At 41.2% G+C, this 113,641-nt stretch overlaps 2 protein-coding genes across 2 annotated transcripts; one reads left to right on the top strand and one right to left on the bottom strand.

Annotated features, from left to right (window-relative positions):
* Positions 1–5,659: 5,659 nt before the first annotated feature.
* On the bottom strand, positions 5,660–11,332 carry Cga (glycoprotein hormones, alpha polypeptide). The gene is made up of 3 exons (XM_052175454.1): positions 11,233–11,332; positions 9,342–9,526; positions 5,660–5,737 (listed from the first exon to the last, which is right to left on the bottom strand). Exons 1-3 carry the CDS (start codon positions 11,330–11,332, stop codon positions 5,660–5,662), a joined length of 363 nt encoding a protein of 120 aa, XP_052031414.1.
* Positions 11,333–34,007: 22,675 nt separating this feature from the next.
* Positions 34,008–95,036, top strand: Znf292 (zinc finger protein 292). Its single transcript, XM_052176230.1, has 8 exons — positions 34,008–34,202; positions 58,481–58,635; positions 58,828–58,906; positions 59,007–59,142; positions 71,547–71,749; positions 79,224–79,360; positions 82,153–82,294; positions 86,106–95,036. The coding sequence occupies exons 1-8, from the start codon at positions 34,041–34,043 to the stop codon at positions 93,213–93,215; spliced, it is 8,124 nt and encodes a 2,707-aa protein (XP_052032190.1). The 5' UTR covers positions 34,008–34,040; the 3' UTR covers positions 93,216–95,036.
* Positions 95,037–113,641: the final 18,605 nt, after the last annotated feature.

The following is a 113,641-nucleotide window of genomic DNA, read 5'->3' as shown; positions in this document are numbered from 1 at the left end:
GAAGAGGGCATCACATCTCATTATGGATGGCTGCGAGCCATCATGTGGTTGCTGGGATTTGAACTCACGACCTTCAGAAGAGCATTCGGTGCTTTTAACTGCTGAGCCATCTCTCCAGCCCCAAAGAGTACTCTTAAACATTGTGATTATGATGCTGAGGTTCAGCTCTCCACAGCTGATGGCTTCTGAGGTGCAAGTGGGGAAGGACTCAGTTTTCTTCAAGGGGTTGTCCACTGGGAGTTAGACCATGCTCCATGAGTATATGGTTAACACAAATTAGACTGAGGTTTTTGTTGGTGGTGATGTTGGTGCTTGCTTGCTTTTTTTCTTTCCTTTTCCCTTGGTGGGTAAGCCACAAGGGTAGAGGGCCAGACCCAAGAGAACTAGGAAGTGAGTGTGTTTGGAGTTCATTATATGAAATCCCCAAATAATCAATAAAAATATTATGTTGGGGGAAAAAAGAAAGCAGGCTGAGCAAGCCAGGGCAGTAAAGGAGCAGGGAGCACTCCTCCATGGCCTCTGCGCCAGCTCCTGCCTCCAGGGTCCTACCCTGGGTTCCTGCCCTAACTGCTTTGATGAACTGTTATATGGGACTGCAAGGGAAACAAAGCCTTTCCTCCCTAAGTTACTTTTGGTCATGCTGTTTTACTGCAGCAATATTAACCATAACTATGACATTAGGTTTGGAGGTGTGGTTAGAGTTTGGAGTAGGTTTGGGAGTTAAGGTTGAAGTTGGGCTTAGGGTTAGGATTGGAGTTGTATTTGGGCAGGTCTTGGGGTCGGTGTGCTAGATATGGGGCTGATTTGGAACTGGGGGGTTGAGATTGGGGTTAGGATGGATACTGGGGCTGGATTCGGGATTTAAATTGGGTTTGATGTGGGTATACCGGTGGGGGTGGGCAGTTGGGGTTGCGGTTAGGTTTGGAGTTGAGATTGGAGGTAAGGTTGGGTTTAGGGTTAAGGTGGGAGTTCTGGGGTGTAACTGGCTTGGGTTGAGGATGGGCATTGTATGTGGGTTGGTAAGAAGGTGGAAATCTTGTCAGTGTTGGGTTGGGGGCTGGGCTGAGATTAGGTTGGGTTCATGTCCAATCAGAGTTTCGGTCATAGTTGGGATTGAGTTGGTGTAGGAGCTCAGGTTACAGTGGGTGTGGGGTTGGAGCTGTGTTGTTGGGGATGGGCTTGGGGGTGGGGTTGTGCAGAGATACAATAAAAGTGAAATGTAATAATGAACTCCATTTACAGGAGAGAAAAGCATCTAAGGAAGATTTATTTACCCATCTCTGGATTCAGTTAATCCTGTGTTTATTTCTGAATGGGGCCATATTTATTATAGACTTTGTTTTACAATCAATAGTATGTTACTGTTTGTTCTTTTTCCTATGTTTAAATAAATAAATCATTGTATTTTAGTTTCTTGATATAATTAACATTAATTGGTTGAATTATATTTCTAATTTATCTTGTATTTTGTTTAAGTGTCTCATTTAAATGCATTATTTAATTTTAATTATTTAATAAATATCGTAGTTCTGATATAAGCCCCTAGAAATGTTGCAGGTTTTCTAGTTCATGAAATGGGTCCCCAAGGCTTCTTTCACCAGGAAATAGTTCTTTGTGTCAGCCTATAGGCTTCCTGTGCATCATTTCCCAAAGGCTAGAGCCCCAAATATTGCATAATGAGTCTTTTATACATTTTTGGCTTCATTGTCTCCCACATATGGCTACCTACATTTTGATTGGATACTTCATATTACTAAGTGGGGATGACTAGGATAGAAGTGGGGAGGGGGACTACAGGAGAGACTTGAATGACTCACATGTCCCCAAGAGAATGCTAACCACCGCCTCATATACACACATGGACACTGACCAGCCCATGCAATTGGATTGGTGGTGGTGGTGGTGGTGGTGGTGGTAGTGGTTGTGGTTTTCTGTCTCCTAATCAATGTCAGATCCTCCTCACACTGCTGCAATTTTCTGTCTTTCTTCTCCACACAAACTATGACCAAGCCAGATCAGTCAGGCAACAGGTTCTCCAGGGCAGGAGTAAGGATTAAAAAGAAAAAGACAATTAGACAATTTTGTAGCATGATCCCAGCCAGTTCTGAGGCTGAAGTGAGTTTATTTTTCCCCAATATGCTTCTATACCATTTTAATTACATACGTGTAATAAGATCTGTCCTAGGTTGAGGAACAAGCAACACAATAAACACAGATAGTCAAGGAACAAGCAAAGCAACAAACAAGGTCCCTGGTCACTGTTTCTAGGGGCTTATCAAGACGGCCAAGCTATCTGAGCCCACTTCCCAGTCCTAGCCCAAAGTCACATTCATGTCTGAAGCCTACTTCTTTGTTCTAGCCTAAAATTAGATTCCTCCCCCAACTTACTTCCCTGTTCTAGGCTAAAATTAGATTCCTGTATGAGCTTACTTCCTTGTCCAGGCCTAATGTCAGATTCCTGCCAAGTGGCCCCAAAAGCTCTCCACAAAACTATGTGTGTGAATTGACCCAGAGCCAGGTCTGTTAGTGTCATCTCCCACTGTACCTAGCAGTACCTAGCAGTACCTAGCAGTAGCAATCAGTCTGGCTGTGGTGTTTCATCCTGATGGTCACAGGGTCAACTTGGATAACCAGAATGATCGCAGGGATGTCCCTTTCTCTCATTACAAACTGAGCAGCCTTTCAGTTGCCCTTATAGCACAAGATGATCTCCTCCTTGGCCCCCCAGATAAGCTCTCAAACCTGACACACTCAATGATTATCTGCTAAAATTTTGAGTGAACCAGTATTCAACACCATTGTTCTCTTTGGATTAAGCTGTATTTACGACCTTTTCAAAACTTTGTGCTTCATAAAATTCTGTATCTCTGAATCTCCACACTCAAAGTATCAATACTTATTGGCTGTCAGCAAATATAAAATAAATAAAACGAATAAACAAAGCAACTAAGTGTGATCGAGGCATGGTGGCTCATGCCTGTCATCCCATTGCTTAGAAGATGGAGGGAGAAAGATTGTTGCAAATTCAAGGCGAGTCTGGGATTCATAGTAAAATTTGGGCCAGCCTGAGCTACCAAATGAGGGCATAATGTCAGGGCAACATAAGCTCCATTTGTCTCCATGTAAGGACTAGGCCTGATTTTGAAAAGAGGCTATAAAGCAACAGCTCGAGGGACAGACCCTAAGTCCCAGAAACTAGGCCATAAGACACCAGCTCCAGGGACAGACCATAAAATCCAGAACAAGATCATAAAACCTCCACCCAAATAACAGCCTGGGGACAACCACAAAAATGGGGAAATATTTTATCTCAGGATGGGCCATCTGTGCTGGGCAGCCCTATTGTATCATATGACACAGGAATGCAGACCACTGACCACCTGTGACCCCCTAGCACATACCCATGAATTAGATTACCTAATCCTTCTAGAGAGTCCCCCATAAGATGTTCTTCCCTGTGTGCCTTTGTCTGGGGTTGCCGTTTCAGAGAATGGTTGACCCCTGCCTGCTGATTTTTTTCTGAAGAATAAATGCTCTTTGTTTTTTCATACTATCTGAGTCTGGGGTCTTGTGGTTTTCGTTCCCTTACAAAACTAAAACAAAACAATGATCAATCTTCATGTGTGCTTAGATGTGTCTTAAAACGTACACAAACCTATTTTATCTTTTACCAGGTGCCTGAAATATTTACCAATCTGCTAAGGAGCTGATTGGTCAGTCAGTGATAAAGCAATACATTTGGAATGGGTGAGGTTTGTATTTATGTATTTTGCGTTTTCTCCTCTTGCTTTTGAGGCAGGATCTTCACGTGGCCTTGAACTCCTGTGCCACCACCCACCAAGGGTCACATGTACTGAGATTAGATTCCACCGTGAGCAGCTTGGAATTAATTTTTGAAAATTTTATCTGTGATGGGTATGGCTTTTTTTTAAGAATTTTTTTTTTTTTTTGGTTTTTTCGAGACAGGGTTTCTCTGTATAGCCCTGACTGTCCTGGAACTCCCTCTGTAGACCAGGCTGGCCTCAAACTCAGAAATCTGCCTGCCTCTGCCTCCCAGAGTGCTGGGATTACAGGCATGCGCTACCACTGCCCAGCTTTTAAAGAAAATTTTAATTTGTGTTTTAAAATTTCAGGTTCTTTTAGGGACAGAGCTTCACAGTAGCTTTAATTTCAGTCATCGATAATAGGGCTTTATGAATATCCTACTGTCCTGAAAGTAAGGTCCTCAGTAGATGACCTACTACTTAGTATTCAGGGAATGGGATTGCGACTCCTGACAGGACTCTGAAGCACTTCATTTGTCTGTTTGCTTGCTTTTGTGGTAGGGTTGGTTTCAAGACTCTGCGCATGCTCCTCTACCGAACAAGGTCCTTGACCTCCAGCATTTTGCTAGAACTGAATGAAAGTGCTAGGTTTTGCTCCTCCCTGACAGACAATGCTCATCAATAGCTCATCATGTATTCACGCACACCCAGAACTGCTTGAATATGTAATAGAAAAATCTGGTCTTCTAGAATTTTAGAGCAATGTCTAATTGTCGCTGAGGACAGTGATGCCTGTTCCCAACCATATAGCCTGACTAGCGGAGACTTGATTTTGGGAAGGCATAAACCAAGTAGAAATTTCAGGCTTAGAGAGACTTTGCATTTTCCAGTCCCTGAAGAAATATACTTTACTTTTTCTTCTTTCCTTCCTTGCTTCCTTCCTTCCTTTCTTTTTTAAGATTTATCTATTTTCCTGGCAGTGGTGGTGCATGCCTTTAATCCCAGCACTTGGGAGGCAGAGGCAGGCAGTTTTCTTAGCTTAAGGCCAACCTGGTCTACAGAGTGAGTTCCAGGACAGCCAGGGCTACACAGAGAAACCCTGTCTTGAAAAAGAAAACAACAACAACAAAAAGATGTATTTATTATATGTAAGTACACTGTAGCTGTCTTTAGACAGCTCCAGAAAAGGGAGTCAGATCTTGTTACAGATGGTTGTGAACCACCATGTGATTGCTGGGATTTGAACTCAGGACCTTTGGAAGAGCAGTCAGTGCTCTTAACCGCTGAGCCATCTCTCCAGCCCTACTTTTTGTTTCTTGATTGTATGTACATTTTCACCAGTGTTAGCATTTCAACTCAAATATCTACAATATATGATGTATTTGTGGTATATAGACCTATAGTTTATATACATGTATTGTCATAATAGTATATCTGCATTTTGATGCAGAGTATTAAAATAGAGTAGTAAAGGAGATATAATTTCCATCTCAGTGAACTGACAAATAGCCCACTGACAGAATGGGCAGCTTGCTTGCAGAAGGTAAGATGGAAGACAGATTCTCCAGCATCAGAGCACTGAGTGCATTAGGTCCCAATCCCACCCCTGAGATCACCCCCTTTGATAAAACTAGTCAGGAGCAAACAGCTTTACTTTTAAAGAAGGCGGCAGGCACATCTGTGATTGATGATTCAAAAGGCTTTATTTCTGATGGAACCTTGGTAAATACTACATTTTTCCCTAATGAGAGGAGGCTGCTCGCTGATCTTACTGAAGTAAGAGGGATGTGACAGTAAAGTGGCAGTGTGCAACTGACATGTCGGAAGGAGGAGGCGGTGGCACGCAGCGCTGTCGCATGAATCAGTGGCCATCAGCACAGCCCTTTGCCCGCCCGTTAGGACTTGTGGTAGTAACAAGTGCTACAGTGGCATTCCGTGTGGTTCTCCACTCTGGCGTTCCCCATTACTGTGGCCTAAAGGGCAAAAGACAGTTCACTGAGATGACAGTTCGGGAGACAGTCACAACTGCAAACTGTCAAGCAAAATAGCAGCCAGCGTAACGTAATAAACGTTTGGTATTTTCCACGTTCACTTTCAGCAAATAGAGTCACTCTGACAGTGAAATTCCCACTGCAAAATAAGCTATGTTTTTTAAAACCTGTTTTTATTTAGCTCTTTTCTCTCCTCGCTCTCAATTTTTAATTTTTTTATTTCAGCATTTCTGTTTTGGTTTTTTTTGTTTGTTTGTTTTTTGCTTTTTGTTTTCTTTTTTTGGATTTGGTTTTTTTTTCAAGACAGGGTTTCTCTGTATAGCCCTGGCTATCCTGGAACTCACTCTGTAGACCGGGCTGGCCTCCAACTCAGAAATCTGCCTGCCTCTGCCTCCCAAGTGCTGGGATTACAGGCGTGCACCACCACTGCCCAGCTATTTCAGCATTTCTTAGGCAAGCACATTGCACTATATCCTCTACCTTTAAAAAAAAAATACCTATTTACTTGATAAAACACACACACACACCTCTTAAGAATCAAAGTTCAGAGACACCATTGTGTTCCCCGGGATAGCTGCATTTTTGTTTTTTGTTTGTTTGCTTTTGTTTCATTTTTACTTTTGTTTTTGTTTGTTTGTTTTGAGACATGATCATATTAGTCAATCTAGCTAACCTAGACCTCACTGTGAAAACCAGGTGGAATTTTTCTCTCCCACTTTAGAGTATATCGGGGCCGGGTGGATAGGGTGTGTCTTATACAGCCGTTAGGGTTTTACTGCTGTGAACAGACACCAAGACCAAGGCAACTCTTATAAAGTCAACATTTAACTGGGGCTTACAGGTTCAGAGGGTCAGTCCATTATCATCAAGTGGGAGCATGACAGCATCCAGGCAGGCCTGGTGCAGAAGCAGCTGAGAGTTCTGCTTTCCGACTCCTTCACTGCCTAAGTTTGGCTTTCCTAGAGCTTGCTCGGTAGATTGACCTTGAACTCAGAGATCTGCAGGCCTGTCTCCTAAACCCTGGGATTAAAAAAAATGTGGTCTCTTGGGAGGCAGAGGCAGGCGGATTTCTGAGTTCGAGGCCAGCCTGGTCTACAGAGTGAGTTCCAGGACAGCCAGGGCTACACAGAGAAACCCTGTCTCGAAAAAAACCAAAAACGAAACAAAACAACAAAAATGTGGTCCACCAAGCCTGGATTTAAGTTCCTCTTCATTTAGGACCTGTTTTGGCCCAGGCTGGCCTTGAACTCAGAGATCCCCTTGGCTTGCTTGGCTTTATCTTCTGGGATTAAAAGTGTGTGCCACCATGCCTGGATCTAAATTTAGCTGGGTAGGAGCTTGCCCCAGAGTCCCACTGCTATCTTCTAGAACACAGAATTCAGCTCCATTTCACTTCCTGGTGGCCCTTTAATACTCGAGTCATATATCTTTCTATTTTTCCTTTCTCAGTTTGCTCCTTTTCATTAAACTGCTCTTCATAAGACTAAACTTTAGTAACCACACAACAGAATTTACAAGGGTTGGAGATGACTCAGCAGTTAAGAGCACTGACTGCTCTTCCGAAGGTCCTGAGTTCAAATCCCAGCAACCACATGGTTACATGGCTTACAACCATCCATAACGAGATTTGAAGCCCTCTTCTGGTGTGTCTGAAGACAGCTACAGTGTACTTATATATAATAAATAAATAAATCTTAAAAAAAAAAAAGCCAGGTGGTGGTGGCGCATGCCTTTAATCCTAGCACTTGGGAGACAGAAGCAGGCAGATTTCTGAGTTTGAGGCCAGCCTGGTCTACAGAGTGAGTTCCCAGGACAGCCAGGGCTACACAGAGAAACCCTGTCTCAAAAAAAAAAAATTACACCAGGCTGTTTTGAGACTTCCTTAGTTAATGCAATTAATCTGAGTCTCTTCACCTTAGCCTCAGGCAGACTCTTCAGACAAGGTCAAAAATCAGTTCTTCACCAAAATAACACAAAAATAGTCTCTTGGCCACATATTAAAATTCTTTTCCTCTAAAAAAAAAATAGAGCCCGGCTTCCACAGTTTAAATCACCCTCAGCAACAGTCTTCCACATTCCTACTAGGCGGGCCCCTCAAACCCCACTTAAAGCGTTCTGTGGCTTCCCAAATCCACATTCTTCCAAACAAAAGCACGGTCAGGCCTAACACAGAAATACCTCAGTCCCCGGTACCATTCTGTCTTAGTTAGGGCTTTACTGCTGTGAAGAGACACCATGACCAAGGCAACACTACAAAGGACAACATTTCATTGGGGCTGGCTTACAGGTTCAAAGGTTCAGTCCATTATCATCAAGGCAGGAACATGGCAGCATCCAGGCAGGCATAGTGCAGGAGAAGCTGAGGGTTCTAGTGGAAGTCTTGCTTCCAGGCAGCTAGGAGTAGGGTCTTTAGAGCCCACACCCACAATGACACACCTATTCCATCAAGGCCACACCTCCAAATAGTGCCACTCCCTGAGCCAAGCACATACAAACCATCACAGGGTGTCAGAGGACAATTTGAAAGAATTGTGCTCTCCTTCCATTGTCTGGGTCCTGGAGATCCAACTCAGACCATTAGGCAAATGTCTTTACCCACTAATCCATCTTACCAGCACCAGCCACAGGTTTGGGACATCTAAGATCTTCTCACCTCTGCTTTCTAAACAGTGATATTACAGGAATGCACCATTACACCCAGAAGCTTTCTATTCTTTAGAATATATTAATTGCCCATATTTATGGAGCATGATTTGGTAATTTGATACCTACATACAAAGTATTACGATCAAATCAGGGGGATAATGTTTTCATTCCTCTGACAAACTGTGTCATTTCTTGGGGCTATCAATTTTGAATCCTTGTTTTCCAGTTCTCTAGAATCTACATAATCGTGGCAAATTGTCAATGCCTAGCTGTTTTGTAAACCTTGAGAACTTGCTTTGCCCATGCTATATTTTGTTACCATTTTTAAAAACTTTTATTGAATGTATAAGTTCTCTGCTGGGGGCCAGAAGAGGGCATCAGATCCCAACAATCAGATGATTGTGAGCCACCATGTGGTTGCTGGGAATTGAACTCAGGATCTCTGGAAGAGCAAGCAGTGCTCCTAACCTCTGAGCTGTTTCTCCGGCCCCTTGTTATCATTTTCTTTTTTTTAATTTTGTTTCTTTCTTTTCTTTTCTTTTCTTTTTCTTTCTTTCTTTCTTTCTTTCTTTTTTTTTTGGGGGGGGGGTTCAAGATAGGGTTTCTCTGTATAGCCCTGGTTGTCCTGGAACTCACTCTGTAGACCAGGCTGGCCTCAAACTCAGAAATCTGCCTGCCTCTGCCTCCCAAAGGCTGGGATTACAGGCGTGCGCCACCACCGCCCGGCTTGTTATCATACCTCCTTTTATTCGCGTCCACTGGCTTTTTAGACTGTGGCAACTACTAGTCTCCTTACTTCCTTGTCACCAACATTTTTCAGTTAGTCTATTCTTTTAATTAAATAGGATAAATTCAGGTGTCACCTGAACACCGGAGCAACAAATACTGGTCACTGGAAGAGTTCACACTGCCTCTGGGTGGATTGTCAGGAAGCCCTTACCTTAGTAAATGCTTTGGCCACACAGCATGTGGCCTCCGAGGTAATGTTCTTTGGAACTAGCATTGTCTTCTTGGACCTCGCAGGAGTGGGGTATGCCCTGGAGAAGCAACAGCCCATACATTGATAGATGGGGGCACCCAGCTTGGAGAAGTATTTATTTTCCTTTAGTTTACATTCTGGGCAACCTAGCCAGAAAAAAAGAAAATTCAACCAGAAAGGATTCAAGGACAAACAAACTCTTCCCTAGGTACGACAGCCTATATATTAATTTTCACATATTGAATCTCTTTATAATTATTGTAGCTATGTTCACAGAGAAAGCGTTTTTTTGCATAGCTACATGAGGAGTTTGCTATAGTGGTTTCTCCTTCTCCAAGGACAGATAATCCCAATGCTAATAGCATGCTTAGAGAGAACACAAAAGCTTGACAGCTATAAATGCCACATTCCTTTAAAACGAAGCGGTTTCCGGAGGTGAACCTGCTATTGTTTTCCCCATAAACACTCCAAATATTGACAGAAAACCATCATTAGATTTTAGAAAGCTTCTGAGTCTAGATAGCCTGATGATACAAAAGGCATCTGTCCGCGCTTAGAATCTGAGAGACAAACATTACCGTTTACAAAAGAAAAGCCTTAACAAATAACAGCTCACGATTTCAAGCAGTGAAGGAAAACAGATTTAATGCGTGAAGCACATTTTTTGTTTTCCTCACTTGTTATCCTGATATGAAAATTCATCTGTGAAAGCAATGTTAAATTATTCTGCAATCTGGAAGCAATGTGAAAAGACAACTGAGCTAGCTGACTAGGGGCAACTTTTCTCCCCGTAACTGTCAGATGTGAAATGCAAAAGGGTGCAAGTCAGAGAACGTGCTTAGGATGTTATTACAGTGACTGTGGAACATAACACATCACTGCATATTTTCTGAACCTAATTCAATCCTCACAGGCTCACAGGCTACATATGCTTAGGTATGTATCCAGAAGGGACTATCACATGTGGAAGACGGTAGAAATTAATTAGGGATTATTGATGTGCATCTAGAACACATTTTCCTTTCCATTGCAAGCCTGAGCTTAGTTACATACTGACTTAGTCGGGGTTTCTTCCCCCCACCCCCAGACTTTTTTTTCCCTTTCTTTTTTTTTCTTTTAAGATTTACTTATTTATTATGTGTAAGTACACTGTAGCTGTCTTCAGACACACCAGAAGAGGGCATCAGATCTTGTTTCAGATGGTTGTGAGCCACCATGTGGTTGCTGGGATTTGAACTTAGGACCTTTGGAAGAGCAGTCAGTGCTCTTAACAACTGAGCCATCTCTCCAGCCCCGGAGTTTCTATTCCTGCACAATACATCATGACCAAGAAGCAAGTGTGTGTGGGGGGGGGAGTTTTATTCTGCTTGCACTTCCATGTTGCTGTTCCTCACTAAAGGAAGTCAGGACTGGAACTCAAGCAGGTCAGGAAGCAGGAGCTGATGCAGAGGCCATGGAGGGATGTTACTTACTAGCTTGCTTCCCCTGGCTTGCTCATCTTGCTTTATTTCCCCCCTCCCCCCAGACAGGGTTTCTCTGTGTAGCCCTGGCTGTCCTGGAACTCACTCTGTAGACCAGGCTGGCCTCGAACTCAGAAATCTGCCTGCCTCTGCCTCCCAAGTGCTGGGATTACAGGCGTGCGCCACCACCGCCTGGCTTGCTTTCTTATAGAACCCAAGACCGTCAGCCCAGGGATGGCACCACCCACAAGGGGCCCTCCCCCCTTGATCACTAATTGAGAAAATGCCCCACAGCTGGATCTCATGGAAGCACTTCCCCAACTGAAGCTCCTTTCTCTGTGATAACTCCAGCCTGTGTCAAGTTGACGCACAAAACCAGCCAGTACACATACCCTGAATAACAAAGTCTCCATCGGGAAGAGAATGAAGAATATGCAGGAACATGCACAGCATGACCAGAAAGACAGCAGCATATTTTCTGTAGTAATCCATAGCTCTTCTGCAAGCTGCACATGAAAAATAAAAAATTAAAAATAATAATGTAATGGGATTTTTTTCTTTTAAAAAAAGATTTATTTATTATTATATCTAAGTACATTATAGCTGTCTTCATTCACGTTGGAAGAGGGCATCAGATCTCATTACAGATGGTTGTGAGCCACTATGTGGTTTCCGGGATTTGAACTCGGGACCTTCAGAAGAACAGTCAGTGCTCTTAAACGCTAAGCCATCTCTTCCATTTCTTCAACTCTCTTTCATTGCTAAATCCAACAGGGCAAATCCTTAGCCTTACAAGGTACTCCTCTGGTCTCACGCATAAGCAGACATTAGAAGAGTCTGTCTTGTTAATATGCAATATTGATGCTGTTTTCTGTAAGATTTGGTTGTGTTTGTTCATCTTATGTAATGATTGAAAAACATTCACTGGAGCAATACAGTATTTAGAGAACATTTTCCATCTAATGTCCTCCATCCTTCACCTCCCAAGTACTGGAATTACATCTGGCTTTACTATACAAATTTCCTGAAAAGGTCACTGTATTCAATAAAATTATTTTTATTTTTGAGACTTGGTATTACATTGTAGTCCAGGCTGGACCGGACCAGGAGATCCTTGGCTCCAGCTAGCTTCCTTTGTGCTGCAAGGTCTGTTTGAGCCAACCTCCAGGCGGTATTCTTATTTCAGATAACTATACTTAGAAAGCTGCAGTTCAGTCAGAACACAATAGTAAAATGACCAGGTATGTCAACTCTATTGCTGGTTTTAAAAGGATTCAGTTGTAAGACAGACAACTTGCCTTTTATATAAACATTAGGTTGTAGGGTGTTTTGTTTTGTTTGTTTATTTGTTCTTGCTGGCCTGAAACTGGCTATATAGTGTAGTCTCTGAACTTCTGATACACCTTCCACCAGGGGAAGGCTGAGATTAAACAGGCAGCTGTGTGCCTTTTGCCTGGTTTATGACATGTGGTGTTCTGAGTTGAGATAGCCAAGCACTCTGTCAATTTAGTCACACCCCCAGCCCTCAAACATTGGTTTTGCTATTGATTATGAAATTTATGGTTAAGCACATTGATTTTCCAAGTACCTCTTATTCCAACCCCTGTAACTACACACACAAACACACACACACACACAATTATATACATCAGATGGATAGAAAGACATATATAAACTACAGGGTTTTTTTCTTTCTTTCTTTCTTTTTTTCTTTTTTCTTTCTTTTTTTTTTTTTTTTTTTTGGTTTTTTGGTTTTTTTGGAGACAAGGTTTCTCTGTATAGCCCTGGCTGTCCTGGAACTCACTCTGTAGACCAGGCTGGTGTCAAACTCAAAAATCTGCCTGCCTCTGCCTCCCAGAGTGCTGGGATTACAGGCGTGCGCCACCACCGCCAGGCTATTTTTGTTGTTTTTTTTTTTTTAAGATTTATTTATTTACTATATGTAAGTACACTGTTGCTGTCTTCAGACACTCCAGAAGAGGGAGTCAGATCTCATTACGGATGACTGCAAGCCACCATGTGGTTGATGGGATTTGAACTCAGGACCTCTAGAAGAGAAGTCAGTGCTCTTAACCACTAAGCCATCTCTCCAGCCCACTACAGTTTTTGTTATTTCGTGATTTAAGGAAGAACATTGTCACCCAATTGGCATAACATTAAGTTAGATAGCTAGATACTGAGGGACCCTAAGGGCTTTCTCCAAGTCTCACAACCTCCTTACAGCTTCGCCTGGGATCAAGGCTAGGCCAACTTCCATTCCACCCACAGAACATTCTTGAGTAGAAAATTCTCAGAATGTACTGACAGTCACCTAGCCCTCTAGAAAATCCCAGGTAGAGTTCAAATGCGTGTCATGCTTGTTAGCCAATATATTTAAAGGTCAATATGCTTAACCAATAAGTTTGAACTGTAACCTTGCTGATGTAACCTGTGCCCCTAAAAAGTGTAAAAACTGCTTATAATAGCCTTTTGGGGTCACCTTCTCATCACTTACCTTGGGTACTAATTGAAGGTTGACCCCAACACACCAGAAAATAAAACTCTTGCTTTTGCATCCATCTGCCTCTCACTTGGGGTATCGAGAAGTACCACTGACTGAGGGTCAGGGGCCTTACATTAAATGCACACACTCATACATACATACATACATACATACAACATACATAGACAGATGGATAGATAACTATAGACTGTGCGTGATTTTATGTAGTCATAAAATAATTTCTATAGCTTTCCCAAACACTCCTCACCCTTTCCACTCCCTCTGTGCTGCCCCTCTTCCTTCCTTCCCCTCCATTTCCCCCATTTCCCCTTCACAGCAACTGCGTGCTGCTGTTCCCCTTTTAGTGCGCCTGTCCTCCCCTCTGCCCCACCACGGTCCCTTTGAACTTTCCTGGTATTGCAATTACTCCAGGTTATGCATCTAAAGACACAGCCTGGCTTCCTCAGCTAAGAGAATAATTTCTGGGTCTGTGCTACCTCATTCGATAAGACAATAGATTCTTGTTCCATTTATTTACTGTCAAACTTTATTATTTCATTTTTATTTAAAACTGAATAAAAATCCATTATGTCTCCATTGTCTGTTCATCAGCTAGAGGACATTTAGGAAGTTTCCATTTCCTGACTATTATGAATAAGGTGACAATGAAAATGGCTGAGGGGCTGGAGAGATGGCTCAGTGGTTAAGAGCACTGACTGCTCTACCAAAGGTCCTGAGTTCTAATCCCAGCAACCACATGGTGGCTCACAACCATCCGTAATGACATCTGACTCCCTCTTCTGGAGTGTCTGAAGACAACTATAGTGTGCTTACATATACTAAATAAATCGTAGGCGGGGCGGTGATGGAGCACACCTGTAATTCCAGCACTTGGGAGGCAGAGGCAGGTGGATTTCTGAGTTTGAGGCCAACCTGGTCTACAGAGTGAGTTCCAGGACAGCCAGGACTATACAGAGAAACCCTGTCTCGAAAAACCAAAAAAAAAAGGAAAAAAAAAAAGAAGAAAAAAAAGGAAAGAAAGAAAGAAAGAAAGAAAGAAAGAAAGAAAGAAAGAAAGAAAGAAAGAAAGAAAGAAAGAAAGAAAGAAAAGAAAATGGCTGAGCAGATCGCCTATGGAGTAGGATGCAGAGTCCTTTGGGTATGTACCAAGAAGGAGTGTAGCTAGGTCTTATGGTAGATTTATTTTTTAAAGGAATTCTCCACATTGATTTCCATGGTGGTGACTGGATCTGTTTGAGATCCTGCTAACAGTATTTCCCTTTTCCCCACAACCTTGATGTGACATTCTTTGTCTGTCGAGCTGCGATAAGATAAAATCTTACAATTGCTTTAATTTGCATTTCCCTAATTGCTAACAATTTGAATGCTTTTTGAGGTCTCACTCTGTAACCCAGCCTGGTCTGGAACTCACTACACAGACTAGACAGGCTTGAATTCCTGGAAATTCTCCTATTGCCACCTCCCGGTTGCTGGGATTGCAGGCATACACCACCAACACAGATTGCATTTTTCCATTTCACAACTTGAAAGAAAAAGTTAAGAACTGGATCTGAAAAAATAATAATTACACCCAGTAACAATTTATACTATGCAACTATGATCAACTATGCTATTAAACTACGATCAAATTTAGGCTTATTAATCTTAACTTATCTTGGTATTCTGAAGGAATACTCTGCAGAAATCACAGGGTCTGCTTATAAAATCCCAAACTGATCTTTACTTCAGCATACCCTCACTACCTGCTGCTAACCACATCAAAATGGTGAGAATCCTGAATATAGCAACATTAATCCCATTAACCTGGCATTTAGGAGACAAGGGCGAGGAGAATCTGTGAATCTGAGTTCAGCTTGGTCTACCTATCAAGTTCCAAGCTAACCAAAGCCATAGAGTAAGACCATGTCTAAAATAAATACATAAATGCATAAATAAGTAAATTAAAAAGAAATACCATAAACCTAAGAAGATAATCATTGTTTCAACTTGGTTTCTAAGACCACTTTTCCCTTCTCGGCCCATCCATTTCAGAGTTCGAGCATCCCACACCACGATGGAGGCTGCATTCAATGCCAAAGCCCTAAGAAACTATTCCTTCCACTGTATTCTCCCATCTCATAATTCTTAGATGCTGTTACAGTCATCCAACTAGCAGTACACACATTATCGTTCCATCCATGTGAAAACTTTTATTGTCTGTCTGTCTGTCTGTTTTTTGAGACAGGTATTATCATGTAACCCTGCTGGCCTGGAACTCACTATATAGTCAAAGCTAGCCTTGAACCTTGGTGATGCTCCTAACTCAGCCTGAGTCCTGGAATTAAAGAAGTGTGCCATAATGCACAATTTAAAAGCTTCTTGCCCACATAGCTACTTTCCCCCACTCAGTCCACTCAGTAAAACGGTGCCCAGTTGGGCTTTCGAATGGTAATAACAATACTAATCAGAATTTACTCCCGGGCATGATGGTGGGTCATGTCCCAGCACTCAGGAGGCAAAGGTTTTTATGTGAGTTCCCGGTCTGTCTGCTCTACAAAGTGGGAGTTCCAGGACAGCCGGAGCTGTTACACAGATAAATCCTGTCTCAAAATGAAAAGAAAGAAAGAGCCGGGTGATGGTGGCGCACGCCTTTAATCCCAGCACTTGGGAGGCAGAGGCAGGTGGATTTCTGAGTTCGAGGCCAGCCTGGTGTACAGAGTGAGTTCCAGGACAGCCAGGGCCACACAGAGAAACCCTGTCTTGAAAAACCAAAAAAAAAAAAGAAAGAAAGAAAGAAAGAAAGAAAGAAAGAAAGAAAGAAAGAAAGAGAGAGAGAGGAGAAAAAAGAAGGAAAGAAAGAGAAAAAGAAAAAGAAACAGAAACAGAAAAAGAAAAAGAGAGAATTGCTAACAGAAGCCAGCAAGACAGTTTAGTAGATAGGCACAACATGGCTCACAAGTCTGATTGCTAGAATTCACCTAAAGCTGGAAGAGAATCAACTCCACAAAACTATTCTCCAACCTCCATTTGCATGCCATACGTATGTATGTATGCACACATATGCAATAACACTAGCTATTTTAATTAAATTGTCTTACAATTTTATAAGAGTTATTCACAATATAAAATAAAATAACCCGGGAATAACAACTTAAAAAATGTTCAGTAAATATGTTAGCATTTTGTGTAAGCTCCGCCCCATAGCTACCTGGCAACAGCCAAGTATACCTGACTCACTATAAAAGGGGCTACTTGCCCCCCTGCTTGTCTTCTTGTTCTCACACTATCCCCTCACCCGTTTCTCCCTCTCTCCCCATCCCCTCCCCCCCATGTGCTCATGGCCAGCTCTACTTCTCTACACCTCTTCTCCTCTCCCTCTCCCTCCCCTCCCCCCTCTCCCTCCCCTTCTCCCTCTCTCTGTCTCTACTACCCTCTCAACTCCCCTCCCCATGCCCTGAATAAACTATTCTATACTATATCCTGGTGTGGCTGGTCCCTCAGGGGGGAAGGGATGCCTCAGCGTGGGCCCGCAGAGACACCCCCTTCCCCACACCTCCACCAAAACATTTCCCTCTCCTTTGTCTTTTTATAAACACACCAAAATGTTTTCAGATAAATTCATTAGAAACTGTATACTCTGATCACATTTGTTTCTTTTCTCTTTGCTATAACTGAATACCAGATAGAAATTAATTTAAGGGTTTATTTTGGCCCCAGGTTTAAAGGGATGTAGTCCACCATCCCAAGGAAGGCATAGTGGGGGGGAGTGGGGGGGTCACTGGTGCCCACCAAGAAGCGGAGGAAAAGGAACCTCAGTGTTCACCTGGATTTGACCATTTTCTCTGTTATGTTCAGTCTAAAGAGGAGATGGTGGCACTTATATCTAGAGTTGATCTTTTCTCCCCGCCAAACCTCTCTGAAAACTTCTGACTCTGCACTATAATTTTTCCTGGATAATACATGAATGTGTAGGTGGTATATATATATATATATATATATATGTGTGTGTGTGTGTGTGTGTGTGTGTGTGTGTGTGTGTGTGTGTGTGTGTTGTAGGCAGGACTCTATTATACAGACTTTAAATATCAACATTATTTAGAGTTCTACTAAGTAATCCTAGCACTCAGGAGGCAGAGGGAGACAGATCCAGGCTAGCCAGAGCTACAATGTCAGACTATCTTTAAAAAATATATCAGGGCCAGGCAATGGTAGCACACGCCTGTGATCCCAGCACTCTGGGAGGCAAAGGCAGGCGGATTTCTGAGTTCAAGGCCAGCCTGGTCTACAGAGTGAGTTCCAGGACATCCAGGGCTACACAGAGAAACCCTGTGGGGGGGGGGGGGGGAGAAAGAAAGAAAAAGAAAAAAACCAAATCCAAAAAACTATCAGGAATAAAACTCTAGATAATATTAATTTCTCTCAGAAGACTAAAGCATCCAAGAACCAGGAAATAGAAAGCCTAATGATGCGATTGTTTAACTCCAGCTCCAGCTCCTCAGAAGGCTGAGATAGAAGGCCAAGGCTCGCTTAGAACTTAGTGAAATTCTGTCTCAAAATGAAAAGTAAAAATAGCTGCAGATACACCTCAGTGGTAGAGACTTCCATGGCCAACTCCTAGGAGGCTTCCACTCCATGAACAATCACCTCCAATTTCTTTCAAAGACCAGACATTGTCTATGGGAACAATATTATAGAAATATAAGAAGCAGCTCTCTTATAACTTCTTACATTTATGCATTATATGTTTTTTAGCTGATGTAATGCCACCTTTTGAATCAAGAAGCATCTCACTTAAAGTACTAAAGAGAGTTATGGGTACAGTTCAGTGATAAGGCATTTAGCTAATATGGGGGAGATCCTGGCTTCAGTCTCAAGAACTTAGCTACCTGTAGCTACCTGGTAGAGAGCTTGCAGAGCCGGAGGCAGTGGTGGGAAGTACTCACCACTCACAGTGGTGAGAAAGGATAGGACTGCAGTTCATGCTTGCCTAAACATAAGGTCCTGAGTTCAATCCCCACTATTGGGGTATGAGAAGGACTAAGCCATAAAGATACATCTAATTTGCAAGGTTTTCACTAATAGAAGGAAGAGAACTGCATTGTGGGTTGTTCAGTCCCCTGCTGGAGATAGGAAGCAGAGATCAGACCTTGGGAAATTCAACTAGCTTGGCATAAGTAGCAATGAACAGTAAGGCTGAGATAGAAGGCCAAGGCTCGCTTAGAACGTAGTGAAATTCTGTCTCAAAATGAAAAGTAAAAATAGCTGCAGATACACCTCAGTGGTAGAGAGTTCCATGGCCAACTCCTAGGAGGCTTCCACTCCATGAACAATCACCTCCAATTTCTTTGAACAGTAAGTGCCCAAGGTTTCCCTCTGACCTTCACACTCACATGGTGGCATATGTGTGCCCACATGCAAATGAACACATAACTAATAAAGGGTTAAAAGCTAAAATTGGTTTTTTTTGGTTTTGGGGGTTTTTTTTGTTTGTTTGTTTTTGTTTTTTGATTTTTGTTTTGTTTTTTTGGTTTTTTTTTCGAGACAGGGTTTCTCTGTATAGCTCTGGCTGTCCTGGAACTCACTCTGTAGACCAGGCTGGTCTCGAACTCAGAAATCCGCCTGCCTCTGCCTCCCAGAAAGCTGGGATTACAGGCGTGTGCCACCACCACCCGGCTGCTAAAATTCAAATGGCAATGAAACTCACACAAACCTTCCAGAAGTGATGACTGTTTTCGACATTTTAAAAATACTCCCAGGGACAGCCATATGGCTCAGAATAAGGGAGCTTGTGGCTAAATCCTGAGTTCCATCCCCAAAACCTACACAGACTTAGAAGGAGAAAACTGACTCCACAAGCCTGTCCTCTGACTTCCACATAGACTCTTGTAATGCTCATGCCCCCCCCCACAATAATAATGACGATGATAAATCTTTTTGAATGACTAATATTTTGAATAATTGAATATTAAATCAGTTAGTGTTGTCATCTATAATATCAGCAGAATAAGGTGAAATTCAAGGACAGCAGCCTGAGCTGTAGAATGAGATTTTGCTTAAAAAATTAAAATAATTTTTTAAAAATTTTATTAATTTATTATATGTAAGAACACTGTAGGCTACACAGAGAAACCCTGTCTTGAAAAACCAAAAGAAGAAAAAAAAAAGAAAGGAAAAAAAAAAGAAAAAGAACACTGTAGCGGTCTTCAGACACACCAGAAGAGGGCATCAGATCACATTACAGACAGTTGTGAGCCATCATGTTGTTGCTGGGATTTGAACTCAGGACCTTCGGAAGAGCAGTCAGTGCTCTTAACCGCTGAGCCATCTCTCCAGACCCAATAATTTTTAATTTACATTTATTTATTGGCAGGGCAGAATATGATTATATGTTCCAGTGTAAGTAAGGAGATTAGAGAAAAACTTCTGGGAGTCAGTTCTCTCCTTCCAGAGAGCAGATTCCTCGGACCCAGCTCAGGCTGCCTGCCTGGCGCGATGGCAATCACTCTTATCTGCTGAGCTATTTTCCTGGCTCCAAAGTAACGGTTCGTTTGTTTTGTCTTGCTTCTTTGCTTTGGAGACAAGGTCTTGCTATGTAGCCCGGGCTGGCCTAACCTCAAATTCAGTTAGACTGCTTTCTTTGCCACCAAGCGCTGCAATGGTGACTGCACAACCACATCCAGCACTCCATCAAGAAGCGCCTTTTAATGACTTTTTTGTTTGTTTGTTTGTTTGTTTTTGTTTTTTTGTTGTTGTTGTTGTTTGGATTTGTTTTTTTTTTTTTTTCGAGACAGGGTTTCTCTGTGTAGCCCTGGCTGTCCTGGAGCTCACTCTGTAGACCAGGCTGGCCTCGAACTCAGAAATCCACCCGCCTCTGCCTCCCAGAGCTCTGGGATTACAGGCATGCGCCACACCGCCCGGCTAATGACTTTTTTTTTTTAATTTCACTTCTATGTGCTCCTCCTCCTCGTCCCTTTGTGCACCACAAACACGCAGGTGCCCTCAAAGTCCAAGAGAAGGTGTCAGATTTCCTGGGAAGAGCTACCCAGTGTGGGTGCTGCTAACCAAACCTGGATCCTTTGCGAGAGCAGTAAGGGCTCTTCACTGCTGGGCTATTTCCCCAGCCTCTCAGGTTTACGAGAAATCTTCAGAAACATAAAAGATGTCTCTTCTATCTTAGCACTCTGGAGCTAGAGAAAAGATTATAAGGAGTCCAGGGTTGTCTTCAGCTCTGTAACAAGTTCCAGGCCAGTATAAACAATTTTAATGAACCTGGATCCAAAGCCAAATTCCTCTTTTAATGTAAACTATCATACTTTTGAATAGAAAAAAAAGTATAGCCCTTTGGAAACAAAAAGTCCTATTGAAATACAACTACGACGGCTGTTGTGCATGCCCGAGTAACTCTCATTCCGCACTAGGTCTGTCTCTCTTCATAGGTACTAAAATTCCATTCTGTTAATACTGAGAAAGAAGAACAAAGCACCCTTTTTATTTTCTATTTCCAGTCCACCAACAAATCACTATCTCAACTAATGCTAACACAAATATAACTACAATTGTTCCTCGGTATCTGAGAGGGGATGGTTCCAAGGGCCCCCTCCAATAGCAAATCCTTGGATGCCCAAGTGCCTTCTGTAAAGCGGCATATTCGCATACAACCTATACCTCTCCCCCTTCGCACTTTAAAATGTTGCTAGAACATTTAAAAGACTGCACATGTTATGCAAATACCCATTCTACCTTATTGCTCAAGGAATAATTGAACGGACAATTTTTAATTTTTATTTTAATTTGAGGTTGGCTGGATCTGAGAATGCACAATGCTCATACAATATGACAATTACAAAGTGGCAGATAAGAAGTTTCCAAAAGCTCATTGGAACCTCCCACTCAGACTTGGAAAGTGACTTATTATTATCAGTAATGGTTGGCAAATATCAAAAATTAATTTTTATAGAACTTTATGAAAAAGAAAATGGAAACAATGCTCGAGTTCCTAGTAGTACAACTAAAAAAATACTAAAACGTTCATTCAAGATGTATTTGAACGTATGGTCATTTCAGCGAACAAGCTATCTGTTTTATTGGTAGCCAACTTGAAAATTCAGGTATACTTCATCTAGAACTGATAATAAAATAATTTCAGCCACTTATATAATGTCTACTTGCCCTCTGTCTGGTCGCTGAAAGATACTCAAAATGGAGGCCCTTCAAATGGCATGCAATGGTTCTCGAGAAGATATTTCAGGTTTTGACAGGCTCTCCAGCAGCTCAGCAGGAGATCCTTGTATCCTGACTTCTGTTAGCTAACAGCTTAGCTTATGACTGCTCACTGCAGTTTTACAGACGCCCCCCCCCCCAACTCAGTCATGAGCACCATAAGGGAAGCTAAGGGTGGGTGGGAGCACACCCGAAGTGGAGGCAGGGGGATGGGATAGCAGGTTTTGGGGTGGGGAGAAGACCGGGAAAGGGAATAACATTTTAAATGTAAATGAAAGTATGCAATAAAAAGAAAGAAAATCTATCACTTCGGAAAACTGAGTTTAGAGAGGCTGCAATGAAACTATTTTGTACTAACATAGTCACATTAAAATACTGCATATAATAAAAGAAAAAAAGAGAGTTAATCAATGCCTAGTTATTTTCTTACCAAGATGTATGCAGAAAATTCCTTCCTGTGGTCACAAATATTTTTACTCCTTAATGAAAATTCCCCCCCAAATAATTTCACCATATTACTTACCTCTGGACCTTTAGAAAGATGTGTTCTGGGCAGTTGATTGTAGGTCTGAGGGGAACTTTGTTTCCCACTGTCTTTTATACCAGCAGAGTAATACACATTGCTTGTTCCCACCTGTGTCTAAGCCCAGGGGTCAGCGGTAAATTCCACCCAGCGATTGGATGGCACTTGGTGTAATTACCATGACATCAGTCTGATCTTATCACATTGCAACCCTCAGATCAGTTTTGTTTTGGACATTTTGAGGTAGTGGTGACCTCAAGGTTAGCTTATGAGGAGAGAGCATTTAGTCATTTTCTACGTAATTTTACTGAGACTTACACAAAACATCCTGAAAGTTGACACTTTAAAAATAAACAGAACTCTAAGAGTAGCACATTTAATTAGCTAAGTACCTGATATTTTCATAAAACAGGAGAAAAACATTTTCAGGATTACATTATTTCAACAGGAAACAGAAAAATAAAACAATTGCTCCAATTTCTTAAATTAACAGGCATCTGGATTTAATAAAGATATATGAAAAGGCATGAAGTGACCCTGAGAAGGACTGACTAGTACTCAGTAGATATGTCGGTTGTGTGTGTGTGTATAGTATCTCTCTCTGTGTGTGTGTGTGTATCTCTCTCTCTCTCTCTCTCTCTCTCTGTGTGTGTGTGTGTGTGTGAGAGAGAGAGAGAGAGAGAGAGATACTCACAAGTTCTTCTGTGAGAATGTGGAGACAAGTTGGTCTGCTCCTTCCACTTTATGTGGGTTCTGTGAGTTTGGGGCATCAAGCTCTGGATCTCAGGTTTGTGCAGCAAGTATTTTTAAATCCATTGAGCTGGGGCTGGAGAGATGGCTCAGCGGGTTAAGAGCACCGACTGCTCTTCCAAAGGTCCTGAGTTCAAATCCTAGCAACCACATGGTGGCTCACATCCATCCGTAAAGAGATCTGACACCTTCTTCTTGTGTGTCTGAAGGCAGCTTCAGTATACTTAGATATAATAATAAATACATCTTTAAAAAAAAATCCATTGAGCCATCACTCCAGTCCAAGTCTTTTCTTGATGTTACAGAAAAGAGTTTCAACCAAAGTCAGTACGAAGCAAAGACAGATCATTAAGAAAGAATCCCGTTTCTAACATCTAGCTTCATACTGAGGCAGGCAAGCACAGGGAGTAGCTTGGCAATCTGAATCTACTTGTCTTGGGCTATACATGGCTTCCCTTCCTCCTCCTCCTCCTCCTCCTCTTCCTCCTCCTCCTCTTCTGATTTATTTATTTATTTTATGCAAGTATACTATCGCTCCCTTCAGACACCCCAGAAGAGGGCAAGGGATTACATTAAAGATGGTTGTGAGTCACCATGTGGTTGCTGGGAATTAAACTCAGGACCTCTGAAAGAGCAGTCAGCTGAGCCATCTCTCCAGCCCATGGATTTCCGCTTGTAACCATGCTTTTGGCAACAGAGTACCCCTCGCCTACATATACTGTACACATGCACATCTTTCCTGAGAATGCACCTAGCTACCCAGCACCCCAGCCTGGACATATACCCAACTCTGAACAATTTAGTAATATGCCTCTATTAACTGTCCCTTTAACGGACAATTCCTATTAAATATATTCCAAGACAGGCCCAGTCCATCAGGCCCTTTGTGTTGCTGTAGTAACATGATTGACAAATCAGTTTAAAGAAGAGAGAGTTTAGTTTGTCTTATGGCTCCAGAGGAAACAGAGAGAGTGCAGTAGAAGTGAAGAAAGGCTTCATAATCTCAACACTTGCCCTCAGCAATGAACTCTCTTCAGCAAGGTTCCCCATCCTAAAAGTTCCAGAATCTCTCCAAACAGCATCACCAGCTGAGGAAAAGGTGTTCTAAGGCAGGAGCTTGTGAAAGACATTTATCCTTCAAGCAACTGTAGCCCACTCCCTGCCACCAAGGTCTCATGGCTGCATCACAATGCAAAATGAGTTTCGTCCAACTTCACACTCTCACCCTTGTTCAAAAGTCCCGAGTCCAAACTTGCTTTTGAGGTTCAGGGCTACCTCTTACCTGTGACTGCCTAGAAAATTAAAAAAAAAAAAAAAGCAAATAATATACTGTGAGAAATAAGCTTGAGGTAACAAAGAAAGAGACTGCTGTGCCAACTGAAGGGTCTGGGCAAGTGAACTGTACTCTGGGAAGAGCAAAACATACTGAGGGGGTGCGTCCGTGCATCGGTTTTTACTCCAGCGTGAGTGGTGACTGTAGCTTTTCCCCACTGGCTGGTGCCTTGCCTCACAGTCTTAATTCAGTTAGTTAGTCTGACAAGAATTGGCACACAGAAAATGAAGGAAGGGGAGAGGGATTTCTTTTTTTTTTTAAACATATGTACATATATTTATTGGTTCATTATTGTACATACAGAACAGAAAAAAAGGAACTATCCATAGACTGATCTTTTATATCCATCCAAGACACTTTAATTTTGATAGTAATGACCCAGGATTTACACTAATTGGCAGGCATGCCAAGGTCTGGGCTGGTTAACTAAATATGAGATTATTTCTTTAAGATACATCTTTAAAATATTTTACATGATAAGGCCAAGCAGAAGTACCAGTACCACATGCAATCATCAATCTTAGTTGTTATGGTAACAACATACAGAATCAACTAAACACCTAGAAGCTAGGAATACCTATGAGAGGCTTTATTTATTTATTTATTTATTTATTTTTTTATTTTTTTTTATTCGATATAATTTATTTACATTTCAAATGACTTCCCCTTTTCTAGCCCCTCCACTCCCCGAAAGTCCCGTAAGCCCCCTTCTCTTCCCCTGTCCTCCCTCCCACCCCTTCCCAGTTCCCCGTTCTGGTTTTGCTGAGTACTGTTTCACTGAGTCTTTCCAGAACCAGGGGCCACTCCTCCTTTCTTCTTGTACCTCATTTGATGTGTGGATTATGTTTTGGGTATTCCAGTTTTCTAGGTTAATATCCACTTATTAGTGAGTGCATACCATGATTCACCTTTTGAGTCTGGGTTACCTCACTTAGTATGATATTCTCTAGCTCCATCCATTTGCCTAAGAATTTCATGAATTCATTGTTTCTAATGGCTGAATAGTACTCCATTGTGTAGATATACCACATTTTTTGCATCCACTCTTCTGTTGAGGGATACCTGGGTTCTTTCCAGCATCTGGCAATTATAAATAGGGCTGCTATGAACATAGTAGAGCATGTATCCTTTTACATGGTGGGGAGTCTTCTGGGTATATGCCCAGGAGTGGCATAGCAGGATCTTCTGGAAGTGAGGTGCCCAGTTTTCGGAGGAACCGCCAGACTGCTTTCCAGAGTGGTTGTACCAATTTGCAACCCCACCAGCAGTGGAGGAGTGTTCCTCTTTCTCCACACCGGGAGAGGGATTTCTAAGCCATCAAATTCCCGGAACACAGAATTGGACTTGTGTGTGAACAAAGGCTTTACAGGATCTGGGGAGACTAAAATATTTTCATAAAAGTTTTACAAGGTGGACGAGGTAGATTAAAAGATTTGAATTCATTGCTCTAAATGCAAGTTTCATAGCATTTGGTCGAAAAGTCTTATATTTGATATTCCATACACTGATTTCCAGGCCGTGGCTAGCTAGCTAGCTCTTGCATGCGAGCTAATGTTTTCTCCGTTTTCACACCATTTCCTTTGAAGGAGTATGTAAGTTCCTTGTATAATAACTGATTCTAAGTCAGGGAAATGAAGCAAAGAGCCACAAGACAAACTAGAATGTAAATCATTTTAGAACTGTATAAAGAACACTTATGCATGCAGAGTCAAAAAGAAAGTGTGAGTTTGACCATAACTCAGCGTTAGGAAGGCAGGCTAGAGGGCACCCTATGAGTGTGATAGCTTTGAGTTACAGTCACCTGATAAGGACACCAGTATCTATTGAGCACTCAATGTTTTGTATACACATTTCAATCTATCCCAACAACTTAGGTTGGAGGAAATAATCACTGCATGAAATACAAATAAGGGATTAGGAAATGGGACCAGAAAGTTTAATCAATTCCCCAATACTTAATTAAGTTAATGACAGATCTGGAAGGTTCAACTCTACTAGACTTCAGGGCCTTGAGAAATGAGGTCATGGGCTGAAGGGATGAGTCATCACTTGAGAGTGCTTCCTGCCCTGCAGAGGACCTGAGTTCCTAACACCTATGTCAGTCGTCTCACTCTCGGCATCTGAAAACTGCTGAAGGAAGACCCCAGACGCAGATCGTATGCAGAGACAAAGAGCGTTCATTCTGCAGAAACATATAGCAAGCAAGGGCTATCATTGTTTCCAAATGGCAACACCCACACAAACATTCCAGTTCCTTTTATAAAAGGTCTGCTTAATTGCTTCTAAGATAACAGCACACTTCTAATACTTAGGGCACCTTCCAAGGGGTTACAGAAACCATTAACTGAAGGTTGAAAAGAATATATACAACACAGGACCCCAGGTGCAAAAACAAGAGATAAGATATTGACTGAGTTTGTCTAAACAAAACTTCAAGGATGGCTTAGTTACAGTCCAAAACTTTTCATGACCTTGCAAACGAATAACAGATGGTGAAAGTTAAACCAGATAATCGCTCCTAGTGTATATGCACGTAGGCATTCTCTGTTATAACCTCTTACTCAATTTATGACTGAATTTATGTACAGACCTGCAGTGAGTTTTTTTTTCTCAGTGTGAACCCCGCTCTAGGAGTCATTGAGAACAAAGGGCAGAGATAAGCACAGCTTCCCCTCCCCCCACCCCCTTTGCTCCCTGAGACTTCAGTTTAGAGGAGGGCAATTCCCTGCTGAGGTTTTACCTAGCCTCCCACTGTGTGACTTTGAGATGCTAGCTGGAGGCCACTGAAGCCAGCCTCCAAGAGACTCTGTCAGGTGGATCAGCCCCAGAACTGCAGAACAGAATACCTTTTACCCAGGATAGATAGCAAATGGTCTAAAAGGTCCATGGCTTAGTTTCTATATGAAAAAATGAACTTCCTTACACTACCATCTCCAGGGAATCGTGCAACTTCTGGTCTCTGTGACAACTGCATACCTTGGTATTCTCTCTCTCTCTCTCTCTCTCTCTCTCTCTCTCTCTCTCTCTCATAAAAATATCATACATTAGCAAGGGCTGCATAGTGTGTTTCCTGGGCTACAGTGTAACACACTGTGTTCCATAGTCAAACAGGGCTAAAGTGTAACATACTATGTGTCAAAAACAGCAACTGGAGAGATGGCTCAACTGTCCAATACTCCAAGATTTTATTATAAGAAACAATAAGAAGCATTTGCTACTCTTGCAGAGGAAGAAGTTCCAATACTCCAAACTGAGCAGCTCCAACAAGTTTATCTTTTCAAACAGCTTCTGCCTGTAGCTTTAGTTTGTTTGGTTTTCAGTGACTGGGGAAACCTAAGGTTGTGTTTGTGTTAGGCAACGTCCCTACCACCACACATTTTTACTATTATAGGTCATTTTTATGGATAAAAGGTAGTCCCCAAAATATTTTAAAGATATCTATAGAAAGATCCTAAAGTTTAAGAGAATATGGTCTCTCTATAGTCTAAAACATTTATAATAATGAGAACAAGGATGACCAATTACTGTCAAATACAAACAGGATTGCACTCAGTTCAGTGGATACATATTGACTACTAAGTGTGTTGCCACTTGCCAAGTGACATTATAGAAAGTAGACTTGGACATAATACAGTTTCTACTATTAAAGAACTTAATGGTTTGTGAATGAGGCTCAACTACATGGCACCTGGTTGTGACACAGTAAGCAGTTCATCCAAGCTACCCCACTTTGAAGAGTTCATAGGATGAGAATCAGAAGAGAGGCATAGAGAGTCAGAGACCATTTTGAGGAGGTGTGCTATGATCGTAATCCTAGTCCTCCAGAAGCCAGGGCAGGAGGATCACTGGAATTTTGAAGCCAGTGTGGTCAACATGGGAAGCTTCAGGCTAACGAGACCTATGTAGTAAGATTCTATTATGAGAAGCAATATGAAACAACAAAAAGAAAGAGGAGGGCTGGAGAGACAGCTCAACAGATAAGAGCACAGGCCATTCTTCCTGGGTTAGAGTCCCGGCACCTTCTCTGCGTTCACAACAACCTGTAACTCCAGATCTCATGCCCTCTTCTAGCCACTGATGGTTCTACACATACACAGTCCATAGACATGCATGCAGGTAAAACATCCAGAATGTAAAATAATACAATTTAAAAAGTCTAATAGAAGCTGCTTGTTGGGGATGACTCTTGTTCAATTTGTGATTAGAGCAAGGATGTTCAAGACAGTACCGATTAAAATATTATTGCTTCTATACTGAAGAATGTCTAAAACAGAGGTTCTCAACCTATGGGTTGTGACTCCTTTGAGGGGGCAAACAGCCCTTTCACGGGGGTCATATATCAAATATTTACATTAGGATTTATAACGGGGTTGGAAAGATGGCTCAGCAGTTAAGAGCACTGATTGATTGCTCTTCCAGAGGGCTGAGTTCAATTCCCAGCCACCACATGGTGGCTCAAAAATATCTGTAATGGGATCTGATGCTCTTTCCCTGGTCTATAAGATTCATGGAAATCAACAAAATTTCATAAGTTGATGTCCTAAAATGAGAAGAGAGACCTGTGCATTTCTAAATTCATTTCACCTCAGTATTGCTATTTTTTTAAAACTCTAATGTTACAACAGTGTGATATTATGTATTCCTGATGAGGTTAATGATGTACAATGATTAGAATTTAGAACTATAAGGGCAGCACAGTGTAGTTCCTAGCTGATAGAGCTTGTGCACAAGGTAAGCGTGGGGAGTGGAGAAGGGTAGAAGGAAAATATTTTCTGTATTTCTCTTTGCTTCTTTGGAGAAATGCTGCGCACCAACTCAACTATACTCTACAGAGTTTGTTTCCAAGGTTTTGTTTTTGCGCTTTACTTTATGACTGCTTTCATTCCAATTAAGTTAGAATAATTAGCTTAGTTGACAGAAGGCTTGCCAAGCACCCACAACGCACTGGGTTTGATCCTCAGTACTGCACAAAACCAGTGTGACAGTGAAGGACCGGAGGAAAAGAAAATCAAATTATTTTTCTGCCAGGGAGTCCAAATCAAAGATGGGCTACAAAGTAATACTATCTCAAAAGTACCATAATTTTTTTTCTTTTCTAGTATTATTACTCGTTTTTGTTTTTTCTTTATAAGGAAAAAGAAGAAAATCCAGGTATATAATAAGGTATATAATAAGGGACATCTTCCCTCTGTTTCCCTCCACGAAAAGAACTTAAGAACTAAAATTAATCTTTTTACTCGTGAGCTTCGTGTTTCTGGTTCTTTGGCATTGTGTACAAAAGCGGACCAGTGCCTGGCTTATATTTTCAGCGCTTTTCATTTGATCCGGTTGCTGTCTCAGGAAAAAAATCTCTTTAAAAAAAATTGCAATGTGACTTTAATGTGACTTTAGCAGATGAGTCGGCGATCTTAACACAGATCCCCAGATTCTTCTTGGATGCACTCCAAGCAGACGCCAATCCTCGCGTCCTCAAGGCTGCGGGTTCATGCGTCTGAGTGCAGGCCAGCTCTATGGAGAAAGCCGGCCAAGTCCTGCAGGGCGAGCCTCCCTGCCGATGGCCTCCTCCTCCGAGCTGCTCCTCAGGGCGGGTTCTGGAGGCCGCGCGCCCGCGGGCGACAGTCTCAGGAGTCTGTGCAGCTCCACCCGGCGCGCAGCGTGGAAAGCTTGGGCTGCTCGGGTCGCGGAGCGCCAGCCCTCGCTCTGCGGGCTTCGGGGTGCAGACGGGGCTGGGGAGCAGCGTGGCGGCGGCCGTAGCCAGGCGACCTGTGCTGCCAGCGCGCACCAGGCACCTACGCATCGCATCCTCGTCTTCAGGCCCCGCAGTCTAGGAATTCCTGAAGAGCGTCTGTGCTAGACTTGGAGGAAGCCCGCAGGACCCGGGAAGCTGGCGCAACCCGGAAGAGCGGAGGCTCGGCCCAAGTGCCGGAAGTGTAACTGGTGGCTGGGGAAATGTCCCTTGTGATGTGATACCACGCCCACGAACTGCCTTGCCCTGAAAAAACGCTGTTCCCAGAAACCTGGAGGCTTGTGGATGGGTCTCCAATTTTTCCTAAGAGCCTCTAGGCAGAGAAGGCTGTGTGTGTGTGTGTGTGTGTAGTGAGCTGACAGTTTGGTATTTAGGAAGCTTTGGGGTATGGTAAGTTTTGTGTGTGTTAGGTCTCAAGGAAGCCTGGGACATATGGTTAGCAAAGGCACCTGTTATACAAAACCTGACTTTGACCTTCAGGTTCTCAGCATTGCTAAGAGCTGTTCCAGAGTCCTGGCTTCTCTCAGCGCTCCTCACCCCTGCCCCAACACCCTAAACCTCTCCAGCCTCAGCCCCCTTGCTCTCCTCTTTGCCCCACCCCCACCATGGTCTGGTCTATTGTGAGGGCAGTGTTCAGTCTGTACCCTCCCAAGATGCCTCTGGCTGTTCTCTCCTTAGAAGACATCACCTCGGAACGATCACATCCTCATTTCCACTCATTGTGCTTCTTGATTGTCAAATAGCTATGTAGATGCTTCTCTGTATTTTCAATTGTTAGTTGCTGTGACTGGATATTTGGTATGGTCTTTTCTGTGGCCCCTTTCTTTTTCTTTCTTTCTTTCTTTCTTTCTTTCTTTCTTTCTTTCTTTCTTTCTTTCTTTCTTTCTTTCTTTCTTTCTTTCTCTCTCTCTTTCTTTTTTGGTTTTTCGAAACAGGGTTTCTCTGATTAGCCCTGGCTGTCACTCAGTAGACCAGGCTGGCCTCGAAATCAGAAATCCACCTGCCTCTGCCTCCCAAGTGCTGGGATTAAAGGCGTAAGCTACCAACGCCCCTCCATTACGTCTTTGTATATGTAAATGTTTGTCTCTTCCTCACACGCCCAAAAAGAGGAAAAAAGCAAACAGGTCACAGAAAGTCACCTTGGTCTCAGTCTGGCCAAAAGGCACTAAAGCATGCATTTTGAGTCTGAGATGCTCTAGCCACTCCTAGTGAGACTTGTTGCTCCTGCTGCCTGCCACCGGGCTGGGATGGAGAATTTAGCTTCGGCTCTAGCACCCTGTCTTCCTGCCATGATGATAATGGACTAACCCTCTGAAACTACAAACCAGCCCCCATGAAATAGTGTCCTTTCTAAGAGGTGCTGTGGTCCTGGTGTCTCTTCACAGCTATAAAATCCTAACTAAGACAGTCTTTCTTCTCACAGTTCTTCAGTTTAACAGTCACAGACACTAGATTAAAGCAAAAGGTACAGGCACATTTATATGTCCGTACTAGTACTCAGAACTGATTCCAGTTTCCTTTGAAACTTTATCTGTGTGGGTGTTATACCTGCATGAGCTCTGTGTACCACTTGCATGTCTGGGGCCAGAAGCAGCTGACATCCCTGGAACTGAACTCTCAGCTGTGAAGCAGCCACCTGGTACAGGGAACCCAACACTAGTCTTCTGGAAAACTAGCAAATACTCTTAACCACTGAGCCCATCTCTCCAGCATAAGAGTATCATGGCCTCAAGGTAGGAATGACATCACTAGGTAATTCCCCCCCCCCCCCATTACCAGACTCTCATGAATGTGCTCTACCATTGAGCTCCACCCTAGCCCTACATAACTATTTAAAAATCATCATTCCAGCATATCTCCCATTGGATATTTCTCGCCACACCTGGCGCTACACACTTTTCTTCATGTAAATGAAATGTGTAATTAATTACAGCTGAATTGTAGACAAAGTGAGCTTCCTAGTCATTGGTTGTTTTACAGTCCTTGGATTTACTGGTGCATTGGCTAATCACATATTTCTTTTGATATTTTTTTCCACTGGAATCCTAAAATAGCATACATTTATTAAACTTCAATACCTGAAATATATAACTTGGGAAAATAAGCTGCAAAATTAAAAATCACAAGCAAGGAGGGTACAGGGTGGCTCAGCGGTAGAATGTCTACAGGAACCAGGCAAAGACAAAACAGCTACCTTCCTTTGTTTCTTCAACTCTTTTTCACTCTTCGATCCAACAGGGGAAATCCTTAGCTGTACAATGTGTTCCTCTGGTCTCATGCATAAGCAAATATCAGAAGATTCTGTCTTGTTAATATGGAGTATTGATATTGTGCTGTTTTCAGGAAGGTTTGGTTGTGTTTGTTCATCTTATGTAATGATCGAAAAACATGCATTACAAACATTCACTGGAGCAACACAGTATTTAGAGAACAGTTTCCATCTAATGTCCTCCGCCCTTCACCTCCCGAGTACTGGAATTACATCTGGTTTTACTATATAAATTTCTTGAAAAGGCCACTGTATATAATAGAACCTTTTTTTTTTTTTTTTTTTTTTGAGACCCAGTATTACAATGTAGCCCAGGCTGGACTGGGCCAGGAGACCCTCAGCTCCAGCTTCCTTTGTGCTGCAAGTTCTGCTTGAGTCAGCCTCCAGGCTGTATTCTTATTTTATTTTATTATTTTTTTTTTTTTGTTTTTTTGTTTTTTTTTTTTTTTTTTCAAGACAGGGTTTCTCTGTGTAGCTCTGACTGTCCTGGAACTTACTTTGTAGACCAGGCTGGCCTCGAACTCTGAAATCTGCCTGCCTCTGCCTCCCAAGTGCTGGGATTACAGGTGTGCGCCACCACCGCCCGGCTGTATTCTTATTTTAGATAACTATACTTAGAAAACTACAGTTCAGTCAGAACACAGTAGTAAAATAACCAGGTATGTCAACTCTATTGTTTGTTTTAAAAGGATTCAGTTTGTAAGACAGACATCTTGCCTCTTATATAAACATTAGGTTGTGGGATGTTTTGTTTGCTTATTTGTTCCTGCTGGCCTGACACTGGCCTGAAACTATATAGTGTAGTCTCTGAACTTCTGACTCACCTGCTTCCACCGCGGGAAGGCTGAGATGAGACAGGCAGCTGCGTGCCTTTTGCCTGGTTTACGCAGTGAACCCAGCTAGCCAAGCACTCTGTCAACGGAGTCACACCCCCAGCCCTCAAGCATCGGTTTTGCTATTAGCTTGATTGTGAAATTTATGGTTAAGCACATTGATTTCCTGAGTACCTCTTATTGCACTCCCACCTCCTTGAAATTTGGTTTAGGGATTCATCTGCATGGGCTGGCAGATAAAATATTATGTAGCCGAGGATGAACTTCTGAACCTCTCCAAGTGCTGAGATTACAACGGTGCACACCACACGCAGGCAGCTGTCTTCTACAAGTCTAATGCCAAATAGTCATTGTTTTTCGTCTTGCAAGTAAAATATAGTTTAGGAGGTCACCTGTTTTGCAGCACCCAGAGGAGGGTTGCTACTGGTATTTGTTTATTGACATCCGTGTTCCTTTTTTACTTTAGCATCCTTAATAGCATTCTTTCCCTCGACCTACTTTCCCAAACTTACAGTCGGTGTTGATTCTTGTAACGCGGTAACAGTAAACAGGTTTATTTTAGAAAAGCTTTTGTGCCTTAAAAACCACCTGGCTACAACATTAGTCGTTTCGGTTTGTTGGAATCCTTATTCTTTTCTCATATTCGCTGCTACATTGTCCCTAATGAGAATTGAACCTCTCGTTTTGTTCTGACCCAATTGTTTTTTGTTGTTGTTTGTTTTTTCATTTCCTGCGGCCTCGGACACCTAGAGCACTCGATTCCAGGAGGCGTTCTCGGGTTGGCCCAGAACCAGGGCAAGCACCGGCTCGCAGCCCTGCCCCGGCCTCCGGCTGTTCCGCAGACCTTGCACTCGCCTGCCTGGGGCGGCCGCGGCTGCAGCAGCCTCAGCTCGCTGCAGCACTGGCCCGGCGGTCGGCAGCCCCCACACCCGGCCTTTGTACGTGCGCCCAGGCGTGCCAGCGCACCGGGCACGTGACCCCGCCGAACGTGGCATTGTGTTATCACGTGACCCAGGTGCGTACGCGACGGAGCGGGCTGCGAAGATGGCGGACGATGAGGCCGAGCAGGAGCGCCTGAGCGGCGGCGGCTGCGCGGCGGAGCTGCGGCGCCTGGGCGAGCGGCTGCAAGAGCTGGAGCGGCGGCTGTGCGAGAGCCGGGAGCCCGCGGTGGAGGCCGCCGCCGCCTACTGCCGCCAGCTGTGCCAGGTGAGCCCCTCCCCCTCCGCGGGCCGCTGCGGCCGGAGCGCGGGCGGTCCGCGCCTTTGTGTTCCGCGGCCGGGCTGAGCCGAATGGCCTCGGGCTCAGTGCAAGCTCCCGGGCTGCGCCGCGGGCTCCCGGCTGGCCGCCGCGCGCCAGTCCCCTGTCCCGGCCGCCGCGCGCACTCGCTCGGCCTTTGTTGTTGGGTTAGGCTGCGACCGGAGGGTCTTTGTTGATGTTCTCGAGCCAATCCCGCCGGACCTGCAAGCTGGGAGTGGCGGCGGCGTCCGCGCTGCGGCCGTTCCTGCTGGCTGCTCTCCGCGGTGCAAAGGAGCTGTCACCGGTCCTTAGTCAGTTGTCCCTTGGGGGCGGCTTTACCGGTGCCTGTTTCGCCTTTACGCTCCGGAAGAGTACGATTTCCGGCCCCCCGTGCACCCCCACCCCCACATTTCTTGGGTTCTTTCCTGTTAAGTGTCTTTAGTTGACAAGGGATTTGTGCTTCGGTCAGTCAGTTTCAGACCTTTCCATTCTTTTCTTGCCCAAGGACGTTGCTCTTCGGTAACGTGTTCTAACTAGGATTTAGGATGTTAGTAACGTTCTAAATTAGCTTATGACAGAAATCAGAGTTTGGATCTACGTCTGGTCTTAAGACTCCCCAGTTAACCTGTGGAAATTCCAAGGAGCTGCTGTTTGCTATGGAAAACGTTGACTCAATTGCCTAGTTGAGAAGGCCGGATTTTTTTTACATAAAGAGTGGACCATTAGGTCCATTAGGGATGTGTCATTCTTGTTTTGGAAACACTGAGATTTGAACAATGGTGGGGCATTTTAGGATTTCACAGGTATCCTTTCACTTGCCAGCCTCCAGATTCTGAAATCTTTCTTGATAGGGTATCTGATCACGTAGAGAAGAGGCTCCTTTGCTATATGCACTTGATGCTCATGTATTGCTGGTTCAGTATATAAAAAATACATTACAGGATCAAGGATGACTTGTCTACAAATATATGCAGTCAGAAAGTTCATCAGGTAAGGTAACAGATCTGGAAGCAACATTAGAGAGTCATTGTTTTAAACCTTAGTATTATAGAAACTTTGAAATTTGCTATTTTCTCTGCCCTGAAATCGCCCATCATCTCTTCCTAGGTTTTCATATGTGGAAAACTTATTTTTTTAAGCTTGAGAAATTATTTTAGTAGGACTTACAAGTAAGGCTTTCATTTATAAGTGGAGTCCACTTCTGGAGGAGATGTTGGTTTGAACACAGTCCTACCATGCTCTTCCTGCTGGCATTGAGTTTTGGGTAGTCCTTTTACGTCACCATCCCAAATGCTAGGGGTGTGTGTGTGTGTGTGTGTGTGTGTGTTTACCATTACCAGCTTTTAAATTACTTTCTTTTGTTTATTGTTTTGTGTTTTGCAAGACAGGATTTATGTGCGTGTGTGTGTGTGTGTGTGTGTAGGTGTAGGTGTAGGTGTGTAGGTGTAGCTCTGGCTGTTCTGTAGACCAGGCTGGCCTTGAGTTCAGCGGTTCTCCTGTTCCCCTCTCACACCTCCCCCCCACCCCCCAAGTGCTGGAATTATAGGCATGTGCCACCACTGCCTGGCATTTTAAAGTTACTTCTAATGAATAAAACAGTTTAAAAAAGTAAATGATTTCCTATATTGGTTTTATTAAGTGATAAGTCTTAAGGTATATAAATCATTTTTATTATTTTGCTGTTAAAAATCAAATAGTAATGAAATAATCATTGGTGGTTTTCAAAAATTACAAATAGTAATTCATATTGAGGACAAATTGTCCTCACACTCAGTTAGTGGAGGATGGCCTTAAATGTTGCTTTTCCTGTCTCCACCCCACCAGGGCCGGCATTCCAGTTATGTCCCACAATGTTGGGTGTTATTCCATGCCGAGGGTCAAACCCAGGGTCTCTTAGCTAGGAGGCCTGTTCTCTAAAGACTTATGCTCCCTACCCCAAAATTATAAATTATGAAAGTGATCTAGAGCTCTAATCCTATATTTGAGAGGCTGAGGCAGGCAGGTCAGAGTTTAAGGCCATCCTTGGCTACATAGTGAGTTCCAGGTTATAGCGTGAGACAGAAGAGAAAGTTGGGGTTGGCACCATGGAGAGAGCCTATAGAGACTGTTAGTGAAGCCTAACACAGAAGACCCCTGTGTACTAATGATGCTGGTACCATGGGATGATCACCAAGAACAGCAGCAGCAGTGGAGTGGATCAACCTGAGCTTAGAGTGCTACAGAGAGAGGGCAGAGCTAGAGAAGTGACCTTTGGAGGAGCCCAGAAGATTGTGAATGAATCTCAAACATTGAACCGTTAAAGTTTAATTTTGCTTTTGATTGTGACTGTGCCCTGATATTTTTCCCTCTTGAAGAAAGTAATTTAGTGGAACCCACAGTTAAGAGGCCCTGAATTGTAAAAAAGCCTTTGCATTTAAAAGAGATTGGATATTTTAAAGGGATGGAAATTTTAATATGTAAGAATTTGTAAAGAGTGTGGGACTTTTAAAGTTATTTAGATCTTGGAGATGAATAAAAAAGTAAGGGTTGAGGCTTAATAGGGATCAGTTGTACTGGCCGGTTTTGTGTCAACTTGACACAAGCTTGTGTTATCAGAGAGAAAAGGAGCCTCCCTTTTAAAAAAATGCCTTCATGAGATCCAGCTGTGGGGCATTTTCTCAATTAGTGATCAAGCAGGGAGGGCCTAGCCCATTATGGGTGGTGCCATCCCTGGGCGGGTAGTCTTGGGTTTTATAAGAAAGCAAGCTGAGCAAGCCAGGGGAAGCAAGCCAGTAAGTAACATCCCTCCATGGCCTCCGCATCAGCTCCTGCTTCCTGACCTGCTTGAGTTCCAGTCCTGACTTCCTTTAGTGATGAACTGCAATGTGGAAGTGTAAGCTGAAGAAACCCTTTCCGCCCCAACTTGCCTCTTGGTCATGATGTTTGTGCGGGAATAGAAGCCCTGACTGAGACAAGAACTTTCCTCTCACCTCTGCATGCTGTGGCACATGTACTCAGAGATACACACAGACACACAAATAAATGTAACCATAACAGAACAGTCTTTAAATAAATAAGCACAAAACTGAGGATTCTAAAACAACTGAGCCTCAATGCTGACAGAATATTAGCTCTGAAGTCCCATGACTGCCAAGCCTCAACTCCTTCGCATGACCCCTTCTGTTCTTGGCTGTCAGCTGGAACTAAGGCTGCACCTTCACCAATGGCCTTCCACGCCCTCTCAGTGCCGAGCCTCAGCTGCTCTTCATGACCCTTTCAGGCCTCTAAAACCAGAATCACCTGGATAGCTCTTAGAGCACAAGGTACAAGCTTGGCTATCTTTGGAACACAGCCTCTGTGTGCTGTTAGAAAATACTTCCCAGAAGATTTCACATCAGTGATGCTGGTGCTCTAAACCGCCGAGCCATCTCTCCAGCCCCTGCTGGTCTTTTCTTAATTACCACTAATTTCTTAGCTCCAGCTAACCAGCATCAATTGTCCCAGTAACATCAAGGTTTCATTTTAGTGGTTCTGGTATCTCATTAATCACAGCTGATTCTTCAGCCCCAGCTAACCAAAAACCACAGAATCTTCACAATCAAAACAGCAATGGCCCTGATAAGAGTCTTTAAGCCTCCCCCTGAAATTTCACAAGCCAGACCTCCGTCTTCTGCACTGTTCTTCCATTGTCTTCCAAGTTCCTACAGAGCATTCCACAGAGCTCTTTAAGACCCAATGGCTCTGCTAGCCCAAAGTTCCAAAGTCCTTCCACAAGCCTCCCCAAACATGGTCAGGTTGTCACAGGAATACCCCACTAAGCTGGTACCAATTAGTCAGGGTTTCTGTTCCTGCACAAACATGACCAAGAAGCAAGTTGGGGAAGAAAGAGTTCATTCATCTTACACTTCCACATTGCTGTTCATCACCAAAAGAAGTCAGGAGTGGAACTCAAGCAGGCCAGGAAGCAGAAGCTGATGCAGAGGCTGTAGAGGGATGTTCCTTATTGGCTTGCTTCTCCAGGCTTGTGCAGCTTGCTTTCCTATAGAACCCAAGACTGCCAGCCCAGAGATGTCACCACCCATAATGGGCTAGGTCCTCCCATCCTTGATCACTAATTGAGACAATGCCTTACAGCTAGATCCATGGAGGAAATTTCATTTCCTTTCTCTGTGATAACTTTAGCTTGCATCAAGTTGACACATAAAACCAGTCAGTACATTTTTCTGCTACCTTGTGGGTCCCCGGGATCAAACTCAGGCCTTTACTGGCTGAACTGTCTTGCTAGCCTGAGTTTTATTTACATATTATTTAAAAATACTTTTAAATGTTTTCTTTTTATCTTATGTATATGGTAATTTGCCTGCATTTTCATCGGAATCTGGTGTACCTTGTCCCCGGAAGCCTGAAAGAGTGTCAGATCATTTGAACCTCTTGGGGAGGGGGCCTCTTCAGCCACCTTGGACAGCAGAGTATCTAGCAGAGGGAAGCAAGAGGGTGCATTGGCTCAGCAGGCTAAACAAATAGTGGGTGTTGGCTTAAACTTCAGGGCCAGCCTCTCCGAGTTTATTTTAGACTTACTTAAGTTTGACAAAAGGTTTCCTAGTGATACCTGATTCAATCCTATGAGCACAATAAAGTTTTAAGACTTCATCTGAACTCTTTGTACATGGGACACCTTTCAAAAAACTAGGTTCTATAGATTGACAAACTCAGTAAGAGGCGTGGTCACCACACTGTTACCCACTTCCACCCCCAGCCTTCAGGGCAGATAAGTGGGTTGTGCATTCCTTCCTTTGATGGGACAGCCCTCTGTGGTTGATGTTCCTGGCTCCCTAGTGCTTATCTGTGATCCAAAGGACCTCCATGCCTTCCATAGGACCTGGAGCTACCGGCAGTAGGAGGGTGCTGGGAACCTACCTGAGGTCCTCTTCAAGAGCAACATGTGCTTTAACCACTGAGCCCATCTCTCCTGCCCTTCTTACTTTTAAATTAGTATTATTACCATTATTGAATGTTTCTGCATGCGTATGTATGTATATAAATGCAGTGGAGGTCTGACTACTGCTTTCCAGATTGGACTGGCCTTCCACAGTAGGGTCCATGATCAGTTTTGGATCATCAGGTTTGTGTGGCAAGCACCTTTACTTGCAGAGCCATTCCTATAGCTCTGTATATTAAGGTTAAGTAAGGTCCCTACATTCTGGAATCTAAGGCAGAAAGATGGCTGAGTTCTAGGCCAGCCTGGGGAAACCTGTCTCTGAATAACAACAACAGAAACTCCGGTAACAACAAAACCAGTGACCATTTTTCTCTTCCCTCTCCCCCCTTTTAAACGAAGCAAAGCCAAACAAAACACAGTCTCAAAGTGTTCACAAGCTGCCTTGGTCTTCTTGCCTCAGCCTTACTGCTGGAGTTAAAGAAGTATAGACCATGGAGGGTGGCCCCATTGCCTGCCTGCCTGCCTGCCTGCCTGCCTGCCTTCCTGCCTTCCTGCCTTCCTGCCTTCCTGCCTTCCTGCCTTCCTGCCTTCCTGCCTTCCTGCCTTCCTGCCTTCCTTCCTTTCTGCCTGCCTTCCTGACTGCCTGCCTTCCTTCCTTCCTTCCTGCCTTCCTTCCTTCCTTCCTTCCTTCCTTCCTGCCTGCCTGCCTGCCTGCCTTCCTGCCTTCCTTTCTGCCTTCCTTCCTTCACTCAAGGCAATTGTACATATCTTTGGGATAGTATGTTACCGTTGTGCTTATGTAATGAATCAGGGTAATTGACAGCTCTGTCACCTCAAAACATCAATAATTTTTTTTTATAATGAAGTCATTCTATATCCCTGATTCTAGCTAGCTATTTTGAAAACCACATTACACTATTCCTGTTACTCTAATGTGTAATAGGGCATCCTATTCCTAATTGTAACTTTGTACTGTTAAGTAAGTTCTGTTTGTCTCCTCTTTCTGAAGTCTCTGGTTCCACAGCTTTGGTTCTATGTATGACAGAAGATGACTTGTTTTGTGTGTCTGTGTTGGATCATTTAACTGAGCTTCGAGTCCAGTTTAGTCCATGTTTTGTAGGTGATAGTATTTCGCCATTTTATTGCTGCATGGAGTTCCTTTGTGCATGTTGCACACATTTTCTTTATGCATTTACCATTCGTAGCTGAGCACGTGGTCCAGTTCCTATCTTGATTGGTTTGAATGGTCTCCACTGACCTGACACGGATGTCGTCTCTTCAACATACCGATTTCACTTCTGTGGGATGTGCACCCAGCAGTGAGATTTTTGGCTATTATGGGATTTTTGTTTTTAATTTTATCTTTTTGGTAATAACCATTGACTGGGGTGAAGTGATTCTATGGTGTTATTCTTTTTACTTTTTCATTTGAACCCAGGACCTTACAGAATCTAAGCAGTCATTCCTAATCAGCTAGCCTCCTTTCCAGCCTTCTCATTGTTTTTTGAATTGATATTTTTCCTAACTGTTAGTGGCGCTCAGGACATATATGTGTGTGTGTGTACGTGTACGTGTATATATGTATACATACATAAATATATACATACACACATATATCCTTCTGAGAACATTCTATTAGTTTCTTTTAAATTTTTATTTATTTATTATATGTAAGCACACTATAACTGTCTTTAGACACTCCAGAAGAGTGCATCAGATCTCTTGATGGATGGTTGTGAGCCACCACGTGGTTGTGGGAATTGAACTCAGGACCTTTGGAAGAGCACTCAGTGCTCTAAACCATTAAGCCATCTCTCCAGCCCTAGTTTTTTGTTTGTTTGTTTTTTAATCATTTGTGAGTTAGTGTTTTTTTGAATTTTGTGTTTGTTTGGATTGCTTATGTTCTGGATATTAACCCCGGTTAGAAGTACAGTTTGTAAAACCCCCTTTCCTCCATTTAGAAGGTTCTCTTCATCTTGTTTCTTCCTTGTACAGACGTTCTACCGAGGCTTTTAGCTGGATGGAACACCAGTACCTAATTTTGCTTTAGAGTTATATCCAAAAAGCCCTTGCCCAGTCTTTTTCCTTGTAGTAGGTTTATAGTTTATTCTGAAATCTTTAATCTGTTTTGAGTTGCTTTGTATATAGTAAGAGAAAGGATTTCAGCTTGATTTTTCTCCTAATGGATGTTGGATTTTCCTAGTTCGCTTACTGAAGACAGTATCCATCCCTAATTTATTTTCATGGCACCTTACATTTGGGAGCTAAAAATGAATTTGTTTAAATTTTGAATTTTTATGTCAGCAGACCATGGGCTGGAGAATACAGTGAATATACCAAACTAGAAATTGCTTGTGCACATAAGCAATTTCTGTTTTTTGTTTTTGTGGGTTTTTTTTTTTTTTTTTTTTTTTTTGATTTTGGATTTTGGTTTCTCTATATAGCCCTGGCAATCCTGGAACTCACACTGTTGACCAGGCGGCCTCGAACTCAGAAATCCTTCTGCCTCTGCCTCCCAGAGTGCTGGGATTACAGGTGTGTGCCACTACCTCCCACTCCAGCAGGGTTCTTAAAGGCACTTTTAAGATAACTATTCATTGAAAAAGAAGGCGGTTTAGTAGTTGAAGAATGGCTTGCTTGGGTATAATATTGTTAACAGTGTACACTGGGCTGGTTGACTGTTTCAAGACTTTGTTTTTTTTTTTTTAACATTTTGCATGTTTTGACTGTTGGGGATTGAACCCCAGGAGTTGATGTTAGATAGGCAAGTGATTTACCACTAAGCTACAACCCCAGCCTAGTCTGTTTTAAAGGTTAAATTGGAGTTTTAAAACTGTCATTTACACACACACACACACACACACACACACACACATTTTCATTATCGTAATAATGACTTGGTTTGTGATAGTGCCATTTAGTCTTAAACTCTTGGGCTCTGAATTCCTGAAATAGCTGCCGGAGTCCTGTCCTTGGATATTTGTCCTCTTCCCAGACAAGGACAGTACTGTTGAGAAACAGTGAATGGTGGAGTTTTTACCTAAGTTTAGATAACTAAGTCTCAGCAGCACAGCCAGCTCGAAGGGTAAAAGCGCTTTGAATTTAGATGTAGTTTATACTGAGCATGGGAGTTAACAGACTTCCTGATTTTTTTTTTTTTTTTTTTTAGCACAGTTGCAAGCAATTACTCAAACAGCTGTTTTACGCTCTCTGCCCCTGGTCTCCTCTGCTTGGCTCTGCTAGGTGGAAAGCAGCTCTGCAGCCTGAGACCAGCAGGGGTCCAGTGAAAGTTACTTAGTAAATAAAAGCCCCTGGAGGGGAGGGGCGGCTCGCCCTAGTGAGCAGGTGAGCAGTGGTGAGTGCTGTTGTGGACTTAAGGCCGGCCTGGGCTGCAATAAGACATGCCCTCCCCATCTGATGGAATGGAAATCCGATCTGTAAGGTTTTCTTTTCTTCTTTTAAACCACTCTGTAGCTCTTGTCTGGCTAGAACTTGCTGTGTAGACCGGGTTGACCTCAGCCTCACAGATGGCTCCTGCCTCTGCCCCTCAAGTTCTGGATTTAAGAAATTCTGAACTGTTTGTTGTTTTCTTTTTTGAGACAGGGCTTCTCTGTGTAGCCTTGGCTGTTCTGGAACTCAGTCTTTAGATGAACTCTGACACACACACACACACACACACATATACATATACACACACACACATATATACACACACATATACACACACACACATACACACACACACACACACACTCTCTCTCTCTCTCTCCTGCCTCTGAGTGCTGGGAGTAAAGGAGAGGGAAGCATTTAAGCCAGGCACTGTGGTTTGTGTCTGTAACCCCAGCACTCCCAAGTGGGGGTTTGCATGGAGGTGAGGAGGGGGAGGGGGACAGAGAGCCATTGAATGCCTGCTGCTCTTGTGGAGGACTCTAGCTCATTTCCAGCACCACAGTGGGTGACTCACAGCCTTCTGTAACTCCTGCTCCTGGGCATCCAGTTCCCTCTTGTCTTCATGGGCATCTACACATATGACATATATTCACACACTGAAAAATGAAAGTAAAACATTTCTTAAAAGACATTTTAAAAGACCTTTTGTCTTTTTTTTTTTTTTTTTTTTTTTTTACAAACCTAGCTAATTTATAGCCAATGACCTAGGTTTAGATATTATAGGAGTTGTAAGATGCAAGAGACTTAGTACAATATCTATTAATACAACAAAACTTAAATACCACTTCACTGTGATTGTCACATGTCGGGACACTTCCCCTTTTGCATACTGAGAGTTGGAAGCAGGACAGCTAGGTAAGCCCTGTCCACCACTGTGCTCTGTCCCCCGCCCTGTCTTGTTTTATCTGTGTTTATTTCACTCAAAAATATATTGTCTAGATAATAATTTTATAGCAAATCATATAACTCTTTGGCTTTGTGTTTACCTGGTCAGGTATAATGATTAGTCTCATCACTCAGTATAAACTACAGTGTGAAACACTGTCTTAAAAATAAAAATAAAGAAAATCCCAACACTAAAAGCTTTGCATAATAATTGTGTTCTGGGATTGTGTCTAACTAGGTGATTATTGGTAGATATTTGGGAGAATAAGGTATTTATTAAATTTTAATTTGATTATTTTTTTTTTGTGTGTGTGTGTTTTGCCTACATGTATGTATGTGTACCCTGTGCATTCCTGGTGCCCGTGGAGACCAAAGGAGGGGTTTGCATGCAGCTTAGTGGAAGAGTCCTTGACTCGAAGGACAACCGCTTTAATCTGTAATGTTTAGAAACATCAGAGTAGCCGGGTGGTGGTGGCGCACGCCTGTAATCCCAGCACTCTGGGAGGATTTCTGAGTTCGAGGACAAGGTTTCTCTGTGTAGCCCTGGCTGTCCTGGAACTCACTCTGTAGACCAGGCTAGTCTTGAACTTAGAAATCCACCTGCCTCTGCCTCCCAGGTGCTGGGATTAGAGGTGTGTGCCACCACCACCTGGCGAATTTCCATCTTTTTTTTTTTTTTTAACGATTTATCTCTTTATTATAGGTAAGTACACTGCAGCTATCTTCAGACACACCAGAAGAGGGCATCGAATCTCATTACAGATGATTGTGAACCACCATGTGGTTGCTGGGATTTGAACTCAGGAGGAGCAGTCAGTGCTCTTAACCGCTAAGCCATCTCTCCAGGCCTGAATTTCCATCTTCTGTTGTTGTTTTGGTTTGGTTTTTTGTTTTGTTTTGTTTTGTTTTGTTTTTCGAGACAGGGTTTCTCTATATAGCCCTGGCTGTCCTGGAACTCACTCTGTTGTCCAGGCTGGCCTTGAACTCAGAGATCTGCCTGCCTCTGCCTCCCAGAGTGCTGGGATTACAGGCGTGCGCCACCATCGCTGGGCTCGAATTTTCATCTTAAGTGTAGATAATATAGGCATGTTACCTGGTATAAACATTTTTAAATACTTAGTTAAAATTAGTTAATCTTTTTAGCATTTTTTTTACCAAATTTAAATTTTGTACATGAACAGTCATATTAACCTTCATTATTTTGGAAAGTTTGCTTTATTCTAAAGCAAATGAAATACGTTATTTATAAATGAACTTAATAGCCGGGCGGTGGTGGCACACGCCTGTAATCCCAGCACTTGGAAGGTAGAGGCAGGCAGATTTCTGAGTTTGAGACCAGCCTGGTCTACAGAGTGAGTTCAGGGACAGCCAGGGCTACACAGAGAAACTCTGTCTCAAAAAAACCAAAATACAAACAAACAAACAAAACCAAAAATGAACTTAATAAAGAGCTTTCTTTTTTCTTTGGTTTTTTTTGGACCCTGGCTAATAAAGAACTTTTAAAAATCCATGCTGGGAGTATTTACCTAGTTCTGTACCATCTTGGGTTTGATTCCCAACATAACCAAACAACAAGCAAACCGGGCTGTGGCAGTTGGAGTGAGAGTGACTCCCATAGGCTCCTGTGTCTGAGTGCTTAGTCCTCATGGCACCTTCCAGCAGGACTTAGAGGAGGAGCTCGCTGGAGGAGGTGTCCCCAGGGGCTGCCTTTGAGCTTTCAGATGACTCAGTGTGTTGAGGTAGCTCTCTTGTTTGGGTTCTTGCTGCCAGGCCGTTTCTCTGCCATCGTGGACTCTAACCCTCTAGAACCATGAGCCCAAGTTAATGCCTCCTCCTGTGAGTTGCCTTGGTCACTGGTATTTTATCAGAACAGTAGGTAGGTACCCCAGTATCAGACTGGTGTATAGGAATCAACTGTGAGATCAACTGTGTCTGTCCCTTGGCAGGTGCTTTTCTCACCAAGCTGTGCCCCTGCTCTCACTTTAAAACATCTCATTTTATTGTGGGTCTCTTCACCTTTGTGGATCTTTGGCCAGTATAATGCACAAGGGCAGAGAGAGTAGAGATGTGGAACAGGGAGTTTGGAAGCTCTGAGTATCTACAGTGAATAACTGACCCACAGTCAGTAGGCAGATCAATTTAGGGTTATTGAAGGCTTATAAAGTTTTGGGGGACTGAGGGCAGGGACATCTAGGATGAGCAGGGAGAGTTGGAGGATGGGATACTGGTTGTGGGAAACTTAGTTATCACCTATGTTCAGGATGAAAGACTTTAGAAGTCCTTAGAGTGTGGAAAACAGTTGTGAGCACCTTGGTGGACATGGTGAAGAAACCATGCTAGGTATGGGAGGATCAGTGTGTCATTTCTTTAGGTTTTTTTGTTTTTTGTTTTTTTGAGACAGGGTTTCTCTGTATAGCCCTGGCTGTCCTGGAACTCACTTTGTAGATCAGGCTGGCTTCCAACTCAGAAATCCACCTGCCTCAGCCTCCCAGAGTGCTGGGATTACAGGTGTGCGCCACCACCACCCGGCCAATGTGTCATTTCTTACTCAAGGGTTGTCTGGGGTCCATTCCCTCCCCTGTCCTCCCCTTTTCCTTTCCTCTCCTCTCCTCTCCCCTCCCCTCCCCCCCCCCCCTCCCCTCCCCCTTCCCTTCCCCCTCCCCTTCCCCCTTCCCTTCCCCCTCTCTTTCCCCCCTTCCCCTTCCCTTTTCTTTTCTTTTTTCTTTTCTTTTTTTTTTTTTTTTTTTTTTTTTTTTTGAGACAGGGTCTCTTTACTGTCCTTGACTGTCCTGGAACTCACAGTGTAGACCAGACTGACCTCAAACTCAAATCTTCCTGCTTCTGCCTTCCAAGCCTGTGCTACCACACCCAGCTGAAGTCTGTCCTTAAACAGTTAAAATTGTTGTTCACAGAGCTTTTTTGAGAAAACAGTGAAGAAATGAGATTTTGTTATGTGTCATTCTCTCCTCCCCCATTTTCTTCTTTCTCAATTTGAGGCTGGAATCAGGGCTTTGTGCACCAAGCCACACACCAGTCCAGCTTGTATCTTTAAAAGAAAAAAAACAAAACTTACTTCTTTTTTTAATTATGTGAATGCATGCAAGCCTGTTTATGTATGCATATGAATGCATTACCCTCAGATGCCAGAAGACAGCATCAGGTTCGCCTGAGGTGGAGATGTATGAGGTTGTGAATGCTGGGAACCAGACTCAGGTCCTCTCTGAGAACAGTCTGTGGTCTTAACTGCTCAGCCATCTCTACCCAGTATTTATTCTTAAGATATTAGAGAATGAGAGCAAAGTCAGGAGAGTTAGTAAATGTTAGTAAATGTAGATTATGAAGTTGATGAAGGGGGAAAGGCAGTATATAGCAAAGATTAAAAAATAAAAATTTCTTTTTTTTTCTGTTGATACTAGGGCTGGGGTGGTGTTTGAGGCAGGCTTTCATGTAACTGAGGCTGGCTTTGAACTGCTTTAGCTTCCCAGCTGCTGGGATTGCAGGTGTAAGCATCAGAGCCAGCAGAAAGAAAGAATTCCTAGGGAGAATAATTGTGTGGTGAGTCTGACCAGACTGGGGTTGAGATGGGGATCTAGACAGTGGTGCATGTCTGCAGCTGCATGGCTCTGTGGTTAAGCGCACCTGCTGCTCTTGCAGAGGACCTGGGTTTAGTTCTAAGCAACTACATGCTTGGTCACAGCTACGCATATCTGCAGTTGAAGGGGAGTCTGAGATGCCTTCTTCTGACATCTGAGGCCATCAGTTACACACATGGTGCACATACATACATGCAGGCAAAACTGTCATATACATAAAGTACCGCACCATTTGCCTTGTGTGGCACGCTTTGAGATACCATACAAATACCTTCATTGTGTCATTCAAGCAAGTTTTGAACTCTTGGCTCAAGCCAACCTCCAGCTAAATCTTCCACTTTAGTTGAGCCCACAGGTATTTGCCACTTCATGTTTAATTCAGAGTTTTATTAATCCTCTTGACATCTACTGCTGTTGCCAAAAGCATAAGGTCTTTTCAACCAGCTTCTGTTCTGCATTTGTCTAGCACCAAATCAGTGTCCTATAATTTGGCTTAATTCTGATTCTGCCTACCTATAGGTAGGCTCCACAGGCTAACAGTAAGTCTTCAAAGTTACCTGTGGTTTAGATTCCGTAGTTCCAAAGTTAAGGATTCCTACAGACTCCTCTTCAGTGTGGTTTTGTTTGTTTGTTTGTTGCTGTTGTTTGGTTTGGTTTTCGATTTTGTTTTTTTCTCTGAATTTTGATTTTCTTCTAAAAATTTTTCTCTCATACAGTACATCCCTATTATGATTTCTCCTCCCTCCATTCTTACCAATATTTGTAATTATAAATTATATATTATAATACTGTATTTATTGCTTTTAAAAGTAAAAGGAATATTAGTGAGTCTTGAAGGGTTTCTTCTGTGCATATTAAGGCCTTTGCTGTCCATGGGCTCAGCTGACACTCTCAGATAGACACCCTTACTGTGTACTAAGGCGCGTTATTTGCTCACAGAGGCTGGTCCCAGAGTAGGTGAGTACTATAGTAGTTTTGTTCTTTAAGTCTTGAGAAGGCAGGTTCCCTGGTGCCATTGAGTTGTGCTACTAAAAGCTCTTTTGCCTTATTAGCTTTAAGAGAAACAAGTCAGCGTCCAAGGGTGTGCATGACAAGTTGTGTTATCAGAGAAGGAATCTGAAGGAAGACATCATGTAGAGAAATTTGACAGCTGGCAGGGTGTGGGTATGTAAACATAGGCTCAAAAACAGCTTTTATGATGGATTTTGTAAATAGAATTGTTACAGCGTGACCTGTTATTGCTATGATCTTACCATTTCAAATGAAAGTAATATGAATAAATTTTGTATGGTAAGAGGTCAATGAAAAAAATTTATGGAAAAAGAAAATAGATTTTTAAAATATTTTTTAAAGATTTATTTATTTTATTTTATGTAATGAGTACATTTGTAGCTGTAAGGATGGTTGTGAGCCTTCATGTAGTCGCTGGGAATTGAATTTAGGACCTCTGCTCACTTCCGTCAGCCCCGCTTACACCGGCTAACCTTGCTCGCACAGCCCCTGCTCCATCTGGCCCAAAGATTTATTATTATAAATAAGTACACCGTAGCTGTCTTCATTCACACCAGAAGAAAGTGTCTGATCTCATTACGAATGGTTGTGAGCCACCATGTGGTTGCTGGGATTTGAACTCAGGACCTTCGGAAGAGCAGTCAGTGCTCTTAACCTCTGAGTCATCTCACCAGCCCGGACTGGTTTTTTTTAAACAATATATCCTGACCACAGTTTCCTCTCCCTCCACTCCTCTCAGTCCCCCCTCCCCCATGTTCCCTCTCCCCTAGATCAGGCCTTCAAGAGACAAACAGGACTAAACAAGATACAGTAAGGCAAGGCAAGAGTCCTCATCAAGGCTGGACAAGGCAACCCCATAGGAGGAAAAGAGTCCCAGGATCAGGCAAAAGAACCAGAGACACAGTGCTGTCCCAAAAGGGTCAAGCCAACAGCCACATAACATCACACAGAGGACCAGGTCTAGGCCCATGAGGGCCTGCACTTGCTGCTTCGACCTCTCTGCGCCCATGTGGTTTAAATGGTTAGTTGCTTAATTGATTTGGCGGAATAAGTTGTTAAAATGACTTATGGAATTCAAGAAAGTTATTAATCATCCTGGACCATGATAAAGGACACAGGTCTAGACGGTGAGGCTTGGGGTTTCCCTGTCCGGTGGAGCTGGAGTATGTCACCCTTTGCATGCTTAGTTCTTGTTGAGTATTTTGTTATGCATGGTTCATAGTCATGGATAATCAGATATTAAAATCCCCTTTAAAATCAACATAAAGAAGCAGATTACATACCTTCAATATAACACTATACACTATCATTCGAAAACATCAGGGTTAAGAAGTACTGGGTCAAAACAAGTCCAAAACCCAGCTGGGCAAATTTCAAACTCTGCATCTCCGTGTCTGATGTGCTTTTCAGATATTCAGCTCCTTCCTGCTTTGTTGACTGCAGCACAGTTCTTTGTTTTTGCTTCCTCTCCCTGATAGCAGCTTTCTGCTGCAGGTACCTCATGGTTCTAACATCTCAAACATCTTGGGGTCTCCAATGCAACTTCAACATTGCAGCTTCTTGTTCCAGTGTTTGGGATCCATACATGATTTTCTGGGGTTTCTCAAAAAGGGTTTGGGTCACATCTCCAGCTGTGGCCTCTGTAGCATGCTAGGTGCTGGTTGACTCCATTTCATTGCTGCTGCTGTTCTTGGTGGTCATCCCATAGTACTGGCATCTCCAATTCCCTGGAGTCTTCTGCTGCAACTAGGCTTCACCAGTAGCCTCTCCTAGGCTGCCAAGTCTCAACTTCTTTGCATGATCCCTTCAGTCCTGGGCCATCAACTACAACTGAGGCTGTACCTTCATCAATGGCCTTTGCTGGCCTCCCACAGAGCCAAGCCTCAGCTGTTCACCAAGACTCCTTCATGCCTTCAAAACCTGTATGACCTGGTTGACCTTGAACTAAGAAGTCTGCTTGGCTCTATCTCCTGAATGCTGGAATGCATGTATCACCTTGTCTGAATTTAAGCTTCTCTTTACCTAGAACTTGCTCTGTCCCAGGCTGGCCTTGAACTCAGAGATTAACTTGCCTTTTTCAACCTTACGCTTAGCAGGGTGTGATCTGCCTTGAAGTTCTACTCCCTTAATTTTAATCTCCTTGAACGTAGGATTCTGGTCCTTTCTACTTCCGGGTGCCCCTTTAACACTTGAACCAAACATTTTCTATTTTTTCTTTTTAAGCTTGCTATACTTTATCAAAACTCTATGAGAGTGAACTGAAGGGCAAAGTCTATGCTGGGCTTTTCTGGGACTTTGTGTATGCAATTAATCTATATCTCTTCACCTTAGCTCAGGTAGACTCTTCAGACTGGGGCAAAACGCAACCATATTCTTCCCCTAAGTATCACAAGAATAGCCTCTAGTCATGTAGTAACATTTTTTTCCTCTGAAACCTCTTGAGCCAGACCCCCATAGTTCAAATCATCCTCAGCACCAGTGTCTTCCACATTCCTATTAGGATGGCCCACTGAGCCCCACTTAAAGCATTCCACTGCTTTCCAAATCCAATGTCCCCAAATCCACATTCCTCCAAACAAAAGCATGCTCAGGCCTATTGTAGCAATACCACATCCCTAGTACCAACTTCTGCCTTAGGGTTTTACTGCTCTAAACAGATACCATGACCAAGGCAACTCTTATAAAGAATATTTAATTGGGGCTGGCTTACAGGTTCTGAGGGTTCAGTCCATCAACATCAAGGCAGGAGCATGGCAAAATCTAGGCAGGCATGGCACTGGAGGATCTGAGTGTTCTCTCTGTAACCTGAAGACAAATAAGAAGGCTGACTCCTCAGGCAGCTAGGAGGAAGGTCTCAAAGCCACCTCAACAGTGACACACTTCCTCCACCAAGGCCACACCTGTTCTAACCAGGCCACGCCTCCTAAGAGTGCCACTCCCTGGGCCAAGCATATTCAAACCTCAATTCCAAATTCATTTCTCTTCCCCAGAAGCTTTGGCTTAGTGGGGCCGAAAGTCCCAGTGCGTGGTCATTCTTCATTGTAAAGTTAGTAAGGTGCTCCTCCAGACTTCAGTACTCAAGTGGATTTCAAGGGTTTTAAATGTTGTGTGCTAGAAACTGAATATGGAAACCGATGCTCCCCAACCCCACCAATGACTGAATGCCTATGTCAGACAATCTTGAGAGACCTACAATTTCAACAGCCCCCTTAGAGAAGGTTTGTGTCACCAAGTTACCAGTTTTCTTGTGTAGTTGTTTTGCTTCATGTTGGTGTACCCAGGAGCTAACGCCAGTTCATAATTGCACTAGTGAGTCACCATATGTACTTTTTGTTTTTTGGTTTTTAATTTCTTAAGCTTCCCATGTCATTATTTATCTGAAAATCCAACGAGTCTAAGAGACTGGAGGATATAACCAGTTTAGATCTATGAGAAATTAAGTTACTCTTTTATCTCCAGGGTATTTAGGAAATCAATAATAAGAATGCTGCAAAAAGAAAAAAAATTGTCAAATTGGAACGACACAATTCTAGCTGAGCTATATGGGCTAGAATAGCCTTACCTCAGTGTATGTCCTGAAAGGGAGAGCCATTTCTCACAAGTTAAAAGACCTGTGTCCCCTACAGCCCCTGAGTAGCTTTGTGTAGAAACATGACTGCCCTTCACAGGCAGGTAATGGATGTAGTGCTGTAACCCCAGCACCAGGTAAGCCAAGGCAGGATTGTATGAGTTTGAAGCTAGTCTAGTTCATATAACAAAACCCTGTCTGTGGGGGGGAGGAGGGGACCAAACAAATGCACACTCATTCCCCCAGACCGTCACCATTTGCGTTTCTTTTTCTGCATGTGTTCAGTTGGGTAGCTATATAGAACTTACCTGATTGTTTTTCTCTCCACAGACCCCTTTTTACACCAGGAAGGGTTTTAGTGAGGTATGGATCTGCTGACCAAGGAGTCTTTCCTTGAGATTCTCTTGTTGTTGATTTTATTTATTTTATTTTGTTCCTTTGAGCAGAGGATACCTGGATTTACAAGTGATTAAATGTGTATTCAACATTGAGGGACAAAATTCAGCAGTTTTGGAAGTCTTCTATGTTACAAAGATGCTTAGGGTCCCTCTTCATTCATCTTGACCAGAAAGACTTTGGGAGAGTTTTTAGTGACTGGAGATTTTAGCAGCTAAACCTTTATGATGTTTGTTTGAGTACTTTCTTTCTGTTGCCATGCTTTCTACCTCTTAGTTCAATTATGAAGAGGAACACTATTTTTCTTTTGTAGTAATTTCAGTGAGGTCAGTTTGAAATGCTTTCTTAGCTGAGAGCAATTGTTTTTTTTTTTTTTTTTTTTTTTTTTTTGGTTTTTTGGTTTTTTGGATTTGGTTTTTTGAGACAGGGTTTCTCTGTATAGCTCTGGCTGTCCTGGAACTTACTCTGTAGACCAGGCTAGCCTCGAACTCAGAAATCTGTCTGCCTCTGCCTCTGCCTCCCAGAGTGCTGGGATTACAGGTGTGCGTCACCACTGCCCGGCTGCAATTGATATTTTTAATTCAAGAAAACCCCTCACTATTACAAATAGTTTTGACTATATAATCATTCTTTAATATCTTTAAAATTAGTTTTGTGTATGCGGTCTGCAGAAATGGTGAAACTTACCAAATAATTTTTAGATAATACTTTTTTAATGGACTAAACAGTATGTTTTCACTTACACTTGTCTTCAATTCTTCATTCTGTGAGGAATGAACTCTTGCTTGCCCAAGTGTCTTCTAAGCAGTTTCTTTTGGGGAATGGTGTTTCTGACTGGAGATGAAAGACTATTACTCTAATTTTTATTTTATTTCCAGTATAAATAGAATTTTTTATTATAATTTCCTATACCAGTTTTGCTTGTATTTGTGTTTCTTTAGAACTTAATTAAATGAAATCAGACAGAACAGCTTTTTAGATCACTTAGGGTTTATTTAATCACATGTATCAGTCACTGCACACGTTAATATTAAGCATTAAAATTAGATGTTAATAAAGTACAAAAATATTTTTTCATTATAGAAAGCTACATATAGAATCTATATTTACTTATATTAAATTTTAATCTACAAACTCATTTTTTGTTGAAATGTGTGTTCCTTTGTCTCTAAAAGTGCTATGTTACAAATTTATAAAGTCAGTAAGAAAGTAAAGTGAAATAACATGTAAGCCTGACTTTTCTTTTTTTGTTGTTTTTTTGTTTTGTTTTGTTTTTTCGAGACAGGGTTTCTCTGTGTAGCCCTGGCTGTCCTGAAACTCACTCTGTAGATCAGGCTGGCCTCGAACTCAGAAATCCGCCTGCCTCTGCCTCCCAAGTGCTGGGATTAAAGGTGTGCGCCACCACCGCCCAGGAAGCCTGACTTTTCAAATAATTCTTATGTACTATGCCTGTGTCAGCTAGGTAAAATGTTCAAAAAGTAAATAAAAATGAGGACATGGCCTCATTCCTTGATTGAAAAGAACTGACCTCATTCCGCTCTTTATTTAACCCTTCTGAGTGTACCCCCCTGGAGGGTTCCTCTATGCTGGGGGCAGGCCTGAACAGGTCTTCAGCACAGTGGTAGTGGGCCTTGGAGAGGGCAGCAGGAATCCAGACTGGAGTCACCCATTCATTCCTAATTCCTGAACATGTTTCTCAGTAGCATTGCAGCATGCCCAGTGGAGGGTAACAAACCCATCTACCACGTGTGGAGAGGGAAGGGAGCTGGGCACCTGAAGAGGTAGGGGGTGGTAGTCCTAATTCTGTCTGTCTTTGGGGAATAGAACATGGTAGTTAACCTTGTTTTAGTTTATACTCCCAAACCCCAAATGTATCGAATCTTATTAAAAAAAAATAGTGTCTTAGTTAGGGTTTTACTGCAGTGAATAGAAACCATGAAGGCAATTCATAAGGATGACATTTAATAATTGGGACTGACTTACAGGTTCAGAGGTTCAGGCCATCATCATCAAGGCAGGAGCATAGCAGTGTCCAGCAGACATGGGGCTTGGAGGAGCTGAGTTTCACATCTTGTTCCAAAGACAGTTTGCAGAGACTAGCTTCCAGGCAGCTAGGATTAGGGTCTCAAAGCCCACGCCTAAGGTGACACACCTACTCCAACATGGTTACATCTAATAGTACCACTCGCTGGGCCAAACATATACAAACCCTTACATATTCTTTAATATGTAAAAAAAATTAACTGTGCATAGATTTTAAAAAAATGATTATTCAAATTTCAAATACAAATACTTTGTTTCCTTTTTTTTCTGATTTAAGTAATGATGTTTATTTGTGTATTTGCTTTAGAAATAAGTAATGTATTACTTTAACTTAGCATAACTTCAAGAAAATGCTAAAATAAAGTTACTCATAGCCATTAATGTTGCCTAATTAGGCTTGTCATAGGACTTGTCTCCAGATCACAGGTTTTGAAAATGAAATTTTAATTATTTATAAAAACTTTCTGAATACTTTCCAGGTGAGATAAAGACACCATACAGTTTGTGAAAGAATATAATGTGTGAGTTATTATACAGTAAGAGTTTTGTGGCTTCAAATAATATAATGTGTGAGTTACTATGCATTAAGAGTTTTGTGGCTTCAAATAAAGCCAATTATTCTACTTTGAATAGTTAGGAGTATAACACACAACCTTGATGGTATCCAGAAAACTTCCTGTTCTGTGAGAAAGGCAAGTCTGATTTGTTTAGTATACATTCCCAAGTGGTAACAAAACCTGCCACATAGTTTATCCCTTGTCCCATTGTATGTATGAATGTTAGGAGTGGGGCTGTGCCCATGGTCCTCTTTTCAGTTGGTTTGCTGTTAGTGTATAAAAAGGCTACGTGTTATCTAAGTTGATTCTGTTTTCTACAGATTTTCTAAGTGTTTGACATGTCTAGAAGTTTCCTGGTGAAGTTTTTAGGATCTCTTATGTTTAGTGTCTGTCCTATCATCTGGAAATAGGGATAGTTAGACTTCTTTCCTGTCTGTATTGGGTTTGTTCTCTTGCCTTGTGGCTCCAGCTCATGTGGTGAGCACTCACTCCATCAAAAAGGAGTGTGGATGGTGGGCAGTTCTGTCCGACCCTGGATTGTAATGGAATTGTCTCAAGTTTCTCTTTCTTTATAATGGGTTTGTCATATATAGCCTTTGTTTTTTATGTGTTGAAGATTCCTGAAATTCTGCTTTCTCTGGGACTTTGCTTCACACCATGAAATTGGTTTGATGGTGGAATTTATACAAATGATGTGGGAATAGGGCAGCAAATGTACATTGGACGTGATTAGCGGACGAGCTCTGAGTGATTGCGGATTTCGCACTGCTCCTGTGTTTCAGCTGCTAAAACAGCTCTGGGCTACTTCCTCCTCTGCCTGTAGTCTCCTGGTACCTTGGAGAACACACCCACTCTGTGCCTTTATCCATCAGTGCTTGTAGCCCTTGCGCCAGAACATTGCTGTGACCTCTGAGAACAGTTCTTATGGTGGGGCAGTTGCCAGGGAAGGTGAAGGGCATATTTAATCCCTGAGTGTAATGTCTCAGCTGTTTCACAGTATTGGGGATCCACTGCACCAGGTCACTGCTGTTCATGTTTGGATGTTAAGCACCTGTTGCACCTCCTTCATGTGTATTATGTGGTACCTAAACATGGTAGCTGTTGTCAGTTACAGGGCAATGAGAGGTACAGATAGCCATCATATTCTTGTTGTCAGACATCTGCTGGGTGAGCTCAGGCGCTGTCAGCATAGTGTGCTGCTGGCTTCCCAATTGGTCAAGGGGCCAAAGCCAGGCTTGAAGAAGTATTGGCAGAGAGAGGGTACCATTTTTGCAGACAAGTGGTTACCTTACTTGTGGTGGCAAATAGGAGGTGGTTTATAAGTAGGTATGGTCAGCTTTAAGCATTGAAGCAGATATCTGTGATAAGCCAGTCACATGCCCTTATCTATATAATAGATCTCATCTATGTTTTCCACAAGCTGTTGGACTGGAAGGGTAGCCTGCTGTGTCCAGCACCCTGGGGGACGTTGTTACACTGAAGGTGTTCGTGATTCTTTCTAGATACTACTCTTTGATCTTGCTGATAAGGAGGGATACACATCTCTCCACTAGTTCCCCACCCAGGGACTGTGTCAGCCAAAGCCCTGCAGGCAGTTACAGCTCTCTGCTTCCTTTCTCTGTCCAGCACCAACTCAAGCAGCTCTGTACCTTCTGGGTAGTACTTTGGCCCGTTTGTTTCCAGTCTTCCTCTATCCTGTGAAGTTACCGGGCTTGATGCTGATCTGCAGAAGGGCCCTGAGCTCACTGAGTCCATGATGTGGGGCTCTGGTCCGTAAGCATGGAATGGGACACATGTGGCCTATTACACTGTTGATCCACTGCATCTGGAGCCTACGTTCCCTGCAGTATGTGGAGGTAGGATTGCTCATCCTGGTCCCTGACACTCATCTGATGGCCCAAGCCTGTGGCTGTGCAGCAAAGACACCTTGCTCATCTCGAGGTCTTTGATTATGGCGCCGTGTTGGCTTTTGTTAGATGCCTTTCCTGCATCTGTTGAAATGATCATGTGATTTTTGTCCATTTGTGTTATTTTATTACTTTTACTGATTTGCATATGCTGAATCATCCCTTTATCTCTAGGATAATGCCAACTTAATCAAAGTAAATGATCTTTGATGCCTATATTAAGCATACAAGTATTTTATTGAGGATTTTTGCATCTGTCCATTAGGGATATTGACCTGTAGTTTTCTGTTGTTGTTTCTTTACCTGAAATTGGTTATTACGGAAGTCTTGCCTTCAAGGGTCTGCTGATCGTACTTATACCACATTCTCCCTGATAGCTCTTTGATTCATTGACTCTTTTTAATGTTTTCTTTGTGTTTATTCCATTAATTTATGCTCTGACTCTGATTATTTCTTCTTTTTTTTCTCCAAATTCCTGAGTTATATTACTAAGTCATTTACTTTTGCGGTCTCTGAATTTTAAACGTAGGCACTTACGCAGTAGCTCCCTTTAGGATGGCGTTCCCGAGCATTTGTTCAATTGTGCTTTCATGTCCCTTTAATTGTGGGATTTTTAATTTTTTCTTGATTTCTTTGATCCACATATCATTTAGTAATATGTTGTTTGATCTCCATGAGTTTGTATAGTTACCAGACATTCATTTGCTGATAAATTTTTAAACCTTTATTGCATTGTAGTCAGATAGGACACAATTCAAAATTGTTTCAGGTTTTTTTTGGAACTTGTTAAGATTTTTTTTTTTTTTTTTATGTACCAGGATATGTTCCATTCTAGAAAAGCTTCTATGGGCTCCTGAATGGAATGTGTATTCTTTGGCATTTAAGTGAAATAAATAGTCTGTAGATACTTGTTAGGTCTTTTTGATGTCAGGTGTCATTTAATTGTGATATTATCTGGATCTGTGTATAGGAGAAAATGGGGTATTGAAATCACCTCCTGTACTGAATTGGAGCTAATCCTTGACTTTAATTCCAGTAGTATTTGTTTATAATACATGTTTATTTGAACATAAAGTTGGGTGTTCAGAGTTTGGTGCATATATGTTTAGTCGTGTAATGTCTTCTCCGTTCGTTGTTCCATTGGCTAGGATGAAGTGCCCTTTGTTATCTCTTTTGATTAGTTTTCATTTGAAGCCTGTTTTATCAGAAGTTAGGATAGTAACAACTTTTCTTCCTGGTCCCATTTGCTTGGGGTATTTTCTTCTTTCCTTTGTCTTTAAGGTGTCTTTAAAGTTCCTTATAAACAACAGTAAGTTGGTTTTTTTGTTGTAGTAGTTGTTTTGTTTGAGAAGTCTGTAGTCTTAGCTGTCCTTGCTATGTAAAGCGTCTGGCCAAAACTCACAGATCTCCTGCTTCTGCCTCCTGGGATTAAAGGCCTTTGCTACCTAGCCTCCCTGGACTTAGTTTGTCAATCCATTCATCTCACTTGTGTTTTTTCATTGTCTAGTTGAGACCATCAGTATTTAGAGTTCTTGTCAGTCGCCAGGCCTTGGTGTTCAGTCATTATGGTTTCCTGTTTCCTTTCTGTGCTTTGTTCTGTGCTTACCCCTCGTCAGTCAGTAGTGTGTGCTCCTGTAGTGTTCTCTGAAGGACGATTTTGTTTGGACACAATTCCTTTAGTCTGATTGTAACATAGAACATTTTTCTTTCTCCTTCAGCTATGGCATGACTTCTCCATGCCTTCAGAACCAGTATGACTTGGGAAATGATACATTACCAAGTTTGGCTGCCAGCATGAGGTATAGCCATGATGGAGACATATTGGAGATATTTTGTTCAGAACACTTAGAAAAACATCATTGATTAGTCAGTATATTTTTTTACTTACATTTGAATGTTTTATTATTCCTTCCAAAACAGACACTCCTTGAATATGCAGAGAAATGGAAAACTTCAGAAGACCCTTTACCTTTACTGGAGGTATACACAGTGGCCATCCAAAGTTATGTAAAAGCTCGACCATACCTTACCTCTGAATGTGAAAGTGTAGCCTTGGTTCTGGAACGCCTGGCATTGTGAGTAGAACTTTGAAAAATGAATCAAACACAATTATTAATTTTTTCATAAATTTTATGTCTCGGGTCTTATTATATTTAATTTAAAATAGATTTATTATAAATAAATAATAAAGACTCTAACAGTAGGATTATTGATTTTTTTTGTTTTGTTTTATTTTCAATAATCATTTGTATCCTTTTCTTTTCTAGAAGCTGTGTTGAACTTTTACTGTGTCTACCTGTTGAGCTATCAGATAAACAGTGGGAACAGTTTCAGACCTTGGTGCAGGTGAGATTACTTACCTATTTAACATAGATGTAGTGTGATCGGTTTGGCTTATTTGACTAAACTTTAAAGCATCTAATGATGTGTTTATTTACTGTTACAGGTAGCGCATGAGACCCTGATGGAGAGCGGCAGCTGTGAGCTGCAGTTCCTGGCTACTCTGGCTCAGGAGAAGGGGGTGTGGAAAAACACAGTGCTGGCCACTATCCTCTCCCAGGAACCCCTGGAGAAAGAGAAAGGTACGTTTCCAGAGGGACAAAGAGAAGCACAGTCGTTAGTCTATGAGAAACAAACATTTAAATTTGTTTGGCTATAACTCTTCGTACGATGTACCAAATGAGGCCCATATGATTTTATGTGAAGGCCTTAAAGCCTTACAAAGTTTTGGGGGTGGGGGGAGATGTATTTATAGGAATTTAGAATAACCAAAATTGCAATTTTTTTTCTCAACTTCTTTTCATCAGAAGAGTTCTTTCTGCAGTGCCCTGGCAGATAGCAATCATTTGTATGTAATGATGAACTCATTTAACAGATGAAGAGCAGACATAAGGTAGTGAATGATTTTCCTCAAAGGAGAACAGTCTATGCTGGAACTCTTCAATATTGTTTCTAAGTTAACTCTCTCAGATTACTATTCAGTTTTATTGTGTTTTATGAGTTCGGGCACTATAGATCCCAGTAGAACTCACACTGGCAGGTATTTTGTTGAAGCTGGTAGCTAAGTCCTGATACTGATGCTAGTACTCATTTAGAGTGCTAACTTACTTATACCATGGAGAACAGCAACAGTTATATCCTAGGTAATTCTTCTTTAAATTATTCAAAATTATTCTGGCAAACAGAAGTGCAGATCTTTGCATGAGGCCAGCCTGGCCTATATAGATAGTTTCATGCCAGCCAGGGCTACATAGTAAGACCCTTTCTCCACAAAAAGTAAAATAAGAAGAGAGAAGATGACCTATGGACATTTGTTTAGATTTCTGCCTACACCCTAAGGTATTAACTCGACATTAACTGGAGTGATAAGCAGTTGGCATGTGCAGTAGAAAGGGCATATAGTTATGTCCATCCGTCTCTGTCATCACTGCTGCTGTTCCATGACTGTTGGTAAAGCCTGGGTAGCTTTGCTCTGTGATAGTGAGGTTTGGGGCCGTAAGCCAGAGTTACTGAGCTTTTGTGAGTTACCAGATGGTGTTCTGTTCATCTCTAAACATTTCTCCAGACAAGTGGTCCCTCCTTTCTTCTGCCACCTTGGCCATGCTTTCCCGATTGCTGTAGTGTTGCCCTTCCTTCAGAAGACATCCAGGTCTCTGTGGTATTGAGACCTTTTAGATCTTTTGTGTTCTCCTTGTGGTGGTGGCAGGTTAGGCAGGGTCTCGCTGAATAGCTGAGAGGGGCCTGGAATTTCAGGCTTAATGCTGGGGTTACAGTCAGAAGTCATTTCCTAAAACAACAACAATTTTAGAGTAGTGAGTCTTGGGTTCTTTGCTTTTGATAGACTATATTTCTCTCTAAGAGGTTAACACCAATGAGCTTTATTTCTTCTTCTTCTTTTTTTATTTTTTTTTTAATTTTTATTATTTTTATTTTTTTTAGTTTTTTAGATTTGTTTTTTTCGAGACAGGGTTTCTCTGTATAGCCCTGGCTGTCCTGGCACTCACTCTGTAGATCAGGCTGGCCTCGAACTCAGAAATTCACCTGTCTCTGCTTCCCAGAGTGCTGGGATTACAGGCGTGAGCCACCACCGCCCAGCTACGTGCTTTATTTCTAATACCAAATTATTTTGAATATAATTCATAATAGCATGCAAGTGTGTATTTCTGTGTCTTTTGAATTTTTGAGACAGGGTTTCTCTGTATAGCCCTGGCTGTCCTGGAACTCACTCTGCTGACCAGGCTGGTCTTGAACTCCGCCTGCCCCTGCCTCCTGAGTGCTAGGATTAAAGGCGTGCGCCACCATTGCCCGGCTCTGTGTGTCATTTATTGTAACTTTTAAAATGGACCTTAACAGTTTAATGTCCCTTGTCTGTTTCACAGATGAGGAAGTGGAGGCTTAAAAAGATGGTTTGTCTTCTGAGTCACATATCTAGTGATGTCTTGAACTTCCTCTAGTATTATATCCTATCACAACTGGCCTAATTAAAGTAAAATTGCAGCGAATGAAGGATTAGCTTTTCAGTAGCATTTTGCTAAACTCACACATTTTTTAAGTCAGGAAAAAAAGGAACCTCAGTCACTCTACTGTTTGAGCTTCATCCAAAGTGTGCAGTTTTGTGTGTGTGTGTGTGTGTGTGTGTGTGTGTGTGTGTTTCACAAATCACATATATTGTATAGGTATCAATGGGCATGTAGGCCAATACCTTTAGAAGCGAGAGAATAATGTTGAGTGTCATACCTTAGGAGCAGGAGTGTCTGCTTTATTTTTTGAGATAGGTTCTCCTGTTCTCCTATTGGACTTTTAGGTCATCATTCAGCTAGACTAACTGATGCCCAGTGAGTTCCAAGAATCTGTCAATCTCCCCTCCAGCACCGAGATTATAAGCATACACCACCATGCCCAACTTTTAATATAGGTGCTATGGCTCAATCTCTCCATATCCTCTGTGTGCAAACAGCAAGTGCTTTACATCTCCCTGGCCCTTCATCTGAGATTTTTTAAAAACTACTATAATTGTCATGCTTAGTTTTGTTTTTAATATAGTCTGAAAATCCTGATGCGGCATGGGTATCTGCTGTCACATTCCTCATCTTTAGATAGATGTTTTTTCTTCTATTGAATCATTCTGTCAGCATTTAGTTTGTATCTCAAATATGATATGGTGAGCTTTAGGTCACCCCATACATTATAATAATGTGTACTTAAGTTAATATGACAGTCATTGAAGTCACTAGTCAATTATTAGATTGGTTTTCTTTTTAAAATTTAAGTTTTTATATGTGTATGTGTGCCTCTGAGTATGTACGTATGTGGATGCCCCAGGAGGTCAGGGGTTTCAAATTTTTTGGAGCTAGAGTTACACAGACAGTTGCGCACCACCCTGTGTGGATACTGGAAACTGAACTCAGGTTGTCTGCCAGAGTAGTGTGGTCTTAACTTTAGTCATTCCTTTAGCCCCATTCACTGCCGTTCGTTATGTTCCCAGTCTGTATTCTTAAGCCTTTTTTGAATACATAAGTGATGTATTTTAATTTTATGTGCATGTCTGCCTGTGGAGGCCAGAAGAGCCCCATTAGATCCCTGAGAGCTTTTCTGAGGCTGATGTGGGTGCTGGGATACACATTTGGGTCATCTGGAAGGGTAGTAAGTGCTCTTAACTGCTGAACTTTTTCTTCAGTCCTCCATAATAACGTTTTAAAGCTAACTTCAGTACTCTGTCCTTCCTGTCTCCCCCACTTACCACGATCCTTTGGGCACTGTATTTATTATTCAAGCTATCTTTCTTTCTCAGTTGTATCAATAACAGATCTACTATCAGATAGCTTTTTAATCAAGGTCCTTAATTATAACCATAAAGAGACATCGTAAAGTTAACCATGATAGTATATACCTGTAATTCTAGCAATTTAGAGGGAGAATGATTTTAAATATGAGAACAGCATGGGCTACATACTGAATTGAAGACCATTCTGAGCCCTATTCTAGGATTCTGTCTTAAAAGAAATTCCTGGGCTGGGTGGTAAGTACCTGCTTAGTCTCCACAAGTCTGTGTCTGACCCACCACTTCTGGGGATCGGGTGGGGACGGCCGCATTCAGGACTCAGGTGCTCGTGGATGCTTGGTTTCTTACCTGCGCTCAGTTGTTTTTACCCAGGTTATTTATCGTTGCCTATTATTAAAACACACTTACTTCTTATATCTGGGCCATGATGCTCTACTTTTATTCTCTTTAAGTAGTTGATGAAAGACCATAGTCACTGTTCAGAGTTCTCTTAAGCAAGCATGTTCAGTATTGAGATACATTTGACTTCATCTGGTATTGCTTTATATTGCCCTTTTTCTCTGAGATATGCTGGCTCCAACTTGGCTATAATCCTTCTTTGCCTCCTGGGGTGCTGGGATTCACACTTGTGAGTCTCAGTGCCAATTTCATTTACTGTTTTTAATTACACGTTTACAGAATGATTGAGGTGTTAATGTCTTAACGGTAGTATAGTACATTGAACAGAATTAATAAATCAGTATAAATATTGTGTTATAATGAAGTCCAGTGCTTTGTTCAGAGTCCTGTAGTCTTTACTTACAACTTTTTTCTGCCTCAGGATCCAAGCCAGTACACTGCACTACATTAGTCACCTTTCCAAGTTCCCCTGATTTGATAGTGTTTCAGACTTTACCCTTTTTGTCAAACTTGATGGGTTTGAGAGTGCTGGTTTAGATATTTTGTGCAATGTCCTTATTGAAACCTGTTCAGTGTTCTATGATCACCTGGTGATTCGGGCTTTAGAGGAAGGACCACAGAGGAACAGTACCACTCCGTCACCACATATGCCAGCATGACTTAACCATTGTTGAAGTGGCCTTTGACAGTCTGCCTAGCTGAACAGTGTGTCAGTTTTCTATCCTCTGAGCTTGATCTTCTTCCCATGTTGTGTCCTTTCAAGGATGTTCCTGTGTAAATCCCGCCCTGAGAGGTAGGAACTCATCCTCTGCGCCCTCGAGAGAGGAGGATCCATATAGCTTCTGTTTAGAACCCGGCAGACAGTCACGTCGTCCCTGTTGCTTGCCTGCTCACTTACTTAATATTAGTGTGTACTCATGGACATTTTAAAAACATCTTGATCTGAGGCTAATGCTACAGTATTTTATTGCTCAGATTTTATAGCTATTGGTGAGAATTTTCCTGATTGCATTGGTATAACCCTAGCATTATGGGTTTTGTTTGTTATATGAACTACTTCCTTATTTTCTTCTATTACAAGATGTTCCAGGATTGTCTTGAATATTTTCCTTGTTCCTTTTATTGGATAATAGTATCAGAAGCCAATATGCGGGTCACTGGACAGATGCACACATAAACTAGTCTTTGTGTAGTACATTTATGAGTATATTAGGATGCTACAGTACTAATGGATTACTGCACTCTTACTTACTGTCCCTCCATCCCTTAATATGGGATCTGTAGACATTTGTCATATAGTCAGACTCCCTCCCCAAGTTGTCTCTTTTCAGTAGTAGAACTCGGGAGCCCCAGCCTTGTGGTAGGCACATAAGCTGTTGCTCGGCACTACCATTAAGTCTTCGTCACATTCAACAGTTTATCTTGGACTAGTATGCCTCCAAATTCCTTAATATTCATTCCTTTAAACTGTGTTATATATCCATCCATAATAGTTTTACTGTTCTTAAAAATATCTCTACATCACCCATTCACCTTTCTCTCCAAAACCGGATAACTACAGATCCACTTTCTGCCTGTAGCTTGTGTTGGCCTTTTCTGTGCTGAATAATTACAGCCTTTTCCATTTGGTTTCTTTGACATAACAAAATATGTTTAACACTTCTCCGTGTCTTTGTGTGACGTGATAGTTGCTTAATCCGTTTTATAGTTGGTTAGTATGTTGTCGTACATATGTACCTTGATGCATTTACTCCTTGACCATCATAATTTTTAGTGGTTTGAACGAAGCTACTTGTAAATGCTTGTATGTAAGTTTCCGTCAGTTTCCACACAAGTTAGGCAAATCCTTAGAGTTTTAGTTTAGTTACAGTATCTTGATGGAAAACTCTGTTTAGTTTTCTCAGAGACTGCTAAGTCGTATAATAAAATGCTTATATAGAATTTTGTGTTTTTGTTAGATAATTGTTGTGACTCTAGATCTTTACCAGCAGTTGTATAGTTTGGGTATTTTAGCCATCTGATTGGTATTATGGAGCTATCACAATATTTTAAGTTGTGTTTCTGTAGTGATTGATGATGCTCTTCAATAGCTTTTCAAATATATGTTTGTCATCTGTATGGTTTTTTTTTATAAAGAATCATTGCCTTTTTTTGGACTATTGTTTTCTTGTTGAATGTTAACAGTTGTGACTTGGAAGCTTTGTCAGATGTTTGTGGTGTGTTCGTTTACACTACCTTAGCCTCCAGCTCCCAGCCGCCCGCAGAGCAGGTCTCACTCAGCATTGCCACCAGCTCTGCAGTGCTCTGTCGTGAGCCAGGGTGGTCTATGTTTCATCTAAAACAGCAAATAGAACATCGGGGAGATTTTCCTTTTGTATTTTTCTCTAGATGTCATAGTTTATGTCTTATATATGGGGTTTTTATGTGTTTTGAGATAATTTATTTAAAAATTATAACCTACATGTGCTGAGTTAACTAGTCACAAGCCATTTGCAGACTGTATTTAGGAAAGCATCTCTCTGCTGCTTTGAAAGTGTGCCACCAGCTTCACCTTGAACATTAGTTACAGATTTTATCAGTTTCATCTTATTCTCTTTGTTTTGTTTTAAGTTAAAGTCTCACTATACTTCATAAGAGATGAATTCTCCTTTTATAATAAGTAATACCTAATTTTAAGCAGTCGGCCCCTCCCTTGAAACCACCTTGTTCAGCTTTAGTGCTCTCGTGTTTTGAATGGTTTCCATTTTGCGGTTTTAGTTTTACTAACTTTTTATGTTTGCACTGAGTTCTGACACTTTTTGCACATCTTAAGGCATGAACTAGTTTTTTTCTATCTACCATTCTTAAATATAGAAATGTAATTATTAAACAAAGTTTTGCCACACTGAATTCTTCAGCATTTCCCCCTCCCCCTGCTTCTCTATTGAAATAATTTAGTTGTCCGCTTGTTAGCCTTTCACTGAATCTTGAATCCAGTGATTCTTTTTTCTCCTTCCTTCCTCAAAGGAAGCTTTTTAAAGTGTAAAAGTGTAAAGCTTGCTCTAAGGCTTCTTCCATCCCTTAACCCCCTGGCTACAGTGCCTGGGGAGATTTCTTGAGAAATCTCTTTGATAAAGACTTTTAACCTAGTCATCTTGAGAAGGATAAGCTTTATTTCCTCTTACAGCTTGTGGAACCTGGAGGCAGGAAGTGCTGCGGACTCACGCCATGGAGGAGTGGAGCGCTGCCTCCTCCCTGCCGGCCTCTGCCTCCTCTTGGCTTGCTCGGCCTGCTTCCTTTTGACTCCCAGACCCACAAGCCTAGGGCTGGGGCCATCCAGTGTGCTGCCCTCCCAGTCACCAGTCAGAAAATGTGCCCGGCCCAGTTCCACAGAGGCCTTCTAGTCTCAATTGAGGTTTCTTTTTTCAGAATGACTTTAGCTGAATTCAGGGTGGCATAAAACTAGTTAGCGCTTTCTGCTGTAAACCTGGGTGCCACCACCTCAGAAGCCATGCTTCTGTTCTTTTGAGGTACTTTCCTGAAATGGATTAGTTTTACAATGGTTTGTTGCAAATTTTTGATCAGCTGCTGTACTGTTCACTCTAGAGGTTATAAGATTTTACAGTCTTGGTTTCTCCATACTGTTAGCAACACTTTTAGTTCTTTCATTGGCCTGTTCTGCTCTTAGGAAGTGGCTCTCATTTTTCAATTAAGCTTTACTGTTCTGTATGCTTAGTAGTTTGTATATCATTTTTAGAAAAAGAGCTCCTTACTCATAGCCATTTGAAATAGGAACTTATTTGGGTTATACTTTCTTAGTTTGGATAGTAATTCTTTATCACTTGTATGATTTGTAAATGTTTTCTATCATTTACTTTTTCAAATGTATGGACTGCTTTCTTTGATGAACAGAAATTTGAGAGTCTCCTGTTTGGTTTTTGTCTTCATTGCCTGTCTCTTTGGTGTAATAGTTAAGAAATAATTTCAAAATATATAATATCATTTAGAATTTTTTCTGTGATTTGTTATAGAAGTTATATAGTTTTGAGTCTTATGTTCAGATGTTTAATCCTTTTAAAGTTAATTTTCTTACATGGTACAAAATTAAAGGTCTAGCATCATTCCTTTTGTTTGTGGATTGGTTTTTCTAGCACTGTGATGAAGAGACTCTTCTTTGTCCATTGAGTTATATCTTAACACTTTTTGATGATCATTTGGTCATAGGAGATAAAGTTTCTCTTGAATTGTGTTCTGTTACATGATCTGTGTGCCTCTTTCATGTCAGTATCACATTGGGCTTTGTTGGGTGAAGGGAGATCTACTGATGGCTACAGCATAAAAAAAGGAGGAGTTTCCCTCCTCTGCCGGAGCTGTTCATCTTCCACTAACTTCTCAGTAAGGATGGAGAGTACTGCCTGCCTCCACCTGTCAGCAATGGTTGAAAAGCCTTTCATCTGTGTGTGTGTGTGTGTGTCTGTGTGTGTGTGTGTGTAAGATTTGTGTACTTAAGAACACTGGACACTGTCTTCAGACACACCACAAGAGAGCATCAGATTCCATTACAGATGGTTGTGAGCCACCATGTTGTTGCTGGGAATTGAATTCAGGACCTCTGGAAGAGCAGTCAGTGCTCTTAACCACTGAACCACCATCTTTCCAGCCCTTTTTTGTTGTTGTTTTGCTTTTCGTTTTTAACACATGAAAGTAGAAAGACTATTTGTTGGAAAAACATTCCAGTTGGAATGGGCAAGGATATGAAGGGGAGTGAATGTACTAAAAATATATTATATACACTTATAAAATTACTAGAATAAGTTAAAAAGCTGAAACAAACAGCAGCAGTGGCTAAAGACTTCAGTGTCCTAGATTCCTCCATGAGGATGGATAGAAGTGGTGAGACTGGTGAAGACAAGGAGGCCCCTTACGATGGCCTAGTGATTTGGGATGGGGTGAATCTCTGGTCAGTGGGAGATAGGGTAGAAGGAAATAAATAGCAGTAGGACTAAGTGAGTTGGATATATTAGTTATTTATTCACAGAGAACATTTTTTGAGGCTGACTCTTTTCTTTTTTCTTTTTTCTTTTTCTTTTTCTTTTCTTTTTTTTTTTTTTTTTTTTTTTTTTTTTTTTTGGTTTTTGGTTTTGGGGGTTTGTTTTTTTCACAAGGTTTCTCTGTATAGCCCTGGCTGTCCTGGGACTCACTCTGTAGACCAGGTTGGCCTCGAACGCAGAAATCTGCCTGCCTCTGCCTCCCAGAGTGCTGGGATTACAGGCATGCACCACCACGCCCGGCTTGAGGCTGACTCTTTAGTTTATGAGTTGGACATAGCTAAGTAGATGTAGGTTTGGATGTGTTACATATTGTGTAGTATAGTACCCCTTCCCTCTTGGGAGTTTGGATGTGTTACATATTGTGTAGTATAGTACCCCTTCCCTCTTGGGAGTTTGGATGTGTTACATATTGTGTAGTATAGTACCCCTTCCCTCTTGGGAGTTTTCTCATTGCTTTTTTGAGATAGGGTTTCACTGTAAACCCCAGATGGGTCTAGAACTTATGTGAACTTAGAGCCTGACCTCCAACACATACCAGCCTTCCTGCTTCAGCCTTTCCAGTGCTAGTCTTCCACATGTTACCATCTTGTCCAGCATGAGCTTTCTTGTATGCTGCTGGCTAATCATCCTTTGAGAGCAGTGTTTCAAAGATATAACAAAACAGTTGTTAAACCTGGTGTGAGAGTGTGGGCTTAGTAATAAATAAGTTGACCTCACTTTTTTGTGGGAAATTCAAGATCACTGGGACAAATTGTTTTATATACATCAGTATTTGCGCTATGGTTTATTTATCTCTTTGAAATATCTTTATTTCTTTTTCCTTTTCTTTGTCCTTCTCACCTCCCTTCTCCTCCTTTCTATTGAGACAAAGTTTTACTTTGTAATCCTGTATGGATTTTAACTCAGATACTCACTTTACTCTGCCTCCCAAGTGTGTGGGTTAAGCATGTATGCCACTACATTTGGATAATTTTTTTAATATTTATAAAAGTATTACTAATAGAATATTTTTAATTAAACTGATTGACCATCATACACCTAGATGGCAGTTACTTAGCTATATTGATAGGCTTAAAACCAGCTTAGACCTGTTTTCCTCTTGAAGTGTAGATGCAGAGAACGTAGACTAAACATGACTACAATGTAACTTTACTAGTTATGGTGTGTGGGTATGAAAGGCATAGAAGACAGTGAAACTTGGCATCTTACTTAGGTACTCAGAGATAAAGAGCATAAAACAAGTATATGAGCACTAAACACATTGTTCTAACATCATAGTCCTGTATGGAGAGCCGTGGAGACCATGGTTAGAAACCATGAATCATGCCAAGAACTGAGAAGAATTGGAAGGAGTAGGAAGGGTGTTAGGAGCTGGGAGAAGTGACTTTAGCAGAACAGTCTAGTGTTAGTTGAGCCTTCCATCTGAGGCGTTAATCTGTGGCATGTGTAATCTTCCTTCCCACCTCTTCACTGATAGAAAAGTGTAATTTTTCAAGTTAGAATTAGGTACAATAATCAGATAGGTCTTTATCCCACTGGTCCTACAGAGATGGATAAAGTTAGAAGTCAGAAAACACATTCTAATGTGGCTCAGGGAAATCATTCAGTTTGTGAGTGCCTCAGTTTACTTACTTTGGTGAGTGATGGGTCTACAAAAATTAATCACACAAAGTCCATTCTGCCCCCGTGCTCTGTGCTTCTGAGAAATCTAATTTTTCTCTAAGCATGTCATTGGTTTCCCATCATTAAGACATAAGTGCCTATGATTTTGAATTTTTAAGACTAACATTTCTCTAAAAATTGTTTTAGATTTATTTTATTGTTTTATGCTTGTGTTTTACTTGCATATATGCATGTGCTCCACATGTGTGTCCATTGCCTGGGAGGATCAGGAGAGGGCATTAGATTCCTTGGGACTGCAGTTATAGAGATGGTTGTGAGCTACTTGTGTTGGGAATAGAATACAGATGTTCCCAAAGAGCAGCACGTGCCCTTACCTCCTCAACCAAGTACCTTGTCCTGATAGGTATTTTTCTAATACACTGTTCTAAAAATTATTCTGCACAGGTTGTCATTCTAAGTTATATATTCTGTTTCAAAAAAAAATTAGGGATTATTTTAAACTGACCTTTAGGGAATGCCATCTGTTTTCTTAGATACTTGCCACTTTGAAGTTCATTTTTTACTATGAGCTTTCAAATCCTATTGGTCATGAGTTTCCATGCTAGAATTTGTAATAATTCCCAGACTTTGTATCTCTAGAATTTCCTTTTGGAAAACAAAAAAGAGAACGTATAACGTTTTTCTTAATGTCAGTTACTCATAAATAGTCAGAATAGCCTTATTTTAACTTTATGTAAATCATTATTTAAAACTTATTAGAATTTGTTTTGGTAATGAACTCAATGGAAAATATATTGAAATATTGTCCTAATAAATAAGATCATGTAGAACTAAAAAAAGAAATGTAATTAATGTAATACATTTGTGTCAGATAAAGATACTAGACACTTGTACATCTGATTCATCTGTTTAGTCTTTATAATTTCCTCCTTTTAGTTCAGTGTAAAGATTAAATGACTGTAGGTACAAATGTCTACACTGAAGTAAATGTGGTTTAAATGTGGAATTCTGTGTTGCTGTTTAAGTGTTTGTGACTCAAGAGTCACAGTCACGGTGCTTTATGGATGTGACATTTTTCTAGGAGAGCAGAGAAAGGTAGATTAAAAGAGAAGATTCTAGACAGGAACTGAAGGGGAAAAGGACAGACTGTCTCTGAACTGCTCACTAGATACTGCTTCCATGACGTCACAGTTAGAGAATGCAGTGTTTCAGCTACAGAACATTTCAAGTTACTGGTTACTAGGAATTTTCTAAAGGCAAGAAAGAAATGTTTAAACATGATTTTTATGCAGGTACAGAAATCTAAGGGAAGTATTTGAATTCATACTTGTTGAAACATTAATTCTTCTTCACAGGTGCAAATTGACTTCATATTCTAGAGAACCAAAAGCGCAAGCTCAAAAAGAGTAGAAGTTGGTCGTACTTAAGTGTCTTAGCCATAATGTATCAAAATAAATAAAATCCCAAATATATTTAATATTTAATATATTCCTTTGGCAGACTTTCCTCCCTTCTTACTATTTTTTTTTGTGTGTGTGCAGATTTATTTATTCTAAAACATCAATTAAAAAGATAGGCTCCCCCTTTGTAAAAGAATATATTGTCAGTGTTAAACCAATTATTTGTTGAATTTCTTATTCTAGACTGTCCAAATACCCTTTATTATTATATGGATAATTGGGTGGTGCTTTGGGTTGTAGCCTTCCAGGACTATACTGTTGACACCCTGTCTCCAAAAAAAAAAAAAAAGAAAGAAAAAAGAAAAGAAGCAAAAAGAAAGACCTTCAGTCCATTCTAAATGAGGCCTTAAGTATAACGACATTCGCTGTAACTTTAAAAGTCAGCAAGCTTGGTGTCACCACAGGCCTGTAACCGGACAGTGGGCAGCTGAGAGAGGCAGGCCACTAGCGTGAGCCCAGCTGGGCTACAGAGTCAGGACACCCTGAGCTGTACAGTTAGACCCTGTTTCAAGGTAGGAAGTACGATTTCCCTTTACAAAGTCAAATATTGTATGATATCCTTCTGACAGTAGTAGAAAATTGCTAAAAGGAAAGAGTTTGAATTTCTGTGTTTTTACAATTTTTAAAGTTTTTATTTGTGTTGCAAATGAATTACCAAATGTTAATAATATATTATGTCTTGTTTTTTTAAGTGAATGAATTTTTAGCTTTTGAGGGTCCCATCTTGTTGGATATGAGAATTAAACATCTAATCAAAACAAATCAGTTAAGTCAAGCAACCGCTCTAGCAAAGCTGTGTTCTGATCATCCTGAGATCGGTACAAAAGGTAGTTTTAAGCAGACTTACCTTGTCTGTCTTTGCACATCATCACCAAGTGAAAAGCTAATTGAAGAGGTGAGTATATTTTTTGTTAGTAATTACTTTTTGAAGTGGATAAATTCAATTTAGCTTAGAATGTTTTGGACTTCCTTGTTTGTAAATAATGGAGCACATCCATTAGTGCTATGGCATGCTTCTGGGTAAGGGCAACTTGAATCATATGGGATGGATTGGACGTTCTAATTTAAGTTATGTGGATAGATTGTTTGATTAAGCTAAAGGAAATATGATAGCGCCCTTAACAGAGCCATGGCAGTGGTTTTTTTTTGATGTATTTATGTCATAACTTCATTTTTATTTGACATCAGGATACCCAAGAATATTTTTGGCTGATTTAACAAGAAGAGTAAGTCTAGATAGAAGTCATATAAATTATCTTTGTATATGTAGACTGTATTTAAAGTATAAGTAGCATGTTATAACAAAATATACCACTCAAAAATTAAATGTTATTTGCATATTTTCTGTAAATGTTTAGTTTCTTTTTAAGATTCTGTTTATACTTCATTTGTATTCAAGTGTAGATTTTGCACGAAGTTCTGGAAGTAAAATCATTACCCAAAAGGAAATTCTATACTTTTATATATTCAATTTTACAATTAAAAGTTGATATAGTAGTTTGTATTTAAAGAATTTAGATAAAAATTAATAGTGTTTTGAACTGTAAGTGTTCAGTGGTTCCGTACTCCAGGAGCACTATTTTCAGATGTCTTATATTTCTGTTATATATCTGGATTTCAGAGCAGTAAAAAGAAATAAAGGAATCGTGAAGATTAAGCCAGGCAAAATTCTGGTACACTTGGCAGATTATCACCAGGTTCCATCTTTTACTAAGGAGCTATTAGCAGTGTGTAGTTGCTGAGAGGGAGCCTGGGGGAGGTGGGACAAGGGGGCTGGTTCTAGTGAAGAGCCGAGTGCACGCGCACACACACACACACACACACACACAGACACACATAACACTCAGTGGACTCTGAATTGGTTGGTTGGTTGGTTGGTTGGTTGGTTGGTTGGTTGGTTAAGATGTGAGGAAATTGGAGAAGGGAGATGAAGGTAGTCATGATTGTATTTCACTGTATACAAGTCGGACCTGCCAAGAGTAGAGACCTTCCTGCTTGGCGGACTTGGTGCTTTAAAGGGAAGACTGAAGCTAAGATGGAGAACACTGTTATCACACTGTTATCAGTTACCATATCCAGTGTGCTTCCCAGTGGACTGAGAGGCCTGTGATAGGGCTCAGAACCATGGCTGCCTCCGGTCATTGTCACTTGAGGGCGAGATGGTGTGTAATAGCTGTGTGCTTTTTCCCTTGAGTGCAGAATGAAGACACTAGATAATAACAATTTGGACTAAGATGAAAAATAAGCCTCTTGGATATGGTGAGGATATTAGAAAACCAGAGTGGTTTCATCAGTTCCTGCTGGAGGGAGTAAAACATAGGCATTCAGTCTTGACCTTATTCTAGTAGTCTACACACTGTGCAATCTGTGACTATTTCTCCTTACCGATTCTTTTATTTTTCACAGACAGTTTGCATTTTCAATCACCATATATGAGAGCAAATCTAAAACTGAAACTTTCCTATTAGTTGAAAATGAGAATTAAACTGACATGTAAAGTATTTCTTATAATAGCCTGTGAAATGTGTGTGGCAACAAATGCACACACACTTCAGAATGGGTTTTGTAGACAGTTAGGGGCAGTAAACAGAAAATGACGTGTAGTCTCTGCATGAATCAGGCTAGCTAACGGAGAGCTGTCTAAGAGTATGGTTGTTAGATTACCTTTGAACCTGAAGACTTGAGCTGATAGTCTCAAAAACTATGTTTCTAGATTTTTAACCAGGTCTTGAAATGTGCAATTCATATTCCTTCTTGGTATAATAATCTAGAGTTAAGTAGCAGCAGCCTGGCCTGCTCTGAGATATACACCAGAAAAATTCTCTCTGGGAATTCTAGGTATTTATTTTATTAAACGGGTAGAATTAACTGTTTTATTTTGTTTGTTTTTATCTTCTTGTTAATAAACATGGTTCACTAAGATCTCTGTGTCCTCCAACCAAGGAAAACTATCAGTCATAGTGATCAAGTTTTAGGTTCTGTGTTTGGATAAATCCTTGTGGAAAGTTCATTTTCTTAGAAATAGATTAATTTTGTAATACTCTTTTAAGAAGTGTATTTGAAACTTGTTTCTTGTCCCATTTGAGGAAAATGTTTTAAAGTTGACTTGTCAACCAGTCAAATTTATTTCTGCTCCAAGGGAAAATAGTCATATGTCACTTGCACCTTGAAACTTTTCCCAACATTTCCTCCTTCAGGAATTGTGTTCACAAATATATATATGTATATATCTCCCCCCTCACAGTTTTTGTTCCTTTTTCTCCTTCTCCCTCACCTTTTTGGTGTATGTGTTTGTGTGTGTGTGTGTGTGTGTGTGTGAGTGTGAGTAAGATTTGAGTTTTAAAAGCATGTTCTTTAGAGAATATGGGGATAGATTTAATTAAAAGTCAGGTGTGGTCTGGATTGTTAATCCTGAGGAAATTCTTGTCCATATGACTCAGATGAGCTATTTCCCAGTAGTAATAGCTGCTGTCCCTGTTAGATATCAGACTTAGGGGGCTGTAAGAAGGATGTTTCATCTAACATTTCTTGAAATAATGAGCGTTTCTTAGATTCTTGGCAGAGGTAGTAGGACAGTGGCGCCTTTAGCTTACCTCCCGTTTTTCATTTGATTCTATCTTTAGAATAAACATGGAGGAGTGTTTTGAATGCCCTTTTGTTTTCTTTCTAATCATTTTCCCTCCCCTGTGCTCTGGGAGAGCCTGATTCCAGGCCCCACGAACCCAGACAAACCTGGAAGGCAGCAGATGCCTGTAATCCCACCGCTCCTCTGAGAGGGGAGCAGCAGGAAGCACGAGGCCCAGGTGAAGGCAGTCAGTCAGGGAGGCGCCATCACTGCAGCTGACACCCTGCCTTTCAAATCCCCCCCCCCCCCCCCCCCCCCCCCGCACAGTACAAAGTTCCCTTAAATAATCAACTTTGAAATATAGCTAATATACTTTCCTTACATTTCCTATATACACGTATATATTTTATATAGTTAAAACACACATCCCTTAACTGCCAACACTTTGTTTTACTGCCCTCATTTCAGTTCGTTCTGTTTACATATAGAAACTGCAGTTTCATAATAAAGATATGTGATATATTTAATCAGACAGGTGGATATTTAGATTGTTGTCTTGTAAGTGAACATTCTTGCATCTCTGCAAATCTACTGATACATCTAACGTCTAACATCATACATGAACACAGGAATGGCATTGGTCCTAAGAATCTACATATTTTAGACTTGGGGATGGTGCTACACACTTGGAATTCCACCATGGGGAGGTTTCGGGGTTGAAGTAGGAAGACTGCAAGTTCAAGGCCAGCCTGAGCTATGCCAGGTCTTTAAAAAAACAAAACAAAACAAGAATTTAAACAAAGTATCTACACATTGTGAATAGGGTAGAGACAGATTATTCAGAAAAGCGACAACAAAAAACCATAACAATCAATGTGCCTTCTGAAAACAGTTTGTGAAATTCCTTCTTTCTGACACTGAGGTGTTGTATTGAAACATTTGCTAGTTATATGATGTTTTTACATTTCTTTTGGCGTGATGAGAAGTTTGCCTCTAAAATTCTTTTCTGTATGAAACAAAATCTTTATTTTGCTGAGCAAACTGTAATCTTTTTGTTGTTGTTGTTTTGTTTTTGTTGTTGTTGTTTTTGTTTTGGTTTTCAAGACAGAGTTTCTCTGTGTAGCCCTGGCTGACCTGGAACTCACCTTGTAGACCAGGCTGGCCTTGAACTCAGAAATCCGCCTGCCTCTGCCTCCCAGAGAGCTGGGATTACAGGCAAGCAAACTGTAATCTTGAGGCTTAATGTATAATTAGAACCAATATATTTTAAAATATAGTTGGTAAACTTGAAGTACTACTTAAATGGTTTATACTTTTATTAAGCAGCACAAAGGTCCATATGAAAATAAAATCATTATTTATATTCTGAAATTATATTTCTGCTTTATAAGAGGATTTAGCATAGTAGATCTTTAGCAAATAGATCATTCTGCTCAGTCCTACATTTGAAATTTGGCCTATTTTGTAAAAATAGTCCCTAAATTGGTGCTATATTGGTAATTTCTGAATTATGCTGCTTTGTAGTTTTAACACAATTATTGTTCAGATGGTTATATTTTACTTCCACAAATTATCTATTCATTCATTAATTTAAATTTAGTTCTCCTATCTCTGCTATTGGCTGTATTTATTTAATTTTTTTAAGAGGCCAACTCCTGGTAAATCAGGGGAACTTAAGTCTTAGCAAAGGTCCGAGCCATGTAAGGGTGGGGACTGAAGTTAGTCCCTGGAGCCTGCGTGGCAGTGCGAGGAGAGGGGCAGGACCGCAAAGCCGTTCTGACCGTTAGTGCACAGCACTCGCTTCAACAGGCGGTGGAGAACAGTAGGAGCAAGAAAGTCTTTTGTTTTTAAAGGTTTATTTATTTATTATATGTGAGTACACTGTAGCTGTCCTCAGACACTCCAGAAGAGTCAGATCTCATTACAGATGGTTGTGAGACACCATGTGGTTGCTGGGATTTGAACTCAGGACCTTTGGAAGAGCAGTCAGTGCTCTTAACTTCTGAGCCATCTCTCCAGCCCCAATAAACTCTTTTAATTGAAGTTTTTGTATATTTTGATGACACGAGCTATTTCAGTTTGTACATTGTGTGCATGTACATATGCATATACATACATGTGTTTTTTCTATATATACACACATATATATATAAAAATAAATACAGGGAGAGGAATTAACACCTATACTTAAAATATTAAGAGTTAATTTAATTGAAGTATTGTGGGAAATAATTACACAATTGGTACCATATGAACTTTGAATAGGAATTCATGTTTTAAAAGAAACCATGATGAGATTCAAATAAATCATATTTTCAAGAGATAATGAATTTTTAAATACTCGAACAAGTAAAGAACAATGTTTAACACTCTGACCTCAGCATGCTTAGATATGTGGAGTTCTGAGGTGAGACTGAGTCTAAGCCTATATTGAAGTCTTGACTGTCAATACATTAATAATTTTGAGTAGCTTAAATCTCTGAGCATCCCAAGGTAGCAAATCTGAGGTCTGAATTTTCCTCAAATCTTTTTAACTTTTTGAACACAGACATACCACCAATGAAAAATTCCACATCTGCCATCATGTTATGTGTCACAGCAAGACACAGGTATTATACTAAAGGTACTACATGGGATGATGATCTTCAGGCAATGTGTATAAGATGTGAAAAGAAATTTTATGTTCAGATTTGGATACCAAACCCAGTATCTCATTGTATATATGCAAATAATTTAAAAAATCATGAAGGTAAAGCACATCTGGTTACAAGCACTTTGGTGAGTGACCCTCGGCCTTGGCGGGTTCGTCCCAGCAGCCTCTCATGCCGAGTATCCACGCTAACGCTGAAGAAGCCGCCCTGATAAGCAGTTCACCCTCATTACTGTCACTAACATATTAGGAAATGGTTTTAAAGGGGCTTGCAGCTCATCCGACTGACATTTGTCATGATGAATGTGTTAGAGTAATGAAAATTAGCAAAAGCCTGAAAAGATGATGTAATGAAATGATAAGGGTTTGGATCTTTGATGCCAGTCGTATAGGTTTGATTTGTGGATCTAGTTCTTAATTGTTGTAAGCAAATTACATAATTTATTATCTATTAAATATTACACTTTCTGCCTAGTGGTAAAACTATAATTACTGTGTACATGAAATGTCTGGCACTGTGTTTAACATATTGTAGCTATTTTAAACTATTGATTGTATAAACAATCAATAGTTTAAAATAGTTTGTTGGGTTATGTACATGGGGTACTTAGAGATAGAGCTTTGCTCCAGCAGGCTGACAGAAGTGGTGGACTATTCTTACTGTTCTGCAGTTACCAACAGATGGTCCACACACGCTCAGTCTTTATTCAGCCTTTCCCTGGGTGATGACGTGTCTGACCACAAACTGTTTAGGATTCAGTCAGAGCAAGTACTAATTGCAGCCTTATTTTAACATGGCTGTTGGTTGACTAACAAGCTGAGTGAGGGAGGAAGTGCAGAGGCCTCGGCTTGCCTCCCAGCACCAACATGATGCTTTACACCCTGCCTCACCCCAGTGAAGGAATCCGTCAGATTCCATCTGCTGGCCTCTGGCACTAGGCACATGTATGGTACATATATGTACATGTAGGCATTAATACATTCACATAAACAAAAAAATCTTTTCTAACATCTTTAAGAACAAGTCATTGTTAGCTCACAAAAAGGGAAGTTGATGGTTTTCTCAGTGTTTGTTCTGTTTTGTTTTGTTTTTTTTAATCCACCCTCGCCTAGAAATTACGATCTTCTGCTCTTCTGCCCTTGTGCTCGGGAGCGCTGAGCTGTATTTGCAAGCACCACCATGCCAAGCCTCAGTTTCTCAGTGCAGTTGCCACACAGCCTTCACCGTTATTATTACTCATCAACCTTAGAATCATGTCATTGTCTTAAACACAGAGCCTTCTGCTTACCTTGTACTTGATGAGTTGTGAGATCAGCCAGGAGAGACACGCAGCTCTGTGGTAGACTCAAGGATGCTGCTGATCTTCATTCTTCGGTTCTGTTTACCATCTCACTTCTAGTTCAAGAAACAAAGACAATCTTTGGTTGTTTATTGTTATAGCAAATTGTAGAAGTCATTGTCTAATTCTGTTTTATATGTATAATTAATAAAGTGGCATATCTTAAATTGCTTTGAATAGTAGGTTAAATGATTCAGGTTGCCTTCAGAGTATATGAACTCAAAGAAACGCTTTGAGTTGGAATAAGTTGATATGAAAAGCAAAATAGTAGAGATGAGTGAGCAAAATAGTAGAGATTTTAAAGTGATGCCACTGTATACAATATTCTCAATTGTTTCTTCCCTTGAAATTAGTAGACAGTTTATTAGTCTATATCTACTACATCTCTGTAGTAACTAAACTTCTGGTTTTAGTAATGATTTGAATCAGTGAGTCAAAGAGTAACGGTAAAAGTGTTGTGGTTTTCTTTTCTGATAATGGATCCAATTTAGTGGATAATAGATGCTTATGATTAATTAACACCTGTTAGTTACCGAAGATTCATGCATTTCTGAAGGTAGTTGGTATCCTGCAGTTTTAATACTCTCTGAGAATACTATATTTTTATCAGTTAAAAAGAATAGTAGTTTAAAAAACTATTGCCAAGTCTTTATCTCAATTATCATTTGATAGTATATAACTTAATATGTTTTACTGATAAGAATTTATGTGTATCGAAAGAAAAATTAAATTCATTGTGTGTGTGTGTGTGTATGTGTCCGTCCGTCCGTCCTAAAGCCACTTCATAGCCTGTTTCTGTTTCCTTTTTCTATAGATTTCGGAAGTTGATTGCAAAGATGTGTTAGAAATGATCTGTAACTTAGAATCTGAGGGTGATGAGAAAAGCGCCCTTGTGCTGTGCACTGCCTTTCTCTCACGGCAGCTCCAGCAAGGAGATATGTACTGTGCTTGGTGAGTTGCTTTTCTTTTTTTAAGGAGATTTTGTTAAATTAGAAAGCAAAGGTCAGGTGGGGTGGCACATGCCTTTAATCCCATTACTCTTGGGGCATTGTAAGCTGATCTTTACAATTTCTAGTCTTGCCTGGCCTACATAGTGAGCTGCAGGTCAGCCAACCCTGTCTAAAAATGAAATAAAACAGTTAAAAGAATACAAAGTAGATTTTAAGAATTCATATAATTAAGATGGCCTCCAGCAGTACTAGGGGTCACAGATGTCTCCATGGCCTCTGGCAGGAACACTGACCATGATCAGCTCCACAGAGAGCAGCCTGGCCCCTACCTCAGCCACAAGGAGGACTGTGTCATGTCTACACTGCGTGCTGCTGCTGGAGGCCATGTTGAAGGCCGTGGTCTGTTTCCACTGAGTCCGTGTGGACGCTATAATCCCTGCTGCTTTTTTGGGCGAGTGTCAATAACTGCAATGATATTGAAGGCTGTTCCACCCCTAAAAGAGAGAGAGAAAATAAAAGAAACAGAACAAACACACGGGGTGTGGGTGGGGGGTGGGAGTGGAGGGTGGGGATGAGGGGCGCTCAGTTTCCTTTAAGGGGCTGGCCACGGTGAAGAGGATGTGATAGGGCAGAAAAGAATTCATATCATTTAGAAACTTTTAAAAATCTTTTTTGTTACCCAAACAAAAAACTGTATTTTTACGTATTCTATTCTGTGCAACCTGATTATCAAATAGTTCATATTTTAGATTTAGGAATTCTTTGTGTTAAGGACAATACAATTCAAAAGATTTATTTTATCAGACAGTATTGTTTATTTTTAGTTCTTTTACCAATCTGTGATTAGAGTCTATTTTTTAACCTACGATTATATAGTTTGATAATATTACTTAACAGCCGTGGAAATATAGTCTATTTAATACCTGTAGAGACTATTCTCCTGGCTGAGTTTTTATCTGCTTCCTGATCTAGCACATTCCCAAACTTGCTTTTGGGAGGCTGCAGCTTATTCTGACTTCCATTAATGCGAGAAGCCTAGGTTATGGTTATCTGAGATGAGCTGTTGTCACTCAGTGGCAAGGTAGTCTTTAAAGAAAATGTGGATTCTAGCATCCTGGCATTTAAGAACATGTGTGTTCACATGGCATGTGACTGCATCTAGAACACACAAGGTAAACAAATGGCTGTGCAGTCAAAGTTCGTAGGTAACCAAGCTGTTCTCAGTAGTTGCTTGTGAATAAGTTAAATCTTAAATACAGAGGCTATTGCTCTTAAAGTCATGGATAACTACAGTGTGTTTATCATGGACAAGTAGATTTTCTGAGCATAAGATAATGTGAGAGTCAGTGATTTCTAGGGAATCATTGTTACATTGGTTTAAAACATGAAGGTGAATTTTATATGACACACAGAAGCCGCCTCTTCCCAACTCTGAAGGGCAACATTAAAAACTTCATGTTTAAACTTAGTTCAAAGCACAGTTGAGAGTTGTTTGGACAGTGACTAGAGAGGACACATGGGAGGAAGAAAGTGGAGTTACTGAGCGTAGGTGAGTAATCCAACTAGCATGTACGGGCCTTCCTCTGTGTGGCATGAGGCAAAAGAAATGTGAAGTAAACCTCGGCATCTGTGTTGAGTACAGTGACATGTTCAGCTATTGGGAGATAAGGATGAATTCATTAGATGCTGAAGGAGGAAGAACGGCAGGCGCCCTTTTCATGCACAGTACACAGTGCTTAGAGATATGATACAGTCTTAGAAATGTGTTGTTTAAAGACTGTCACTGAGAAGACTGCAGTGGTATACCTCACTAAATGGATATTGTTAGGGAACCAATCAAACTGTATGTGGCCTGCTGTTAATTAAAATTCTGTCAAAAGATTCATGGGTTAATTAAGATTCAGGTTTTAGAAAAATCAAAGTAGACAAGGCTTCTAAAGAACTAGAAAGGTGAATGTTGCCGGAAGTTTCTGACTAGGTTCTCTATAGATGTTCCAGTCCCGTAACTGCAGCGAAGAGGACAGTATCTAAGGAGCTGGAGTCTGAAGAAGACAGTAGCCAAAGCTGCTCTTGAGAACAATTGTTGAAAATGCTGAAGGAGGGGAATTAAATGAGGGACGGAAGAGAAATTGGGCACAGCCGGCATATTTTATCATTTTAGTTATTCTGTGAAAGCATTGTTATTAACATCAGATAAGCTTAGAATTCAGTTTTCTTTCTATTTAACCTTTATATCACATGTGTGTTTTCTGAGGTCTATAGCATCATTGGCAGTTTTGTTCATCTAATAGTAACAGCCTTCTGGGTAGATTTGAATGTAGAAGACAGTTGCTTTATGGAGCTGTTATTTGGGGTGATGGTGAAATTGAAGGCTGCTAGAGAAGGTTCTATCTCTGAGGTGCACCCCTAATCCAGGATAGGTATGTTTTTAATTCTTATGCCTTGTCACATGTTATGCACACAGACTTTGTATTTTTATAGTATATCGTCTAAAGTTCAAAAATGACTCAAAGGTTTTCTTTATATAACTTGTTTGAGTGTTATATGTTTTCTTATTAAAAGACAGCTACTCCAAGATTGAAAAATACTAATACAGTAAGAAACTGCATCTGATTTTTATTCTTTAGAAATTCAGAGTGACTATTAATCTTGTATTTCGACATAATTTTAAACAGAATTTGACTCTAAAGTCAGTTTTAATTTCAAATGTAATGGCTACATTGATGCATTATATGATTATTCCATGATTATTGCATTACTCCTGTTTATCCTTCAAATTGTTTTTTTTCAAAGGGAACTCACTCTGTTTTGGAGTAAATTGCAGCAAAGGGTAGAACCATCAATACAAGTGTACCTAGAAAGGTGTCGTCAACTTTCTTTGTTAACGAAGACTGTATATCACATTTTCTTCCTGATTAAAGTTATTAATTCAGAGGTAAGAGTATTCAAGTTACTGTTCCTTAATTTAAATTATGTAACTCCGTCTTTTGTGAGATCTTTACTTTTGTTATTTTGATATTTTCTTCAGTGATTGGTTTTCAGTGTCCTAGTATGTATTATACTGCTTTGGTAGTTTGGCTCTATGCAAGTTCAGAAAGTATAAAGAGGAATGTGGAAATTATTCTATTGCTGACAGTGGGTCAAAAAAAAAAACAAAACACTAAATACCCTTCTACTTACTACAAAACAGCCACAAATACTTGATAAAATAAAGCAATATTTTTTATAGCAACTGAAATTACAAGAACATTAAGAAAATACCCCTCCCCTCCTAGGATTCAACACAAAAAGTAACTTAATAACTGGATCAAAAGGTCTGAACTAGGTACTAGGCTGTAGATTTGGAGAGTGCTTGCTATAGCATACAGTTCCCTGTATCTGACGCCCAGCACCGCATGGACCAGAAGTGGTGGTGCACACATACAGACCCAGATCAGACTTAATGCATGGCTGCATAGTTAGTTCAATGCATTGATTCTCTGGAACCTGTGAAGTACCATTTCATTGAAAAACAGACTAGAAAAATATACCACTGGTGGATGATAGACAGCCTCAGATAATACTCAGCTAATTTCTGGGTTAAAGCAGGTAAATCTTTCCCTAAGAAATTATAACCATAACTCTTAATACAGATTAGGGGGCTGTTTAGTTCATAAATCCCCATGACAAGTAAATGATCAACGTTTAAGAGGTGAGAAACCTGGCCTAGACATAGTTGCAGAAGCAGGAACAGAACTGCTTTGAAGGGGCATGCTGTCTGTACAAAATTCATGTAAAAAGCCCTGTGTAAGCCCAGTTCATCATTAAGGCTTACGAAAGCGGACATAAGGATAGAATTAAGTGCAAGCATAAAGTCATAAACTGCATATAAAGCCATGAGTGAAAAACTATGAAATAATTGCCCCAGAGCACAGTAAGATTGGGGCTGGAGGAAAGGCTTTGATGTTAAAAGCACATAGATTCTTGTGGATGACCTGAGTTGAGTTCCCAACACCCATAGAAGGCAGGTCACAATCATAACTCCACCTTCAAGGAACCCTGTCCCTCTGGTTTCTTCTTGTACCTCAAACTCATGTGCACAAACACATAATTAAAAATAACAAAAATAACTGGGTGCTGGAGAGATGACTTAGTGGTTGCAAGCACCAGCTGCTCTTTGGTTTGATTCCCAGCACCCACCTGGCAGCTTATCACCAGCAGCTGTTAATCTAGTTCTCCAGAGCTGGTGCTGTTGTGGTCTTCAAGAGTAGCAGGCACGCGTGATGAAGATATACTTTCAACCAAAGAACTCATTCACATAAAAATACACAGAAAACACTGTCAACGAGACTAGCAGGATCAATTTGTCTAATAGTATGGATAATGTAAAGAGAATAAATTAAAAAAAAAAAAAGACAAAATAGTAAAGCATGAAAAAGAGCAACACTATTAAAATGACCAAACAGATTTTAAGAGTCAGAACTTTTGGAAATGCAGAAACATAGTAATTGAAAATTTAAAAGCACCATAGATAAAATGCATAGATTATATGCGCCTGAAGAGGCTGACATCAGGTCCTGCCCATTTACCAAGGTCAGAGCCTGTCCCCAAGCTAACCGCAGCCCTGGGTTACTGATTTTCTTACAGTAACCAGTACTCAGGTCTTTTCTACAGAATGTGTACAGAGTGAGCTAAAGTGCTGTCATTGCAGAGAAGGTAAAAATTAAGCATGAAAACTTTTTTTAAAATCATATCCAAATTCTTTTAAAAGATGAAATAAGAACAAACAAAAAAATCCTCTTTTAAAAATGCTCCCTATTGCCGGGCAGTGGTGGCGCACACCTGTAATCCCAGCACTCTGAGAGGCAGAGACAGGCGGATTTCTGAGTTCGAGGCCAGCCTGGTCTACAGAGTGAGTTCTAGGACAGCCAGGGCTATACAGAGAACCCCTGTCTGGAAAAAACCAAATCAAAAAAAAAAAAAAAACAAAAACAAAAACAAAAAAAATAAAAAATAAAAAATAAAAAAATGCTCCCTATTGACTGTATTTGGTCAGGAAGTCTTAAATATATTTTTTATATCTATTTTGTCCTGAAATAATTTTTGTTTTAGGAGTGAGAACAAAGTGTATCTTTCTACTTTGTAGCTCTTCCTCTCTCTTCACCCTTGTTAACTCATCTTTATTTTCTGTGCTATGTAATGTGGTATCAGAGTTAATAAATTGAAACAGAGCAGTGAGTGTCCGAGGAGACTGCTGTGCAGCTTTAACAGTCAGTTGTGTTACTACTTAATATCTATTTTAGTGCGCAGAGCAGAAGAAACTCGGAAGTAGAAGCCATGGTAGCTAGGTGTTGGTCTGATCTCACCGCCGACTACACCGACCGGCTTACCCATGAGAAAAGGCGTTCCTTTCTCCGTTAGATGAGTCAAAGGCTGAGGGGAGAGGGACTGCCTCACCACTACAAGTCTTTTCTTGTAAGGAGGCCCTCTTGTTCTGCCCAGAGCGGTTCTCCATGATGGCAGCCATCTATAAGTCAGGGCTGCTTCCTGTTTATGTAGCACAGGTGCAGCATGCCCTCACAGTCATAGTGTGCTCTGATCGGTTGAGACAGGGTCCCGTGTGGTCAGGCTGGCCTGGAACTTGATATGTCACTAACAACGTAGAACTCTGCCTCATCCTGCCTCGGCCTCCCAAGTGTTTGGATACCCCAGCAGGGTAGTGGTGCATCTCCATTCCTGTAGGATAGTTTTTCTCATACTCCTTGAAGTTAGACTTGAAAATTATAGCCCTGCCCTTAAAGATTTTATCATCTGTTCCCAGAGGAAGACATGAAATTGCAATATATGCTACAGCCCTTTCTACTTACTACATTGTAATGTTGACACTCCAAGAACATGTGCATCCTCTCTTAAGAATGCCTCAGTGTGCTCTAGATGAGTTGACATTTTAGTTTATGGTAGCAGTAGAAACCCTACGCTTAAGACTCAATTAATTGTTCTGTTAGTTAGGGTGTCTGAGGAAGGAGTTTGTAACTGAATTAAGATGGCTGTATTCTTAAAAATCACAAAGACAAACGTAAATTAATGGTACATGATAAGGATCCTTAATGACCATTTAGTGTTCTCCAGACACTTACCAACTGAACCAGGAACTTCAGATCCTGGTTTACTTTATAGATCACACCTAGTGTGAAGTTAAGTGTTGTTTTGGCCTCTGTTTTAGGAGTTGTTGTCTTTTAAACATTACTAAAAGGTGTATTTTTATTTTTTATTTATATGAGTCAATTTGTATATATGTGTGTTTACATATGCATGTATGTATGTATGTATGCATGTATGCATGCATGCATGCATGCATGTTCCTATGAGACTCTGTAGGACTCTGTCAGACTCTGGTTGTGAGCTATCTGATATGGGTACTGGGAACTGAACTTTGGTCCTCTGGAAGCGCAGCATGTATTTTTAGCCCTGTGCTGTCTCTCCGCCCCTTTGACCTCTGCTTTATAAAAGGGATCTGAAAAGTTAGAAAAGTGATTTTTTTTTTCAGATCTTTGCTTAGTTTTTCTTATGTTTTTAAGGATTTCTTTCTGGTTCCTTGTACACCCATATTCACATCAAGCTGTTTTGAGTCAGGGTGTCTTTTCCTGTGTTTCTATTTTAAGATTTGAGAACAGTACATGTCAATATTAAGTCCAATTAAAAAAAAATTAAAGAATCTGTGCTTAATAGTATAGAGTAACCTTTCCTGTATTTTGCTTGTTTCACAGACTGAAGGGGCTGGACTTGCCACCTGCATAGAATTATGTGTAAAAGCCCTTCGCTTGGAATCTACAGAAAATACTGAAGTGAAAATATCAATTTGCAAAACCATTTCATGTTTGTTGCCTGAGGATCTGGAAGTTAAACGTGCTTGTCAATTGAGTGAATTTCTTATTGAGCCTACAGTAGATGCATATTATGCTGTGGAAATGTTATACAACCAGCCAGACCAGAAATATGATGAAGAGAATCTTCCAATACCAAATTCTCTACGTTGTGAACTCTTACTTGTTTTGAAAACTCAGTGGCCCTTTGATCCAGAATTTTGGGATTGGAAAACTTTGAAACGCCAGTGTCTTGCACTCATGGGAGAAGAGGCGTCTATTGTGTCCTCAATTGATGAACTGAATGACAGTGAAGTCTATGAGAAAGTAGACTACCAGGGTGAAAGGGGAGACACGTCTGTGAACGGCCTTTCTGCTTCCGGAACTGATTCCGGCCTGCTGATGGATACTGGTGATGAAAAACAAAAGAAGAAGGAGATAAAAGAATTAAAAGATAGGGGGTTTATATCTGCTAGGTTTAGGAATTGGCAAGCCTACATGCAGTATTGTTTGCTCTGTGACAAAGAATTCCTTGGACACAGAATAGTACGGCATGCTCAAAAACATTACAAAGATGGGATTTACAGCTGTCCCATATGTGCAAAGAATTTTAATTCTAAAGAATCGTTTGTCCCACATGTTACACTGCATGTTAAACAGTCTAGTAAAGAGAGACTAGCAGCTATGAAACCATTAAGAAGATTGGGCCGGCCTCCTAAAATCACAGCCACCCATGAAAATCAAAAGACGAATACTAATACTGTGGCTAAACAGGAGCAGCGACCCATAAAAAAGAACAGCCTTTATTCCACAGATTTCATAGTGTTTAATGACAACGATGGTTCAGATGATGAGAATGATGACAAGGACAAGTCTTATGAGCCTGAGGTGATCCCTGTCCAGAAACCAGTACCTGTTAATGAGTTTAATTGCCCTGTGACCTTTTGTAAAAAGGGCTTTAAGTATTTCAAAAATTTAATTGCTCATGTGAAAGGCCATAAAGATAGTGAAGATGCCAAACGCTTCCTTGAAATGCAAAGCAAAAAAGTTATTTGCCAGTACTGTAGAAGGCACTTTGTAAGCGTCACCCATCTCAACGATCACTTACAGATGCACTGTGGCAGTAAGCCGTACATATGCATACAGATGAAATGTAAGGCTGGCTTCAATAGTTATGCAGAGCTCTTAGCCCACCGAAAGGAGCATCAAGTCTTCAGAGCAAAGTGCTTATTTCCAAAATGTGGCAGAATCTTTTCACAAGCTTACTTACTGTATGATCACGAAGCACAGCATTATAATACCTACACTTGTAAGTTCACCGGCTGTGGTAAAGTGTATCGTTCTCAGAGTGAGATGGAAAAGCATCTGGATGACCACAGTGCACCTGAAAAAGGGCTGCCTCCTGAAGGCCAGCTTAGTACATCTGGAAATGGGGTGACTCCGAGCTCAGAAGGGTCGGCCGGGGAAGGACGGTCGGAGACCAGCGTTGAAAAGAGCCTGGGGTCAGACAGCAGAAGTGGAGAGTGGGAGATGGACAAAGCACAGCCAGCTGCGGCGGGCCAAGGCCGGCTCTCTGCCACTGAACTCCAGCAAGCTAACATGCCATTGTTAAATGGTTTGGAAAACCCTGATACTACTACTGCTCTTCGGACCAACGAAGTAGCTGTGTCCATCAAGGTGTCTGTCAACCGTGGGGTTGAGGATGACTTTGGAAAGCAAGGAAACCTAACCGTGGAAGGCACTGGTGAGCCACTGGTCACAGATGCGCATAAGCCAGGTGTGGGTGCTGCTGTCCATCTGTGTCATCCAGGTTTCCAGGAGAAGAAAGATCATGAGTGTCTGAACCAAGCCCAGATTGCTCAGAATTCGTTAGCAAGCTCAGAGTCCCTGAAGATGGGTGACCTTAACCCTCGCAGCTTAGAGAGACAGGTGAACACGCTGATGACCTTTTCTGTACAAAATGAGGCAGGACTTGAAGACAATTCACAGATTTGCAAGTTTGAATGTGGAGGTGATGTTAAAACCTCATCCAGCCTTTATGATTTACCTCTTAAGACACTAGAAAGTATCACATTTGTTGCATCGCAGCCGGACTTGAGCAGTCCCTTGGGGTCTCCATCAGTACCTCCAAAAGCTCCGGGTCAGAAGTTCAGCTGCCAGGTTGAGGGATGCACGCGAGCATACAACTCTTCACAGAGCATTGGAAAACACATGAAGACAGCACACCCTGACCAATACGCTGCTTTTAAACTGCAGCGCAAAACTAAAAAAGGTCAGAAATCTAACAACTTAAGTACACCAAATCATGGAAAGTGTGTTTATTTTTTGCCGTCACAAGTGAGCAGCTCTAATCATGCTTTTTTTACACCACAGACCAAAGCCAATGGGAACCCTGCCTGTTCAGCCCAGTTGCAGCATGTCTCGCCTTCCATTTTTCCAGCTCATTTAGCAAGTGTATCAACTCCATTGTTACCCTCAGTGGAAAGTGTCCTAAGTCCAAATATACCTTCTCAGGATAAACATATACAAGATGGCATATTATGTTCACAAATGGAAAATTTGTCTAATACTACCTTACCAGCACAAATGGAAGATCTAACCAAAACAGTTTTGCCTTTGAATATTGACAGTGGCTCAGATCCTTTTCTTCCTTTACCCACAGAAAATAGCTCTCTCTTCTCTTCACCAGCAGACAGTGAGAATAATTCTGTTTTTTCCCAACTAGAAAATAGTACAAATCATTATCCCTCACAGACAGAAGGAAACATAAATTCCTCTTTTCTGAAAGGGGGCAGCAGTGAAAATGGAGTGTTTCCTTCCCAAGTAAGTCCTGCAGATGATTTCAGTAGCACCAGTGCACAACAGTCTGCACCTAAGAAAGTGAAAAAAGACCGCGGTCGAGGCCCGAACGGGAAGGAGAGAAAACCGAAGCACAACAAACGAGCTAAGTGGCCTGCGATCATCAGGGATGGGAAGTTCATTTGCAGCCGGTGCTACAGGGCCTTCACCAACCCCAGGTCCCTGGGCGGACACCTGTCCAAAAGGTCTTACTGCAAACCCCTGGATGGGGCAGAGATTGCACAGGAACTGCTACAGACCAACAGACAGCCTTCCCTTCTGGCCAGCATGATTCTCTCCACAAGCGCAGTAAATGTGCAACAGCCACAGCAGGCTAACTTTAATCCAGAAACGTGCTTTAAAGATCCATCATTTCTGCAACTTCTTTCTGTGGAAAATCGTCCAGGCTTTTTACCAAGTACATTTCCTAGATGTGATGTGAGTGACTTTAATGCTAGTGCGAGTCAGGAAGGCAGTGAAATTATTAAGCAGGCTTTAGAAACTGCTGGCATTCCCAGCACATTTGAGAGTGCTGAAATGCTTTCTCAGGTTGTTCCAATAGGCAGTGTCTCCGATGCAGCACAAGCAAATGCGTCGGGAATGCCAGGCCCAACTGTGACACCCTTGTTACAAACAGTTTGCCCCCCAAACACCTCACCATCAAACCAGAATCAAACACCAAATTCCAAAACTTCCACCCTCAAAGAATGTAACAGTTTGCCTATCTTTACAACAAATGATTTACTGCTAAAGACTATTGAAAATGGCATGTGCTCCAATTCATTCAGTAGCTCTACAGAGCCATCACAAAATTTTACCAATAATAGTGCACAGGTTTCTGTTATAAGTGGTCCTCAAAATACAAGGTCCAGTCATTTGAATAAAAAAGGAAATAGTGCAACCAAGAAGAGAAAAAAAGTTGCTCCTGCAGTAATTGTATCTAATTCTTCCCCAAATGTGGCGCCGACTGACTTAACAGTGGGACTTACAGCAAAGAATCTTACCGTCCCTGATACCAACACACGCTCAGACATGATTCCAGATTGTGGCCCTCAGGCTTTGGTGGGAAATCTTACACAGAAATTAAATAACATTGACAATCATTTGTTTATAAATGATGTAAAAGAGAACTGTAAAGCCAGTCTTGAACCCCATACAATGCTAACCCCTTTAACATTAAGAACTGAAAATGGTGATTCCAGAATGATGCCTTTGAGTTCATGCACACCAGTGAATTCTGATTTGCAGATTTCTGAAGATAATGTTATTCAGAACTTTGAGAAGACTCTTGAAATTATTAAAACTGCTATGAATTCTCAAATACTTGAGGTAAAGAGTGGATCTCAGGGTACTGGTGAGACAACACAGAATGCTCAGATAAATTACAGCATGCCACTTCCTTCCACAAACTCTATCCCAGATAACAAGTTGCCTGATTCTTCTCAGTGTTCCTCTTTCCTAACTGTGATGCCAACAAAAGGTAGTATTCCTCAGTCCGAAGCATTACACAAGGAGGATCAGATACAGGACATCTTAGAGGCTTTGCAAAACTTAAAACTAGAAACTGACATCTCTGCTCCGGCTTCCCAGGTTATGCCGATGAACAAATCAGTAGCACTGTCCCCTGCTCCTACTAAACCAACTCCAAATATCGTAGCCCAGCCAGTATCTGAAGTGATACATGTTCAGCTTAATGACAGAGTTAACAAGCCCTTTGTGTGTCAGAACCAAGGCTGTAACTATAGTGCTATGACGAAGGATGCCCTCTTTAAACACTATGGTAAAATTCATCAGTATACTCCAGAGATGATTCTGGAAATTAAGAAGAATCAGTTAAAATTTGCTCCATTTAAATGTGTAGTGCCTACATGTACGAAAACATTTACAAGAAACTCTAATCTCCGGGCACACTGTCAGTTGGTACATCATTTTACAATAGAAGAAATGGTAAAACTAAAAATAAAAAGGCCCTATGGAAGAAAATCTCAAAGTGAAAATTTGTCAACTCCACAGATTAATCAAGTGAAGAAACAGCCACCCACAGCAGAGGAAACAAAAACCGAGTCACAGCCAACCTTCAGGGTACCAGCAGCGACAGCTCAAGGTGCACTTGATAATGTAACAGTAATCCCAGAAAAACAACTTGCAGAAAAAAAAAGTCCTGAGAAACCAGAAAATTCTTCACAGCCTGTCATATCCTCTGCCGAACAATATAATGCAAATGTTGCAAACCTAAAAACCAAAGGAAGGAAAAATAAGAGGCATAGAAAAGAAAAGGAAGAAAAAAGAGAAAAGAATCCAGTTTCCCAGGCTTTAGAATTTCCAACAAAATACAGTTCATACAGGCCGTACTGCTGTGTTCACCAGGGGTGCTTTGCTGCATTTACTATCCAGCAAAACTTGATTCTTCATTACCAGGCTGTACACAAGTCAAATCTTCCTACATTTTCTGCAGAGGTTGAAGAGGAAAGTGAAGTTGTTAAAGAAAGTGAAGAAACTGAACCTAAACAATCAATGAGAGAATTTAGGTGTCAGGTGAGTGACTGTTCTAGGATTTTCCAAGCAATTACTGGCCTAATACAGCACTACATGAAACTTCATGAAATGACCCCTGAGGAGATTGAAAGCATGACTGCTGCTGTGGATGTTGGCAAGTTTTCATGTGATCAGTTGGAGTGTAAGTCTTCTTTTACAACATACCTGAGCTATGTTGTTCATCTTGAGGTAGACCATGGAATTGGAGCAAGGACAAGTAAGACAGAAGAAGATGGCATATACAAGTGTGACTGTGAGGGCTGTGACAGGATCTATGCCACGCGCTCTAATCTGCTCCGGCACATTTTCAATAAGCACAATGACAAGCATAAAGCCCATCTGATTCGGCCAAGGAAATTAACCGGCCAGGAAAATATATCCAGTAAGGCAAACCAAGAAAAGTCAAAGTCTAAGCAGCGGACCACAAAACACAACAGATCCGGGAATGACGGACTGAAAATGCCAAAGACTAAGCGAAAGAAAAAAAGTAATTTAGAAAGCAAGAACGCAAAAATAGTGCAGATTGAGGAAAATAAGCCTTATTCTCTAAAACGTGGGAAGCACGTATATTCCATAAAGGCTAGGAATGATGCCTTGGCAGAGTGTACAAGCCAATTTGTGACACAGTATCCATGTATGATAAAAGGGTGTACTTCAGTTGTTACAAGTGAAAGCAATATGATTAGACATTATAAGTGTCACAAATTGTCCAAGGCATTTACATCACAACACCGCAATATTCTTATTGTCTTTAAGCGATGTGGCAACCCACAAGAAAAAGAAATCTCTGAGCAAGGAGATGAAAAGAATGATACAAAAGTCCCTGATTCATTTGTGTTAGAGAAAAACGATAACTCAGATCCAGCGCCTGTCACACAGGAAGACGGTCCAAAAGGTGAAAAGGACGAAATGGACGAGTTAACAGAGTTATTTATTACAAAGTTAATCAATGAAGACAGCACAAATGCAGAAAGCCAAGTCAATACTACTTTAAAGGTAAATAACAATTTTCAGGAACATGATTCCTGCATATCAGAAAAACAAAAGACTAGTAATTTGAAGAGAGTTTATAAAGAAAGAAGCATCGTGCAGAATAAGAAACGGAAGATTGATAAGGCTGAGCCAGCAGCCTCGGTGGTGGTAAGTAATCCTCAGAGAGAGGAAGAGACTGCTGTAGCAGTCCAGACCACCGAGGAGCACCCTGCGTCCTTTGACTGGAGCTCCTTTAAACCTATGGGATTTGAAGCGTCCTTTCTCAAGTTTCTTGAAGAGTCTGCAGTGAAGCAGAAGAAAAATACTGACAGAGACCATTCACACAGTGGAAGTAAAAGAGGATCTCATTCAAACTCCAGAAGACATGTTGAGAAGACTGCTGTGACTGGTGGGAATCATGTGTGTGCTTGTAAAGACAGTGAAATCTTTGTACGATTTGCCAATCCCTCAAAGCTTCAGTGCAGTGAGAATGTAAAAATTGTTTTAGACAAGACTCTTAAAGATCGCTCCGAGCTTGTCCTAAAACAACTTCAGGAAATGAAACCTACTGTCAGTCTAAAAAAACTTGAAGTGCTATCAAATAATCCAGATAGGACTGGTCTAAAAGAAATCAGTATAGGTAAAGCCACAGGCAGAGGGCAGTACTGATAACTCATGTACTATAAATACATATCATTTGTAGATTTATTTTAAATAGAAAGCCATCAAGCATGCTATTGTGAGCTTTTAAATTTGTTGACATGGATTAACCTAGCTTTAAAAAAAATGAGAAAAAAAGCCATGACATTTGTCATGTAGAACTTTATTTTATCCCTATGGGACTTAAACAGAATCAGTACTTCAGTTATTGTAAATAATTGAGTTAAGCCTCAAATTTCTGTCACCCAGTTGTCCTTTCCATGAACGATACTGAATTATCAGTGTGATTGGTATCTTTTCAGCAGATCACCATTCATGTATAAAGCAGCACTCTTTATTTGTAGATATCTTTTGTATATATTTATTATTGTAAATCATTTGCTGCCACCAGCAGTCTGTAAGTCTAATGAGTAAATGATACATTTATATTTGCAATTTTAATTTTAACGAAGTGATCAAGTTTTTAAACTTTTATTGTTTTAAATTAAGAACTTTTTGAACTAAAACTAGAACTGCCATAGTTAATTTTTTTAACATAAAACATTTACAAGATGATATCAAGGTGTTTGGCATAGTAGGCACATTGCAGCACTCTGTGAATTCGCCATCCTCCTCTCTGGGGGATGGTGTTCATGTGAAATTAGAGCAGATCCCTTCATTTCATTCATAGAGCTACAGATTTTTTTTTCCATTGCTTCTGATCAGATATAGTTACTAGGAGTCCCTGAAATGTAATGGAAATGTGAATAAAGACTTTACTACATGGAAGATTTTTAACATTGGTATTTTAAGATATCCTTTGTCAATGTGATAGAAACTAGTAGTGACGCAGTGTAAATATTCCAGGTGGTGGTTTGTGAAGTAGCCCAGTATTGCCTTAATAAAATCACATTTCAGTTCTTCTTTTGTATGTGATCTTATAAGATTTTTTTCCCTCCCATTTTCTGAGATTTATGGATGGTGTATAGCTTTAAACTGTATAAACTTTTGTGGAAAGAATTTTTTAGACACTTTTATAAATTTTAAAATTGGTATCATCCAAGTGAGCCCATCTTGTGTTTATAAAATGCAAGAATCCTTAACATTTATAGTTACATAGATGAGACACTTTCTATAAGGAAGTATTATGTTTTGATTTTATTATTTATAGGCATTAGGTTGTGCAGATTTGTCTGTCTTCACATTATCTAATGATACGATTTTCATTAGATTAGTCTTCAAGAACAGTATTAGTCATGATTGATTATTTGATCATTCAGTAACTAGTTCTTCTAGCATAGCTTTATTCACCGTATCCATGCTGGGAGGAAGAGATTATCTCGGGAGCACTGAAGCCCTCTTAGGAGCACAGTTGGAGTCAGTACTGGAAACAAGGCAGCATTTGCATAGTTTTTTTCTTGTTTGCCACCAATAGCATTGTTTCTTTGTTTTGGGGTTTGTTTGTTTTTGTTTGTTTGATTTTTGATAAGTTATAAAGCATTTACATTCAGTGTTACCCCTGACCTGTGGTGGTGTGGTCACATGGATGCGTTTCCCCTGTTCTGCGTCAGACTTGCAGAGAATGAGTCACTAAACTGAAATCCCTGGTACTCTGAATAAATAAGCATGGTGAAGGAATGAACTTCATTTCTTTTGGAAACTTTAAAGTTCAATTATTAAAGTAATGCAGTTTTATTTGGGGGCCTAATGGGTTGTGTTGAGTAGTTGGTTTCACGTTAAGGTTTTTTTTTTTTTTTCAGTATGCATAATACTTGACATATTAAAATCCTTGGCAAGCCCACTGTTATTTATTAATGTTAAAATAAAGGTGGTTTTCATGGTTGATTCATATTTTTTAAACAACTGAATAATGTTTTTTTTCATGGGACATTTTCATACAATTTTCTTCTAACCCTTAAATATGGGTATTTAGCAATAATGTCTGATAGAATACAGAAGCAAAGAGGTTCATTGCCAGTCATTCAAGTTAGTCGTTGTAAAGTGAAAATGCCACTGTAAAACCAGGCAGGCATCCTGGTCCAACATTCTAGTACTCGGGATTACATCAAAACCCAAGCCAGCCTGTGCTACATAAGAGACCCTGTCTGCAGAAACAAGGACAGAAAATATGGAAGAGAAAACTGTGCAACTTCTTTCCTCATTAGAAAACTAACCACTACACATTTATTTATTTTATAGGTAGTGAATGTTAAAGCAAATATGAGAACATTTTTAGCATGTAACTGGTGAAATTATCAAGTAAGACAAGAATGAAGAGCAGAATGTCATGCCGGGAAAGCTGATGTGGAGCAGAGGGCCTTGGCACTAAATAACAGTGAAAGCAGTTTTTCAAATATAGTTCTTCTCAGTCTGTTCTTAAAATATCCTTTTCCAGCTGGGCAGAGGAGGCGCACGCCTGTAATCCCAGCACTTAGGAGGCAGAGGCAGGCGGATTTCTGAGTTCAAGGCCAGCCTGGTCTACAGAGTGAGTTCCAGGACAGCCAGGGCTATACAGAGAAACCCTGTCTCGAAAAAAAACCAAATCCAAAAAACCAAATATGTATATATATCCTTTTCCTCCAACCTAAATTTGCCCAACATCTCATCAGTAGAAGTGGGGCTTTTCCCTCTATGTAAATCTGAAGGATTTTAATCTTACAGGTCAGAATTTTATTCACAGTAAATCATGGCCCTCAGTTAAGCAGGACAGTTCTTCGAAGTCTCTCCACAGTGTTGAAATCAGTTACATTTTAGAAAGCCAGATAGATACATATTTTTTTTTAATGAAAGAAGTGTCCATTGAGTGTATTTAAGTTGAACAACTAATGAAGTGCTCATTTTGGACAATTAGCACTGTCTAGTGACTAGATTAGGAAAATTGGAGATGAGTCAGATGACACATTCCTAGTTTAGAAAGATTGATGTAAGCAGAGTAAATAGAACGTGGGAGAGAAACTAGTGTTTATGAAAGATACTAGTGCAAGCCTTCTTTGTGGTCATGGATACCGAGTTAGGATCAGTGATTTCCTGTGCTACAGCCTCCCTGAAAAGCGAGTGCATTAGCATGCTAGATACTTTAAAGTCTAGGAGAAAACAGGGTACTGGTTAATGAGAGAATCTTTTAGGCTTAGGTGATCATGAAAACATTGTTCCTTTTTAACTTTAAGAGCGTGTCCCATTGTATTGAAGTCTGAAGGACGCAGAACTGTCTTCGCTCTGCCGGCAGAGTGCTCATTTACAGGCATGAGACCTGAGCTCCATCAGCAGTGTTACCTGGAAAGGGTGTGCCTCTTTCTGGTCAGGTGTGCAGTATCTCAGCTATGTACAGACGGCAATCATTCTGATGGGCCTACCAGTCCAGGATATTGATCCCTATTGAGTATTGGCTTGTGTATGTTTACCACACTCCAGTCCTGTCAAAGCTCCTGCTAAACTTCAGACGGCCCACTACTGCTCGTTCTCATGACCCTAAGCTTAGGTCCCATTAGGAAGGTCATTCCCAAGTCAGGAGACTGAGAACTTTCCCATCATGTTTTGTTTTATTGTGTTCTTTTGAATAAAAATTATAGGTGTGTCCTATTCATGCAGGTATTACCCAATGACAGCTCATTTGAGTCCAATCATAGCTCATTTGGTTCCACAGTACATTTCCTCACTTGGTATTTACTATATGTCAAGTTTACTCCACCTAGGAACCCCCACCCCCACCCCGTGTGTGTGTGTGTGTGTGTGTGTGTGTGTGTGTGTGTCCTTCCTTTCTGAGGAGTTACATATTACCAGAGTACTTAAGGGACAAACATCCCCATTCCCATTCTGTGCACAGCTAGGCTGAGCACCACACCCCCTGACCATTTATCACCTCAGCTTTGGTCTATTCTCCCAGGATTCCTTATCTAGAAGTTTACATCTCTATCTGTGGTTTTCAAATCTAAGTTCTTTGATGCTTCCTGAAAAGCAAAAGTATTTGTACCTCCTACATAGGAGAAACCGTTCTGCTTCTGTTCATGTAATGACCCCCATTAATCATCTTTTGCCTGGAATGTTGTCCCCTTGGTTTTCTTAAATGTCTCCACCACCACTACGTGGCATGTTTAGGCACAATCTCCTTCAACTTCAGTGTTGAAATATTTGGGGTTCCGCAATGTACTTGTAAGTCCATCTTGTTACTCTTATTGTATAGTGGTTATATTGGTTTCATTTTAAATCCTCAAACCAACCAGCTCTTCACCTTAGTCTGAACTCTTTGTTTTGTTTAGAATGCTTTTTACTGTGCTACAACTTACTCATCAAATGCAAATAAATGCAGCTGTTTGCCCCTATAATTGATTGTTTACTGCTAAAACACTTGGATTTCCTTTATGACCTTTTGAGTTACTGCTTTTTTTCCTTCTTTATTGACATCAGAGTTGAAGTATAGAGTAATATTCTCAAAGGAGTGATGCTGGTTATTGAGAAAAAAAGGTAAAAGGAGATAGTACTTTTTAAGTCAGAAAAGTCAGAGCTAATTCTAGGCCAAAAGAAGACTCTCCCTTTTTATAAAGGGTTTACTTCTATGGCATTTGGTTGTGGGTCATGGGAAGGGAAGATGCAGGCATACACTGGGGTTTGTTTCCATTCATGATGCCACTCACCAGTGCGGTGGGATTGGAGCAAGCGTTTATTATAGGTGGATGGTTGTGAAAGGAAGGATGTATATAGACAATTATTTGTAGCTTGTGCAGAGAACTCCAGTGTTTAAAAGAAGAAATTACAATTACTTCCTTTTAGTAGAAGCCAGATGGAATTGGTAGCTAGAGGCTCTCATTGCTTCCTTGTCCAAGTGTTTGAAAGTAATGCACTACAAGTGTCCATGACAGATTTGATAGAAGGCAAAAATAGGAAATAGTATATATTCAATTGTAAGATTTTGGCGTTGGTAATTTATTTTAATTGCAGCGTTATTCGCAAACTACTAGGAGTAAAGTTAGAAGGATTAGTGTTAAATCTGAGACTCCTGTAGGTTATTTCGGCAAAGAAGTACGATGTTCCTAATGGAAACAATTCTGGGGTTGAAATACTTTGAAGGGAAACATTCTGTCTTTCATCTCTTGAGAATTTAATATATTTTGCTAGAATTGAGAATACCTTCATGTAAAAGTTTGGCCACTTGCCATTTTTAACATAGGGTGGAGATTTTAAAATTATCTCCATGTAGAAAATTAAAGGTGGCCAAATAGCTAGACCTGAGGAACATCAATACTTGGTGGGCAAAAGAAAGTGAGCCAGCCAAGCCTTGGAAAGGAAGAGCCAAGACCCGGAAAGATCGTAGCAAGGTGTGTGGCCGTGCCGGATGTCCTTGGGAGATCAGTGAGAACTCAGTCTAAAGTCAGTTGCTAGTCATTTTAATTTGAAGAACTTTTAAGTATATGGGTTTTTTTCCTAGTTATGCATAGTGAATAATTGCTTGCTCGCTAAAGAGGTAAAAATTAGAGTAATAGATGGAACCTGTTCCCAGGAATAAAGTTTGTAATGGTAGAATCATGATAGAGAACACAATTTAGATATGTATTAAAAGTACTATTGTTAGCCAAGCAGTGGTGCTACATGCCTTTAATCCCACAACTTTAATCCCAGGCCAGAGATAGGCCTGGTCTACGAAGAAAGCAGTGAAACACTGTCTAAAAATACAAGAAAAGAAAAATAGTAATATTAAGCTCCTTGTTGGAATGGGAGGAAGCAAATTCTCAGTAAGAGAAAATGAAAATTAGAAATAAATTACTGACATGATAAATGGAACATGCATGACACTAATCAAGTGATGTTTTCAACTTCTCCCCTAGAAGGCAGTATGTGTAGCATCTGTTTGATCATGTGGTAGTCTTAGTGGCAGTCATTGGTTGTGGTGATGAAGCAATGAATAAGTATAGATAGCATTGTCACAATGCCAAGGAATGGAAGAAAATGGCCTGGGGGTCTTAGCGTGTGTTAGTGGGCATAGGAATAGGTCAGACATCAGCGTGAATGTGGCGTGGAGTTGTAGGAGTAATCCAGCTAGCAGTACCTAAAAAGGGCCATGCAGGCAGGTTGGTTGGTTTTTATTAGAATGGAGATAGAGGCAGAATAACTATTTTAAACCTTACTGGATAGGTTGTATTTGCACGTTATAAGAGAGGATGTATGTGAGATGATATTGTAAATCAGGAACAGTAGAAGCAGTCCTTCCAGGCTATGTGGTTCATGAAAAGAGCCTGGAGAGCAGCTTCTTAATGTAAACCTTGCTTTGTCCAGAGGGATCCAGATTGAGTAAGTTCACATGAAGTTGCACTGTGTAAATCTGTGAAGAAGAAAAAAAAAAAAAAAAAAAAGAATGACTTCCACAGAAAATCCATTCTAAAGAATATAATGGACCAGGACAGCCAGGGCTACATAGAAACCATGTCATTAAAACAAAGAATGTAATGGAGGAGAAGTAATTACAGTACTCTTAAGTAAAAGCTTAGTTGTGTTTGTGTTTTTGTTAATTCGGTGGGTGGAGTAACAAAAGAGCTTTGTAGTTGAATTCTACCAACTTTGTAGTTGAATGTTAGACTCCAGCAGAAGTGTGTCCTTTCCACCCTTCCCATATACCAGATTAGCTAATGACAGTAAGGTAAAATTCTTGATTGTTTTGGACACAGGGTCTCATTGTGTAGCCTTTTGGCTAACCTAGAACTCAAGAGATCTGCCTGGCTCTGCCCCTCCCACCACTACAGCATCCTGTAACTTATCAACAGCTAGAGTGCCTATTCTGAACCTATGTTTTCTAATCTCTCTCTTTTTTTTTAATGGTGAAAAAAGTACATACTTAGAATTAGCCCTCTGGCCTCAGTGTAGACGATCCCAATCTTCCTGGCAACATCCAGAGCAGCATAATCAGGAGCCAAGCGAACATACGCCGTCCTCTTCTCTCGGTCAGGCCTTATGGGGTATTGACTTTGTCCACATCAGTGTCATAGAGTTTCTTCACAGCCTTTTTGATTGGGTGCTTGTTGGTCGGGAATTTGATGATGGCATAGCACTCAGGCTTGTTTGTCCTGGGTGCGCCTGTCGAAGTTCTTCAGGTTACCTCTGGATTGGATCTTCCTTTTGTGGCTGTGGATTCCCTTCAGCACTGCCTACTTGGCTTCCAGTGCCTCCGCTTTGGCTTAGGCTTTGGGAAGGGCAGGAGCTTCCTTCGCCTTCGGTGCCATCCATCTTCGACCTAATCTTACACCAACTCTAAAGTCCATTTTTATATTAAACTGATTGCATCATGTCTCCCATTTCCTTCAGCTTGTTTCAACTTCCCATGTTTCTCCACCCTTCTCAACTTCATGGCCAATGTTATGTAACAACTTACCCTTACGTCTATACATACATGCAATCTGCTTGTGTCTAGCATCGGTTGTGTGTATATGATTACAAGGCCAATCACTTTGGAGTTTTAGCCCCCGGTTAGGGGGCTTGTCCCTGAGAAAAGCCCTTTCTCCCCTCGTCAGAGTCCCTTATCTTCCTGTAGTTAAGGTGAGACCTGGTGGGATTTTTTCCCTTCCACTTTAGCAGCCGATTGTGTCCCTTGTCCAGGCTTGGCTGGGCAGCCCTGTTGTTGAGAGGAATGAAGCCTCTCTCATTTCAGCACTCTGGCTCTTCATTCATCCTGATCCAGGCCTGAGCTCTACGTGCAGGGATTGGGTTGTGGTGTATCCACTGGGGCTGCACACCCTCCACTCGGTTGTTCTTGGCCTTTTGGCCCATTGTACTTTTCTTTGATTGTCTCCATCTGCTGCAAAGCAATGCCTCTTTGATGAAGGGTGGGAGTTAACACTAACCTGTGGGAATAAGGATAAGTATGTGGAATGCGGTTAGGAATTATGCTGATTTAATAAAGCCATGATAGTTCTCTACATCCACCATCTGACCAGCCCCAGCCACTTGACTAGGTTTCCAGTACCAAGCATGATTTCTGGCTGAGTTGGCTGGCCTTACGTCCAATTCGATGGCTGTTGAGTGTCACCATTGCACCTTTAGGACTATCATGTGCCAGGCATTGATCCATAGGCATCGCAACTGGGTAGTCTAATCCCCAATGTTAAATTTGTGTGTTTGTGTAAACGTTCACACACATGAACATGACGTGTCACGGTGCATCTGTAGTATTCAAAGGACAACTTTCCATGTCACTCCTCATCCTCGATTCATTTGAGAACAAGGTCTCTGTTCCCTGCTGCATTTGCCAGGCTGGCTGGCCTGCAAGTTTCCCAAGATGATGCTTTCTGCCTCGCATTGCACATAGGAACATTGGGGTTGCAGACAGACCCTACCATGCCTGGGTCCTTGGGTTCATTTTCAGGTCTTCATGCTTACGAAGCTAGCAGTTTTCCCCATTGAGCCACTTTCAGATCACTTCCCATCCCATTTTAAAATGTAGAGATCAAATGAGGGTCTTCCCTCTATCTGAGACAGTCACACGGGGCTTGAAGCCAGCAGGCTTGTTTCCCGGCTGCTCTCTGTGGGGTTGTGATACGGAGAACACAAGCAGTGAGGCTGAAGGTGCTGTTAAAAACATCCTGGTCTGAACATTTTCTCTTGGTGTTTAGGAAGCGACTTTCAGAGCTAATGGATGGGGATGTAAAGTAAATTAAAAACAAAATAAAAAAGAACAGCCTACAGATGGTCTTTCAAAGGCTGTGTTTGCATTTGCCGTTTTTATTTGTTTGTTGGATTATTTGTGTGTAAGGAAAACTGGAACCCACCTGGATCTTGAAGGGAAGCAAGGAGTTGGAAGAGCAAAGGGCTGTCTCTAGACATCCGCACTGCTGCTGTGAACCGTTAAGTACAAGGTGCTAAAAAGTGAGACGCCCTGCACAGAAATTAAACACATGCTTGCCTCTGGCAGAGAGCGGAACCTTTATAATCAAAAGTAGCCACACGTTCTGTTGTTTTCCCAACCTTTGAACCTGATGGAAGAATGTTGACTTTGGATGTTGCATAAGCAGATTACCTACCCAAGGTCTCGAGAGGGTGCCCTGGCTAAAAGGAACACGCGACAGTGGACTGACTCACGTCCCCACTGTAACAGTGAGCTGTTCAAGAAATCATTGGACTTTTGAGGATATGTGGTAGGTCTCAAACTGTTCAGCAAATTATGTCAGTGTTCTTCACTGGAACAGGTATAAGGATGGCCTACTTCTTACCAAGCCAAATTAGCTCCCTTTATGTGGAGGTTTTAAAATACTGATTTTTGGGGCACTTAAGGTTTTTTTTTAGGGGATGCTGTATACAGAGAGACTCCTGACATAATCATACAGTAGACCTTGTTTGCTGTCCCTAAACCTAAAAGCTGGATTTATGTACTGGAAGAGGCTGACCTCACATTGTGAGACGTGAGTTTGACCTCTAGTGTTTTCAACATGAAAAAACTGTTCACTGACCTCACTTGAGACAAAACCATCTCAACTGTATCACTCTTCAACATTCTCAAAGATTCTCTAGTCTGATAATGTTCTAATCAGGCAATTGGGTGTTGGTTTAAACTACAGTCCTCACAAAAACCCCTGGCACACGAGAACAGAAAAGTTAGCATCCCGACATGAAAGGAGAGAAGCTGAACCTAGATGTCTCCTCTGGCCGACCCGACGTGGTAAATGTGTCTGCAAGACTCCACTCTCACGGTGGCTTGGCACAGCACTCCCTGGGCAGGTGCAGGCTCAGACACAGCAAGGACTCGGGGCAAGGGAAAGCTTGCCGATTCGATAGCCTTGTTTTATCTGTGGGGCTGCAAGTATTTGTAACCTTTTTGTTCAAGGAAATGTGGCATTGTATTTTTTAGGAAGCTAATGTTACAGCTCTTGTATGGATTACCAGTCCTTCTGGGATATATTTACCAAGGAAAACTGTGAGATTTGACCTTACAAGCTAGGACATCACAGTGTGCTCTGTTTAGGATGTCAGAGGAACCTGAGACAGAAAACAGCAGACCGCCATGGGGGTTCACACCTTTAACCTTGCCACTAGGGAGGCAGAAGCAGTCAGGGTCTCTGTGAGTTCCAGACCAGACTAGTCTACAAAGGGGATTCCAAGACAGCCAGGGCTGTTATGCAGAAAAACCCTGTCTCAAAATAACCACCCAAACACAAAAAACCCTGCAGTCAGTTTTTGTAATTAATATTTTTAATAGTAAAAATTGTAAGATGTACACCTTGAAAAAAAACCCGGTGATCTGCAACCCCAAATCTACAAAGCCTGGTTCATACTTTACTGTACTATTTGGCCACAGTCACATGGGAAAAGTTTTTATGTTTCCTTTTGAATATGGGAAACAATATAGCATCCTTATTTTGACAAATCAGAGAAAATTAGAAGTGATACATAATATGCACTATTCTCTTAAATTTAAAGGGAGATTTTTGTTATTTGTGTAAAGTGAACAACTAATTTTTTTTCCAACAAAAATGCCATATTAGCTTCCAAGGTAATTGAGATGGTATAAGAGGCAAACGCTACTCTCCAGAAGCAAAAGAACGGAAGGATCTAAGGAACGCTGTGGTAACTGCAAGGCTCCTCCTGACACTGAGCTTCAGGTCTGTCATTGGGCTGCCTCTTCTCCCACTGTTCTCACATCTGATATCCCTGGTAATGAAGAGATGTGTTGAGAGAGAGAGAGAGAGAGAGAGAGAGAGAGAGAGAGAGAGAGAGAGTTCTATAGGGGTGTGTGGTGAGGTGTGGGGGAAGGGGGTGTCTCCCAGAGGCATTCCTTTCCCCTGAGGGACCAGGGTTATAATATAGAATAGAGTTTATTTAGGGCATGGGGAGGGGAGTTAAGAGGGTGGTAGAGGCAGAGAGAGAGAGTAGACAGAGGCCCGCCCCAGAGAGGTGTGGGCAGGGAATGGGAAGGGAAGAGCAAGAGAGGGACAAGAGATCAAGAGAGGGAGGGGACAAGCAGTCCTTTTTATAGTGGGTCAGGCCTACCTGGCTATTGCCAGGTAACTGTGGGGCGGAGTTTAGACAATACTATCAAAGAATAATCTGAAATTTGAATTTTAAGCAGTAGCCTAGGAGTTAAGGATGCCCACTGATAAAAACGTGTAAGGCCCTACGGTGATACCCATGCAATGCTTTAAAAATGGAAAGGGGGATTTAAAGCCCGCATCCCTGAGACCTACCTACCTATTTGAGGCTAGAGAGATGGCTCAGAGGTAAAGAACATCTTTCAGAGGTCCTGAGTTCAATTCCCAGCAACCACATAGCAGCTCATAACCATCTATACTGGGATTTGATGCCCTCTTCTGGCATGTAGGCATTTATACAAACAGAACACTCTTCATAACGTAAATAAGTAAACTGTTCCACACTGGATCCATACATTCACTTATTTGATGAAATAAAAGCAGCGGTAAGGATTGCTACGTGACACTGCTGCTAGGTTGAGACAGCTCTGGGTGGGAAACCTCTGAAACACTGGATTTCAAAACAGAAAACTGCACTCTCGTCCCAGAATTCTTGTCTTCATGTAACATCGGGCAAGCCGCTGTCGATCTGGGCCTCCGTTCTCATTTGTAGTCTTTAGATTCATCTGCATTCTTAGTTAGGTGTCTTTGTGTGGGTGTGTGCACAAAGGCAGGTTCCTGCAGAGGCCAGAGGTGTGGATCTCTAGGAGCTGCCTGATGTGGTTCTGGGAACTGATCTCTGGTCCTACGCAACTGCAGCAAATGCCCCTAACCGCAGAGCTCATCTGTATTTTCTTGGCGCTGGGGAGACGGTTCCCTGGTTAGGAGCACTGGCTGCTCTTCTAGAGGACCCAGGTTAGGTTCCCTGGACCCCCATTGTGGCTCCAGTTTCAGGACATTTGAAGCCCTCTTCTAGCCTCCAGCATGTTTGTGAAGCACATACACATGGGTAGCAAAACACTCATACACAAAAAAACTAGAAGAATTCATCCAGTAACAGAACAGTTTAACCCTTTCAGTTCATCTAATAAAGTTTGGGTGTGTGTACATCGTTGCCAAACAAGTACTGTGGGTTCATTCCTGAAGATAAAATACAAGATATCATTCTGACCTACATTTCAGTTCTGACAATTTAGAGGGAGACAGAGGTGTATAAGCAGATGATGGCGGGAGATGTGGTGTCAGAAAGTTCCCATTACCTAGCATTTGGCTGATGCTTAGACTCCCAGGGTTTTGCCTGGATGCCCTTACAGTCTGCACAGCAGGCCTAACGCATGGGTGTTTTTGTGTCTCCCCACTTGCTCTCCTGAGGAAATAGCTGTCCCTAGCCTTGAAACAGTTTCTTCAGGTGAAGAAAAGAATAAAATCACAGAAAATGTTGACTTTCCTGCCATGATTTCAGAGACTGTGTATAAGCCTTCTTAACGAGTTCTCCGAGGCTGCCCCATGTGTGCCTCTGTGGTTTGGTTGCACAAGGTCTTCTGTGTAGCCCAGGCTGACCTCAAATGTGCAATTGCTTCTGTTCCCAAGCGCTGGGATTACAAAATTCATTCTTTAAAGTTAGTTTATTAGTTAAATATCTTGCTGCAGATTTAGGCTTATATAGTAAAAGGCTTATTTTAGCAATTGTTGAATGTGTGTGGGGTGTGTGTGTGTGTATACTATCTTCTAGAACCGTGAATGAAGGACATTTGGAGACTGTGCCTCTACAATGCACACTGTGTTAGTAAGTTCTCGTGCTGCTGAAGCTGACAGAGAAGCTGGTTGAAGAGGGGACCTTACCCCACTTCAGATACACGACTGTTTGTCTCAAAGGTGTTGTTGTTCAGAGCTGGACTGGCCTGGGTCTCCTATGGTAAGGGGAAGACAACAGAAAACAGCCTGAGTGGAAATGCCATGGCCTTGAGGAAAGGAATAAACCATTTGAAAATCCCGTGCCCATGAACTCTGCTGGAAGGTAAAGGAAAGACCTTCCCGAAGCTAAAGACTGGGCTACTGTTGATCTGTGATGTAGAAATGCTGGGCTGGGAGTGTCTGGTTGGAACTCTCACCCAGGCTGGACACATCCTGCCTGGCCTCCTGGTGGTTGATCCCGGGGCCTCCAGCTGACTTTTGGGGGCAATGGTTCTTGCTAGATGATATGTCTGCCCATTTCCTGCTTGCTGATTTATTTACTCCTGATCGGTATGCCTAATAAACTCTTGTGAAACCCAAGGTGTGGCTATTGTAGATCATTCTCCAGATAGCACAAAAAAACAATAACAAAACAAAAAACCAGCACCATCACCAACAAAAAAACCCAACTCCCATACAATTCAGAAATATTCCGAAACATCACTTTCAGCTCCAGACCATACTGTTTTATCAGGAGAATGTTGAAGTGTGAATTGGTGAAAGTTTGTCAAGTTTTGAATGCTCTTCATCTCTGCTTTTCACACCTTGTATAATGCAACTCCAGATCACACACTATTTGCCCTTTGAGCCTCAAGAAACTAATCTCCCATAGAAGCATCTATTAATACAAGTTTAATTGAACTCTTGCTTTATGAGATAGGGCATCCCTGTGTAGCTCAGGTTACCCACAACTTCATGATCCTTCTGCTTTGGTCTCTCTCTCTCTCTCTCTCTCTCTCTCTCTCTCTCTCTCTCTCTCTCTCTCTCTCTCTTTCTTTCTTTTGGTTTTTCGAGACAGGGTTTCTCTGTATAGTCTTGGCTGTCCTGGAGTTCACTCTGTAGATCAGGCTGGCCTCGAACTAAGAAATCTGCCTGCCTCTGCCTCCCAAGTGCTGGGATTAAAGGCGAGCGCCACCACTGCCCAATGCTTTGGTTTCTTGAGTGTTGTTGGAATTACAGACCTGAGTCCACACACCAGGCCATCCTTTTTCTTTTGTTGTTGCTTTGTTATTTGAAACAGTATCATTCTGTAGCCCAGGCTGACCTGGAACTCACTTCTCAAAGTTATGACAGTTCTTCTTACTTAGCCTCCTACAAGCCAGATTGATTTACAGATAGAAGGCATATAAGTCCCATTCTACATTTTGTTCTGCTTAGGGGAGTGCACAATTAAAATTCCAAGGATACTGTGTAATGGAGTACATTCTTGCCTGAAGCCCACCACTTTATTTCTATACTGCTGAAATGTTTCAAAATGACGTTTCAATTCTGTCTTGTAACCCGCCAGCAGTTTCTTGTGTCTTGTTCTCTGTTTCCACATGTGTTACAATGTAATGAACTGGTAAAATGGCCTGTAAGATGAGAGTTGTCTCTTATTCAGCTGCCACAAACACAGGAGACAGGCGGGTCAGCACTGACGCTGCTGTTAACTGGATGTCTTCAGTGTTCCAAGAGTCTATTGTCTGGCCCTTCATAGTCTTGCTTCCCTTAGAAAAGTCATGATAGAAGCATGTTTTCTGTGGCACCAGCTGTGAGCTATGTTCACAGGCATACCTAGGTAGGACGTCTCAGGCAGAAAAGGGTATCAAGCAAAAGACATCTTCATGCTAAGTGCCACATTTTGAATAACTCCCCAAAGTACCAGTCTCCTCAACTCTGCCGCCCTCCAAATCCGTTTTGATATAGTTATCCTTTTCTTAGTTCTACATTCAAGCAAACAGAAACCCTTGGAAATGCAGTTTTCTCCAGGGCAAATTGTCATGCTGAGTAAAATGGGGATTCTTTCATGTGAACAGGAATAAATAATAGAGAGATGGAAGAATGCCAAGTATTTTTAGGAGAAATGTTGGGTTTTGAAGCACCAGGTCCTTAACTTATGGGGACAGGGATGTCTCAGTGAGTCTTTGATCTTGGGCACAGGTGGTAGTTTTTAATATTACCATCAAACGAATTGGGAGCAATCTGCTCTTGAAGCTTAATTTATCAGGCTAGCTCATCTCCACCAAAAGTCCAATCTCAAGTTACAGCACTCCTTTAAGATTAATATGGATGAAAGCTCTTAGCCATCTCAGTGATTAATATTTGTTTAGAAATAGGATCAAGAGCCATCAATTTAGTAATGACATTTATAGCAAATATGCATCACTTGACTCAATGTTTGTCCCCTGCAGCTGTTGCCTGCAACAGAGGATTTAACGGTGAACATTGCCTTAAAAAGTAGGAATCTGGAGTCTATAGCACCAGCTTATTATTCTGCAGACTTGTCTCTAGCTTTGCACCAATTACATGTATCTTTAACAGGAGATATAGCTGAAAAATAATTTTAAAATATTAATGGAAATTATAAATGTGTTATTCTTCTCCGGATATGTATTTATAAATAGAAATTACATGTGTCTTCTGAGGAAGTGTCTGATACCTCACCTTTGTGTGTTTAGTTTTGTTTTAGAATGTGTGTATGTGCAGGTTCAAATGTGTATGTTCGCATATATGTAAGTCATAGGCATGCAGTTGTCCACAGAGCCCAGAAAAGTGTATCAGATTCCCTGCAATTATACATAGTTGTGAGCCACTCAATATGGCTGACAGGAAACTAAATCATGCCTTCTGAAAAAGCAGGAAGCTCTCTTAACCCTGAGCCATCTCTCCAGCCCCAGATCCCTCACCTTTAAGTAAGTAGACAGGAATGTTAACCTGTATAACTAATGTCTAGAATTCATTTCAATTCCTGCCGGACAATGTATGCACATAGTATTGCTTTAGAAAAGGAAAGTTTATTTGACACACTAGAAACAAGGCAGGTTTTAGGAAAATTCTTAGAGCTCTCCACACTTTCAATCTCCTTTACAATGGAAGGAAGAAAAGGCCGAAAGTTATTTTAGAGAGGTAATTCTGGGAGGCCTATCCCAAGGAATCCATGCCTTGGGCTTTCATTAGAAAAAAACCCGAGTCTCCGTGGTAGCATTTCCCTCCCACACGTTCTGCAAACTCTCATTTTTCTGAACTTCTTTTTGTAAAGCTTGCAAATGCCCTTGTCTTTCGTTCTCTGTACAGAATTAAAATATCCAGACAAAATTAGTGCAAATTAGAAGTTAGTTTGCGGCAGGGCAGTGGTGGCACATGCCTGTAATCCCACCACTCTGGGAGCCAGAGGCAGGCGGATTTCTGAGTTCGAGGCCAGCCTGGTCTACAGAGTGAGTTCCAGGACAGCCAGGGCTATCCAGAGAAACCCTGTCTTGCAAAAACAAAACAAACAAACAAACAAAAGAAGTAAGTTTGCATCAATAAGTAAGCAACATGTTATGTGAGTGTTGGGATGTGGGCTAGAATCAGGAGAAAGTATGAGTGCTGTGGGGGCTGGAATAAGAGCAGCCTCATGGGCTCATGTATTTGAATGCTTAGTCACCAGGGAGTGGCACTATTTGAAAGGATTGGGAGGTGTGGCCTTGTTGGAGGAGGCGTGGCCTTGTTGGAGGAGGCGTGGCCTTGTTGGAGGAGGTGTGGCCTTGTTGGAGGAGGTGTGGCCTTGTTGGAGGAGGTGTGGCCTTGTTGGTGGAAGTGTGTCACTGAGAGTGGGCTCTGAAGTTTCAAAACCGCAAGCTAGGTCCAATTTCTCTGGTGACCAGCATGCTGCTCCACAGAAGGAAATATCATACTTGTTAACTGTCAATCAAAGACCTACTGCAGGCAGATCATAGGCCGTAGAAGATAACCTACTACCGGTAATTTGCTAAATGAACATGTAATCCAAGTGCCTTTTGAATATTTATGTGTACACCCATAGATCAGAGCTGCTGTCAGTTTTAGTCAGAGAAGCTTTTGATAGTGAGAAGCAGGCTGTGCAAAGATTACAGCTATTCCAAGAGCAGAGAAAGCGACTGCTGAGTGGGGACATCCGAATCTACCTTCCCGCGGCTCAGAGAGAACTATTAAAGAAGGGATGGAAAGAATATGAAGACCTGGAGGGTGGGCAGGAGCACTGTAAAGATCTGTTTTCTGGACATGACACGGCCGTCGCACATATGAGCTCACAAGGGCTGTGAATACCTGTATGAGATCAAACCAGTTTACAGCCCAGCATGACGGAAGGATCCCCTTGAGGATATGCTGTCAGCTGACAGTTGTGGGGGGCGGGGGAGAGTCATCTTCCTTCATGACAATGTAGAGCTTGTTGCCTGTGCCCCAGTTTAGTGGTCTCACTCACAACAGTGCTTATGTTGGCGGCACTAATTAGACCCATAGAAGAAGAAAAAGGAGAGAGGGAGAGAGAGAGAGAGAGAGAGAGAGAGAGAGAGAGAGAGAGAGAGAGAGAGAGAGAGAGAGAGAGAACCTCAATTCAAATAATGCTACCTGTATGTCTACAAGGATGGCAGTTTGTCACTGGACACCACCCTAGGGAGGACCATCTCCCTTGTTGCAGCTTTCCTGGGTGATTTACAGTTCTTTGTGTAGGACTGAGGCCTCATGGGCCTTTCTGCATCCAGTTCAGCATGTCCACTGCTGCCATCCCCATTCCGGTCACATCTGGTCAGTAGTACTGATGAGACTTTGTGTGTGCGACCTCTAATACTGTTGTGCGGTATCCACCAGAGAAGAAGGGCACAGATTTAAGCCAACGCCTCTTGTTTTAATTTTGATGGTTTAGCTGAATCTAGAAATTTATTTATTTCAGCGTTTCCAGCTTAGTGGTGCACAGACTCTGAATGTCTTTGGTGTCTATTGTACTCTTCCCCTGCTCGTTTCTGGTCCTGTTACTTTGTATCTCCACCTTCTTTCCTTTCTTTAGCCAGGCAAGAGGTCTGTCAACTTTATCTTCTCAAGGAGCCAACTCTCGGATTTGTTGATTCTTTGTATTGTTTTCTTTCTATTTCATTGATTTCTGCTCTGACTTTTATTATTTCTTCCAGACAACTGGCTTTGAATTTGTTTTGTTCTTGTCTTCCCAACTTTTCCAATTGTATCATTAAGTCATTTACCCTTTGTGATTATTTAATGTAGAAACTTAGAGCTATAAATTTCCCTCACAGGACAACTCTCAGTATGTCCCAGAGATTCTAAGGCATTATGTTTTCATTTGTATTAAGATCCTGGAAGATTTTTTATGTCTTTCTTACTAATCAATTCATTTACCATTCATCATTCAGTAACAAGTTGTTTAGTTCCCGTGAGTTTGTGTATTTATTAGGGCTCCTTTGTTGTCAATTTTAATTTTTCTTTCATTGTAGTTAGATAGGATGCGAGAGGTAATTTCAATTTTTTTTAATTTGTAAAGATTTGTTTTGTACCTCAGGATGTAGTCTGTTTTAGAAAAGCTTCCAAGTGTTGCTGAGTAGAATTTATATTCTTTGGCGTTTGAGTAGAATATTCTGAGATATTTGTTAAGTCCATTTAATTTATGATGTCTTTTTTTTTTTTTGGCCAGATGACCTGTCCATTAGAAAAAGTGGGATATTGAAATTACTTAGTATTAATGGATTAATGTTAATGTTTCTTTAAATCCAGTAAATGTTTTTTGTGCCCCAAAGTTTGATACATATGCATTTAGGATATTAATGTCTTTTTGGTTATCTGTTCTCTTGATTAGAATGCAGCATCTCTCTTCACCTGTTCTGATTAGGTTTAGTTTGAAGTCTGTTTCATCAAATATCAGGACAGCCATAGTGCTCATTTCCTGGTCCCATTTCATTGGAGTATTTTGTCCATCCTTTTGTTCAAAGACGGTGCCTATCTTTAAAACTTAGATGTCTTTCTTGTAGGCAGCAGACAGATGGATTTTGTTCCTTGAGCCATTTAGTCAGTTGTGTCTTTTGCTTGTGGAATTGAAACCATTGATATTTAAAGTTATTATTGAAATGTGTGTATTAATCGTGGCCATTGTTGTTGGTTTTATGTTGTTATTTGTGTTGTCAGCGGAGTTTTTTGTTTTAATAATTAGAACTTTGTATTTCTTGCCCCAGACCCTGCTATACTCACCCATGTTTTCAGTATGAAATGATGCTTTCTGTGTTTTCCTTACTTTGGTCTGTTGGATATACACTACCCCTCTGGGGATTTTAATGCCATGAAATTTTTCTTTCTTTTTCAATCCTGGCAGACAGTTTTGTTGGTGTATTTCTCTAGGTTGGCCATTATAATCTTTTAGGGCATGAACTACATTTGCCCCAGGCTCTTCTGGCTTTCAAAGTCTCCATTGCAGATACAGCTATTGCTCTGACAAGTTTTCCTTTATATGTGTCTTGCATTTTCTATCTTCCATCTTTCAACATGCTTTCTTTGTGTTCCTACTACGATATGCTATGGGGGGTCTTTCTTTTATGATGTTGTATATTTGGTATTCTGTGGGCTCCTTTTATTTGTAGGGGTGTGTCTTTTTTGAAGATCTGGTCAATGCCACTGTCTTGGGATTCTTTTATCTATGAATGTAATTCAAAGATTTCGTTTTGTTTTGTTTTCTTTCATGGTAACCCACATTCCCAGTGGTTTTGTTGTTGTCTTGTTTGTTTCATGTTCCTTACTTATTTGGTCTAATTTTTTTCATGGAACCCTGATAATCATTCTATCTTCTATCTTGGATGGCTCTCCTTTGGCTTTTCTAGTTGGGGTTGAATAAATAAAGCCATTCCTGTATCTGCTTTCCGCCACCCTCACAGAGTCACTGAAATAGACGGTGATTCTCCCTGCTTTTGTCAAAAACCAGACAAAGCTATATATATATATATATATATATATACACCACATATATATGCCATATATAAAGCCATTATAATATACATTATATGTAATGTATTGATGTGTATATATATGTATATATATTTATTATCAATAAACATTTATTCCATAAAAATTTCCAATAATTTCCATTATTGGAAAACATTTGGTTTTCCAATAAACCAAAGATGCTAAATGGTTTTCATGATTTGGGGTGTTTCTAAGAAATGCTAATGGGGTGCCAGCCTTACTAAAGAGGCTCTGTGCACAGTTGACTGTATTCATCATTTAAGGAAAACTGTTAGCATGCTTAGGTACCCAAATTTAGAAAAACACTAGAACTTGAAGATAAGCTCCTGTTATTGAAGACACCATATATTTCAGTCATGGATGTGGAAAAATCAAGCTGGCGCTGACCTGGGAGCCTGCTGACCTGGGAGCCTGCTGACCTGGGAGCCTGCTGACTAGCTTCCCTATGTTTCTAGGCACACTATATAGGAGAAAAGGTATTAATAGTCTTACTCAGATGCAAAACTCTGTGAGCTGTTATACTCTTGGCCAGTCTAGCAAGGTAATACCATGTGCAAGGGTGGCATACATGTTTTTTGGAGTAACAAACCACTTTTTGATTGGCTATAATGCACACTTCATGAGCCAGAGGCCATGTCTGATTTTAATTGGGCTAAGACTCTGTTGCTGGCTAGGTTCTAGGAAACAACTTACTACTACTCAGGCAGGGATCATCAGAAAAGAGGGAATAAAAAGATTGTAAGAGCAAGGGGTAGCAGAGAACTGCTGTAAGAGTAGTTTCCAGCCATATCAGGACCAGCACACACATGAGCTCTCTGTCTGTCTTTTCAGTCTGAATTTGGGATATTGGGTGTGGTGATATGGGGATACCACTCTACTGGG

The sequence above is a fragment of the Apodemus sylvaticus genome, chromosome 3, assembly GCF_947179515.1.
Source record: "Apodemus sylvaticus chromosome 3, mApoSyl1.1, whole genome shotgun sequence".
NCBI lineage: Eukaryota > Metazoa > Chordata > Mammalia > Rodentia > Muridae > Apodemus > Apodemus sylvaticus.
The sequence above is the reverse complement of the archived record's forward strand: the minus strand, read 5'-3'. Positions and strand labels throughout refer to the sequence as shown.

Excerpts from the sequence above, each read along its gene's own strand:
- Cga (XM_052175454.1), bottom strand. The coding sequence starts at position 11,332 with ATGGATTACTACAGAAAATATGCTGCTGTCTTTCTGGTCATGCTGTGC. Across the intron at positions 9,527-11,232 it reads TGGAGACTTTGTTATTCAGG|GTTGCCCAGAATGTAAACTA; the intron begins GTATGTGTACTG and ends TTTTCTGGCTAG. Across the intron at positions 5,738-9,341 it reads TGGCCAAAGCATTTACTAAG|GCCACAGTAATGGGGAACGC; the intron begins GTAAGGGCTTCC and ends TTTGCCCTTTAG.
- Znf292 (XM_052176230.1), top strand. The coding sequence starts at position 34,041 with ATGGCGGACGATGAGGCCGAGCAGGAGCGCCTGAGCGGCGGCGGCTGC. Across the intron at positions 71,750-79,223 it reads GTGAAAAGCTAATTGAAGAG|ATTTCGGAAGTTGATTGCAA; the intron begins GTGAGTATATTT and ends CTTTTTCTATAG. Across the intron at positions 82,295-86,105 it reads TTAAAGTTATTAATTCAGAG|ACTGAAGGGGCTGGACTTGC; the intron begins GTAAGAGTATTC and ends CTTGTTTCACAG.